The sequence below is a fragment of the Cervus elaphus genome, chromosome 5, assembly GCF_910594005.1.
Source record: "Cervus elaphus chromosome 5, mCerEla1.1, whole genome shotgun sequence".
NCBI lineage: Eukaryota > Metazoa > Chordata > Mammalia > Artiodactyla > Cervidae > Cervus > Cervus elaphus.
Window position 1 is genome coordinate 112,255,737 of NC_057819.1, and position 125,057 is coordinate 112,380,793.

A 125,057-nucleotide genomic window follows, 5' to 3' on the forward strand; every position below is an offset into this window, starting at 1 on the left:
CAGGATCTGGCCTCTGCCCATACCAGTCTATGTTTTTGTCTAAGACCTTTATAGTTTCAGCTCTTATATGATGGGAAAGCTTTATAAGAAAGGTATCAGATTGGCAAGCCCTGAAATGCTGCTGAATCTTCAGATCACCAAGAGATAGAACCTCCCTCCAGACACATGAAACTCACTGAGGCATTATTTTTGCCAAGAAATCAAGCTCCCTGCATCCAATGATGAGTTTTATAAAAAAAAAAAAAAAAAATCAGAGGACCATGTGAAATGACACATGGGGATACAATGACCAAAATCCAGACTGGGAAACTACAGAACAGATAACCCAGTTTCTTCAATAACAAAAAATTACAAGAAAAGAAAAGATGGGAAATCTCTAGGTTTCAAGAAATTTAGACACTTATCAAGCAGATGTAATGTGTTGACCTATTTGATTCAAATCCAAACTAGTGAACTATAAGAAGCATTTATGAGCAATTGGGGAAACTTTGAACTCTGATGAGCTATTTGATAATATTAAGGAATGATGGTTAACTTTTTAAAGAGTGATAGTGGTATTGTGGTTATGGGTTTTTTTTAAGTCTTTACGTTTAAGAGATTCATTCTGAGGTACTTATGAGTGAAATGATGTCTCAGCTTTTTTTTTAAGAGTTTTAAAAAATGTGTTATTTATTTTTAGTTTTGGCTGCACTGGGTCTTCACTGCTGTGCACGGGTTCTCTAGTTGCAGTGAGTGGGGGCTTCTCTGGTTGCAGAGCACAGGCTCTAGGGTTCGTGGGCTTCCGTAGTTGTGGTGCCCAGGCTCAGTTACCCCATGGCATGTGGGATCTTTCTGAACCAGGGGTCCAACTCAAGTCTCCTGCCTTAGCAGGCAGATTCTTTTCTTTTCTTTTTTGATTTCTTTAATTTTTATTTTTTTCCATTTATTTTTATTAGTTGGAGGCTAATTACTTTACAATATTGTAGTGGTTTTTGCCTACATTGACATGAATGAAACCTTGGACCACCAAGGAGATCCTCAGCTTTGTTTTGGGGGGGGCTTAAAAAATTACTTCTCATGATTTTCTGGCTTAACTGGATAGTTCTGCTTTACATGATCTTGACTGGGCCACCGGAAAGGACTGGAAAACCCAAAACAGCCTCATTTACCATGGCTGGCAGTTGGTGCTCATGCTGTTTAGAAGTGCAGCTGAGGCTTTTCACCAAAGGTCTTTGATGCTCCTTCATTTGAATCTTGGAGAAGGCAGTGGCAGCCCACTCCAGTACTCTTGCCTGGAAAATCCCATGGATGGAGGAGCCTGGTAGGCTACAGTCCATGGAGTCGTAGAGTCGGACACAACTGAGCGAATTCACTTTCACTTTTCACTTTCATGCATTGGAGAAGGAAATGGCAACCCACTCCAGTATTCTTGCCTGGAGAATCCCAGGGACGGGGGAGCCTGGTGGACTGCCGTCTATGGGGTCACACAGAGTCGGACACGACTGAAGCGACTTAGCAGCAGCACCAGCATTTGAATCTCCTCCTAGGGTCTTTGAGCTCCTCACATTATAGCTTTTGGATTCTAACAAAGTGCATTCTACTAGTTAGTGTTGGAGGGTCTCCTGTGGAGATGTGGGTTGGCACTGGCAGCAGCAGTCCTGGAAGGGACCCCTTGGCCTAACTCCTCTTCTCAACTTTGTTTTTAAAATAACCTAGAGGTTAGGGGAGAGAGTGTGAGCATAGTCATGACCATGTGTTGACACTGTTTGAAGCTGGGTAATCGGTACATGCTGATGAGCTTCCCTCATAGCTCTCAGTTGGTAAAGAATCCACCTGCAATGCAGGAGACCCTGGTTCAATTCCTGGGTTGGAAAGATCCCCTGGAGAAGGGAAAGGCTACCCACTTCAGTATCCTGGCCTGGAGAATTCCACGGACTGTATAGTCCATGGGGTCGCTTCCCTGGTGGCTTAGAGGGTAAAGCGTCTGCCTGCAATGTGGGAGACCCGGGTTTGATCCCTGGGTCGGGAAGAACCCTTAGAGGAGGAAATGGCAACCCACTCCAGTACTCTTGCCTGGAAAATCCCATGGACAGAGGAGACTGGTAGGCTACAGTCCATGGGGTTGCAGAGTCAGACACGACTGAACATATATGCGATTCGGTACATGAATGAATCAGTACATGTGATTCATTCTTCCTTAATTTTGTATAAGTTTTGCCTTTGCGATTGGTTGGGCATGAGGTGGGATCTCATTTTGCAGGTGAGGAAACTTACTTCTCAGGATGGCCCCAAATCACAGTGGGAGAGCCAGGTCCTGGCTGTTCTGCTCCCCCGCGACTGCCTGACTTCCAGGTGGAATTCCTAAACCGCCGGTAGGGGATCCTCCCCTGGAGAGCCCCTCCCTTCTCTGCAGCCCTCCTGTGGGTAGGTGATGTTGTCCTAGGGTGACTTTGAGAAGGACCAGCCACCACAGCCAGGCCAGGCTTGGCAGGCCCAGCGGCCACTTGTGACCATAGCACCCCAACCTCCTCTAATCCTGAGGATAGGAGAGGCCGGAGAGTCAGGCCTTTCGGACAGAGATGGGCAGACAGGCTTCATCCATGCTCAGCCTGAAACCTGCTGGGGATTTACCCTGAAGAAAGTACTGCAGTCCAGGAATGAGAGGGGTGAAGATTTTCTTTCTTTTTAGCAAGATTTGAGGAGGCAGGGACCAGTGCAACCTACCACCTGCCATGGTTCCCAGAACTATCTCATCAGTGGCTACTCCTTGGGCTCGAGCTGGCTGGTACTGGCTTATGTGCTGGCCGTGGATGCCCAGGACCAACTTCCAAAGTATGGGTGCTAGGGGTCCAGGCTGTGGTGAGAGTAAAAGGGTTAGAATGAGTCACTTTTAAAAAAAATTTGTTTATTTGGCTGGGTTGGGTCTTAGTTGCAGCATGCAAGATCTTTCCTTGTGCATGGACTTTCTAGCTGTGGGTGCAGGCTTAGTTGCTTCACAACATGTGGGATCTTAGTTCCCTGACCAGGGATCAAACCTGTGTCCCCTCCATTGCAAGGGGGATTCTTAACCCCTGGACCGACGGAGAAGTCCCTGAGTCACCTCTTAAGCATGTCCAGGTATTTAGGCTGCATAAAGATAGGACACAGTGACCTCTCATAGCCTGAGGCACGGGGCGGGAGACCAAGCCCCTCTATGTCAATCAGTTAACTGGAATATGTGAGATAGATATCATTCCCATTTTACAAATGGGAAACTGAGGTTCAAGGAGAATCCCCGCCCCTGAGGTCATAGATACAATTAGGGACGGAGGTCAGGCTCAGCCCATCTCACGAGTGGTGAACACAGTCCTTCCCTGTCTTGTCGTTTGTTCTCTGTCCCTATTTTTCTCAGTACTGGCCACTCTGACGGACCTGGGCTGCTGGGGGCCTTTAGAGGCAGCAGCTGGTTCAGCCTTGAGCTGGATACTGGAAATCAGCAGCTGGATGTCCTTGGTGACTGGCTGAGATCGCTGGCCTCCTGGACGAGAGGCAGCAGTTGAGAGTGTGGGGGACGAGGGTCCCTCAGCTCACAGAGGGACTCAGGGCAAGATTCCCCAGCTCTGAGGATGCAGCATGACCCGCAGAGGCCAGACAGCAGAGGGACTGCCAAGGAGAGCTGTCGTGCCGGATAGCAGAGGCCTGTGGTTACAAGGAAATCTGGGCTGGTGGAAGGAGGTAGAGGAAGTACAGGCTAGTGCCTCAGATAATGTCTTTTCAATATTAAGCTATTGGGTTTGATTATCTTTAAAAACGTATTATTAAAGAACATTTCAGAAATCAGAAAAAGGCTCTGGGACAGGAAAGGAATTTCCCCGTATTTCCCCCTGCTGAAGAGGACGCGGGCACTGAGAGGGTGATGTGGGGCCTATGCAGGGGGTTGGCCCTGAGAGGCCTGCTGCACATCATGGACACATCACAGACACCAGCTCCTGGGGCTGGTGTGGCTTGTGAGCCGGGCACCAAGGTCCAGAGCTGTCCTGGGCACATCTGGACCTGTGGGAGGGTGTGGCCACAGGGTGGGCCTCCCTGCCTGCTCACGTATGGAGGTCAGGGAGGGCTGGGGCCAACTTTCTGGACTCTGGGAACAGATGCGCAGGATTCTAAGGGAGCCCACCTCTCTTAGCATGTCCTGGGAGGGTCGTCCAGACAGACAAAGGTCTGGCCAGTTCATTCTCTCCCTGTTTCCCAGACACCCTGGTCAATGAGATGTAGGCAGCCTCCAAGTGCATGGGTGGAGGACCTCCCGGTGCAGGCCTGGGGGGTCAGCTTCGGCTAGTGGCCCTGCCTGGCTCCTTCCTCTTGCTCCAGTGCCAGGCACATTGAGGAGGGAGGGAGGGAGGAAAAGAGAGAGGCAGGGCCGTCCAAGGCCACTGGGAAGGCTCGTTTTTTCTGAACCAGCTACACGAGCACTTTTCTAACAGTTTCTGGGAGTCCAAGTGTTCCAGCAGGGGTTTGGGGCAGGCTGGGGAGCTTTGGGGGGAGCACTGTCTTTCTCTCTGGGAGTTTGGCATCATGGTGTATTTAGAAAAAGAGTTTTCAAGACTGAACCATTGATCTGGTCTGGCAGGCAGAAAAGAGGACCCAGAGAGGTCAGGGGTTGGTCCAACTTGCCCAGCAGCGGGGTGGGCTGAGGGGTGGGCTGAGGGGTCAGTGGCAGAACCTCAGCTTTGGGGCTGGGGTATGAGGTATGCAGTAGTCTCTTCCCACAGAGCTTCCAGCTGGGGTGGGGAGTTGGGGGAGGAGGAAGGAGAAGGAGGAGCGGGATCTTGGGGAAGTTGGGTGTTGCAGACTGGAATCTAGGACCTCAGGGGAGTGGGTGATCCTGGGGGCTAAGGCTGGCCCCCAGGGGTCCCCCATGATCTTTATACAGGAAGGGGTTTTGGGAAGTAGGGGTACCACTTGGGCTGAGAAGTGTTGTGCTGTACCAGGCCCTAATGAGGCCTGAAATTCAACTGCATATGGGTTGAGCTGTGATGGCCTCTAGTGTCCTCTTAGAAGCCCAGGTCTGTCCCACTGAAGGGGCCAGTTTTTCTTTGCTGGGCACCTGGAGGGCCGTTTATTGAAAACTGTGTTTTCATGGTAAGCAGTTTGTTTTTACTTGGATTGGGTTTATCCTGAGGTGGTTTGGGGGAGACTGAGGGAGAGTTGGAGGTCAATGCTACTCCTTTAGGGCCACCCTGTGGATCCCTCTAGGGTCCCCGTAGTGGAGCTGGGCCCTGTGACCTCGGAGTTTGAGGGGAAACTGTAGGCAGGGACAGAATGGGCCACCTGCACCCCACAAACCTGCAGCCAATGGACGTGTTCCTCTGCATCTAGTGCCCAACTGGTGCCCTGAGTTAGATCCACAGCAGAGTAGAAGTGGGCATTCCTATCTCAGTTTTCCAAAAGATTCCAGGGTATCTCCTCTTTCCCAGCCTTGGCCCACCCACAACCCTCTTAAACCGATCAGATCAGTCCCATACAGGTTCCCACCTTTTGGTTACCTTCTCCCAAGCTGATCTGTCCCAAACATCCAAGGGATGAGCTGAGGGTGGGAAGGGGCGGCTGGGTGAGTAGGAGTCATCCGGGGACCCATCCGGCAGTAGCTGTGGCTCCGCAACACGTGATCTGCACCCACCGCCCGCCCTTCCTTCTCCCCCCTCCTCTGCCTCCTCTAGATCTCTGGGGCCCCACGGGCCGAACCCTCGCGGAACTGCGGGCGTCTTCAGAGAGCCACCTCCGCCTCTGTGGCGGAAAGGCCGGCCCGCCTTGCCAGGGGGCGCGCTGGATTGGGGAGGGCTGACTTTCAGCTCACCGGGCCCCGCCGAAGCCATCGACGATGCGCCTTCGATCCCCAGCCAGCAGCAGGAGGCTCGCGCGGCGCCCCAGCAATGAAGCTATCGGTCGCGGAGCAAGGGGATTATTAGTTTGTTCTTCATGGCGAGTCGGTGGGCTGGGTGAAGGCCTTTAGAGATCGGGCTGGTGGAGGGAGGTCTGAACACCGCATCCAAGCACCACTGGGCCTCTAGGGGGCGAAGGCCAGGCAGGACCCCGCGGGCGCGACAGGCTCGGGTCTTCCGGCTCTCTGGGACCCGCGCCTGGTCCTCCCGACGGCTCCAAGCAGGCTCAGCGGCGCGGCTGCAGTGACACCCAGTGGAGGTGGCGGGAAGTGCAGGCGCTTGTCCTTCGGCTGCAGTTAAGATCCGCAGCTCTCGAGGTTCCCACTCGTGGTTACGAGCGGGCACCCCCAGGAGAGAAGGCCTCGCTTTGCAGACTGCCCCGTGGGGCACTTCCCTTTCCCCTCCCCCAGTTTCCTCCCCTGCAGTCGCCCTAGCGCTGGGAGATCCTGCAAGGCTGCAGTGCCCGGAAGGGCGGGGCGGGGCGCAGCGGCGGCGCTGGGCTGTGACCCGGAGCAGTTTCACTTCTGGATCCTGCTCAGGATGTGATGGGAGAGTACCTGGGCTGGGGGAGGAGGCGGGGGACACACGGCTCGCCGAGGTCCAGCGCTCAGGACCCCGCGTAAAAGATGGGTTTTTACTTATGGGGTGTCACGCGACCCACGCCTTCCTCCATTTTCCACCCCGCCCCGCGGGTTCCACTCCGCTGTCCCCGGAGCTACGGCTCCTCCCCAGCAGCCGCCGCCTCCGCGGGGGCTGCCGACCCCCGGAGAGGCCCCGAGCGGCGTGGGCGGCAGGAGGAGCGAGCTGTGAAGCCGCAGGCAGGGGGTTAGGCTGCGGGCTGCTGAGACGCCGGGCTGTTTCTCAGAAGTGCAGTTGCCCCTCCCCTCACACCCCCCTCAGCTCCCACCTCGCACCGCACCCCTTCCCCCTGCCCCCACCCCGGCCTTACACTGCCCTCTCCCAGGAAACCCCATCCCGGGAATCTGATGTCTGGGTTCACGAAGATTTAAGAGGAGGTCCTGAGAGAGGACGGCGCGGGGAGGGCCGAGATTCAGACCCAACCTCACTGCTCATATTCCGAGCCTTCCACCATGCCACTGCCTTGTCCCCGCACCGCCCCAGCTTGTGGGCCAGGGTTGGCATTTTATAGAACGGGTTCCTGTGACCACTTGGGAAAATCTTAGGCCTCCAGTCTCCTGTCTCCAGCGCCCAGCCTCCCTCCCAGTGCCTGAGTTTGGGGGAGAGACAGAAGAGCGGACAAAACCCTCTTTCTCTCCTATTCTTGTTTCTGGACAATGGGAAAGCCCTGGCTAAAGCAGGGGGGTTGAGGCCAGGCTGAGTCTGTTGGAAAGAACTTCAGAAACCCCTGACTCCCGGGCGGGGTAGGGTGGGGGTGGAATCTAGGCGCAGAGGGAGAAACCAAAGTGCCTAGGGTGACCCAGAGAGCGGCAGGGCTGAGGCTGGAACCCAGGAGTCCACTCAGCTGGGAGTCAGTGAGGCCTGCGGTCGTTTTTTGGAGACTTCAGGGCTCTGCTGGATTCAATCAATGACTCGGCCTTCTTTCGCCGGCACCCACACAGTTTGTGAGGAGAGGGAGGTGGCCGTGCTGAGGATGTGATTCCAGTGGGGGTGGCATGGGGATGGAACCCCTGGAAGGGTGAGCCTGGGGGAGGAGGCGGCATCTGCCCCCCCCAGTTCCCATCCACCAGCCGCCCCCAGGGCTGTGGTTTATTTGACTAGGCAGCCCTTCTGGGCCCGGGGTGGGGGGGCGCTGGGGGGTTGAGAGGAAAGGTGAGGTGATGGGAAAGGGCTGCTCTGGGGCTCCCTGCCCCCTCAGTCCTGGGGAAGGGGGGATGCTTGACATCACCCGCAGGCCCTCTAACCCCATTCTTTCCACTGCAGGCTCTTTCCTTGGGTATGTTCGGTTATTCTGGGGGAAGGTCTGTTATTTGGGGGGAAGGGAGGCAGCTGCCTACTTCACAGGTCAAGACAGAGTTAAAAACAAAACCGCAGCAAATTCAACACCGTGTCCTTCAGGGACTTTCCATGACACCTTCCTTCCCCCTCTCCCCCAAGCCAGGGAGTACCTCCCCAGAGGGCCTCCCCACCCCAGGTGCAGTGGCTTTTGGCTTTTATGCAAACAACTGTCTGACTGGGAATGCTCCGCAGCCTGACCTTGTGTGTCCTGCCGACCTTGTGTGTCCTGCCGCAGGAGCTCCTCTGCCAGCCCTCAGCCGGCCTGGCCTTCCCAGGACTCTCACCCTTCTCCCCCAGTGCTTCCTCAGACTCTGGATTCCAGGGGGTGGGAGGGAGACCAGGAAGCTAGGTCCTTGGCCCTCTGCCTGCCCTGGGGTGGCAGTTGCCTGCAGGTGGAGGTTTGCACCGCAGCAGCCAGCCGCCAGGGTGAATGGCCTGGTTGTGTGGAGAGATGGGGGCGGGGGAGGGTGCAGGTGTGGGGTGGCCTCCAAGGCCAGGCCCACCCCGCCGCCTCTACAGCATCCACTCAGCTCCTGAGAGTTAGTAAAGGAAGCTATCCTCAGGCTGGAAGAAAGTCCATTCAGCCCCAACCCCAGCACCAGTCAGCTGCTGAGCTGGCTCCTCAGCCCACGGGGAGTCTCCCTGCCTCCCTCTTTTCTCTCTGAGCTGCTTTGGCTTTGGGAAGGGAGTGAGGATAGGGAAGGCCATCCTCTCCAAGGCTACTGAGCGGCCATTTTTTTTTTTTTTAATGTATTCAATGCTCCCAAACACGGGCAGGCTGCGAAGCCATTCTTCCCTCCCTGGCCTTAGTGTTGAGACTGGAACACCAGCTGGAGAGCCTCAGGACGGTCTGGTGGTGCTGAAGGGAGGGAGATGGTGCTGAACATGGAACCATGAAAGCTGCGGCCAACCCGGCCCGTTAGCTAGTCCTGAACTTCAGCAGTGTCTTCCTCCCACCTCTTCCCCAGAGGAAGGGCAAGGGGCTCTGGGTGAGACTGAGCAGAAGGCCAGACCAGCTCTCAGACTCTTCTCTGACCTTTTCTGAGACAGAACAGAGATACCAAGACAGGAAGAGAGCCACATGATCCTGGCACATTCTCCTTGGAGTTACCCCCGCTGCCACCCAGCTTGGGCCTCCAAGTATCTACAGACTACATCTCAATGTGGTGGCTGAGTTCAACTGCAAGTTGAATTTCCCAGCATAGATGTTTCTGAGACCCCAGAAATGAAAAAATCAGGAGTTGCCTATCCTTTAGGAAGGATCCCTGCTGGGAAGGGAGGGTGGGGTGGTGTCTTGGAACTGGGAGACACCATGCCCAGTGTGTCATGCTTGCCATGTCCAGGCCCGCGACCTCCTCAGGTCCCCTTTAGTGAACTAAGGGCCAGTGGACCCAGAGTCCCACCGTGGGCACACGGGGCCAGCAGCAGGACACCAGCGGCAGGTTCAGCAAGACATCAGGCAAGATGTTTTAGTTCAATGATAATTCTGCTTATCTTAGTATCTGAACTTTAAGAAAGAGCCAGAGGGGCTAAGTTAAGAAAATATTCCTAGGGGCAGAAAGAATTCCATTTTCCGACAACAGCAACGACAAATGACAGGCATGCACCATGACTAATTTTAAACACACCAGTATTTTTTATTTCATTTTTCAATGTAAAAATCAAACATAATAAAGAAACTTTGAAAACTATCAGCAGGGTTGTTTTCAATGCGGGAATGCACTCATTAGGGTTCTGGCAAGGTGAGCATTGCTACATTTCAGAAGCTGAACCTGTACAGTCTTTACAGAGGAGTAGGGCGCTACAGTGCTCCAAGGGGTCAGACTCCAGGTCAAGAGGGAAGGTCACTGCTGGGCAGGGAGGGCATTTCTGAGAAACTCAGACAAGAGTGCTATGAGCACAGGCTGTGTCAAAACCACTCGGCAAGCTCTCCTTCCCTCACTCCTGGTGGAAAGGCCACCCTGAGCCCCAAACCACGTTCCCTTCTTCCTCCCCCACCCCGTCATTCTGCAGACAAGGGTCATCCACAGACCACACGTGTGGTGGCTTTGGCAGCCAGAAATTAAAAATAAGCTACGGTTTTTCCAGTAGCCAAAATGATCCCTCACCAAAGCTTACAGACTGAGAACTTGAGCATGCAAAACCACAGTCTGGGTAAAGGGATGTCTGCTTTTCAAATGACCTGCTAATTCTTTGCAACCCACAGTAATTTGGTTTCTGTGAACCCACAGAAGCAGGCCCACTGAAAAGGGCCTTGTCTGCTAACCTGGAAAAGTCCTTGTGTAAATGAGTCACTGGCAATGGGATCAGTCATTTTTAAGGCTGCCCCATTTTCCTAACATGTCAAAAGGTCTATTCTCAGCCTTCTTAGGAGAGGAAGAAGCAAAGCTGCCCCCACATACAGAAAATGAAGTAGGCCCCACAGATGTGTGACTTGGGCTTGGGAGAAGGTGGGTGACATCATGGAACTGCTCTTGGGCTTTCTGAAGTGAGATTGATGGATGGATGGATGGTGAGGACCACTTGAGGGAACTAAATCGCTGGCAGAATTAATGGTGGAGGGCTCATAAGATGGTGAGCGAGCAAAGCCAGTCTACTTAATCTGACTGCAGAGTCATGAAGTTTCTGTACCGTGTGGGTCATACCCATTGGTTCTAAGGTTCAGCATATTCTTTACTCTTAGGCATTAAAACAACATGAAGCAAACTGTGTGTTCGGGGTAAGTTGCCTCTATTGGCAAGTGAATTTCTATCATGGTCTTAGTATGATTTTTGAATATTTTCCATATCTTTAAATCCAGATACAGAAATATGTGGAAAATCTACAGCCACCCAACATAATCCACCCGCTTCCCCCCCAAAAACAAAGTAATGTTACCTAATAGACAAAATTACATAAAACCTCACAACATCCCTGGGAGGTAGATATTGTTATGTCCTTACATTTTTAAAAATCAAAACATTAACATTCCAGTTTCAAATAACAATTCAATATCAGCATGACAGTTCACTATTGTAATATTCAGAGGAAACTTGCATCCAGCTTCTTCAAAGTGCAAAGACCTGCTTCTCATGTTGATGACACGGTGTGGGACAGGCTATATACAGCTTGGGTCAACAAAGGTACAGTCTTGCGCTAGGAGCTACACAAGTCCAAAGTCTAGACCTCTCTTCTAGGCTCTTCCAAGTCCACAGTCTCCGACCCTGGGTTCACGGATCATTCTCAGACCTTTTCAGTCAGTTAGGCTTAGAGACGAGTCCTTTCCCTGGGGTGGCCCAGGTTTTGGTTTAGTTTTTGGTTTTAGGTCAAAATTGTCCTTTTCACAGGCGCTTAAATCCCCAATCATGCTGCTTTTCTGAACTCTGCCTATAGAGAGTCTCTGAACTGTACTTTCTGAGCACAAAAATAGCTCCTGATTCTTTAAAAGATGAGGATCACTGCCTATCTCTTATCTTCTGCACAGCCCGAGTCCATTTTCTAAGGCAAACTTTTCATCACTCCCCTTTCTTTTCTCTTCTTTAACTCAAACTTCTAACTCTGTTTGTCAAAGAGCCCGGACACTCCGAGGACTCAAATCTTGAGTGTTATAGAGTTTCCAAATCTCCACTAGAGACCAATGTACCTACTCATAGTGGGGTACACTTTAAAGTTACGACTTCAAACACTAAACATTTAACATTTACACTGCAGTCTTACTGCCTGTCCTGGGATATATATCAGAAGTATTGCTTTTTTCCCCTAAAAACATTCTAAACCTCACATTTAGCTGGGGGAAAAAAGCAGAGGAGGGGAATAAAACAGTGATACAGAAGCTCCTTGGAAAAAGCATTATGCAGATGCTAGATTTGTTACTAACACGGTGTTTCAACTGAATAAAATGTGTTTTTAAACATCTCTCTTTGCAAAAGAAATCTGAGGTCATTTTACTTCTGGGTCTGGTAAAATGTTAAATAAGCCTTGCCTTTAAAAGGTGAGACATTTTGTCACTGATAAAGTTGGAAGCTGAGTCAGGAACAGCTTAGAATGGATAACAAAGCATAACATTAGCTAGCTTATCTGTATCAAGGTTAATATCTTCTTGAAAGAATGATTTAAGGAATCTAAAGACTTGTGGATTTATTAATATTTTTTTCTGGTGGTGGTGTGGAGTGTAATGGGGGAGACACTTCTACCAGGGAACTGAAGGAGGGAACAAAGGCAACACTTCAAATAACAACAAAAAACGTTTGGAGAACAGCTCTCTTCCTTTTCCACTCTTTTACCACCTTGGCTGTAAGGGAATTTTTCACAGATTTCGGCCTCCTGGGTGTGTGGAAGCGGCCTGGCTAATAAGAGGATTGGGGAAAGTGAAGGAGAAAGAAGTCACAGGGACTCTGGCTGAGAAGAGGACTGTGCTGTCAGAAGCTGCCGAACACCTCCCTGTAAAGCAGGGTCAGATGTAAATCTTAACCCGCCCTCTCTAGGCATCTTGCTAAGGTTCTTCTTCACCTCCTTCCCCACCCCAAGCAAGGGAGAGGGTTAAGTAGCATAAGGAGTGCCTGCAGAAGTGTTTACCTGTATTGTGGCAACTGCTACATTCCACCCTGTTCAATTTCAAGATAGAAGAATGTGGAGTTTCCACATACACATTTTCTCGGGACTTGACATGTCCCAATCCGAGGCTCAGAATGCAACAGTGAATGTGCAGCCTGTGTGAGGGGTCACCTCACTCATAAAACTGACCTCAGAACAATGGAAATCATTCAGAAAATCCATTAGTCACAGAGAAAACCAGGGTCATAGCTACAGAGTCCCCATCTTGGTGGGAAGGGCTTTAGTTTCACTATCTTAAAGTGCAGAAGATGATGTCTTCTCTAAAGACTCTCCCACTAATCTGGTGGAAATATTCGCTTTCCCTAGCTTTCTCTTCTGCTAGTCCTTGCTTCCGAATTCTCTTCCTTTTGTCCCCTAAAGAGTCAACAGGATGTGTGATATTTCAAAAATATAACAAGCAGCTCCTCTTTCACAATGGGTGTAAACAACCTGGTGTGGCTTGGGTCTAGGATTACAGACACACAGTGATGTTCAGAATCCCACACACTGAAATCCTTCTAGTCTTCTAGCTGAAATCTCAAACATGTTGGGACTGTTGCCATGGAATTTCACAAAATCTTTTTTTCCTGAGACAGACGCCATGCTACAAAGAAGGATAAGCCATTTGTGCAGTCTGAGGTGGAACATTTAAATTACTGGCAGCACACAGACGCGTTGAGTTTGAGCCTAATGCATAAAGCCCTTTCGAAATATCAAGGCAGATACACAAAACACTATTCTATTAGGAATTGGGGATTCTTGCCTCTGCTAGAAATGTTCACACAACTGACACTTAATTTGTAAATAGGCTCCAGGAAGTGGTCCCTGGAAGCAGCATTTATTTTTCCTAACACAGTTACTTTCAAAGGAGAGAAAAAATAAGGCTCTGTAAGCAGCTGCAGGTGCCAGTTTGTGTGCACACTCGGGGGCAAGATCAAGATACCTTCCTGTTTTTTGTTCTCCCCTTCACACTCACAACTCAGTGGTTAAAGGAAAAACTTAACAATACTACCATTTTCACACCAAAGAAATGTGAAACATATATTCATATACACATACTCTTCTGCTTAATACCTATACATTAAGAGGTTCAAAAAAAAAATAATTGTGGTTACTACACAATCACATAAATTTAAAACTGGAAAAGACCTTAAGAGAACATCAAAATCCAATCCAACCCCTAATTCTGTGGTTGAGGAAACTTAGTTTTAAGAGTTAAGTGATTTGCCCAAAGTTATTCCACTAATTAGTGGCAAACATGGAATTCAGCTAACAGATTGTGTGACCCCTATTCCAGTGCTAATTTTACAATTATCACAGCACTTTTCCTTGACAGCATGTCTCCCATAATTAATGAGAAAGATGTCCAACACATCTGCAGAACCAAGAGCAAGTTGTCAGGAAACTGTGGAATACAATAGCTCCATTTAAAATGTGTGTGGGGGGTGGAACCCCCAACCTGCCTGATGGAGGAGAACCTGCCCGCAGAGGTCCTCTCTCCTCACTCATTCGGAAGCTCAGCTCTGATCACGGTGTCTAGCCTTGATTCCTTCCTGTGGGCTGGGAGAGACTAAGTCATACACTTTGGATTCTTTGGTTTTTGGGTTTTTTTGTCAAGTCATTGGCAAGTTTGCTTTGGGTTTGTACACCAATACTCCACAAAAAGGAGATGAAAAACTTCCAGTGGCTTGTTCCTCCCTCCCTCCATCCCTGGTGATGATGCTGAATCACTCCCCGCTCAGAACCACGCCTGCCAATCTCCATCGTAGGAAAAGGATGCCATCATCCAAGCAGACAACCTCCTGGAGTTCCAATGATGGTCTATGTTTAAACCACTAGTTCTTCTGATACAGAGTTTCTTCTGTGCCTGGTTTAACCCAAAGCAGCTTTAATGGGAGATGGGAGGATAAAAGTAGAAGCGGAAGTATCATCGGATAACTTGGGTTTTTTTCGCTTGTGTGATAAGAGGTGGCTCTGATGCTTGGAGAGTAGGGGCTTCGGTTTTTGGTAACTTATTTTATGGCTGTTCTTTTCCTTACTGTTAGACTCTAATTTGGGATGGAGAGTTCATATTCTAACCTTTCAAACTTGTGTGAAGTGCAGATGGGCAAGGTTTCCCAGCAAGGTTAGCTGGTCAACAGTTCTTTCTGTGGACCTGAGCATAGGACTATGAGGCTTTTCCACATATGGCCTATGTATTTAGAAAACAATGTTTCACACAGCAAAACCAGGGGACTCTTCTGATTGGCAACAGATTCCAAAGAATGCCTGTCTATTGCTACAAAAGATAATGACCAAATATTTCATTGGCTTTTAAATTTCTCTGATGGGAAAACACAGGTTTCACAAAAGTAGTAACATGATATATCTGCAAACGATTTCTGAATGGGGACAGCATTTCTCTGCTGCCCACGTGAATGTGATCCTTTGGACACTACAATGGTGTAGAAAGGAGTTTGGAACTGAGTTTGAGAGTGATTTGGCAAGTGGCATTATCAGTTTTTAAAAATGATATGGAATGATCAGGTGACAATTATCTCTGGGCCTGGATGTTCATTTCAGCATGGCTCTGTGTTCTCCCCTGGCTATATGAGACGAGAACTCATAACGATCATGGCTTCGATATCCACACATGTTACACTCAAAAGGGTCACGAAAGCCGTGGCAACCCATGTGAATAGTGAACATAACGTAATCCAGGAATAGGACTCGGCAGTGGTCACACCGGTACACATCCGTCACCTCCCCTTCTTTGTTGATCACTTTGATGGAGTCTCTTGGGCAGATGGGTGGGGGCTTGAGGAGTTCATAAGAGCGGGGGCCCTCCTTCAGAAGCGGCATCCCATTGCGGACCCGAGGAGGGACCATGGGATTTTGCTGGTAGATGTGATTCTGGCGTTCCTCGTGGTTGCTGTCAGTGTCCGTGGAGTCATGGCCACTGTTGGTGGGGGACAGACCTCTTTCAGAAGGCAGACTCTTCTCTGGCAGGTGGATGTTCTTCTTTTCCAGCTCCTGGGGGGCACCATTTGGCATCTCGGCGCGGGTGAGGGCTATGGGGTACATGCTGCTGATAACCGGGACCATTTCTGAAGTGGGAGCAGGTGGCGTCTGGACCAAGGGGCGCAGGGCTTCGGCCCCGAGATAGCTGATGGCGTTATTGATGGCCTGGTCCATCATTCGGGTCTGGATCATCTCGCTCTCCTTCTCGTACATGTAGCTAGGATTATAGCTGACATCAAAGCAGTGGCGCTTCTCACCTACAACAAGGGAAAGAAACGGTGACAAAAGGAACAACACAAAGGCACGGAGTTCTTAAAATGATTTTCTGGAGCCCTTGAGAAATGAGGAAGGACAAGTTGCCTGCTTAAGAACACTCAGCCCAGGCGAAATGGTCCTGCACAGTGCTGAAGTCTCAAGGGACAGTGGTTGACAGCACATGTTTGGACAGTCAAAATAACTGAAACCAGCAGGCAAGAGGGAGTCAGAGATGTCACTAAGTTGAGGCTACAATGTGAGTTGTTTTCACTGCTCATGTCAGAGGGGAACCCTGGAGAAAAGAAGCAAGAGAACATTAGGAGGGGGCTTAGGAGGGGGCGAGGAGTTGCCAGTGTCAGGAGTGTGGGGGCTTCTGCATCTCTACTGTTCGTGAACTCTGAAGATGCAGTCCATTCCTGAACTCTTAGTTTGCTTGTTCTCTTCTGCTTGTTAATACTAGGGAGCCAGGGGGCCGGATGTGCTGCAAAAAGTGGGGATGCTCTGACCTCGGCAGTTTTTTAAATAGCTGCAGAGGCAGAAAAAATAGCCCCCAAAACTCCAACTTACCACTCCTGAAACACATCGGTCATTAGATTGACTGAGATTTAAATAAAAGCACTTCAAAGGCAGGGGGTTTTAGAAAGGCTCTCTTGATGAAAGATCATGATGTTTGTCCTCATAAAGTGTGTTATTCTTCTTTTGTTTGAAAAGATGTGTCATTGATACATATGTGATCATCAGGACTTATCTCACACTTAACTGAAAAATTTATTTGTGGTCACCCTTTCCTACTTCTCATGTCAAACTGCTGAGAAATTTTGAAAACAGAGTTTAGCCACCTTCAGGGCGTGTGGGTGTTCTGGTTTGAAAACAGGCTCTTTGGCCACGGGGAAGGCAGAAGTTGGGTCTGCAGTGATGGCAGGTGAGCTCAGTGGTGAGTGGCTGGTGGAGGCACAAGAAAGTGGGGAAGACATGTCAAGGGCTGGAAGTGAGGCCAAGGTTACTCCTGATGCTTTTTCATTCTGTAGACACTGGATGCTAAGAGATTTGTTAAATGATAACCTCTCTTCCCTAACATTTCCGAAGCATGTTATGATTCCAAAACTTGTCACTGCCACACAGTAAAGGCTTCAGGCAGGAAAAAACACAAAAAGACAAAAGGGACTGAAAGAACCAGCTTCTGTTCTTGAGGACTCGCCAACCTAGGAAGAGAGAAGCAAGAGTTGGAGAGCTGGGACTGGAGAAAAATAAATGCTAAAAGTTTAGAAAGGGCTGCCTTGCTCTACAGAAGCTTTTATTCTAAATGCCATGTCTGAGGCATTTAAGCGGGGATGGGGGAACATGTCTTCTGTAAAAATGATTATAAGGCAAGGGCAGGGCAGTCTGGCACAAACTATCTATTTAAATGTTAAGGGAATACAAAAACTTCAGGAGTACTTTCGGAAGGAAAATTATTCTTGGAAAATCTAAAGTTTGAGAAGGGTCTGGATGAACTGCTTGGATTTTAGATTTTCAGAGAGGCAGAAGAGACATCCTAATTGAGACATGAGCGTGAATCAAGACAGACACGAGGGACCATCCAAGACATGAGCAGGGAGGAGTGACAGAGTCTGGATACAGTATCAGGAAGGACGGCACAAAGGATTCCTCAGACCTCACTTACTCCTCCGCCCCGCGCAGGAGCAACGCCCCAGGGCAGTGCGGTGGTTGAGAGCAAGAGCCCCAGAGTCAGCCGGTGTGGATTTGCTGCGGCCTCACCATTACTAAAGGTGTGAGCGGGGTGAGTTCCTTGACCTGTCTGTGGCTCCCTGTCCTCGTGTAAAATGGGGGTGATGATTGTATCTACCTGAACTAGTAAGAGCTTGGAACAGTACCAGGCACACTGAAGCTCTCAGGAGACATTAGGGTTTTTTTTTAATTTGGTTTGAATTGGCTTGCGTTTTCTTTCCTTTTTTGCTAAAAGAAATTTGTTTTTTTAAGGAAACTTTATATCACCAACATAAATGGAAAACCAGGGTCACTTGCCACAAATAGAAGGTTAACTATGAAAAATAAAGACAACGAAACACAGCAGTTTATTAAAGTTTGATCAGATACTGTAAGTACCTGCAGACAAAGATCCCCTCTTTCTTTGCTAAAAATAGAGTTTACCGAGTGTGCGATTAGTGTTGAAGACAACTAACATCTAATAAAGTCTAAAGCTTTCTCCTTGGTATAATCAGGAAGATTCAAAGAGAACTAAAAAGAAAATAATTTTCTGGCCACGTAGATCAAGGTTTTCAAATGCCCTGTGAGCCTCCTAGCCTTTTGCCTCCAACATTTTGGGGAATGTTGAAAAAAGGTAACACATGGTGGGACCAAATGATGCCCACTCTGAACAATCAACAAACAGTAGGGCTTAGATCTGGACAATGGCAAACCTCTAATGTTCTGGAGCAAGACAGGCTTGCGGTCAGAATGTTATTTTAAGGATATTAAAGTAACAGCAATGTGTAAGGTGGACCAGAACAGTGAGAAGTTGGAGACAGAAAGACTTGCTAAAAGACCTAATCAGACGGATTTGTCCTGCATCCCCCCCTACCTTAAGGCCAACTTGACAGCTTCCAGACAAATACCTGAGAGGAAAAAATATGCCAAGAAAATCACCGTGCCTTAACTACTCAATAAAAAGGAACAGAAACAAAGACCTTTGCCAAAGTAATCAATAGTTCTTCTTTCAAGGGCCAGACTGGCTGTGTCTCTGATCAGAGCTGTTTGGAAGAATGAGACTGGAATACTTGAAAGCTGGCTTAAGTCACAAATATTCATTCCCCTGAAAGTGACACAGAAATGATGAACTTTGGTTTCCTGGCCTTTTCAAGGTTACTGATGATTTTCCAGTGGAGCTAACTCTACTCAGTTCCTCCAAATACTAGGAATCTCTGGAAGTCTTTTTATCTTTTCGCCTATCAGAGAGGCTCCAGAAACTTTCTGAGGTGGGGCAGACACATCCCAACCTCTGCTTTTATCCTTTCTCCCAAGATTTTGTTTCGCCTGCTTAGGCCAACGATTTCACAGTCTCTACCACCTGCAGCACATGTCAAAAAACAGCTGAGTGCTAAGGTTGTAAGAGGCAAAACAGCAAGAGGAAAATCAGCTCTGGATGTGGAAATATGCGACTGAGTTCTGTGGTTAACGCAGACCATTGTTCATTTTTAAGAAGATGGGAGAGCCTCAGATCTTCACGTGCACGCAACCTGCCCTCATCAGATCCCCTCATCTCCGAGTTACGGTAACTTGAGTAGTGCAGATGATTATCAGTCACCTGTAGACACGATGACTCAATGTGTATGAAACTCAGGAGGGGTAAGCTACAGTAATTGAAAAGCCAGCAGCTCACGTTTCTTTAGTAACACACTCATAAAAAAGGTTAGTCAAACCACAAGAGTGTAACTGCTCCCAAACCTGCTCAGAGCCTCCAGTCCAGCTTCTAGTCAAAATCAAACCACACTTCTGTGTGATTAATGAGAGCAGCTTCGGGCTGAAGTGGAGGTTTTCTTCCAATGAGAATACAAATGGCAACAACAAGTCCTAAGTTTAGAAACCCAGGCTGTCTCATTGGGCTGTTCCCTACCTGTGATTCCTTTTAAAGGTGTCAATCCCTACTGCCTAGTCTTTTGGTAACCCTGAACTGAGCATCTGCCCATCCTGAGTTGTGGCAATGTGGTGAGGGCATATGGTCTTTGGTTGCTAAATGCCAACCTGAAAGTACATCCTAGCCTAGAGCTAAAAGGGACCTTAGCTGGGCACGTGGATTCAGACTTCTGCCTTGGGCATCCAGGGACAAGATCCACACCTCTAACCTGGTTACTTCTCTACTTCACAGTACCAAGCACTGGGTGGGCCTTATGTGTAAACACTAAGAAGAATAGCTACTATTTTTTTGAGCCCTACTATATACCCAGTGCCGTCCTAGGTACTTAGTATATTGTCTCATTTAACCTAAGATAAATTATCATCTCTTAGTCAGATGAAGGACTTAAGGCACAAACAAGTTGACTAATTCGCACAGGCTGCTCAGCTGGTAAATGGAGATGTGATCCATGGGCCCATGTACTTCAGTAAGTGTTTGAGCATTAACTGTTTCCTGGCTGCTACCTCACCCGCGTCTCAATCCCACCACCAGCAATGACTCTGGATTCTCTGCTGGGATGGTTTCCGTAAGCATAGAAAAGCAACTATGCTTTGTTCTATATGGACCAGGACCATGCATTCAATAAAGATCTAGATGCGTAGAGCTGTCATGATGTCCATAAGTGCTTAACAGAGTCCTGGCACATGTGAGCACTCAATAAGTGGTAGATCTATTATTGTTGTTGTTGTTAGCTTCATACCATGCTAGGTGCTTTGAAGAATACAAACTTAATTGCAATCCAACAGGAGATGTAGCATGTGCACAATTTCCTTACATATTAGTGTACTTAATACTACGTGGTGGGACAAAGTATAGAGTAGCCAAGATAGCAGAGACAGGAAAATACATACCACACCTCAAATATGCCAGATAACATGGGACAAATACTAATTTATTCTTCCTCTAAAGTCTGCTTGAAATCTGAGGTGGTGGAAGTGATGGTGGCGGAGACAGTTACATATATCACGAAAAGCAGACTGTTAAACCCGCCTGGATTGCAAGAGGAGGACAGAGAGAGGACTCAGGACAGTATGGGAATGTAGACCACATGGAGCTTTAGGGCAGATGGGAGGGAGGGCATTCCAGACAGCGAGCATGGAAAGAATGATAACATAGAAGTGGGAGTAGTTCATTACGGCTGAATTAAAAGATTAGTTGGCTGAAATGATACATTTAGAAAAGACAACTTAGAGACAGATTGTGAAAGGCTCAGAACGCCTGGGTGGTTTAGATTTTATTCTGATGAGAAGCCATTGAAAGATTTTTTTTTTTTTTTTGATGAGGAGGAGAAATGATTTTGACATTAGAAAAATAACAATTCCGATGTGATAATCATCACAACAGGGTAATGTGAAACATCAGAGTTTTCATTAAGTCTTTAGGCTTCTTCAAATCACTTAATTGTATCTGCTGATACCTTCATACCATTTCCCACGTGCATCATCGCTTACTCTTACTCCAAGCACATATCCTCCCCCTAGAAAAGGGCAGGTAAGTAGGGTAAATGGAATATCTGATGATGGTGATGGCTCTGATCTCACTCTAAGTGAGACTGAAGTGGCAAACACCTCTTCCAGGAGGAGAACAGAGGGTAGGAAGCCACAGAACAAGAAGCAGGAAGGAGGAGAGAGAAAAGAGAGAGTTGTGGGGGTGGCAGTGAGGAAAACAGAGCTGGAGACCACGTTCGGGTGCTGCAGAAGCCTTTGTCCTCTGTGAGTCACTGTGAAGTGCTTTTGGTTGTCATCTGCCCTGATGGAGTCACCACAGCTCTTTTCTCAAGAAAACACACCCTTAAGAGAGAATGACTGGCCTTCGTCAAGAATTTTTCTTCCACCCGCTTTCAGTGACTAGATCCTCCCCTTTTCAAAGCCCCTGTGTAGCGCACATGACATGTACGGCCCCGGGTGACTTTCTGCGGAAGGAAGGCCTTCACTGCAGCACATTATAGACCCAGGCTCTGGCCCTGCTCTGGCACCTGCTAGCTGCGTCTCTCCATCTTTCCCATCCCCCTTCCTCCCTTAATGGACGAACTTCACCTACTGGTTCCTAATATTCCTTCAAGCTCAAAAAGGCTATGACTTTGGATGCTTATAGGATTAGGGATTTTGGCCCTTTGGGAAGGGACGGGAGGACATACTTTTTGCTTTTAGAAATAGGCATTAAAACTGCTTCCTGTCACCCTGTTAACCAAAGCAGACAATTTCTCATTAGTTCCTTCACAGGGAGAACCGACAGTGTTTGCTGAAGTGTCAAAACCTCATGACATGTTTACCAGGCGTGAGTGAGATCTTTTTTCATGTTCTTTTCAACGTGGAAACTTCCTTTAATAAAGTAATACATGAAATTTAAAAAAAAATAGGGAGATGCTATGGTAACCACTTTGGTCTGAATAACACATCTGTTTTTGGAGAAAGAATGAAAATCAGAAAAAGAAATATGCAGAAATGTAGTCATTTTCCTCCTCCCTCCAGGAGAGAAATCTGGCCTCTATTTTGAGCCAAGTATTTGAAGATGGCCTAGTTAGAAGTATAGTCAAGCAAGTCTGTAACCGGAGAATAAGATTCAGAGAAAAGACAGTCCCTAAGGGGGTTAGGTGCTAAAAGCAAGGTCTTCTTGTCCTTTGGAAAGAACAACTAAGAAGAATTATTTTGATGACGTAAAGATGCTGATTTCTAATGAATGTGTGTCAATTTATTTCCCATTTTATAGAAAGTGATACAACATTTCTTGGAGAATTAAAAAGAGGTGATTTCATTTTTCTCCTCCTTGGGTGATTTAATTTTACTCTTACTCTTCAACAGAGGCATGTTTCTGTGTTTCTAAATGCATTTAGACAATACAATCCATCCTGCTTCCTCAGTTCATCTCTAATGGGTGAACATGCTTTCTATGGGTAATTATCTCAAGCCTGTTAGGAAAGTAACAGGCTGACCTGATGGTATAATCTTCACCTTTACCCTCACAGTTCAAGAGGTCAGAGAAGCCAAGGCTGGTCTGGAAGCTGTGCAACCATCAGCCAGGATTAAAGGGAGTGACTCATTCTTCCTTCACATTTTACCCATTGCCATTTGCCTGGCAGCTGAATCCTTTCAGAAAATGGTGCCTTGGAGAGGAAATAGAGGAGAGAAAAGAGGGAGGGAAGATATTAGCTCCACATGTCTTATATCACTACATCCTGAATACTGCATGGTGTCATAATGTTCCTTTAGTTCCCCTTTGAAATTACTCTTTTCTATCAAAAAGGTTGATTAAGTTAAGTGATTCAGAGAGTTTTATTTTTTTAAAAAATCTCTTAAGGTTCAGGATATAAGCTAATGCTAGAAGATGAGAACAGTGCTCAGGAACCAGACTATCACACACATGGCGGGAGCTCTATAGACATTTGCATGATAAATGAATGGAGAAAAAGAGTGGATGAATCAGTAGTAATATACTAAGTAAAATACATAAATGTTGAACTAATGTAGCTGTTTTATAGATACTCACGTTAAATGACATCTTTCTAAAATAAAAACACCCTAAATTATATGATATGGTTTATAACATACAACAAACATATAATAATATATCATATCTATACAATCTTGAGAAAAAAGTGATCTGAAGTTATACATACTGACTTAAAGTGGTGCTCATAATTGCTGGCTTTTATACCTCGTCTTACAGACTTACAGAACGATGGAGCTGGGAGGGACCTTCTCCATCACTTCATCACCCGTTCAGTCTATTCATTTCACAGATGAGGAAACAGAGGCCCAGAAAGGTTATGTGATTTGTCTAAACACACACAAGTTAAGAAATGACTTAACTGGAATCAGAACCTGGTCTTCTGGCTCCTAATCCAGTGCTCTTCCTACTGCATATTATCACAATTAAAAAAAAAAAAGTTCCCCCATCTATTCAGGGCCCCGAAGTCCTGAAGTTGCTGCCTCAGCTCAAATCAAGAGCTAACTCGACTGGTTTCCTGATGCCACCACAGACAGAACATGATGGTTCAGAATATGAGAGAAATCAGTACCTACCAGATCAGCATTTCTCCTGAGTCTGGAAATGGAAGAGTGAAAACCCTCTGGTCTTAAACAAATGGAACGGATCCCTGATGCAATAAGTAAAATGGCATGGACTTGCACATATGAAACATGTGTTTTTAAACCCATGAAAATACCAAAACAACTTATTACGTAGGGCTTTAGTTCAAGGACAGGTTTAAGGAAATTATATGAACTAAGTACCTTCTCTCATATTTTAATTCTCTTAGACCAACATGCATTGACCATAAGTGGATTGAAATTAAGTCACTTTACATTTTTTTCTTGCCCATTTCTCCCCACGTTCCTTCACCTACATCAGCTGCAGCCATTTCTACAGTCAAAACATCCCCCAAATTACATTACACTCACGGCACAGAAGAATAATTCAAGCTTCCTTTTGTACTCCAGCCAGAACCTCTTTACACAAGTACAGCTCAAAAGATGTATGAGCAATATTTTAATATAATGTCATGGTGTCATGATTTGTCCACTGTGCCTAAACTCCATATGGAAGTCACTGTATGTCCTCTGACACTTCCCTCCAGGAGAGGGAAGATGGTAATGAGGAAAGAGTCTCTCTAAACTGAAATGCACCAACTTTAGTCTGACACGATTTATTCTTACAATAACTAAAAGGATACAAAAACTTCTCAGCCAATCAACATAAAATAAATAAGCATAAACACCAAACTGGGTAGCTCTGAAATATATGGGTTCCTTCAATATATCTCCATAATTCACATAAAATTAAAAAACTAATTAGACCAGAATTTAGAAATTATCTAGACCAGAATAAAATTTAATCAGATTAAAAAACCAGGCAGGTGTTTGATATCTGTAAAAGCTATTGAAAAGAATAAACACAAAAGAACTGAAGTAAAAAATCAATAGTAGCAACAGCTTTGGAAAAACAGACTGACAGGGTTCTAAAATATTATTGGTGTTGAGGAAGGTCTATTTTTGTGTGATAACTATTTTTGTTCAATATCACTGACTTTCAATTTATAGCAAAACCGATACATTCAATTCAGCTGCCTACTCCACAAATACAAATCTATTTTAAATATCATAGTCACATTTATGTAAACATCTGGGAGAGTTCAACAAAATATTTTTGCCATTTGGCAGTCCTAACACTTTAACGGACATAATTATTTCCTAGCCATCTCATTCTTGCTGTGTTTTTTGACAATGTGAAAACCAATGGTATAAAAATTAACTCCAGTAAGACAAGTGACTAAATCAAACCTTGTTATTTAAATCTATGCATTCTCAACCACATTCTTTTAAAACCAATTCTCAATCAAATTCAAGAAAATATAGCAATACATTTTAGAGCCTGAAAAAAGTTTGAGCATGATAAGGGAACCAACTTGTAAAATATAATTACAAAAGATTACAAAAATGCTATCTTGAACATCTTACTGGTGTAAATTGCACAAACTCTCTCATGCAACATATGTCATTCAAAATAAAGAGGAAGGAACAGCATTTCTAACACCAACTTCATTTAAGATACTGGATACCAAATACTCCTCCCTTTAGTAGTTAATATTTTTTTAGTTAAAAATATTTTATTTGCTCTAGTTATCAAAGTGAATCCCAAAGAATAAAACTTGTAAATGGAAAAATCGATTAACAGAGATTAAAGTAGGAAAGGCCTGGGTAGTAAGCATCCTATGTTATCTCATTCAAACTATCTGCTAACAACAGCAGGAAAAAGGGTTGTATTCTTACCAATGAATTTCTGAGGCATTGAGCTTTTTCGCTTTGCCACATTGCTTGCTAATCTGTCCAGAACGAGAGCTCTTTCACTTCCCATCTCTGCTTTGATGTGTCTTGCCTCCACACTTGCTGGTTTGGAAAAATGAAAAAAGAAGAGGGAAAAGAACACGATGATAAATGGAGAGAAAAAGAAATACACTGGAAGGAAAACTGTCAGAGGTCTGATGCAAACTCTGTTGTTACCTGTTATTACTGCTCAGATTCTTGCTTGGGGTACCTGCTGTGGTCAGTGAAGCCAACACCAGGGCACATTCAAATCTTGCAGTCTTATGCTGACATGGGAAAGCCCGACCCATCCCCAACCAGTACCTTCATTAGCAAGAGGAAGTATTAAATAAACAGCCTGGACGTGGTTGGTTGCAAAAAGATAGATAGATGGAGATCTTCTAACCCCCGATCAGCCTTCTTTCTGATTCTGAGTAACTGCGTGTGACACCTGCAGACTGATATAATTCTTCTTAACAACTTTGAAAAAAAAAAAAAGGATGGTGCCCCAGATTTACTGCTCTGTTTATGTTAATAGCACTTTTGAAAATAGATACACTTACCCAGACAGCAAGAAATCTACTCAGTGATTTGTGTATTGAAATTCTGAGTGGTTTTTTCTTTTTCTTTTTCTTTTTTTTCCAGCATGCTCCTTTCAGTTCCTATCTTTTAAATTCTATTTTTCTGGTCTCGGCATTGTCTGTTTCTTATGCTCTTCACATTTCAAAATTGTCTCGGTTAAAATTTCCCTGAGCAACACTTCTGTCTTGAAACTATAGGGCAATTTGTATAATGGATCTTTATAATATTTCTAATGAAAAATGTGAATAAAAACTGCCTAACAATATGGTCTGATTGTCAATCCACAAACAGACCTTCAAGTGGTATAGGTCTGTAGTTCTCAGACCTGCCTGAATATTAGAATCACCTGAAAAGCATATAAGACACACTTATGCCCAGGTCCCCTTTCAGATCAGTTAAATCAGGATCTCTGGTGTAGGGGCCTAGGCAACAGTATTTTTAAAGCTTTCCAGATGATTTTTAAGATGCAGCAAGAGTTGAGAAGCACTGAAATAATATATAAATAGTGCCGACATAAAATCAAACTGGAATAAATGTAGTATAATTTAGTCTGGTATAGCACGCAGTACCCAATAAGAGTTTACATCTGAAGTTCAAAGAGACACCAGCTGCTCTAAATACAAGGCTTTAAATTTTAACATATGATGCTAGTCCAAGGTAGGGGTCAGTAAACTTTTTCTATAAAGGGTCAGAGAGCATTTTAAACTTTGTGGGACACATAGAGTCTCTGTTCCTACTCTTTGGTTCTCCCTTACACTTTACAAATATTTAGTCCTAATGTGCACAAGTAGGTTGCTGACTGCATTTGGCCTGAGGGTCATAGTTATGCACATCCCTGCCCTAAGCAAACACGTTGTGAGGCTACAAACATTTCTCTCTGTTTTATCATAAGCATTTCCGGAGGTCCAAAGTAAATGAAGTATCCATACATTCCCAATGTCTCTAAGGAAGAAGAAACTGAAATCAGTTTATGGGACTAGAGTAAAAAGCAAGTGATGAGTGCAGAGTGGAATTTCCCACCCACCCAAATATATAAACAGATTTAGGAATTGTCAGTACTCATTGTGCAGTTAAAAGAGTTTACTGTATGAAGAGATTCTAGGGAGATGGTGAAGGACAGGGAAGTCTGCTGTGCTGGGGTCACAAAGAGTCGGACATGACTGAGCGACTGAACAATGACAACTATATACAGAAATAATGTTCCAAGTTTCGTGGTCTCTGGGACATTCAGAACCACAAATGGACGCGCCCAGAGAGAAGAAAACTGGTCATCTCTGCAGCAAATGAAAGACAAAGAAAGACCTCAAGGGCAAGACTGTCAAGAATAGCCAGGGTGAGAGATCAGAGCCAAATCAGAAAAAAAGAATTCAAAGTATTAAATAGTTTTCATTTTATTATTGGCACCTTCTTGGTTTTGCTTTTTAAAAACTCCTTGCCAGTCATTACACAATAAATTATAAAATTCAAGAATAAAGTTCAAGAATAAAATGAAATCTGGCTCCAAAAATGAATAAGAGAAGAGATTGATGACAATGACCATATTTACTAGACTTTGTTTCTTATCAAAAATAATTCTGTGCTCTAAAGAAATAAATCCCAGCCTCCAGTTTAAGCTATAATAACACTGTTTGTATAAATGAAGATAAGAAGGATCCAAATAAGGGGGATGGGCAGCTTTGGGGCTAGTGGTAAAGCACTGTGACTTCAGCTGACAGATCACTGTAAATAACAGGTACTTTAGTGACAGGACGCTGCTGTTGAGCGAAGTGGGTCAAATTCTGTCCAGCAAAAGGATAGGTTTAAATGACCAAACAGGAAACTATTATACATATTATTTCCTTTCACACAAACCACCACCAGATGTGGCACTACCCAGAGCCCCAAGAGCAGAGAGATGAAAGACAAAGGCCTGGAATTGAAGTAAGCTCCTGAGGCTGTTATAAGGAGGCTTTTCTTAGGAGTGTCGAAGAGGCAGCTCAGTTTGTGCTTTGACTTGGTTCCAGCAAGCTTGAGGGGATTAAATCTAGGTAAGGTCCTCCCCCACCCCACTCCTGCCCCCCGTATTTATTATCAGAAAGATTCATAGTAAAATAAGAATGAAAAACAGTACTTTGGGAATTTTAAGCTTTCTCCCCATCTCACCACTACTCTTTTTCAGTCACTCCTCTAACGGCCCCATTATCACCCAGAGATTTGTCAGTCCCAGGACTTCCTGCAAGCATTATGCCGTCAGTTTGGTTTTCCCGTTTGGCTCTCAGGAGTCCAAAGTCACCATCAATCACCACAAGCATCTTTCTGAGGACACATATTCTATATACTCTATATCTGGGAGGCTGCAAAGGCGGGTATACAATGACCTGAATAACGTAATTGGGGCATGTCACTAAATGGCAACCTTTAGAGATAACATCATCTTTTATCCCTGGTTACTCACCAAGCTTGTCTTGACAGTCATTTCTAGGTAAATCATACTCTGGAAATCAGTGACCAAATGCCTGACATTTAAAAAGATAAAATTCTGGAGTGTTTATGGACACGTAGATAATTCGAGGCAAACGGGGAGACTCTCCCATACTCCACAACTCTGATTTGATTGAAAGGAGTCCTCTGAAACTACTAATCTTCTTTTCTTTTGCCATTCCGAGAGGCCTGTGGGATCTTAGCTCCTCGACCAGGGACTGAACCCCCGCCCCCTGCATTAGAAGGCAGATTCTTAACCCCTGGACCACCAGGGAAGTCCCTGAAACTCCTAATCCACAGGGCTGCCATCTACCAACACCCTCCTGCAGGGCCATTCACTCAAAATATCAGCTTCATGATGCCAAGCCTCAGTGTATATGTGCACATACTCTAGAGATTAAGGTAATCTTAACTAAATTAACTGTGTTTTCCAATTGGCAAGTTAGGCAAAGGCTACAGTTTCAATTGATTATGGTATACTCTCATTTTCTTACCCCAACCTTTCAGTCTACTGCCTTGCAGTTATTGGACAACTGCTGTACTAAATGATGCACCCTGTAAAACACAAAAGAACTGCTTTGGAGTCAAGACAATCTCTTTGGGATTACAAGGAGTCTAAGCAGTAGACTGAAAAGGGGAAAAAAAAGGACTTGGCGTTTGGTCCTCTGCTTCAACTTTAAGACCCAACTGTCTATTTATACAAACAGTCTAGACTTGTTATCTTGCCACATCATGTCTCAGAATTTAAGTAGAGGGAAACCAGTTTGGCAAGATAGTAAGGGAACAAGATAATGGGTTTAAATGACGAAATAGGAAATCCGTTCCTGGGTGGTGTTTGGCAGTTTAATGTTGCAAGGGGTGGGTGTGGGGAATATGGGATGGTGGCAAGGAACAATTTGCACACTTGGTTCATCAGTGAGCATAGTAGGAGTAGGACTAATTCTGGGTCAGTTCCCCTTCATGTTACTTGCTACTTGTTACTTTGACTTGGTTCCAGCAACCTTGAGGGGATTAACAGGGGAGATAACCATTTTCATTAGCAAAATGATTTTAATGACATGTTGGAAAAATAAATAATAAAACTCATACGAAATCAAAATTATAGAATAAGTTACTGTTTTTAATCTCTGTACAGGTGTTAATAGTTCATCTGGTTTTTAGTTAACTGGTTGCATGATGTCATTTCTATTTCAAAGTGATTGTAGATTTAACTATATAATTTGTTGTGTTTTTGTTCAAAATCCTTCATTAGATCTTGAAGCGTTAAATGGAGCTCAAATAAGAGGCATTGCTTCCTGTCTCTTCTATAGTGTGGTCAGCCAGTAGCTGATGGAGAGTAGAACAAAGGGGTGATATTATGCAATAAGAATTGTCTAACAAGAGATTGCTATCAAAGACCAAGCCAGGTTCTAACAAAAAAGTTGCATAAAACCGTTGCCTTTTTGAGCATGTACAATGAATACTACTTGTGAGTTAGTATTGACTTTCTAAAAAGAATAATCTGTTGGGAAAATAGACATTTAAAACATTTTCAGCTTTTTCTTTGGACTGCTATTTGGTAAAAGTACGGATTTTTTCTGAAATTCTCATACTTGTATTATCTCAACCACAGCAATGAGGATGAAGATAAAAGGTTTTGACTTCTAGATTCATAAATAAATATAATTATTCAATTACTTTAAAAATCTTGTTATTGCTAGAACTCATTGTCATACAAAAATATGTCCCACTCCAAGTATTCATAATTTGTGTGAAATGAGGCTAAATGAATCTCTATACCAGCTGTTAGTCCCTTTCTGGAATAAGGATCAAGCTAATGAGAAAATGAAATCTGTGGTTGTCTATATTCATTCTTCTTTTCATATATACTCCATTAAGACAGTAGAATTGGGAGTATCTTGATGATGTCTGGTATAGAAACTTGAGCTGAAGTAACACTATTACATGTGTCTCTGTTAGACCTTTATATTATATTAATAGATCCAGTGCTCAATCCCTTGTTGGACTGAGTTCTTTGAGGGTAGGGGCTTAACCTCCACTCATCTTTACAAATAGCTCTGACACAGAGCCTGGCCCATGAGAATGCCACGAATGCTATCAGAACAAAAGAAAATGATCAGCAAAGGCAGGAGTCTTGTTGTCCAACAAGATCTTCTTTTGCAGACTGGTCTCCAGTCCAAGGTCTTTTCATTTGTCCTGCTTCCATAAGGGCCTGATTCCTGAGTGGGGCAGGTTTGTCCCAAGGCTCAGCTCTCACAGTAGGCTGCAGTTCAACTTACAGGAAGCACTTGATGAATAGTTGGATGGCATCACCAATTCAATGGACAAGAACTTGGGAGAACTCCAGGAGATGGTGAGGGACAGGGAGGCCTGATGTGCTACAGTCCACAGGGTCACAAAGAGTTGAACATGACTGAGCGACTGAACAACACCACTTGATGAATAAGTGCCACATCCACAGGAGAGCATCATCCCTTTAAAAGCCAGTGATGGGATTTCCTCAATGCCACAGGGGGTGAGAATCCACCTGGCAAGGCAGGGGACACAGGTTCGATCTCTGGTCGGGGAAGATTCCACATGCTGCAGAGCAACTAAAGACTGTGCACCACAACTGCTGAGCCAGCGCTCTAGACCCACAAGCCATAACTACTGAGCCCGTGAGCTGTAACTACTGAAGCCCGCGCACCCTAGAGCCGGTGCTCCACAACAAGAGAAGCCACCACAATGAGAAGCCTGTGCATTGCAACGAAGAGTAGCCCCAGCTCACTGCAACTAGAGAAAGCCCAAGTGTGGCAATGAAAACTCAGTACAACCAAAAAAAAGAGAAAAAGGAAAAAAACCTAGAGATAAAGGAGTAAGAGGTACCACTGGTGACACTATATAGGTCAGGTTCAAAATGGAACACTATGTCCAGACCTGGACTCCCAGTTCTAAGAAGGAAACAATAGAAACCATGTAGGGAGCTGTGACAATAATCAAAGGATTGGCTTGTGTTCGATCAAAGATTCTTTATATTTTGGATTTTAGGAAAAATCATGAGAACTATTTGAAATATCAAAGATAAACATGACATGCAGTGTTTAACCATTCTTGATTAAGCTGTGACTTTATACATTTTCTAACCTGAAACCACCATAACAATATATTTGTTTTTTTTTTAATCAAAACTTGCTGACTTAGTTAGCCTTTTATTTTTTTGCTGAGACTTTAAGTGTTTTGCATGCATTCATCAAACCAACCTATGAAATGCAAATTAACTCAACCTCTGTATTTCAGTATTTCCTGAATCACTTTATACCACTGAAGATAACAAAAAAAGTTCTTTGAACACTTTTCTTTTTTAAAATTTAATTTAATTTATTTATGTTTGGCTATGTTAGGTCTTCACTGCTGCTTGGGCTTTTCTCTAGTTATGGCAAGCAGGGACTACTCCTTAGTTGTGGTGTGTGGGCTTCTCATTGCAGTGACTTCTCTTGAGCACAGGTTCTGGGATGTGCGGGCTTTAGCAGCTGGGGCTTATGGGCTCAGTAGTTGTGGCTCCCAGGCTCTAGAGCACAGGCTCAATAGTTGTGGTGCAGGGGGTTAGTTGCTCTGAGGCATGTGGGAACTTCCCAGATCAGGGTTCAAACCCGTGTCTCCTGCATTGGCAGTCAGATTCTTTACCACTGAGCCCCCAGGGAAGCCCCTCTATTGCCACTTTTCTAATTTGAAATTCCTAAAAAGGTCATGGGGGTAGGAAGTAAGGTGGTAACCTTTCTTCAAAATCACTAATTTTGAACTTATTGTTCATAGCGGATATTTTACTCATGTTTTCCCCTACTTCCAGGACAATCAAGACATATATACATACGAAAGTGTCTATTAATTAGTATGTGTGTTATTCTACTTTTGCTAACTAAATAATATATAACCTTCAAAAACACATAACTAATAAAGTCATTTTTCCAAAAGTAGAAAAAAACTAAATGCCCATTAACTAATAAATGAATGGATAAAATGCAGTGAATCCATATAATAGAATATTATTCAGCTATAAAAAGGAATGAAGTGCTACCACATGGATGAACCCTGAAAACATTATGCTGAGTGAAAGAAGGCAGATATAAAAGGCTACACAGTTTATGATTCTATTCATGTGACAAGTTCAGAATAGGCAAATTCTTAGAGACAGAAAGTAAATTAATGGTTGATGGGGGCTGAAGAGGGGGGAACAGGAGTGACTGATAAGGGGTACAGGGTTTCTTTCAAAGTGACAAAAATGTTATGAAATTAGAGTGGTGATGGTTGTATAACTTTTTGAATACATTAAAAACCACTGAATTGTACACTTTAAAAGGGTGAATTTAATGGCACATGAATTATGTCCCAATATGTCTTGAAAATAAAAAAATAGCTAATCATGAAAACAACAAAAGTTCTGTTGATTTTTAAGCAAGTCATTGAATTTTTGATGAGTTTCGGTATTCTCAACTCTAAAATGAAGAGGTGGGATCAGATGCTCTCTCTAATTTGTCTTGCTTTAAATATTAATGATTCTACTTGGAATATCGGAGTTTCATAACTTGAGAATTTCTCACAGTAAGAGCTTTGTCTATTGTCTGAAATATGGAACTTCAAGTAACGATGCCCAGCTGACTAAGCTTAAGCATGTTGCTTAAAGATGTCAAAACCTAAGTTTTAGGTTTTTAAGAGTAAACATTTCTCTTTAAAAATAAGAAGGAAATACAACTCCTTGATAAAACTAAGCATGCCATCAGGATAAAAAGCAGAAGCAGTGCACACTAATGGAATTCAGTTGGCCAGCTCCTAACACCATAAAATAGGCTTTATCTAAAACAAAAGTTTCCTTTCACTCAAAACGGGTACAGTTAAACTACTCAAGATTTCCACTCCATTTTTCCTGAGTTTCACATTATTTCTGTCACATTCTTGTAATCTGTTTTAGAATTTTTAAACTATTCAATTGCAACTACTACCATCAAGCACCAGATCCCATGAGGATTTATACCTACTCTAAATAAGCAACTGGTTCAAGTAACCAAATAAAAATAGCAGGCAATCCAAGCTGCAGAACCAGTGAAATGAAAGTCGCTCAGTCATGTCCAGCAACGCTATGGACTATACAGTCCATGGAAATCTCCAGGCCAGAATACTGGAGTGGGTTGCCATGCCCTCCTCCAGGGGATCTTCCCAACCCAGGGATCGAACCCAGGTCTCCCACATTGCAGACAGATTCTTTACTGTCTGAACCACCAGGAAAGCCTAAGAATACTGGAGTGGGTAGCCTATCCCTTCTCCGAGGGATCTTTCTGACTCAGGAATTGAACTGGGGTCTTCTGCATTGTGGCAGATTCTTTACCAACTGAGCTATCAGTGAGGAAGCCCAACCAGGCTGATGGTCAATTATATGGGTCAAAGGACAACTGCAGGGATGTTACACAAAAAGGTTTCAGGTCGTTTCAACTCAAGAATGAAAGGAAATAAAACCACAACTGATACACGGGAAGACATCTGGTGTTTCAACCAATTGCCACCAGGCATGTAATTCAAAACATGGAATAAAATATGAAATTCCCAGAGCCAACTATAAACATCACAATAAATCATATGAGTGGACAAGTACATGATTTGGGGGCCCTGTGCAAAGAAAATCCTTGTGGTTTTAATGAACTCTGCCCTAGCCACCCCTTAAGCTGCTTCTACCCTCAATCTTTGCCATTTCAGTTAATGGCAACTGCATTCTTCATCACATTGCACATCAATCTGTTAAGAAATCCTGCTGGTTCTATCTTTATACTATATAGAGTTAGAACACTTTGCACCACCTCTACAGTTGCCAAGACAATTTTCTCTTGCTTGAATTATTGCAATGGCCTCCTAACTGGACTCCCCAGTTTCTAATTTTGCTCCCAATACAACCTATTCTCAGTAGCAAGTAGAGTGATTTTTTTTCAAATGAGAAGTCCAATCATGTCACCTCTCTGTTCAAAACCTTCTGAAGATTTTTAATTTCACTTAGAGTAAAAGCCAACATCTTTACAATGGTCTACAAGGCCTGGTAAGATCTGGTTTCCTATTTCCTCTCTGGCCTCACGTCCCATTACTCACTTTCTTCCAGCCACACAGGATTACACTTCTTTGAATTCAAGCCCCAGGGCCTTTGCACTTGCTTTTTCCTAGTGATCTGCAGGGCTCTCCCCTCATGCTTTTAAGTCTGTTAAAAGGTCAGCTGGCTGATGGTTCTCCTAACTCACCTTCAGCCCCCAGTACCTGCTTTATTTTTCTCAATAGCAATTACTACCTTACAAAACATCAAACAAAACTGTATGTTACTTTTTCATTTTGTTTCTAGTCTGTTTTTCCCAATGAGAATATAAACTCCACGCGGGCAGGTTTTTTTGTATTTTGTTTACTATTGCAACCTAACACCTAGAACAGCAGGTGCTCACTAAATATGTCCAGAACAGGTGTTGCATGAACTCACCAGTCTCACCCAGGTCAGTGCTCTGAAGAAATGTACGGCAGCGCTCCTTGTGCTCCTCAAGGGAACTTCTCTGCTTGTAACTCCTTCCGCAAAACTCACATTTATAAGGTTTCTCAACTATAAGGAGAGCACAAGGGGCACTCAGTGACCCTCAGGGGTTATAGAACAAACGGTGTATTGGGGCCCTGTGAAAACTGTCCCCTAGGAAGGAGACTGCTGAGAGAAGTCAGAGAACTTGGATACTTGTGCATCTACATTACTTTTAAATTCAGTAAACTGAAACAAGGTTATAGCCTATGATTGTCATGTACTCTTTGAAAGGATAGGTTCCTTCCACAAATGAAAGGATTTAGACTTAATGACTATCCTGGAGCACAGTGTTTTGGCTCCAAATCCAATCTTGCTTCTTCAGGAAAAAAATACAAAAAGGAACATTTTATTTTTCAAGGAGATTCGTGTGGTTTAAGAATGAAGTAGGAAGAGATCCTGTATTCTGTGACAACCAGCTGGCTGTAAGTAAAGAATGCTGCAGTTTGTGGATATTAGCCACTAAAAGTCTTTTTAGAGCACTGACCTATTTCAATAAATGTAGCTTGTGGCTATAGCAAAGTCTGGGCTCAATTAATAAAAACTGACCTAACCAACTGAGGGTCGTTTTGAATAATAGAAATAAGAAGGAATTTCAAAAAATGACTTCATCTTAATTTATAAGACAAAGCAAAAATTTCCTCAAAAGTTCATCCATATAGTACAGGCCACCTTTAATCTCCTAACTCCTCCAAATGCCTTACTGTTATAAATAATAGCTTCAACTCTGTGTGCAGGGCTCACCTTTCTGACTTGTCAATAAAATGTACACCAGAAATTTTTCAGAATTTTAGGGACTGAGATTTTTTTTTTGAATTTATTTTCAAGTCCTCTTGCTCTGTTTAAAATAGAGCCTTTGGGCTTAAAGCACTAAAAGATCCTTATGGAATCACAAATTAAAATAAATGCAGGTTTTCTGGGGCCAGGAATGTTAAGTTTCTACATAAAGTGAGGTCCTCTAGAATCTTAAAAATAACTGCCATTGTTGGATCTTACCTGGAAAAAGCAATAGAAAAGAACTACTCTAATTTATGGGACCAAACTCAGCCTTAACTCACTACTTTGAACAATGAGCTGTAAAAGAAACCTTTCTACCCTTTACCATCTCTCACAGTGGGTCTTCTTGGGGCTCATTTGTTTAATCCTTAGTCTGAATTGTGATCAGTTGCGGGTTTAGGGCTGGGTTTTAGTCAAAGCAGAATGTGGATTAACATAAAAACAAGCCCTTTTTTTTCCCTTAAATTAAAATTTTGTCAGATAACATCAAGAACATGAGGTCCCAAATTTGAAAATAAACCCAGTTTTATTTTTCTAGGAGGGAAATTCTAAATGTTAGTTTAATGTGGTTAAAATAAGGAGTGAAAACATCAAGAGAGAACATAGCTTTTTATGAATTCTTATTGCTGCTCATCTTTTAGAGATTAAAAATAAATTGGGTGATCAAGAAGAAAGTTAGGTTTAAGAAATTTAGCTCATATACACCTAAAACTAATATAATGTTATATTTTTAATTATATCTATGAAAAAAAAAAAAAGAAAGTCTAGGCTAGAATGGCCCAAACTCCCCAAATAAGCCCAGATTAGCCAAAATTTACCCTCAACAGAGATTCATACCCAGTTTACAGTTTTATACAACTTACAAACTGTACATCATTTACTTTATCCAGACTTTTGAATGAATAGTATGTGTGTATATTTTTAGAAAAATAATCTTTTAATAAAGTTTGCCATAAAAATACTGAAGGCTATAATGTTTTTGCAAAAATTAAAAAAGCATTTTTACAGTGCAGGCTTCTCCTGTCTGACTGTGTTGTTCTCTAGGGGTGCAAAGATGGTAAGGAGATGATCATCCCCATTGAGCCAGACGGAGAGCAATTAATGTCTTAATGGAAGTGTAATTAGCCCTAGAGGTCTCTGCTGTTGTAACCCTTCAGAACCGGAGTGACAGATTAAAGCCTCCATACTTAACTCTTTCTAGTTTCCTCAATGGGCACGGAGAAACACATATTTACTAGATATGGAATGCTCATTGCTCTCACTTACCAGAATGTGTCCTAAGATGACCTGTGAGTGCATCTCTTCTCTGGCATGCGTAGTTGCAGAGGTGACACTTAAAAGGTTTTTCCCCTGTGTGCAGTTTAATGTGGCGGAGGAGGTTACCTTTCTGAGTAAAAGATGCCCCACACTGATTACACTGGAATGGGCGTTCACCTTTAAAAAGGACAAAAAGGAGATTTCTGATCACCCGGCAATTGGCGAAGCATATGCACAGATTCGATGCCTATGGCAAAAGCTCATGTTTAAGATAGTTTCTGTTCATTTTGGGATCAGATGGAAGCTGTATTTCAAGGGAAGCCTAGGACTGACTTAAGGAATCTTCCTTCTAGAAGAGAAAAAACACTCATCTGGCAAGGCTAGGTATCACCTTGCCTTGGATCAGAGCAAAAAAAATGAATAGCTTTAGAAGTGCTTTCTAGACTTAAGTTTTTTGCATTACTTAGCATTCCTTTTAAATAATCTCAATCTATAAAAGGAGTCACAGACTGAAGTCCTAATAAGGTATAGAGAGCCAGAAATGCTTTTTTTTTTTTTAATTGAAGAAATGCTTTTTAAAGTCTCCATAGCCTATGTTAGATGAAATCTATTGGGCTTGGTGGGAGTGTTAAGTTTGCATGCATCTCTATAGACTGCCTTTTTGTTGCCTGAAAATAAATTTTTTAAACTGTTAATAAAAATTGAATCCTTTCATCTACCAAATTTGAACCCAATACAATAAGGAGATCTGCTGTTTTAAAAGTTACGCAAAATATATGCAAGATGCTTAAAAAGCATATCACACAATTTAACTCCCACTTGTTACTGAAGAAAACTATTTGGCTGACCTAGAACACCCTGATCTCTACAGTCTTATTCGTAGCATTTGTGATATGCTTGTCAAATGCATGGTGAAGCAGGAATAAAAATCACTAGGTAAATGGAAATGCAGAGAGGGAAAGAGACATCAGAATCATTTAAAAAATCAATGAAAAGTAATCAAAAGTTAAGTTCTAAATTACACCACTTCTTTTCTTATGTGGTTGCATTAGGACAGTTTTCAGAACAATGGATAGAACAGACTATTTACCAGTATGGCTCCGCTTATGAACCATTAAGACATTGAAGCTAATGCAGGATAATCCACACACATCACAGTTCATCTTGCCACTGGTTGGCCTGCTACTATCATATGAGACAACGTGTCTCTCCAACTTAATGTTTTCATATTCATTATATTCTCTTGAATAGCTGTAAGGAATTTCAGGCTCTTCTGCATTTCCCATGGGCTCTGGCTTTAAAACATTCTCATCCCTTTCACTGTATTCATCTTTCACTTTCATTGAATCATCTGCAGGGAGGAAAATGCAAGAAATGAACAATGATTGTTTTTGCAGCTATCAAAGCAGCTGAAAGAACAGAGACCCACAACTGACAATTAAATACCAAATGAAGCTAAAAATATTGTACATCTACAAAACAAGAAAACAGCATTAGGATGATCACTGATTATTTGAATTCAGAGCCACAGTCAGGGGAAAACACAAGACACACGTGTATACACACACACACACACACACACACACACACGCAAAATAGATGACAGCATTTTAGGCCATTCAGAAAATTAGAGATAACAGATTTTAGCTATGACTGCTCAGAGCAACTATGAAAAAAACATTTTGAGCAATTTTTCTCCAGTACCGGGGGAGAAGAAAGGTTCTCAGATTTATTACCTTTTTTGGTGGCTGCAATTACAAGGCAAGGTGATGTGCTCTTTGGTTTCAAGAAGAAAATACTATTTTAATTCTTCAATTGCATCTAATTTACGCCACTGAGAGTTGAATAATTAACAAATTTTTTTTTTTTCCTGATTTTAAGCCATGCCTTGCCTCTTCCCCTTCCTTGTATACAAACTGCTAAAATGAGTCTTATCTCTCTCTCTCTCTTGGAACTGATAAAGAGACAACGCTGAACGTAGAGGAAGCTGGCAGTACTAGTGAAATACTGTTGAGAAAGATAAAAGGAGAAGTAATCCTTTAACATAACCTTCTAAGGAGTCACTTTCATTGACACAGGTAAATGAAGCTCAACCTAAGCAAGGGGAACAGCACCAAAAACCAATACCCAAGTTAGGGAGGGCTAAACTCGAAGCCCTAGAATAAAGCACTGGATAGGAGGGGTGTGGCTGGCCCAAGTAAGTTGGCTGATCAAGTACTATTTCAATAAGAGTTGCAACACTCTTAAGCTGAAGAACATAAGAAATGAAGAAGGCAAAAATTTATGTACTGATACTAAGAAAACCTAAAATATTTGCCTGATGTAATAAAAATAAATATTTATAAGGGATTTTTCATATATAAAACATGCTGCATAAATGCTCACTTTAAAAAAAATTCATTCTTAAAAACTGGAAATTGTAATACTCCATGGGAATCATAAGTCAATGGGATTTCAGGGCTGGAAGAGAATTCAGAGATCATCTGATCCAACCCTTGTTCTTCAGATGAGGAAATCCGGGAACAGAGATGTTTTGGGGACTAGCCCACAGTTACACAGCCAGTTAATAGCAGATGAACTGGAATTAGAACAATGAACTTGGATTTGCCCTTGCACTCTGACACATAGAGTCTAATTTGCTCCTTATATCATATTCCACACTCCCTCGTGAGTGGTGTAGATGTTAAAGACCAAAACACTTTGAAGAAAAGATTTTTAAAAAAATGACATCCCTTCCAAACAACACCAGTAAGTGCAGCTCCTGTTGCCACACAGGAGGAAGTATAACTGCAGCTGTGCCTGGCTTGCTACCTTCTACTCAAGTTTCAATTTTCACTTCTATCAAGGTTACCTTTCATCTATATTAACTGTGTTTGCTTAATAGAGCAAGACAGGGCCTAACCACCAACAGAGGAGCCATGCGGCAGTACTGTTCCGCTGCTTCTCACCACGGTTCACGGTTCATAACCTTTTGCTCTTTGATTAGAAGAGATGCAGGGCTGCAGGAAACATCCAGTGTGTTTCAAAGTGGCCCATCCTATGCATCTGGATTGTATATGAATTGATATCTATTTCCTACATGGAGAGAGATTCATCCCCTTCCTTGGACACATCTTGCCTGCTTTCAGATGGAATTTGTTTCCTTAAGTGGTTTTTGCTTTTTAAATTTTTTTTTTTTAAAGAGAAGGATGCACCTGAAGCTTGTACCCTCCTCTTTCCTCCATCACTCCAGCTGCGGGTGATATCCCACCAAAGCTTGAGTGCTCTTCAGTTTGCATGTAGGCGTTTAAAACAACCTCAACGGAAAACTTCAGCTACTGAAAACCAAAAACAGCATATAGAAAAGGCCAGCAGAAGTGGATCCTTTTCATCTGGGTTATAAAATGTTAATATGAACAGACTCAGGCTGTTCTGTGGTCCATGATAATTAAAATCTGGTAAGATCAGTGTTTTGAGTCTTTCTGAAAACACAAGACATAAGAAGGTTGCTCCTTCTCTCAGGATTTTGGCTTTAATGGGCTTGACCTAGAACTCAACACTATACCGACCTAGCTCAAAACAAATCCTTGGCTTTTGTTCTTGAGGACTTAGCTGTAGAACAAGGAAGACAGTATTTGAGACTCAGGGCTCTAAGGGAACAAATCCAAGCACATGAACAGGAAATTGAGGAAGTCCCTTGGACTTACTGGACCAAGAGAGTTCCTGATTTGCTCTTGCGGTCTTACCAGTTTTAGATAAAAGATACGGATGGCCTCTCTGCATGGTTACTGAGGATCAACAATTCATTATGGTTTACCGTGTGAAGATAAACAAAGCTGAATACTAGAATACATTAGTATATAAGACACAAAAGGGATTCCTGAGAGATTGTTGGGCTTAGCACCTAGTCTCCAAATATAGTCCACCAAAACTACTAGAAGAGAAACTAGTCTGCTCTAAGGACTAAGAGATTCATTCCATTCCTTGGGAGGAAAATTTGTAGGAGCAGAGGAAAGGGAGTGGGAGGGACATTCTACTTAGTGTCCCTTGAAAACATTAATAAATATATCTAGTGGTAAATAACCCACCTGCCAACGCAGGAGACGTAAGAGATGCAGGTTCGATCCCTGGATTGGGAAGATGCCCTGGAGGAGGGCATGGCAACCCACTCCAGTATTCTTGCCTGGAGAATCCCATGGACAAAGGAGCCTGGTAGGCCCCAGTCCATAGGGTTGCAAGGAGTCAAACACAACTGAAGCGACTTAACACATGCACACACTAAAATCGAACTTACCACTTTGAGCCCCAAACTGCTTCTAATGTTTGATGTCTTTTTTTCCCATCTGTACCTGCAGCATTCAGGATCTTAGTTCCCCAACCAGGGATCGAACCTGGGCATCCTGCATTTATTGGGAGCTCGGAGTCTTAACCACTGGACCACCAGTGTAGTCCCTATGACATCTCAGAGTCACACACGGCATCTTCCTTCTTCCATTCTCCAAATCTTGAAATTGGACGACCTTTCCATCCAATCTCCACATCAAGTCAGTCTCCAAGACCTATAGATTCTATGTTCTTGAGATCTCTAGATGCCAACTCCTCTTTTCTATTCTCTTCGAAATTTAGTTTAGCCTCTCATTCCATCACACTTAAACTCTCTCAACATTCCCTTTCTAGATAGATTTAATACAAAAGTAACCTGTGCTTATGTCTCTACAATCTCAAAACTGATATAAAATTGCTTGTAATCTGGATTCTGTCTTCTTAATTCACTGAATCTGCTCCCCTAAAGATCTTCAATAAACTCATGATTCTTAAATCCAGTGGTTTTTTTGTGTGCCATTCTCCCCAACTTCTCTGCAGCCCTTGATACTGTTGACCACCATTCCTTCTTCTTCTGTATTCCTACATCTTCAGTGAAACTGAAACTTCTTTCCTCACCTTCTGTGAGTGGGTGTGTAAGTCGCTCAGTCGTGTCTGACTCTTTGCGATCCCGTGGACCATACAGGCCGATTCTGTATGGCCAGAATACTCCAGGCCAGAATACTGGAGTGGGTAGACTTTCCCTTCTCCAGGGGATCTCCCCAACCCAGGGATTGAACCCAGGTCTCCCGTATAGCGGGCAGATCCTTTACCAGCTGAGCCACAAAGGAAGCCCAAGAACACTGGAGTGAGTAGCCTGTCCCTTCTCCAGCTGATCTTCCCAACCCAGGAACTGAACCAGGGTCTCCTGCATTGCAGGTGGATTCTTTACCAACTGAGCTGTGAGGGAAGCCCACCTTCTGATTACTTCCTTCTAGCTCCTTTCCCCGTTCTGCCTCCTAAATACTGTCTGTATCCTTCTTTCTTCTTCCCTGCTAGACCTCCTTCCCTATGGCAATTTTATCCACTTTTAAGGCTTCAACTAGCACCCCAAATATATATATCTCAAGGTATAATTTCTCTCCCCTTCTTCTGTCCTCTGTTCCCAAAGGCCTCCTAGGTATCTTCACAGTTACTCAGGTTAGAATCTTTACAGTTATCTTTCCTCCCTCTCTTTTGCATCCCCACATTTAATCACTCACTGGTTCTATTTCTGCACCCTCTCTTCAATCTGCTTCTCTTCTTCACTATTTTGCATGCTCATTATCCCAAATCTCAAACTCTGATTGCTCTCCTTACGATCTACTGTGGTAGCCTTCACATGGTTCTCTCTGCCTTCTTTCTCCTTTCCAGCACATCCTATGCTCTGCCACCAGATGGTTCATGTAAACGATAGCTCTGGTCACATCATGAGCCTGTCCAAATTCTCCAATAGTCTCTGCTGCCAACAACATGAAATGCAAACTCAGAAACAAAGAATTTAAAAGACCTTTCAATGTGTGGCCCCAACTATCTTTGTAATGTTGATTTGGAATATTCAGGTATCTTTAATGAAACTAAACAACTTCTGAATATTCTTCCTTTTATTATTTCCACTGCTAAAAAGATCTTTCTCCAACACTGCCAAAGGTCCAAATCCAACACATCTTTTAAGGCTAAATTAATTTGCCATTTTCCTCTATTATGCCTTTCCTGTTCCCCCAGCTGCAAAATAATCCGTTCCTTCTTTCTCTGAGTTACTTATAAAGTCACTTCACCTCCCATATGGACACATAAGCTATCTGAGGTCAGAAGTTACACAGGATTGGGTTTTTTTGTTTTGTTTTTTAAACTCAGTATTCCCTATGACACTGCTTGAAGGTTGTGGGTTTTAAAATACAAATTTTAGGGGTCCCAAACTTTCAGGGTGTGAGGACTGGAAACATGCATTAAAAATATGCTTTCCAGGCAAATCTTATGCACAATGGAGTTTGAGAACTGCTGCTCTAGAATATGACAGAGCGTAAAGTACATACACAGTAAATACTTAGTACATGGATCTACTACTATGTTAGCCTCCTAACTGGTCTACAGTGGATATGACCTCTCTTTTAGACTATATCCTGTTATCGAATTAATCAGCCTGTAGTACTAAAACCCTTGTTCAGAAACTTTCAAGGATTTCATTTTGTTTACAGAATCCCAACTCCTCAGTGAGACATTCAGGGGCCTGTCCAGAACCTGCCCCGAGCTGACCTGACCATCTCATATCTCACGAGATTCCCTGAATCACCCTTCTCTCTAGACTAGAATCTTGCCCATTCAAAGTGAGGTCCTTGGATCCGCTGTTCCAGCATGCCTCCCAGGAGCTTATTAGGAATGCAGACTCTTAGGCCTCACCCTAGACCTACTGGATCCAATTGTGCATTTCAACAAATCCTCAAGGATTCTTATACACATCAAAGTTTGAGAAGCACAGTAGTCATCTTACTAATTGCAGCTTTCCAAGCCTCTTCTCCAGTCTTTTCTTTACCTAAAATGCCCTTCCCCACATCAACATTCTATTCAAACCTGCAGATGCTGTTTAAATGCCATTTCTTCCATGAAGTTTTCCTTGATACTTGAAACTAGCAAAAAATTCTCCTGTTTCTGTTTTCATATAGCACTACACATAAAACCAATAATACTGTTCCACAGATTTATATTATACATTCAGAGATGTTCATTTTTCCTTGATTTTTCAGTTGTCAATGACTGGCAACACTGAACTGTTACTACACTTGATCTTAGCCAAAAGGCTGAGAAGCAATTGAACTGTTAATAAAGGCAGAAAATCTTAAAGATCTGGCAAGAAATACTTGAATATACTTGAGGAATAGTCCCACAGTATCCCGAAGTCTTTTGTACAGTAAACAGACCTTTCGTAATGTGAATAATCTGCCATTTCGGTTTTGTAAATTCTAGTCTCTTATTATATGTATCAGGTTTCTTAGACACATGACTTTGGTCGCCACTTAAAAGACTACCAGGAATCTTCATAGGCACTAGCAATATTTTATTTCTTAAGGCAGGTGGTGGGTCCATGGATGCTTGTTATTATTCTTTATACATGTAATTATATTTGCCTTTTTGTATGTATCATATACTTCATAATAAAAAATGTTAAAGGCTCCTGAGTAAATTTTTTATAATTGAGCTTGTGGAGAAAAGAACATACCGAACCACAAATTGCTGATAAAGGTAATTGCTAAACATTCCCAGAGGGGGGAAAAAAAGATGTCTAAATTGAATCTAACCCATAGAAAATTAGATTAGGTTGCACTTCTTTCTAAAGGAGCTACTCTGGGGTACAATTGCTCCCATCTTTGTCTACGTTCTGGAGGCCACTTAGGAAGATGACACACACTAACACACACACACACCCCAGAGAGAATTTTGTAGGCTGAGGAGAACAAAGGCTTGGCTCACTGGGGCTGATGCACATGGTTTCATTTCCTGGGGTGATGGTTATCACATGAAAGGCTTGCACTCCAGAGTAGACATTTTTGGTTTCACCTGAGACACTGCAAAAACAATGGGTCTTGGAAAGGATCCAACATCTAAATCCTTCAGGGGCAATAGCAGTCTCAGCCAACTGTGCCTCAGTTTGTTTTTACAGGCACATAAAATGCTCAGTTGGAGAGAAGAACCTATCAAAGATGGCAAACAGAAGAGGCAACTTGGATGTCTTGGATAGCATGTTTTTAGTATGAACTTCACAGTGTAAAAAGCAGGTTCTGAATTTCCACTCTGAACCATGAGATCTCAGAATCCAACTCAAAGAACAAAGTTTGAAATAATACCTTCTAGTTTGCCAGAGATGTTGTGAGAAGGGACAAAACCAGATAGCGGCTTTAGACAGGGAAGACACAAAACGGGATGTTGTTTAAGTGTTTTACAAGGATTGGGGGTCATAACCATGAAATCCTCAGCACATGCAAAAGTCAACTGGATAACAAAGAAGCTTAATCATCTTAATGTGGCATTTTAATGATGCCACTGATTTGCTATGCCAATTCAGAGATAATGAGGCCCTAATGCTACAGATGTTCAGCCAGGCTAAAAGAAAAGGGGGGTGGGCTTTTCTAGCATGCCATTTTCTAACTATCCAATTAAACAAATTGTGAAAGCATCTAAATAGTTTACCAGGTTTTGACAGCTGTTAATAGGATTTAGAAGCTTGAAGCACTAAAGAGCAAAATGGGAGATACATGTACTGTAGGTATTTAGTCTATAGAGTTTGTTGCTATCACCCAATATAGCAAAAATAGATTAACTAGAACAGTTTTCCTTATAAAATTAATGCCTGTAGTCCTTTCCCACAATGGCTTCTTTGTAGTACAAACAAGAACACTGAAATTATGGGTCATTTTCATTTTCTAATTTACATTTTTATGTGTAAAGTGAGGAGGGAGAAAAACCAATGATATTTTGAGAAGTAGAGAATATGAAGTTTTAGTATTTTCTAACCAGTAAAATAAAATTTCAATGAAAATAAAACTTTTGGTCATTGATAAATAGTATCCACTATGTTTTTATTTTTCTCTTCCTTTAAAATTTAAAATGATAGGCATCTTGTGACTTTAAAACACCTATTTTGAAATTAGGAAAAAATTGGTAAATATGAATTGGACTAAGAAGACATAAAATATTGATATCAATAGTGATGAGATAAGAGGTAGCAGTTTGGATAATATTTGATTTAAGTTCTCATTAAAACATATTCTTATCAGACTTTAAATTTGCGCTTAAAGAATCTAAACTGGTAATTAGTAAATCATGTCATTTTAAATTCAAGAGCATTAGCATGAAAACATGAAGAAAGTTTCAGCTGCAAAGGAACTACCCTTGATTTTACTAGAGACATTAATCGTTGTCTTATTATCTGACTATCAAATAACTCATTCATTGCCATAATAGTAAAAATAATTTTGCTTAATAATTTCAGTGCAACTCTTGCTTCTCCATTAGAACAAGAGGAGATTTATTACTTTTAATAAGAATACACTACACATCAGCAGTAGATATCCAAACTGCTACCTCTTCTCCCAACACTATTGATATCAATATTTTATCTCTTATTAGCCTGATTCACATTTACCAATTTTTTCCTAATTTTAAAATAGGTGTTTTACAGCCGATCAGTTGGGCTAAGTTCTTCAGCTACCATCAGGCCAGGTGAATTCTTTTTTTTTTTTTTTTCAGGTGAATTCTTTATCTTGAATTGTTGTGAGGACTGAAAAACATGATGTGTGGAGGTTCCTTCTAAACTATAAAAAAAAGTATACAAGTACATTTTTTCATGTCTGTCCATTATAGCTATGAACTTTCTCTATTGATTAATCTATGTGTTTATTATTTTATATTTATATTTCTGAGAAAGAACTGCTATCCATTGAAAAATAATGATTGAAAAAATATATATTTAAAGAGGTTAAGGTTTTAGATGTTGCCTAAACATACTAGAGATAGACTGAAGTATGGACTTGGTAGATATTTCATTTATAAATCCAGAAGAAAAAGATTTCTTTTCATTCACAATTTTCTTACATATAGAATATTCACTTTATCTTTCTATCTTTTAAAAAATTGAACAGAGCTCAATCCTAAAAATTTGAAGTATATTAAGACATAATTCTTAGGGACTTCCCTGGGGGTCCAGTGGTTAAGAATCTACCTTCTAATGTAAGGGACACAGATTTGATCCCTGGTCGGGGAACTAAGATATACCTCAGGGCTACTAAGCCTGTGTGCTGCAACTACTGAGCCAAATAAATAAATAAATATTAAAAAGAAACATAATTCTTAGAAAAATTAAAAAATTTTTGTCCAAATACAATTAAATTGGTTAAAAACATCCTAACTGTCATAACACCAAACTCAGGATCATGGGTAAAAGAAGGAATGAAAATGTCTTCTAAATATATTCAGAGCATAAGTAGTTCTTGTTATACATAGTACATGTGTGTGTTGTGTGTTAACTGTACAACAGTTAACATGTTTGTTTATTGCTTATTTCCTATACAGATTAGAAATATCATCAAGGCAGAAGCCAGGTTTCAGTAATATTTGTGTCCCTAGAACCTTTCAGAGGGCTCACTTATTGAATGAAAAAATGAATGAATGAACGAACTCCTTGGGCAGCCTGAACCAATTTAATGATAATTAAAAGGCCAGCCAAGGAAGAAGTCATAAGAGAAGAGGGTTCCATCCCTGGGTCAGGAAGATCCCCTGGAGAAGGAAATGGCAACTCGATCCAGTATTCTTGCCTGGGGAATCCCACAGAGGAGCCTGGCGGGCTATGGTTCACAGTATCGCAAAGAGTGGGACACGACTGAACGACTACACATAACATGAAAAGGAAGAAGTTGGTCCATCTGCTGTACCACCCCCTAGCTTGTCTACAACAGTCTGAAAATGAGCTATGAAGAGTTTCTCCTCATGATACATTAGGAAAAACCCCAAGCCCCACAGTGATAATAAGTTTTCTAGCTGATTTCTTTGCCAAGTGTGGTCTGGCTTCAGGCCCTCCTATTCTGCTACTTTGGAGCAGGCTGCCACTGATCAGCCCCAGCTCCTTGAACATCTTCCCTGAACTCTATTCATTCCTTCTTCTATTTCTACCTCGTTTATTTTCCATGTTTACTTGTCTTTCTCTGTCTCCTAGGTGTGAATGATCTCCAGGGGTCTGTTTCTTGAACTTTTCGGTTTTTTCACTTCACATATTCTCCTGATCCAACTTTTTTTGCTAATGACTCCCAAATCTATATTTTCAGCCAATCCTGCCTGCTGAGCCCAACAGATACTGCCAATCACCTCTTGGATTTCTTATGCTTGTTTCATACTCAGTCTAATGCATTGTTTCTCTCTTCTGTACTTCCTTTCCACATCTGCTCCCCTATGTTAGTTTCCACTTTCTTCTCTGTGTAGTGGCTCCTTGATGTCAATGTCTACACCCTCAACATTTAGCACTCTGCTGGGTACAAAGTTTGGCAACTGCTTACCAAATGAACAGAAGGAAGGAAAGAAAGAAGGCAAGAAGGAAGGAAGGAGCAAAAATTATTTGTTCTTTGCTTAGAGTACAAAATTAAGGCTGGAGATGTTTCCAAAATACTGCACAGATTGTAATTTTGCTTAAGGCTAGTATCTTAGGCCATGGCAGAGGAAAACAATAAATTGTATTTCTAACTTAAGGTATAGCAACCAAACACAAAGGGTATAGAGGATTCTTGAAAGAGAGAAAAATGAATATAAGAAGTAAGAATGAGAAGATTCTTGCTTTTTTAAACATTAAGTTAAAACAAAATATATACAAACTAATATAAAATTTACCACCTGCTACACATTATTTGGACTTTTCTTCCTCTCTGCTTCGTCCATTCCCCTATCTCTGTTTTCCAAAGAATGGAATTAGAGCACTAAGAAACACTGGAAGGAACTCAGTACTGACTTGTCCTGGGTGAATGTACATTAAAAGCACATAGGGAATAAGCTATTTTGTCACTGGAACATGTTAGTCCCTGAGGGTAAAGTGCAACTGCTTAACAGCTGCCCAGTGACACACTTCAAGACTGCAAGCAAAAAATGCACCCTAGCTCCACCAGAAACTGTGAAGGGAATATTGCCTGGCATAATAAAACCAGGACGGAATCCAGCCAACAAACTGGAGTACAAGCCCCTTTCTATTTCAAAAGGCAACTTCCAATGATCACAAATAGAGGTTTCTAATAACAGTATTCAAATAGCATCAGAATGAGTACTAATAATCATAAAGCAAGGACAGTATCATATTTCACTCTCCTTTTGCCCACTGAAAACAGATTTTAATGTCTTTTTTTTTCAGAGTTCTGATGAAAGAGCATGAACTTCGGAGTAACACAGGATCTAGGTTCAAGTTATACTAACTAGCCGTGTGATCTCGGCAAGTCACTTGACTTCTGTGAATTTTCTTATTTGTGCAATGAAGATAACATCTACACCTAAAAAGATAGTTACGGTAATTAAATTAGGCAAAATAATGTATATAAAGGCCTAGCATATTAGCTGACATATAATATCTTTGTGACCTTGGAATCGATTTCTTACATTTGATACCAAAAGCATGATTCATAAATGAAAATACCTTACGACTCAATAATGAGACAAATAACCCAATTTGAAAATGTGGAAAAGATCTGAATTGACATTTCACCAAAGAAATTACACAAATGAACAATAGGCAAATGAAAAGATGTTCAACATCATTAGTTATTAGGGAAATGTAAATGAAAACCACAATAAGATACCTCTTCACACTCACAAGAATGGCTAGCATCAAAAAGACAGATAATAATGAGTGTTGGTGAACACATGGCGAAAATGGAACCCTACCTAGTACACTGTTGGTGGATATGAAAAATGGTATAGTCATTTGGGGAAAAAAAAACGTTTGTCAGTATAATAGGCAACCTTCTGAAACTGCTCCCAATAATCTCTGACTGCTAGTATGCATATCTTGTGTAATCTTGCCTTGCACGTGGGTTGGATATAGGTGACGTGCTTCTAATTAATAAAACATGGCAAAAGTGATGGGAAATCACTTCTGTTTATTTTTTTTTAGATTTTTTTGATGTGGACCATTTTTTAAAGTCTTTATTGAATTTACAATATGCCTTCTGTTTTATGTTTTAGTTTTTTGGCTGCAAGCCAGGTAGGATCTTAGCTTCCTGACCAGGGATCGAACCTGCACCCCCTGCACTGGAAGGCAGTCTCAACTAGTGGACCACCAGGGAAGTCCCCCACTTCCTTTATTATACTATAAAAGAATATGACTTCCATCTTGTTCTCATTCTCTTGCTCTCTATTTCTCTCTCTGGTGCTTCTCACGAGCTTCTCTAATGAAGTAAGCCAGACAGCTCACGTGGCAAGGAACTGAGGGTAGTTTCTGGCCAAATGACAGTGAGGAAAGGAGGCCCTTGGTCCAAAAACCTTCAAGGAACTGAATTCTGACAAGCACATGAGTGAATCTGGAAGTTGATCCTTCCTTACTCAAGCCTTCAGATGAGGCTGCAGTCCAGGTCAACACTTTAATTGCTGCCTATGAGAGATTATGAAGCAGAGGAACAAGATAAGCTGTGTCTCTGTTCCTGAGATAATAAATCTGTACTTTTAAGGTTCCAAGGTCTGGGATAATTTGTTATATTGCAACCAATAATTAATATAGACTGTTTCTTATAAAATTAAACATAAATTTACCATACAATCCAGCAACCCCACTCTTAGGTAGCTACCCAAAAGAAATGAAAACCTATGTCTACACAAAGACTTGCACACAAATGTTAATAGCAAGATTATTCATAAAAACCAAAACAAAAATGGAAACAATCAGAATATCCATCAAATGGTGAACTAATAAACAAAATGTACTTTATCAATACAATAGAATACTATTCAGAAATAAACAGAAAAAAGTAATGGTACATGCAACAACATACATAAACTTAAAAACATTATGTTAAGTAAAAGCAGCAGAGCAGAAGAGTACATATTGTATTATTCCTTTTATATGAGATGTCTAGAAATGCTAAGTCTATAGAGACAAAAATAAAACTAGCGGTTGCCTAGGGCTGGGAGTCGGAGAAGGCAGTGGCACCCCACTCCAGTACTCTTGCCTGGAAAATCCCATGGATGGAGGAGCCTGGTAGGCTGCGGTCCATGGGGTCGCTAAGAGTCGGACACGACTGAGCGACTTCACTTTCACTTTTCACTTTCACACATTGGAGAAGGAAATGGCAACCCACTCCAGTGTTCTTGCCTGGAGAATCCCAGGGATGGGGGAGCCTGGTGGGCTGCCGTCTATGGGATCACACAGAGTCGGACACGACTGCAGTGACTTAGCAGCAGCAGCAGCAGGGCTGGGAGTAAGAATGGGAATTGACTGCCAACAGGTACAAGGAATTTTCTTAGGGTGACAGAAATGTTCTAAAACATGGTTGCCCAACTCTGTAAATTTACTAAAAATCACTGAATTGGACACTTAAAGGTATGGAAATTATAACCACACTACAGCTGTTTTTTTTTAAGAAAACTATAAGAATTTTTTACAAAATCAACAACTAATAGCTAACAACACTGATAAATACTCTCTCAAGAGAGGAGTGTTTAGCAGTTCATTTACCAAGTATTATAAGAAACATCGTGACAAGTGTAGCTTTTGAGCTATGATTAAGCTCATATGAGAAATCCTCATAAGACTATCATTAACTCCTCTTATTCTTGTGCAACTAATTTCATGCCCTTTGCAAAGAATTTAATAAATTCTGTGTTTAAAAAACACAAGATGTATCTGCTAATTGGCAGTAGGAAAGAGGCTAAAACAAGCAACTGTAAGAATTGGCCTCATAGGACATTTCTATAGTACTTAATTATTTTATAATCTACTACTTCAGAGAATACCTTAGTAACTATTGATTTTTGCTTTCTAAATTATACTAAAATCCATAAAAATCCAGACTTTCTAACTGTATTAGTTCTTTGTCACATTTTGTGTTTTTATGTCTTTTTATGTGGTTTTATGTCTCACTTTCTATTCTGTAAATGGTTGAGTATGCTTTACTAGGCTATGACTATTACTTGATTAATGAATGCAATCCCAGACCTACAAGTTAGCAGTGGTATAAAGCAAACGGGGAAGCTCTCTGAGGATTCATTCAGGAATGTGAGAATTTAGTTCTCCCATTAGAAAAGAAGAAAATAAAGAATTATCTTTTCTATATAGTCTTGAGAGAGAAAACTAGTACAACCTGAAGAACTAGAACTGGAAAAGCAAGGTCATGGTGAGTAAGAGTTCATATAAAAATGTCAGAAATAGTTCTGGACTGCAAGCAATGAAGAAAGATAATAAAGGTACATTAAAGTGGATGAGCATTATGGCCAGAAGCCTGGGCTGACTTAAGAGATGCTAATAAAGAGCCTTTTCTATATTTTCCAGGGCTGCTATGAACTTCCTTGAGGAGTAACAAAGGCATGACTGGGATTTCTGCTTCTGCAGACGCAGGTGCAGAAAAGCCTGGTCCTAACAAAACTTGTCAACGTTTTTAATGCCACCAGACTGACTAGATAGTGAAACATCAACCTCCATCCCATTTTTACTTACTCAGTTGACATAATTAAGAAATCTATTAAGGGTAAGGCCACAAATTATTTTTAATTATTAAACTGTGGAGTTCCACATGTAACGTTTTGACAGCATCATTCACTGCAGAATACAGTTTTCAAGACTGTCATTTCTGCAACCTCAAATGTAGATCCAACTGCAGTCGGTTAAAAGGCAGATTTCAACCAGGCAGCTGAATGAGAAAACATCTGGACCTACCAGTCAGAATGAGAAAGGTCACATGTTAAATCCAGATAATCTTGTTTATTGGTGTTTGAAGGTTATACACCAAGGGCTGGATTATCAAGGTCCTCCTTTAGGCCTGGCTCTGACATCTTCATTCATCTGCTCTGTGTGTGACACTTGAAAATTCAAAGCTTTAAAACTACTGTGTTGTCAGTCACTTCCAAATGTAATTTCTGTAACTCTAAGCTTAAATACTATGTCAGCCTACTGCTAGACTACTGAATATTAAGTGCTAGGAGAAACCACATAACAGAATTGTCCGGGGCAGATGATGTCTATTCTTCTAAAAACCTGTTTTCCAAGTTGCCACTCGGCATTTTTTGTGGATGAAGCATTTCCAACATTCTCTATTAAAACTTTAAAAAAAAAAAAAGGAAAGGCTTTTGAAATAGCAAGGAATATAATCAAAAGGTTGCCCTAGGGTTCAAATTGGTGATGAAGAAAGAAAGAGGATTGTGCCTATTTCATGATTTTCATAATTAGTATATAGCAGTATCATTTTATACACACACAGGAATGAACCAAAATTGTTTATGTTGAAAGCATAGAGACCATTACATATAAACTATTACAAAAACAGCAAAGTTAAGAAGCCTTAAGACCTTACACATGTTGGTCAGGGATTCTTCATCTTTTCTAGGTTGTGGATCTACCTGTGAGAACCATACTGTACATAGAAAAATGTACACATATCGATAAACAAAATTTCACATAGTTTTGAAGAGGTTTTCAAACCTTGAGGTATCAAGTCTATATTAGGCTTTTAATCAGGTCCAGTCTTAAATTGATGGCTCCTTATATTACATTGTATATATTTTACATGATAGAAGTTGGCCTTCAAATTTTTTGCTTGCATAGTCTCAAAGAATTTTGAAAAATTACATTTACCCCTGGTATATAGTAGACATTAAGTGGATATTAAGTTGACATCTATAACTTATCATAATTTAAAAGTTTTTAGAACAAAAACACAGTTTTGTTTATTGTAAATAATAATGGTTAAAACTCACTGCACCCTTTCGAATGGGTGCATATGGAATATAAATATTAGTGATTTTATTTACTCCCTTATAAACTTAAAAATACATAAATAATCTTTAAAAAATCAGAAAATTTCTCCTTGAACTTCTATTTCCATTTTCCTTTTCCCATAGAATTTTATCTTTATGCTATTCTTTTATGCTTGAGTCTTCTATTGCTCATTCTATCATATGTCTCCATAAAAAAAACAACTATAAAAAGAAAAGAAAAAAACAACTATATACAAAAATAAAATATTTTTATTACCATGAAGTGCTATGTGCTAATAAAATTTCTTTGAGACTGAGTTATCATTAAAATTATTAGCATAAAATCAATGAAAACAATATAGGTATGCTATAAATCTTGATCAATAATTATTAAACATAAAAAGTAAAATGTTGGGAATGCATCTCTAAACGAAATGGATGAAGGAGGCATGCATTTATGAAAGTTTGAGTAGAGGAATTATCTCTTGACCCCTGTTTGGTATCTTGGAAATATATATATATATACATACATACATATATATTTTTTACTGGAGTATAGCTGCTTAACGATGTCATGTTAGTTTCTGCATACAGCAGAGTGGATCAGTCACATGTGTACATACATCCCCTCTTCCTTGGATTTTCTTCCTGTTTAGGTCACTGAGTGTAGCTCCCTCAGCTATACAGTCTGTTTTCATTAGTTATCTATTTTATCCATAGTAATGTATATATGTCAATCCCAGTCTCCCAATCCATCCCACCTCATCTTCCCCCCTTCTTGGAAATATTTACACTTTAGGGCAAAGAATTAAGATTTGGGATGGGTGAGAGATGTGCCTTTCTCCTATAAAGTGAAGAAGGATCACTGTGAAAGGGGAGGTGGGAAAGAAGAACCTCAATGACAGCAGCCTAGTAGGGAAGATCAGTTTCAGGAAAGAGAACACGATGAAGATGAAGACATAGAAACTGATTCTCTTAAAATTACCCACATCCATGTAACCCTTGGAATGTCTCCCCACATCCTGGTTTGGGGAACACTGCTAAAAAAGACCTCAAGGCCAAAATGTACTCACATGCTCTTCTTCACTTAATCAATTGACAATTATTTAGTGAGCACTGGGGACAGTGCAGATGATGAATGCATAAATGAACAGTTGGATGGAAAGGCAAAAAGAAAAACGGATAAATATTGACCATGTATTGTCAATAAATATTGATCACTTGGCATAAAAGGAGAAAGAGACTAAAAAGACTGTCCTTGCCATGTCATCAACTCTTTGAGGTCAACAAAGTACAGTAAGATCCCACCACAATGCATCAATTTGAATATAACAGGACTGGTGATTGCCTGCAGTTGTCCACTCTTCCTTTCTCTGACAGGAGCAAGCTAAAATTCTTATGTTATGAGATTAGGTAGGAAGTAACTGCTTCATGATTATTTGAGACTTTTAAAGTTTAACATATGGCCAGTAATGTCTAGTTTAAACTTCACTGTTGTTGCTTTGTGCTTTTTGTTATATTAATAGTACCTACCAAAAACCTCCTATATTTCATTAACTCTGTAAAAATGTGACCCCCATATCTTAAAGACAAAATTTCTGGATCCTGCCTACTACGCTGTGGAGATATTTCACATACTCTTCTCCTGTACTATTCGCCTTTGTGCAAATTACAAAAAAAAAAAAAGCGCCCCTTTGACAAGTTATGAAAAATGATGACCTAGTGAGCCAACACAGGATTTCATTCGGTCCTCAGTCCAGTGGCGTGCTGAGAAATGCTTAAAAACCCACTCAGAGGGGGGCCAGAGCTTCTTCATAGCATTTGCTGATGTCAGTGGTATAAATACCATAGCCTATTTCAAGCTATCAACATGAAGTCAGCAGCTCACTGAAAACTTAACAAGCGGTTATGAACTGCCTCTGGCACATCACTGGGACTCCTCTTACCCCTCAGCGGGGTGCATTCATGTGGTTACCACAAGGTACCAGGGCACAGAATGGCCTGGTCACTGCGCCTGGTGCCAAACTCAGTTTGAGCAGCTGAACTCCCTTCGCAAGAGCAGATGCTGGGTGAGTTACTGGGCACAAATGGGTGTTTCATGCATACTGCTAACCAGCTGGACTGGAATCTACATTTCATTTCACTCCTCTTGTCTCCACTCCAAGGAGGCACCAGTATTATTGTTCCACAGTTAAAGGAAAGTCAAAGGAAGGGGAAAGAGTCTTGGAGAGCCCACTAAAGACAGTGGGCAGACCTATTTTTCTGTCCATTATTACAACTGTACATTTCTGTGAATGACAAATATCTTCCTATAATTTCCTTTTAGTTCACTGTGCCACAGAGGTTGGTGAGAAAAAAAAAAAGAATCCTGGGGTGTTTTTTGTTTGAAAAAAAGTCAGGGAGGGGTGTCTGGGTTTTATCACCAACAGAATTTACCCGTTTGACACGGTAGAGCCGTGAAGCCTCTCTGCCCATTGTGAGCACTTACAGAAATCCCCTCTGAGTGAACTTCTGCAGCAAAGCACTGCTGATTTTGTAAGATAACCCCTGCATCCCATGAGCGACAGGTCTTGATCTGGGCTTGAGAGATGTAATATTTTGATAAAAAACGGCACTTCCTTTTGAAGCATGTACTTGCGTGTGCTGAGCAGTACCGCTGGAACCTCAGTGAGCGCCTAGGCGAGGCTGACTCGGTCTCTCCCAGCTCCCTCCAGCCATAGACCCCTCCTTCACACATCTAAATGTAGCAGTAATTAGCATCCATAAACCACAAATGTGGCTTGTTGTTTTTTTTTCCCCTTTCAGAAGCATCAAAATACTTTGTATTTCTCATGAGTGCAAAAAAGTTGTACACCTCAAAAGATACTGAGACTCTGACATGGAAAACTACTGAGGACAGGAGCTCTAGCTCCAAAGGGGAGGAGAATGATTTGTTTTCAGCAAACTTTCTAACTAAAGTTCTTATCTTTGACCTAAGCATAGTATCACCATAGAGAAAATTTAAGGCCTTTCGAAAAATGATCAGATTCAAGTTTTCTCATGGAATCAGTCATGATCCTAACTCTTACATAACAGAATAATTAAATAAATACACTACTTGATCACCACTGTATAATTAATTAAAAAGAAATCTATTTCACAATGAGAACCAGGTATATCCAATATTCAGTCCTAAAGATGCTGAAGATGAAGAGTGTACCCCCAAAGTTCATGTCTGTCAGAAATTTCAGAATGTGACTTTATCTGGAAATTGGGTTATTATAGGTGCAATTAGTTAAGAGGAGGTCACACTGGGTGGGCCTTTAACCCAATGACTAGTGTTCTTGTAAGAAGAGAAGACACACACCAATACACTCAGAGAAGGCCCTGTGATGATTAAATTGGAGTTGTGCTAGTACAAGCCAAGGAACACCCAGGACTGCTGGAAGTCACCAGAAGCTAGAAAGAGGCAAGGAAGGATTCTTTTCTAGAGCCTTTTAGAGGGACCATGGTGGTGCTGACACTTTCATTTGGAATGTCTAGCTTCCAGAACTATTAGAGAATAAATTTCTGCTGTTTAAGCCACCCGGTTTGTGGTAATTTGTTATAGAAGCCCTAGGAAACTAATATGAAGGGTAAATGTGCCACTTAAGCAGAGTAAACAACCAAAGCTGATGGATATTGAGATATATTATGTACTTTTTGCCCAGCAGCAGCTCAAGAACAAACTGCTAGTGTAAGTAGAAAGAGATGGCGGTTGTTAGGGGAATGCTGAAAAATGGAGGCCAGTAGTATATTAAATGCAGGGTATTGGTAGCCAAATTTATATTCCCTAATTATTCAAAGAAGAAAAACAATGCCATTAGCATATTCAAAAACTCAAGAAACATACAGATGATGGAATTTTTCCTTCCCTATTCTAAGTGGGAAATGGCAAGGGATAGGGCTTCAATTTCAGAGGAAGAAGGACTGAAACAAAAAGCTGTGAGGTTCTGTGTCAGACATTCTGCCTTTAACTGCATTTCTTTTTCACAGGGCCCTGCTAGGATGTCATCCCACCATCTGGTGTGTCGTCTCTACCTAGTTATATCCTAGGTACACCACCGTTAAAACACATTTTACCTCTAACCCTGATCTCCAGAGGCTTTATTGTATTGTATTCTTCTGCGAACACAGGCCAGATACAAGCAATAAGAATATTTTTTCTTGTGATATGTTATGATTGCTTTAATTTCTACTTTTGACATTACAATCTCTCGATGACAATTTCGATCCAATAGGAAAGTCCCAACATCCTCTGTATTCAGTGAAGTGCCTATGATACTCCCAGCACTCATCCGATGCTAAACAAAAATAAAGACCTGGGGGACCCTTGGTTATTTCTTACTGCTCAAGGCCAGTTCGACGTAGGGGAGTTCAGGGGAGAATGGATACATGTATATGTATAGCTGAGTCCCCTCACCGTTCACCTGAAACTATCACAGCATTATTTGTTAATCAGCTATACCCCAAAATAAAATAAAAAGTTAAAAAAAATCAGTCTGACAACAGTTGGAGTTGGTCACTACTAAGAAGAGAAATAATTGTTCACAGCAGTCAATGACTAGGCTGGAAAAAGAACTCTCAACCTCTTCAAAAATCCAGATGAATTATATCACTTCCTAGGTGAGTATTTTGAAAAGATGTAAATGTGGGCCACGAGGGTTTTTTTTTTTTTCCTCAAAAAGTTTTTAATGTAATGGGGTGAAAATTTGTCATGTACAAACAAATCCATATAGAGTACAATAAGGCTTAAATAAATAGTAATTAAACACACACCCAAACATCAGCTCTAAGACCATACTTGAGGAGGTGGGGGTTGGCACAGTATAAGAAGGCCTCAAGGAGGAAATAAACTTGAATTGATTTAAATATCTCTAGTGCTTCAGTCTACTAGATTTACATTTTCGGGAAGAAAGGAGGAACCAACTGAGTGGTAGACACAACACTGAATCCACAAATGGTCTTATTTGTGACCAGTTGGCTTATATAAACTGTAGTTGCATAAAGCGATACCCACAGTACACGTGTGTGATGAACAGAGCTGTTAGTGATGTGTATTTTTCAAATTTAAAAAATAATCCTGTTAGACCCCCACTGATGCCTTTTTGATACATGAACCCTTTTGGTTACATGAACCCTGTTCCTTTCAAGAACAATAGCTTTCTTAAGCTATCACACAATACATGCATACACTAGGCCAAGAGTCAGCAAACTGTGGCTTGCAGGCCAAATCTGACCCAACTCAGTGCCTGACTTTATAAGTAAAGTTCTTGAAGGCCATGCACCTTCATTTCTGCACCTGCTACAGTTGCTTTACATTACAACAGCAGAGTTGAGAAGCTGCAACAGAAATTGTGTTGCCCACGAAGTGTAGGATATTCACTACCTGGCCCTTTACAGAAAAAAACTTGCCAACTCCTGCGCTAGGGAGACAAGTATGTGAAACAAGTAAACGTAAGTTAAATGTTTATACCTTTTAAAAGTTTTTCTCCCCAAATATTTTATTTTGTTTTTCAAACAACAATACTAGTTGGGTAAAGCCTTTTCCCTCTAAAAATTAGTCGGTATTTCCACAAGAGGAAAATAAAGTAAGTGCTTCTAATTTTTCTATAAAATAGTTTTCTAAGAGGTGGAAAATTAGAAAGAGGTACATGACACATTTAAATATGTACATCAAACATGATTACAATTATTCTGAATTTAAAACATTCCAAGATTGGTCTGGTCTTAGTGTCTAAAACTTTTTGGAGGACATTAAAATACACTTCCACAAACTTAAATAAACTAAGATCCTCTAAAGCATACTTTTAAAATAATCATTATTATGTTACAGCTAAATTTCTCTAATTACCGTTTTTTTTGGCATGTGGGATCTTAGTTCCTTGATTGAACTCATGCTCCCTGCAGTGGAAGTGTGGAGTCTTAACTGCTAGACCACCAGGGAGGTCCTCCTAATTCCCTTTAAAAGTATAATCCTAACTCTAGTATTAATGTTTCTCAACGATATATATGGGGCTTCCCTGGTTGTTCAGATGGTAAAGAATCTGCCTGCAATATGGGACACCTGGGTTCCATCCCTGGGTGGGGAAGATCCCCTGGAGGAGGACGTATTTAACCCATGCTAAATATGGCAGAAGAGCCTTAATATATTGATATATTAAGATTCATTACTATATATCTTTTCTCAGGCAATGCTACTTTTCAATTCTGTTATTTCATATTTTAGCATGTATAATTTATATATACTGATCATATGGTATCTTTATAAAAAGCAGACACCTGGTAACAATCTTTCCCAAGGTATATGACCCCAACCAAGTGCCAGCATTATGTTACATTACACTACAGTAGTCAGCTTAATCATGAAATGATGAATTAATCTTTCAATGCTAAAGGTAGCCTATTTACTTCTAAATTGGACTTAATAGAAAGAATTGTTTCTTCTCTTTCCCAAATTATTTAGAATGATTGATAATATCTTCTAGTCTCTACCAAGAACTACATGACACTCCCAGACCCCTAACAAGTGAAAAAAATAGACAGATATTCCAGTAATCCACTGACATGTAGCTGGAGATGACAGCAGTTGGAGATGACCCTCAGAAGCACTTCTCGATCAGGGTCATAATACTATTGCATGGACTCCTCAAGGAGTGCTACACCACATGGCTTTTTATAATATTTGTTTTAAATTCCTATAGTTGAACAGAGTTATTTGGTTTCTTCTTTACATTTCAATATTTAATCTTTTTCCCCCAACTATCTGAAAACATAAAACTCAAAGGCTACTTCTGGACCCAGAGCAAATTCTAACATAAATTGTAAATTCCCAGGCTGAAAGTAGTATGGGGATCGCCATTTCAATCCTAAACTTCATGGTGTTATCCACCAGACCTCAGAAACCCTAACTTGGAAAAATGCAAGCCAATGACATGATTATCATTTGCCTCGTTCTGAATGTGACTCCATGGCTGTCACCTTCAGAAAGTTGCACAAAGTTGGTAGAACACCATATGCCTTTCCTCAGCACAAATGACCACATCCTGTGCCAGGCAGCAATTTTCAGTCTCTGTGGTTAAGAACTGGTACAAATTAATGTATAGCTAGGCAGAGCTGGAATGTTAGTTGAAGCTGTGATTTGAATCTCAGAAGTTTTAGATATAGACCTTCATTTCTTGGACCTTAAGAATCTAAGACAAAAGAAGAAGATTCAGAGAAACAATTTTTGTCTTTTTCTTTTCTTCCTTTAAGGAAAAAGTGTGTGTGTGTGCATGTGTGTATTTTTAACTGAACAAATATTTACTGCACATCTACTGCCAAGTACTATTCTAGGTACTGCAAATACCTAGAGCAAAAAAGAAAACTCAAGATCCTGGCTCATGAAGGGTGGAAAAAGAGACACAATATACAAATAAAACTCCAAAATTATCCATTGCAAAGTGCCATGCAGAGAATTAAAATAGGCTACTGTGTTAAAATAACTGGGTTGTCAAGGAAAGTCTCTCTGAAGAAATGTCATTAAGATGAGATCTGAGTGATATTCACAAAGCAGTACTGATAGTATTTATCAACATAAATATTAATACAAAATGCTTGCAATGCTAACATAAATATAGTGCTCAAAAGTCACAAAAACAGTCTGCAAGTATTTCATATGCTAATAGAGACTATATTTGAGTGGTAGATCAGAAGTCGATTTTTCTTTTTCCTATGATCTTTCCAAACTGTGGTAAAACACAAAAATACATTTAGTCTTTGTCCCCAATTCCTTACACGGAGTTCCTAAAACCCTTGAAATTTCCTGAGTGATAGGAGTGTCTTTTGCTATTCATAACAAGCTCCTTTCAATCATACCTGAACTTGTGCTACTGAGGTAACTTGGGGTGCAGCCCCTAGACAGCCTCAGGATGGGTTGGTCACCAGAAGCACCAAGTGATTAGAGGACTGGAATTTTCAGTGCCACCAACCAACCTCCAGGAAGGGAACTGGAGACTGAGCTCTATAAATACCTTTGAACTGTAAGATTCAGAGAGCATCTGGTGAGGACATCAAACTGCTGAGAAGGTGGTATGCCCAGGGAGAGCATGAAAGCTTTGTACCCCACCTCACCCCCCATTCCATAGCTTGCCCTATGCACCTCTTCCATTTGACGTTCCTGAGTTGTGTCCTTTTATGATAAACCAGTAATAATATGTAAAGTGCTTTCCTAAGTTCTGAGTCATTCTAGCAAATTATCAAACCTGGGAGTGGGGGGAAGTTGTGGGAAATCCTAAATTTGTAGTCAAATTGGACGAAAGTGTAGGTAATCTGGAGACCTGGTACTTTCAACTGATGTTTGAAGTGAGGGTAGTCTTGTGGGACTGAGCCCTTAACCTGTGGGTTCTGTGCTAACTCCAGAAGTTAGTGTCAGAATTGAATTGATGTCTGGAGAATCAGTTGTTGGTGTTGGAAAACATCCCAGAATAGGTGTCAGGAGTGGGATTTGCTAGAACAGTCCTTGCTCATAGAACATATGGTTTGGGAAGAAAGAGGAGGATGAAAAAACTCTGATTCTTGGCCACATGGTCACCCATGTTACAGAGCAGCAGTTACACTAGGATCAGTTACTATAAAGTAAAATTACCCAGAGTATTCAGAGGTGGATCCAACTCTTGGGAAGCTGATTCACTGGATATGTGCAGAAATGCAAACTGGTAAGAAAAAAGTGAAATGCATAATTCCTTGGTCACTGTTATCGGCAAGAGCTGAAATGAAGAGAGTTCTGGGTCAGACCTTGATGATGGACCAAGCTCAGATTTCAGTTGGATTCTGCTTCAGATACGAGGCTCAAAGTTTCCCCTAAAAAGAAAAACTATGCAGAAATGGCAGAGAGTACCTCTAAGAAGGTACTTCATGTGGTAGGAAGGCAAAACCAAGAAACTACTGAAACCAGGGTGTAGAATGTGAAGGAGTTGTCTTATTTTGTGAATCAGTACCATCAGCTTCCTGGAGAACTTTTAGTAAAACAGATTGTGAGAGTGACTAATTTAGGGGCACTGTCTTTAGTTCTGAATGCTATAGAGTGGAAGAGCATGTCTGGGTTGATAAAGGACCCACCGCTCACTATGAAACAACTGCAGATGGTTACACAAGACCCAGACACACAGCATGTTTTCCATGAAGAAATGGTCAGCCTGGTGGACTGGATAAAAGTCACCATAAGGTCTGCTTACCCTGAGAAAGAGGACCATCCAATTCCCTCTGCAAGTGCCAAGTAGAACAACCCAGATGAAGCAGCTGGTATGTTTCATATGTAAGCCAGATGAGACTGACTTTATGACAACCAAGACAGTCCCTCACTGAATATGCCTATTACCCAGGTCATAGTAAATGCTGTGGATTAAGTGGGTGTTCTGATTGATTTCAAACATATACAGCAGTAAGTGGCAGCTTGCAGCAAGTAGCAGTAAGCAGCAGCTAGAAGCAAGGTCTCAGTTTCCCAGACCAGGAGTCCTAACCACTGGACCACAGCGGTCAGCAGTTAGGGTCTGAGTCCCTAGTCTTTGTCTGCCTAGTCAAGAACAAATTCAGGTGAGGAGGTAGAAGGTGAAGAGTAAAGCAATAAGTTTATTAAAAAGGAAAGTACATGCAGAAAGGCACACAGGTGAACTCACAGAGAGAACTGCACCTTTGGGAAGTTTAAATTCTTTATAAGGGGGCAGTTTTTCAGGTCTTTGTCTTCCCTTAGGCCAACCATCTTTTTTTGTCCCCTCCCACCAGCCCACCAGTTAATTTGTCTTAGGACTCTCCCCTGAGGTGTGCAAGCACCCTTAGCCAAGATGAATCTGGAAGTGAAGCCTTCTTGGAAAAGCAAGACTCATTATGGCCTGGCATTAACCCCTGATTTTTGACCCCAAGGAGCCTTTCTGCGCATGTGTAGTGTCTCTGTTGTACCAAAGTGTGGGGGCGGGGGGGGGTTGCTGAGATCCCTTACTCTTTCACCCAAATGGGGTTTTGCCCCTCTTTGTCCTTGCCATGACTATTATCTTAAGGTTTTTACAAGAGACAAAGACTGGCTATTTACCCTGTTTCTTCTGTTACTTGCATTTTGGAGGGCAAACAGGAGGCTGATTGTAAATGCTTTAACTAGAGCCCACCCATCTCTTGCCTCAGGAAATGCAAACAGGAGGCTAATTGTAAGTATCCAGCCTGAAGCCCACTTCTTCCTGCCCCATGAAATGCAAACAGGAGGCCAGTTGTAAATGTCTAACCTGGACCCCATCTATCTCCTACCTCATAAGCATGCACATGGTAAAGTTACTGCAGCCACAGAAGGAGATGAGAATGAGGCCTGGAAAGAAGAAGTTTATTACACTCACGTGAGCCATAGAAGGGGTCACCACATAACAAACAGGGCCACAGGGGAAAGTGCCAGTGCCAGTCAGAATACAGAAAAGAGCAATGAAAATCTTAGGCTAAGAGCCTTCATTGGACTTTCTGAGAAAAGGCAAGGCAGGCAGGATAAACAGTTAAGGACTGGTTGGTTTGAATACTTACAGCAGGCTTTGTGACAAATGGTCTCTAGTTGTCTGGTACTTGGCCCTGGATTGATTCCAGGCAAGGGAAATATTAGTTGAGTTCATGAGATTTAGATAAGGAGATAGTAGTTGGGGGGTACAGACTCAGGACTTGGTTAGTTTGTATATGAAAAGCATGCTCTTGGCCAAGTCCTTTGCTATCTCTAACAGAAACAGAAGAGATTAAGAAGAGGTGGCAAGAATACACAGAAAAGTTATACAAAAAATGTCTTAACGACTTGGATAACCACGATGGTGTGATCACTCACCAAGACCCAGACATTCTGGAGTGTGAAGTCAAGTGGGCCTTAAGAACTCCAGCTGAGCTGTTTCAAATACTAAAAGACGATGCTCTTAAAGTGCTACACTCAATATGTCAACAAATTTGGAAAACTCAGCAGTGGCCACAGGACTGGGAAAGGTCAATTTTCATTCCAGTCCCAAAGAAGAGCAATGCTAAAAAGTGTTCAAACTACCATACAGTTGTACTCATTTCACATGCTAGCAAGGTTATTCTCAAAATCCTTCAAGCTAGGCTTCATGAACCAAGAAATTCCAGATGTACAAGCTGGATTTAGAAAAGGCAGAGGAACCAGAGATCAAATTGCCAACGTCTGTTGGATCATAGAAAATGCAAGAGAATTACAGAAAGCATCTACTTTTGCTTCATTGTCTACACTAAAGCCTCTGACAGTGTGGACCACAACAAACTGTGGAAAATTCTTAAAGAGATGGGAATACCAGACCACCTCACCTGTCTCCTAAGAAGCCTGTATGTGAGTCAAGAAGCAATAGTCAGAATCAGACATGGAAGAACTGACTGGTTCAAAACTGGGAAAGGAGTATGACAAGGCTGTATATTGTCACCTTGCTTATTTAACTTATATGCAGAGTACATAATGCAAAATGCCAGGCTGGATGAAGCACAAGTTGGAATCAAGACTGCTGAGAGAATTATCAACAACCTCAGATATGTAGATGATACCACTCCAATGGCTGAAAGTGTAGAGGAACTAGAGAGCCTCTCAATGAGGGTCAAAGAGGAGAGTGGAAAAAGTTGGCTTAAAACTCAACATTCAAAAAACTAGGATGAAGGCATCTTGTCCCATCACTTCATGGCAAACAGAAGGGGAAATAATGGAAGCAGTGACAGATTTTATTTTCCTGGGCTCCAAAATCATTGTACATGGTGACTGCAGTCATGAAATTAAAAGACACTTGCTCCTTGGAAGGAAAGCTATGACAAACCTGGACAGCATACTAGAAAGAAGAGACATCTCTTTGCTGACAAAGACCCATATAGTCAAAGCCATGGTTTTTCTAGTAATCACGTACGGATGTGAGAGATGAACCATAAAGAAGGCTGAACGCTGAAGAATTGATGCTTTCAAATTGTGGTGCTGGAGAAGACTCATGAGAGTCCCTTGGACTGCAAGTCAGTTCTAAAGGAAATCAGCCCTGAATATCCACTGGAAGGACTGATGCTGAAACTGAAGTTCCAATACTTGGCCACCTGATGCGAAGAGCTGACTCATTGGAAAAGACCCTGATGTTGGGAAAGATTGAGGGCAGGAGGAGAAGGGGGCAGCAGAGGATGAGATGGTTAGATAGCATCACTGACTCAATGGACTTGAATTTGAGCAACTCGGAGATAGTGAAGGATGGGGAAGCCTGATGTGCTGCAGTCCATGGGGTTGCAAAGAGTCGGACACGACTTAGCGACTGAATGACAACAAGGGCTGGTTATCCCTGGAAAGTCAGTCTTATGGAAGGCTGGGTGGACCAAAGGGACCCCCTGCTAGTTCCCCTACTTTAAAGGGCCCCAAAGAGTCAGACATGACTCAATGACTAAATGACAACAAAGTCTACTCTATTCACTCCAGTGTAAAAACCAGAAGGTAAAGATTGTAGTGAGAAATCTGATCTGAAATCATCTAGGGCAACAGTCAGGCAGATTAATCTCTGTCATAACAAAAGAGCCAGGGTCCCCAGCTCAATCTGTCACTTAGGGACCCAAAGTCTTCTGCCAGTCAGGAGAGAGGAGAAGAAAAGTTTCTGGAACTCCATGACATGGGTACCTCAAGCAATATGGTACCTGAACTTGTTAGTGGAGCCCTAAAGAGGGCTTCAATTAGATTGAGAGAATATAGAAATGTAAGGGTTGACAGGATTAAGGTGGTGGTTTATATGAAAATTGGGATGTTTTAAACAGGTTTTATTTGGAGAAATTGTGCCTCCTTTACCTGAATGTTTTATAAGAATGGATATTATGTGTGATTGGGAAACATCTCCCTTACCTAATACTGTAAAATTAACCTAAAATTGTAAAAGTGGAAGAGGCTAACTTAGAGTTGTAATTTAAAAAATTGGGATGAAGACCTAAATAGACATTTCTCCAAAGAAAACATACATGCCAGTAGGCCAACAGGCACATTATAAGATGTTCAAAATCACTAATTATTAGAGAAATGCAAATCAAAACTACAATGAGGTTCCACCTCACACTGATCAGAATGGCCTTAATGAAAAAGTCTACAAATAATAAATGCTGGGGAGGGTGTGGAGAAAAGAGAACCCTCCAACACTGTTGGTGGGAATGTAAATTGGTGCAGTTACTATGGAAAACAGTAAGGAGGTTCCTCAAAAAACTAAAAATAGAGCTGTCATATGATCCAGCAATCCCACTCCTGGGCATATATCCAGACAAAACTACAGTTCAAAAAGATACGTGCACCCCAGTGTTCACTGCAGCACTATCTACAACAGCCAAGATACTGAAGCAACCTAAATATCCATCGATTGATGAATGTATAAAGAAGATGTGGTATATATATATACAAGAGGACACTTGTTATTATTGTGTAGTTGCTAAGCCGTGTCCAACTCTTTTACAATCTTATGGACTGTAGCCTGCCAGACTCCTCTGTCCCTCGGATTTCCCAGGCAAGAACACTGTAGTGGGTTGCCATTTCCTTCTCCAGGGAATCTTCCCCACCCAGGAATCGAACCCACGTCTCCTGCAAGGGCAGGTAGATTCTTTACCACTGAGTCACCAGCCTCAGACATAAAACAGAAGTGAAATAATGCCATTTGAGGTAACATGGATGGACCTAGAGACTGTCATACTAAGTGAAGTAAGTCAGACAGGAGAAGACAAATATCATATGATATCACTTATATGTGGAATCTAACATGTGACACAAATGAACTTATTTATGAAATGGAAACAGACTCATAGACTTAGAAAACAAACTTATAGGTTACCAAAGGGGAAGGGAGCTGAGGGAGAAATAAATTAGGAATTTGGGATTAGCAGATACAAACTACTATATATAAAATAGATAAACAACAAAGTCATAGAGAACTATATTCAATATCTTGTATAAATCATAATGGAAAAGAACATGAAAAATAGTATGTGTATATATATATATGTATACATATATATATATGCAAAACTGAATACCAGAATACCAGACCATCTTATCTGTCTCCTGAGAAACCTGTATATGGGTCAAGAAGCAAGAGTTAGAATCCTGTATGAAACAACTGACTGGTTCAAGATTGAGAAAGGAGTTCAACAGGGCTGTCTGCTGTTACCCTGTTTGTTTAATCTAAACGCTGAGCACAGCATGAGAAATAACAGGCGAGATGAGTTAAAAGCTGGAATCAAGATGGGTGGGAGCAACATCAACAACCTCAGATATGCAGATGATATCACTCTAATGGCAGAAAGTGAAGAGCCTCTTGATGAGGGTGAAGGAGGAGTGTGAAAGAGCCAGCTTAAATCTAAATATTAAAAAAACTAAGATCATGGTATCCAGCCCCATTTCTTCATGCAAATAGAGGGGGAAAAGATAGAAGTAGTGACAAACGTCCTCTTCTTAGGCTCTAAAATCACTGCGGACAGTGACTGCAGTCATGAAATCAGAAGACATTAGCTTCTTGACAGGAAAGCTATGACAAACCTAGACAGTCATTACTCTGCTGACAAAGGTCCATATTGTCAAGGCTATGGTCTTCCCAGTGGTCACATATGGTTGTGAGACCTGGACCGTAAAGAAGGTGGAGTACCAAAGAATTGATGCCTTCGAACCGTGGTGCTGGAGAAGACTCCTGAGAGTCCCATGGACAGCAAGATCAAACCAGTCAATCTTAAGGGAAATCAACCCTGAATACTTATTGGAAGGACTGATGCTGAAGCTCAAACTCCAGTATTTTGGTCATCTGATGTGATTTACAGTGGACTCATTGGAAAAGTCCCTGATGCTGGGAAAGATTCAGGGCAGAAGGAGAAGAGGGCGTCAGAGGATGAGATGGCTGGATGGCATCACCAATGCAATGCACATGAACTTAGGCAAACTTCAAGAGATGGTGAGGGACAGAGAGGCCTAACATGCTGCAGTCCATGGAGTTGCAAAGAGTCGGACATGACTGGGCGACTGAACAACCACATGTACACCTGAATCACTTTGCTGTATACCAGAAACTAACAGAACATTGTAAATCAACTATACTTCAATTTTTTAAAAAAAAAGAATATAAGGGTTGATGTATTAAGGTGAAAGTTTGGAGGAAAACTGGTATGTCCTAAGTGATTGCATCTCTTTTACCTGAATGTATTATGGGAATGGTTGCTGTGTCTGACCAGGGAACTCTTTTGTAGAACAGGAGGCATGAAAATCTATCCTTCAAGTAATTTTAATTGGACATGCTAAATGAGGATGAATAAGATTGCCCAAGTCCACACAGGGTAGAAGAGAAGCTGGAGCACTGGCATGGACAAATTCTATGCAATAGTTCTATGTGGAGCACAGATTGGGGCTTATGGCAAAAATCTGGGAGTGCTTCCTAGTGATGACTATGGCGATGACGGAATAGAGAATTTCTACTTGAGGGGCAAGTAGTAGGCTTATATCAGACATTAATTGAAACTGCCCCAATGACTGCAGGACAAACAATAATCTCAATATCTGAAATACCCATGGTATCTTAGATGGTGTCAGAAAAAATGCTCTAATGAGGAGGGCAATGCCCAGAAGAGTTTCAAAAGAAAATGGAAATGGCTTACACAGGATTATGCTACAAGAGAATGCAAGCTGGAGATACAAGCAGGGAGCCTCTTTTCTACTAGGACTGACTTTGGAACTGTGTAAGGAGCTGCCAGATTCTATCATCACTTGGACAGTGCCCTATAAACTGCTCTTTTTTAAAAGCTTTTTATTTTTTATTGGGGTATAGCCAATTAACAATGTTGTGATAGTTTCAGGTGGACAGCAAAGGGACTCAGTCATACATATACATGTATCCATTCTCCCCCAAACTCCCCTCCCATCCAACCTGCCACATAACATTGAGCAGAGTTCCATGTGCTATACAGTAGGTCCCTGTTGGTTATCCACTTTAAATATAGCAGAGTATACAGGTCCATCCCAAACTATCCCTTCCCAGCATCCTCTCCCTGCCCCAACCCCAGCAACCATTAATTTGTTCTCTATGTCTGTGAGTCTCTTTCCCCCATAAACAGTTCTTATGTTCAGTCGCTCAGTTGTGTCTGACTCTTTGCGGCCCCCCGCTAGGCTCTTCTGTTCAAGGAATTTTCCAGGCAAGAATACTGGAGTGGGCTGCCAATACCTACTCCAGGAGATGTTCCAGACCCAGGGATTGAACCCAAGTCTCTTATGACTCCTGTATCATAAGATTCTTTACCACTAGCACCACTTGGGAAGCCCAAACAGCTCTTGACTGACCAGCAAAGGTCTGCTTGATGTATGGATGGCAGTCCAAGGTAAATAGCCAATATCCTATTTGAAAGACCTTCTTCAATCTTCTGATTGAAGAAGGTAAAAACAAATCAGTTTGGTGGGATGAATTACATGCTGCTTTCCTAGCAGTGATGGAAGAATTGAACAATAATGAAAGCCTCTATGTTTTGGTTTTTACCTGACTCATGAGTGATGGTCAATGACCTGGCCATATTGATAGGCAGAAGGCAATAGAAATCTAGCCTATTAAAGGGATGCCCACATGGAGTAGAACCCTACAGAAATCACTATGGAAACTGGAGAGTACATTAAAGTAGGACAGGTTGATGTTCAACAGAAGAACCTCCTTCCAGACTAGATGATGATCAGTCATTCATGGATATTGTGGTATATTAGCTTGAGATGGCAACCTGGGTCCATGAAATGAATAGACATTTGGGGACCAAAGTAGTGCAGAGGGCTGAATCAGGACATATTCCTTTTGCACTCTTTGAGGCTCAAAATGCCAATAAGAATGGTTCAGTATGCCAATAAGAGAAACAGAGGCTGCAGATGGCTATGGGGGGATTCCTCAGGGGGAAGACCCCACGCATAGCTGGCAAGTGGATTACACTGAACCACTGTCAGTAGACCCAGTAGGGCTACAAATGGGTTTTGACACAATAGACATTGACTCATACTGAGTTATGCTTATCTGGTGGTAGATGCAAAGAGTCCAAGTACTATAAAAGAATCAGAATAGAAGATATTGAACCCATTTGGATCATCAAAGCACATTTTATCAGAGAAAGGAACACACTTTACAGCTCATAATGCCAAATAATGAGCAGTCAGAGAGATTCTTCTCAGAATAAGTTTCATAGAAAATTGGAACAAGCATTTGAAATACTCCTTGTTTAAAACGGGGGAGATGGAGGCATGAAGGGTTGGTTAACGTGTTTTCAAGAGTTAAAAAAAAAAAGAAGGTACAATCTGTTTGTAGGATATATACTAATTTTTTAAGTTGACCTTAAAATGCATTCCAATATACATCAGGTGCAGACAAATACTATTTGATTCCATCTACACAAGACACCTAGAATAGTCAAATTCATGGAGTCAGATAGTACACTGGGAGACAGAAGGGGCTGGGGGGTAGAGGGTGGGGAGGGGGAACGGGGAGTTAGTATTTAATGGGGACAGAGTCTCAATTTATGAAGGTAAAAAATTCAGGAGATGGATGATGGTGAGAGTTGCACAACAATGTGAATGCACTTGGTGCTACTAAACTGTATAATTAAATATGGTTAAAGTAGTATGTTTTATATTATGCGACTTTTACCACAACAAAAAAATTTTAATAAATTAAAACATTAAAAAAAGACACTCAACATAATAGGATCTAAGGCAGCATTGTTCCCACTAGATGGATTCCTCTGTTTTTCAGGGGAAGAGAGGGTGGTGAGAGGCTGCTGGTATGACTATGCAATTTTTTTCATGAGAGGAAGATGATGGTCTGACTATATAATTCTTTCCAAGGAGAGAGGACCTTGGTATGATAAATATAATTTTTGTTTTCTTCTCCATATACCTCAATTTTCTCTTTCCAATCTGATGCCCTGTGGTGACAGGACCAGGGATGTGACTACAAGTGCCAGAAACAGGGATGATTCCTAGGCAAGAAATTGTTAACTACAGTTTTACACCTTTATGTCAGAATTCCTAGAGGCCTGGCAGGGCAAGTAGTGCCTTCATTCTATTTGACAAAATCAAGGTTAACACTTGAAAGTAGCTATTGCCTGGTGGTTAAAAAAAAAAAAATAGCCCAGTAGTTATGCAGCTAAGTAATTCTACCCTATATGAATAGAAATGAACTGAAGGGGAGGCACTTACTACACTAGTATGTTGCCTGAAATCTAGAACAGCACAGTTGCTAAATCTAAAGTTCCTTCCAAATGTGGAAAAGTTTAGGTATAAATAAATGGAGAGAAGGAAGAACAGTAGTTCAGGGTAAAGGAATGAATCAATGGGCTATGCAAACAAAGGAAATCTAATATCATATTACAATCTCAACAGAGGCTCAGAGCAAGGGAATACTACTATCTTTTAGCTCAATTGTGGGCTTCCCTGGTGGCTCAGAAGGTAAAGAATCCACCTGCAATGCGGGAGAGCTGGGTTCAATACCTGGGTTGGGAAGATCCCCTGGAGAAGGTAACTCACTCCAGTATTCTAGCCTGGAGAATTCCATGGACAGAGGAGCCTGGCAGGCTACAGACCATGGGGTCACAAAGAGTCGGACTCAACTGAGCAACTTTCACTTTAGCTCAATTACACCAGATGCTTGAAAAGATGAAACCATGTATTGCTGAGACTACTTGTGCCTTTGGGACTTGACAAGATCAAACGGAAGCACACAAATCTGAGTGGTCTCACCCTTGAAGACATTTTCATATGATATGATGATGGACTAGACTAATTAATGACTGAATGTGACTCTAGTGATGTACCAGTATCTTTCAACTTATATGATGCTTTTGCTATAAAAGATTAGAGAGGGTGACAAAATATACACTTGGTCTTTGTCCCAGGTTCCTGGTATGAAATTCCTAGTTCAGTTGAGTTAAGTCACTCAGTCATGTCTGTCTCTTTGGGACCCCTGGACTGCAGCACACCAGGCCTCCCTGTCCATCACCAACTCCCAGAGTTTACTCAAACTCATGTCCATTGAGTCGGTGATGCCATCCAACCATCTCATCCTCTGTCATCCCCTTCTCCTCCTGCCTTCAATCTTTCCCAGCATCAGGGTCTTTTCAAATGAGTCAGCTCTTTGCATGAGGTGGCCAAAGTATTGGAATTTCAGCTTCAGCATCAGTCCTTCTAATAAATATTCAGGACTGATTTCCTTTAGGATGGGTTGGTTGGATCTCCTAGCTGCCCAAGGGACTCTCAAGAGCCTTCTCCAGCACCACAGTTCAAAAGCATCAATTCTTCCGTGCTCAGCTTTCTTTATAGTCCAACTATCACATCTGTACATGACTACTGGAAAACCATAGCTTTGACTAGATGGACCTTTGTTGGCAAAGTAACGTCTCTGTTTTTAGTAGGCAGTCTAGGTTGGTCATAACTTTTCTTTCAAGGAGCAAGCGTCTTTTAATTTCATGGCTGCAGTCACCATCTGCAGTGATTTTGGAGCCCCCCCCAAATAAATTCTCTCACTGTTTCCATTGTTTCCCCATCTATTTGAAGTTCCTAAAACCCTTGGAATTCCCTGAGTGATAAGAATGTCTTTTGTTATTCATAACAAGCCCCTTTCAATAACACCTGAGTTTATGCTACTGAAGTAACTTAGGTTGCAGCCCCTAAATAGCCTAAGGATGGGTTGGTCACCAGAAGCACCAAGTGATTAGAGGACTGGAACTTTCAATGTCACCCACCAACCTCCAGGAAGGGAACTGGAGATTGAGCTCTATAATACTTTTGAACTGTTAAGATTCAGAGAGTGTCTGGTGATGACATCAAGCTGTTGAGAGGGTGGTTTGCCTAGAGAGGGCATGGAAGCTTTGCACTCCCCACCCCATAGCTTGCCCTATGTACCTCTTCCATTTGGCTATTCCTGAGTTGTGTTCTTTATGATAAACCAGTAATTGTATGTAAAGTGTTTTCCTAAGTTCTGTGAGTCATTTCTAGCAAAGGATCAAACCTGAAGGGAGGGTGGTGTGGGGAATCCTAAATTTGTAGTCAAGTTGGACAGAAGGGCAGGTAACCTGGGGACCTGGAACTTTCAACTGAAGTCTGAGTGAGGGCAGTCTTGTGGGACTGAGTTCTACGAGTTCTGTGATAATTCTAGAAATAAGCATAAGAATTGAATTGAATTGTTGGATGACTAGTTGGTACCTAGAGAACTAGCAGAAAACATCGTAGACAAACTTTCTATCATGAACATGTATTACTTTAATAACAGAAAAGAGTAAAACAAACATGTTATTTAAAAAATGAAATATGAAAAGACAACCAACAGAATGGGAAAAGTATTTGCAAAGTGACCAACAAGAGATTAATCTCCAATATATACAAACAGCTCATGCAGCTCAATATCAAAAAAGCAATTAATTCAATCAAAATAAGGGCTAAAGATCTACGTAGACATTTCTCCAAAGAAGACATACAGATGACCAAAAAAGCACATGAAGAGATGCTCAACATCACTGATTATTAGAGAAACGCAAATCAAAACTACAATAAGGTACCACCTCACACTGGTCAGAATGGCCATCATCAAAAAACCTACAAACAATAAATGCTAGAGAAGGTGTGGAAAAAAGGGATACCTCTTATGCTATTGGTGGGAATATAAATTGGTACAGTCACTATGGAAAAGAGTATGGAAGTTCCTCAAAAAAACAAAAAATATAGCTACCATATGATATAGCAATCTCATTCCCAGGCATATACTCAGAGAAAACCATAAATTGTAAAGATACACAAAACCCAAAGTTCATTGCAGCACTATTTACAATAGTCAGGACATGGAAGCAAGCTAAATGACCATCACAGATGAATGAATAAAGAAGATATGGTGCATATATACAATGGAATATTACTCAGCCATAAAAAGGAATGAAATAATGCCATTTGCAACAACATGGATGGACCTGGAGATTGTCATACTGAGTGAAATAAGTCAGATAGAAAGACAAATATCATATGATATCACTTATATGTGGAATCTTAAAAATGTTACAAATGAATTTATTTACAAATCAGAAATAGAGTCACAAACATAGAAAACAAACTTATGGTTACTGAGGGGGAAGGAGGGGAGGGATAAATTGGGAGATTGAGATTTACATATGCACACTACTATATATAAAATAGATAACTAATAAGAACCTACTGTTAGCACAGGGAACTCTACTAAATACTCTGCAATGACTTATATGGGAAAAGAATCTAAAAGAGTAAATATATATTTATATTTAACTGATTCACTTTGCTGTACAGTAGAAACTAATACAACATTGTAAATTAACTATATCCCAATAAAAGTAGTTTTTTTTCTTTTTTTTAAATTTATTTTAATTGGAGGCTAATTACTTTACAATATTGTGGTGGTTTTTGCCATACATTCACGTGAGTCAGCATGGGTGTACATGTGTTCTCCATCCTGACCCTCCCTCCCACCTCCCTCCCCATCCCATCCCTCAGGGTCATCCCAGTGCACCAGCCCTGAGCACCCTGTCTCATGCATCGAATCTGGCAATCTATTTCACACATAATATACATGTTTCAATGCTATTCTCTCAAATCATCCCAGCCTCGCCTTCTCCCACAGAGTCCAAAAGTTTGTTCTTCACATCTGTGTCTCTTTTGCTGTTATACCCCAATAAAAGTAATTTTAAAAAATTTAAAAATGAAGTTATTATAGCTTGAACACTGAATAAACACCTTAACTTCTCAAAATCTGCTGATATCCTACAGCAAATTATTAAATGCAAATATTTATAAAGTGAATAAAACTGAATTCCTCCCAATTCAATCCACATATGTAAGTTTTCTTGATTTCTTCTCCATAGTGAGCCTCAACCATCTCTTTAGTTCTGGTCTGTACACTATGGCTCACCTCCTATGTCTTCATCCTCATTGGCTGGGCCTTCTGTACCATCCACATTTTCTGTTTCATGAGCTTTGGTTAAATCGTAGTCATTCAAAAGCTCTGAACCTTCTAGGAGATAAAAAGAATTTTAACTATGAAGTAACTTTAAAGGATTTTTATAAACCTGTATTAAGTAAGCCTCCCATTTCAGCTTTATCCAATCCCTAAGTGATAGACAATATCCTTTCACATACACCCAAGCAAGATATATGTGAAATTTTAGAAATATGCCCAAGGTTTATTTGCCTTTCAATTAGACATCATTTTCTTGAATAGTTCTTTCACTTTAAATTCCACTCAAGTTCCTTCTGGATAGAAATTCTCTCTTCTTTGGTGTATTTCAGGATATTGAGTAAGATGTTAAGACTAAGAATATTAACATATAGTGATGAGAAATATTGAGCCTGAGACTACTGGCAAAACTCAATTTGGGAAAGATGCTTTCCTGAGAGGAAGCCTATAAGCTTCTGTATACCAAATTGCATTTCCCCTTTCTGTTCACATTATAAATATAATTTTGTGGAGAGCATATTGGCCCCCAAACTCTTTTATTTCTTCAAACATTTACTAAATGTTGACAAGGCTACAGATATGAATAGGTCATAATTCCTGTATTCAAAGAGCTGATAATTTACAGATGTAGATAAAACAAACCCACAAATACAATGCAAGATTCAGACAAGAGATAAGTCTAAAATGTAGATTCGGACAAGAGATTAAGGGAAATACAAAGTGCTATGGGAGTTCCTAAGTAAAAGGCAGTAGATATGATAAAAGCATGGTTAAATAAACAACAAACTTGCTAATAATTAAGTTTAACAAAAACACAATTTTTTACAATAAATATCAATAATAACAGAAGTAAGGAAGAAGGCAGGACATAGCTGGAATTTTTTCACATATAAACACGGTAGTTTAATTAAAAAATGATAACAAAAGAAATGAACAGAAAAGACCCACTTGCCATCAAACTTCTTCCCAATATTCAAAAAAATATTTGCTGAGAACCTACTATATGCAACAAATAGTCAAAAACACTGAATTCTGCAGCACTAAGGAGGGGTTGAAATAGGAGAGGAGATGGAAACTCTGCAGTGGCTTCCTTTCTGCTGCAAGCATGACTGAACATGTGGAACAGGACATTTTACTGGAATACAGGAGTAAAATGGAAACATATCACACAAGATATATGACTAAGAGGTCCTGAAAATGTAGTCGTCATGGAATCAGGCAAAGTTTCTCATTTCTGCATATCATATACTCTTAGACACTAAGACACTGCTCTAAACAATAGTTTTCTTTTCTCAAGACTGAAATGATAGATATACAGTGCACGTCTGAACAACTGATATGAGGTACATGTTCAATTAAAACATAAGGTTACAAACTTGGAGTAAAATAAAGACACCTGTGTGATAAATTTTGTAATATAGCAAAAGCTTTGATTCAAACAAAGTGAGTATACCATTAGAGAAAACACAGAATTTATTTTTATGAAATAGATTATTTTAAGTTTTTATAGTTTATTATGGAGCAAGGGTCAGCAAATCATGGCCTAAGGCCAAATCTAGCCATGGCCTGTTTTTATCAATATATAGACCCAGGAGGTAGTTTTACAGTTTTAAAGATTGTAAAAAATATAAAGAAGAATACACAACAGAGACCATATACGGCCCACAAATAAATAAAATATTTATTCTCCGGCTCTTTACAAAAAAAGTTTGCTGACCACTCTTCCTGAATGAAAAGCACAAATTTTATAAGCTGTGATATTGTTCAACAAAAGCTGTCTTAATTCAAATCAGTCAGCTGAAAAAATTTTTAAAGAAAATAAAAAAAACAGTGAAAAAATAAATATTGAGTGGGGTGGTTTGGCACTGTGATGTCAAATAACTTATATGATCTAAACAGATGCATTATTTTTTTGTCAGGAAGACACAATTTCATTTTTTCCACAACACATTTCCATAGCATTTTTATTGCAATCAGAATATTCCTCTTCATTTGAATTATTCAGTAAAGGTATATTTTTAGAGAGGAAAGACCTGATGTTGTTACCTGTGGGCACAGACTGCTCTTGAGTGCTCTTCAGTTCCACATTTGGTTTTATATCTGAAACGAAAAGGATTATAAATATTAGCTTTTTAGAGTAAATTTTTTTCAGATCTGAGCATTCTAAATTTAATAAGGATACCACTTTGGAAGACTTAGCTGCTGATTTCCTCTTCAGAGCAGGACTATTCTCTACATCCTTCCTAAAAAGTGTCTCAAGGAGAATAAAAGAATCCATGCAGAAATTATATTTTAAAGAAATTAAGAGGAAAAAATTACTATTCTGCATTTATTCTAGTTCTTGTATTTTTTCATAAAGACCTGAGTTCCTATCTGGTATTGTCTTGCTTCAGTCTAAAGATCTTTCTTCAGCACATCTACTAATGCAACTGTATGAATGACAACTTTTCTCAACTTTCCATTTATTTGGAAATATCTTTATTTTGCCTTAAATTTTAAAGGATATTTTTACTTGACAGAATTATGGGTTGATAGTTTTCTTCTGTTACTTTAAAGATGGCATTCCATTATCTTCTTATCCTCTATTGCTTTTGATGAGAAGAATATTTTCTATCATTGTTTTCCTTTATATATTCTTTTTCTATGAATGCTTTCGATTTTCTCCCTAGTCTTTAGCAGTTTAACTGCTATATGCCTAGGTGTGATTTTATCTGCATTTATCTCACATGGGTCCACTGAACTCCTTATCTGTAACATTGTGTTTTTCACCAAACCTGATAATTTTTCAGCTATTATTTCTTCAAATTCCTTTTTCCTCCATTCTTTTGCCCTTTTTCTTCAAGGACTTCATCTACATGCACGTTAGATTTTTTCATATTCCTACATTTTCTTGAGGTCCTGTTCTTTTCCCCTTAAAGTTCTTTTCTCTGTTGCTCAGATTGAATACTTTCATTAATGAAACTTCATTATCCTTTCTTCTGTCATCTTAATGTGCTATCAAGCCTATCCAGTGAGTTTTATATTTCAGATACTGTAATTTTTAGTTCTAGAATTCTATTTTGATCTTTTTTATAGTCTCTCTCTAGAGTAGGAAATGGCAACCCACTCCAGTACTCTTGCCTGGAGAATCCCATGGACAGAGAAGCCTTGTGGGCTACAGTCCATGGGGTCGCAAAAAGTCAGACACGATTGCGTGACTGAGCACACTACACATAGTCTCTCTGCTAGATTTCCTATTTGTTAATTCATTACAAGCACATTTTCCTTTGCATCTGAGTATAATTATTACACTTGTTTAAGAACCTTGTCCTCCAATTCTAATATCTATATCATTTTGGGGTTAGTCACCTATGACTTCCTTTTCTCTTGAGTATGGGTCACATTTTCCTGCTTATTCAAATAACCTAAGAATTCTGGATTGTACCCTAAAAATTATAAAGATATGTTACAGAATTTCTGAAGTCTGTTATGTTCCTTTGAAGGATATAGGATATTTTCTTTATTTTACTTTTTAAAGCATGTAGTTAAACTCATATTCTGTTTCATTTGTGGTGGGAAGCATCTAGGGTAATCAGTTGTCCCAGTATACCAGGGAGTGAAGGTTTTCCAAGACTACAGAACTTTCACAGCCTCAGGAAAACTGGCACAAGTTGGTCACTCTTGCAGAAGCGTAAATCTCTGTTCAGTTACTTTCACCTCAGATGGACTGCGAGGGGTGTGACCCATACAAGTATAGTTCAAGGATTAGCTAAAGATTTGGTCCAGCTAGAGCGTTTATACACAAAAGGCCCTCTCTACCGTCTCCACTCTAGGATTTCCCCGTTTGTTTCCTATGATTGCTTGTGATTGCTACGTTTTTTAAACCAGTAAAACTGTGGATTATCTATTCAAGTTTTGGTCACCCAGATGCTAAAACTGGAACCTGCCTTTTGAGCAAAACAGCCTTAAAGACAGGTTGGTTTTGATTATTTTCCAATGCCTGCAGGTAATAGATTTTTCATATTTTGTCCAGAACTATAATTGTTATCTGCTGGAAGGTTGGTTCAACAGGACCAACCTCCTCTACTACCAGAACTCTCCATTTGTTCTTTATTTCAATGGTCATTTGGGATCATATACCCATAACTGCTCCAGATACCACTGATTTCAAATAATCTATATTTCAGACGTATTTCAATTTTTGTTTTGAAAAATACAGTCACTGCACTTACATTCTATCCTAATATTAAAAGTTTAACACACCACCCACTAGATGCTGGCAGCAAAGCCTAAGTGCAGGAAGAATACAAATATTTTTAAAATAAGCAAGCATTAGTCAGTCAGTCAGTCATGGCCAACTCTTTACGACCCCATGGACTGTAGCTCACTAGGCTCCTGTGTCCATGGAATTCTTCAGGCAAGAATACTGGAGTGGGTTGCTTTCCTACTCAAGGGGATCTTCCTAGCCAGGGATTGAACCCAGGTCTCTTGCACTGCAGACAGATTCTTTACCATCTGAGCCACCAGGGAAGCCTTTTGTAAAATAAGCAAAGGGGCAGCCTAATACGTAGTGTTAAAACCCCAGATGGGTGAAAGAAACGTCCATACAAGGAATAGGGACAGGCCAGGGTAGGCTGTTGGAGACCAACCAGTATGAAAAGTGTGCCTGTGTGGGGTGCACATTTAGCATGAGATGAGGAAGGATTCTACATGAAGAGCAGACAGATTGGCAAGTCAGAGCCTAAGCAGGGTGAGAAGGGCAGGAGAATTACCTGGGCTGGAGTGATGAAGAAAGTATCCAAGTAAGGGATGACCTAGCATGAGGAGTCAGAGCCTGAGCATAGAGAAGAGGCCATCTATGCCTGGGGGTGCTCTCATTTCAGACAGGGTGAGCAAGGCACCCACAAGGGACAGTGGGGGCGCCAAAGAGCCCAAATGCAGTGAGGAGTTTCTCTGGGAGTACCCAAGGCAAAGTGTCAGAACTTGCCCGGGATGAAGAGGGCATCCACACATTAAGGGCAGCTCTGCTTAGTTGCTCAGTTGTATCTGACTCTTTGCGACCCCAGGGACTGCAGCCCACCAGGCTCTTCTGCCCATGGGGATTCTTCAGGCAAGAATACTGGAGTGGATTGCCATGCCCTCCTCCAGGGGATCTTTCCAACCCAGGTCTCCTGCATTGCAGGCGGATTCTTTACTGTCTGAGCCACCAGGGAAGCCCAAGAATACTGGAATGGTTAGCCTATCCCTTCGTCAGGGGATCTTTATGACCCAGGAATCGAACCGGGTTTCCTGCATTGCAGGTAGATTTTTTTACCAGTTGAGCTATCTGGGAAGCCCGTCAGACCCCAATAGTTGAAAAGGGTATCCACGTAGATCAGTGCTTGCAGTACAGAATGTCAGAAACCAAATGAGGCAAGGTAAGAATCTTCACTGAAGAGGAAATGGCAGTGGCAGTGAATGACTGTTTATACAAAGGAGGATTGATCAAGTAGGAAAAATATAATGAGGATCATGAGACCCAGGTTTTTCTCTGTCAGAGAAGGGAGTTATAAATATGGAAACCTGTGGTCCTATATTGGAAATGGAAGTACCGGCAGGAACACATGGCTTCTACTATATATAAACTGATACAAAATATAGATGGAAATGTGTGTATATGTATGGTATAACACACATGGTCTCTAGCTCTGTCCACTGAGAGCCCCTGGGAGCAGAGACACCACAACAGCTTTCAGAATACGGATATTAACTTCTAAGTATCATTCTCAACTCATAGAAACTATATTCCTTGGAGAAATGGCTGACTCCAGCACTGGGGGAGGGAAAGTACAGATGAGTCTGAAACATTTTGTTGTGTCAGAAAGCAAGGAAGTGCTCACAGAAACAAGAGCATATATTAAAAGGATATGGAAATTATTTTGAAGGGGTTCCCACTGGCCAAATCTGAGACAAGGGAGCATCAAAATTATAATGATAGTATTGGATTATAACCTATTAAAAAAACATAAATTCATGAGTCCATATTGACATTAATAAGTAGTTGATAAATTTAAAGTCCAGTAACAAATGGAAAATTTACATAGTTTCAAAATGCTTCTTCTCAAAATATTATTACAAAGATGAAAAGAGAAACTATATAGTGAAGAACCTTGTAGACAAGCACTGTACTGAGTAAAGTGATCATTATTGGTAATGGGACAAATGAAAATTATGTGTCCACTGATAAAGAAAAGAACACAGCTTCACTTCTGTGATATACCTGCCAGACATGCACAATCTAAATCTAACCATGAGAAAACTAACTCTAACTGAGGGACAATTTACAAAATAACTGGCTTGTAATTCTCAAAAGTGTCAAAGTCATGACCAATGGAGGAACTATTCCAGACTGAAGGACAGGGAAGAGATGTGACAACTAAATGCATATGTGATTCTGAGCCGAATTCTCCTGAGGTGAAGGGCATTATAGAAGCTACTGGAGAAATCTGAGTGGGGTCTGAGGATTAAATTGTAGTAATATATCAGTGTTAATTCCTGATTTTGATAGTTATTTCCTGGTTATGTAGGAGAAGGTAGAACACACACTAAAGTAGTCAAGGGTGGATAGGGCTTTATGTCAGCAACTTAATCTCAAAATTTCCGGAAAAAAAAAAGTTTTTTGTACTGTATTGCAACTTTTCTGTAAGTTTGATAGTGGGAGTTTTTTTAAAGCTTTTTTTTTTCTTCAGCTAACTGTGAAACTTTTAACTGCACACTAAAGGGATTCTGAACAAAAAAAAAGAAAGAAAGAAAAGTAGCTCAAACGTTTCACACGAACAATCTTCATGTGAAAACACCTTTTAGTTATTACAGAGCAAGATGGCTTTTGATTTGGTGACCTAAAGAAAAAAGGTCCTAGTCCCCTGAGCCTTTTAAACTGACAGTGACATTTAAATAGCTCTCAATATTTTTTCAAGCAGTCTTTGTGTGGTGTAAATAACACCAGAAGGAACTGAGTACAGTTTCCAAGAAAAAAAGGAGATTTGACTATCTGAGTATTCAAAATTTGAAGGAGACATTTAAATCATCTAAGACTTCCCTGGAAGTCCAGTGGTTAAGGCTCACGTTTCCACTGCAGGGGACACAGGTTCAATTTCTGGTCAGGGAACAAAGATCCCACATGCTGTGGCATAGCCAAAAAGAAAAAAGAAAACCATCTATAATCAGGCTACATGGATGCTCTTCTTAGGTGCTAAAAAATACTTAAAATACAGGAACAAAGCAGACTGAAGTGTATTTTCCCTTCTTGAATGTAAACATCTTTATAAAAATGTGAAGTCTAGTAGTGAATAGATGATAAAGGAATTCCCACCTGAAGACCAGAAACCTATTAAATATTTATAAGTGCAGCAAAAGTTTTACAGTTTTTAATGGATAATTTTGTAATTCCTTCATACTTCAGTCCAAAAAAGACTTCCAAAAATTTCCATGGTGGGGTCCACTTGGGTATTTTTAATGTGTTGGCAGTCAATATAGTTTTAAACTATTTTTTAAAAAAAAAAAAAAGTGCTCTAGAAAGCTAAGAAGGAAAGGTCCCTATACTTCTTTTGACAAAAATATTAATTCCCTTTACTGATATTAATATATATGGTGCAAATGATGGAAGAATTCCAAAGTGGATTAATTCTGTTGAAATATAATTCCTGTCAATTTTCTACATCTCTCCTATCATTTGAATTGGGTAAAGCATGTTCCTGCCTCAGGACTTTTGCTTTTACTCTTCCCTCTGACCAAAATGCTCTTCCCTCAGATAGCTACCTGCCCTACCTCCTTTCTTCATTCAGGTGTGTGCTCAAAAGTCACCTTATCAAACCAGCTTTACCTAACTACTCTATAATAAGATGTCACCCTTCATTGTCACTTTTTTCTCTTACTTTACAAAATTTTTTTCATACAATTTCTTCATTTTCACCACCTGATGTATATTTATTCATTTTTTAAAAAGTATTTATTCATTTGGCTGTGCCAACTCTTAGTTGTGACATGCAGAACCTTTGATCTTCATTGCAGCATGCAGGATCTTTAGTTATGACATGTGAACTCTCAGTTGTGGCAGGTAGGATCTAGTTCCCTGACCAGGGATTGAACCCAGGCCCCCTGCGTTGGGAGCACAGAATCTTAGCTACTGGACCACCAGGGAAGTCCCTATTTGTTCACTTTTAAAATGTCTCCTCCCCACCCCACCAGAATGTAAACTTAATGAAAGCATGGATGTTGGCTGTAATTTTTATTGCTTTTTGCTATATTTTCAGCTCTCAAAATAGTATCTATTGTGACAGCCACCCAATAAATATTTGTTAAATACATGAACTTTTACATCTCTATCTTTGCTACTTATAAATACTCTAGGTCAAGGTTCTACAAACTACAGCTTATCGCCTGTTTTTGTATGACTTGTGAACTAAGAATGAGTTTTACATTTTTTAACAGTTGAAAAAAATCAGAAAGATGCATTTCATGCAACTTGAAAATTGTGTAGAATTCTAACATCAGTGTTCATAAATAAAGTTTTATTGGAGCACAGCCAAATCCATGTTGTCTACGGCTGCTTCTATATTCCAAGAGTAGAGTTAAGTACTTGCAACAGAGACTATATGACTTGCAAAGCCAAAAACATTCACTATCTGGTAACCTTTTAGAAAAAGTTTGCCAAGACCTGGTCAAATCTACTATTAATACTAACACTAATACTGCACTGTCCAATACAATAGCCACTAGCTACATGTGCCAATTTTAGTTTAAATTTAAGTTAATTAAAGTTAAAAATTTAGTTTCTCAGATACCCAACCACATTTCAAGTACTCAACAGAACATGTAACTAAGGGTCTTTCATATTGGAGAACATAGACAAAGAATATTTCCATCCCCGTAGAAAGTTCTACTGAAGAGCACAGTTCTAGATTTTAGAATATCTCATTGCCGCTTGGGATATCAGTCACTGCAAAGTTGTTTATTTAAAGCAAACATTAAAACTTTGGGTCAGGAAAGAAACCATGTGTAAATATTAAATCAATGAAAATTCTAAAGAAATTATACTAGGAAACAGCTTAACAATGATCATATTCTATCAATGTTTTCTAAACTCCTGCAATTGGAATTTCAGGGGAAAGCACTTCCTACTAATTCAGTAATCAAAAAGGTAAAGGATATAGACAGCACCTTCATACAAAGAACTTTATAAACTTCACTGATTAAAAAATTAACGTGACTCTTCAAATGTTTAAAAAAGAAAACCCACATGATGCCAAACATCCAGATAAAATATTTCTAAATGTACCTATATGGGGCTTCCCAGGTGGCACAGTGGAAAAACAATCTGCCTGTCAATTCAGGGGACATAGGTTTAGTCCCTGGTCTGGGGAGATTCCACATCCTGTGGAGCAACTAAGTCCATGTGGCACAACTACTGAACCCACACCCTAGGGCTCATGAGCCACTACTGAGCTTGTGCTCCGCAACAAGAGAAGCCACCACAATGAGAAGCCCACGTACCACAACCAAGAGTAGTCCCCCACTCACCATAAGTAGAGATAGCTGAGCAAAAGCAACAGAGACCCAGTGCAACCAAATATAAAGTACTTATATATGTGCATACAAAATAAACTCAGCATGTACATGAGAATTTTTGTATCATTAGATAAAATCATTTTCCTTACCTCATTTAGAAGCCAAAATTACCATCCCTACTTAACACTCCTTGATAGCAATTTCCCTCCTGCTCTTGCCATAACTAAATAATCTCCTGACATATTTTTTAATTAAATAATTACTGTTTTCCATTGACATTGGTGTTGTACTATGTTTTCCAATGACATTTTACCTCTTAAACAATAAATCTTATGGACAGATTCTTAGAAAAGTTCAATCTTCCAAGACTGGACCAGGAATAAATAGAAATTATGAACAACCCAATTACAAGCACTGAAATTGAAGATGTGATCAAAAATCTCCCAAAAAACAAAAGCCCAGGACCAGATGGCTTCACAGGAGAATTCTATCAAACGTTTAGAGAAGAGCTAATGCCTATCCTTCTAAAACTCTTTTAAAAATCTGCAGAGAAAGGAACACTTCCAAACTCATTCTATAAGGCCACCATCACCCTGATACCAAAACCAGACAAAGACAACATAAACAATAAATCTTATAAAAGATACATAGCTTCTGTAACTGATAGAGTTCACAAATATATTGGACTGTTAAAGTTAAAGGTTATTTCTTTTGTAGTTTTCCAAGCACTCTACAAATTCAAAGCTTTATTAGCAATCTCAAATTGTTTTCTACCAGAATTGAAAACAAGCCTCATCATATGCCTGCTGAGAGATGACAATTTCAAATTTGTTTTTACTCCTTCAGATTCTCTCTTTGACAAAGATGCTGTTTAAAAAATTTCATGAGTTAGAATTTTTATTAAATACACCAAGATTTTTCTCTGAGATTCTAGCATTTTATGTGCTACAAAATGAAAAGGGGTAGATTACAAATAAAATTTAAAGTTGAAAATGGTAAGGATCTGGTTAATTGAGATTTCATCAAAATTCACACGTGAATAATATGAACAAAATCAAATATTTACATTAGCAACAAAACATGCAACCATATTTTTAATTTGAATGATTATAAACTTGTTTTCAGTTTGTTACTTTAAGTAATTATCATTCAGTAAAGGATATCCACTAATAAACATGGAACTCTGCTCAATGTTATGTGGCAACCTGGTTGGAAGGGGACTTTGTGGGAGAATGGATACATGTATATGTATGGCTGAGTCCCTCCAATGTTCTCTTGAAACTATCACAACACTGTTAACTGGCTATGCTCCAATACAAAATAAAAGTTAAAAAAAAAAAAAAAGAATACCAGCTAATATAATTCTATTCTTAATTTCAGAGATCAGATATCCACTTGCCGGTCTGTCTTTCCAGCATAGCGTAGAAGTTAAAGGAGAGCAAAACGTCAGTCTCAGAAAGAGCCCCGCACTGAGTCTGCCAGCTGTCCTCAGCACTGGTGCCTGACAGCAGCCAGAAAGTTGTCTCTGAGAGTCAGCATTTCCCTTTACCTTCAGAACAATAAACTGATTTCTCTATCCCCATACCTCTTTCTTAAATTTAAAATGTCCACTTTTACTTTTTGACAAAAAGCTTTGGAAACTGAGTCACGGACTACAAAATGATCCTTATAAAATGAAATTAGAAACGTTGGAATTGAAGTAGATATCTTACCTACCTTATCTCTTCTTTCCCTGCCACTTGATATTTAAATTTTCTCCAATATCCAACTATGTGGATTATGAAGTCTCTGCTTAGACACTTCCAAGAATACAGAAGTTATACTTTTCCTTTTCAGAAAAATTCTAATGGTTTAAAAAGTTCCTCCTTAAATACAGTGGAACTCAAAATTTCCTGAACTATCCATTTCAGGTCCTAGTTCAGCTTTCTAGGAACATCCAGAATAAATTATTACACAAATGCTACCACTCAGTTTCCTAACCATGGTGAGAGCTTTCTTCTGAACCTGGTTTTGTTTGCCTATGGTCCTCCAAATATGTGGCATCAAGCACTAAGCCAAGGAGTGCAAATGAGACTTCATATTATCTCACAGCATCTCTGGAAAATAAACAGGTGCAATGGCATTTATTATTCTTCCCATTTTACAAACAAAATTTAAGACAAAAGAATGACAAAAAATATAAAGTCATGTAATTGTCCAAAGGTACAATGTCAGTGGCACATTATGAAGAGAAGCAGGATCCCTCTCTTGAGTTTCAACCTTTTTTTTAAAGAATTTAAATAATGTTTTAAGGTGCTTTCCTATATAGATTATAAATATTGGAAGAAGGTCAGAACTAGAAGACATTTTAGACCCAATTAATTTCAAATACCTCAAGTGAGAGGAAAGGAAGATATTAAAAGGGGGGGGCAGAATTTAGAAAGATGGTAACGATAACCCTATATGCAAAACAGAAAAAGAGACACAGAAATACAGAACAGACTTTTGAACTCTGTGGGAGAAGGTGAGGGTGGGATGTTTCAAAAGAACAGCATGTATACTATCTATGGTGAAACAGATCACCAGCCCAGGTGGGATGCATGAGACAAGTGCTCGGGCCTGGTACACTGGGAAGACCCAGAGGAATCGGGTGGAGAGGGAGGTGGGAGGGGGGATCGGGATGGGGAATAAGTGTAAATCTATGGCTGATTCATATCAATGTATGACATAACCCAAAAAAAAAAACAAAACAAAAAAAAAACAAAAAAACACTGATAAAAGGGGGGGGCATACCTTAAAATGAGAATAGTCTCTCCAGCCATGAAATCCTACCTTTCCTTCCTCTCTGGACCAAGGTAAAGGTTAAGAGACATCAAGAATATTTCTCTAAGAACATCAGATCAATACAGCCCACATTACCTTCTTTTTTTTTTTTTAACAAAATATACCATTTTCCTTAGATTAAATGTGAAGAAATTATAGACTGCAGGGCACAGGTCCTAAACAGCAAATTCAATATCTAGTGTTATTTTCCTTGAAAGGTCAGTTACTCTAAAGCTGTAGAAAAATATACTTATATTTTACCATGGATATCAGGTGCTGACAAACACGCAGAGAGAAAAGGAAGAATGAGCATTTCATGTCATTGATACTTTTAAAAATTGTCTGTGCTAAAATGATTGAATCCAACATATGCAAGTAAGATTTTCATTTTGTAACTGTAAAATGCCTAGTTGGTTATAAAATAACTGAAGTTAAAAACAGAATATCAATTGAAGATGGGTGACAGACTTAAATGTGAAAGCTAAAACAAACAAATTTCTAGAGAAAACTATAGGAGAATATTTTCATGGCCTTGGATAGGCAAAGACTTTTTAAGCAGGACATAAGGTTCCATTAATCCCAAAAGGAAAAAAAAATAATTTAGTCTTCATTAAAATTAAGAATTCTGTTTACCATAGATGAAGAAAATAAATAAGCAAGTTACAGACCCAGAGAAAATATTTGCAATATACATCTGATGAAGTTCATGTTTCTAAATTTTAAATGCCTACAAAATCAATAAGAAAAATATAAACAATCCAATTTTTAAAAAATGTACAGAAGACTTATAGCACTTCAAGAAAAAGAATATGCAAATAGCCAATAAACATACAAAAAGGTACTCAACATCATTATTCATCAGGAAAATACAAATTAAAACCACAATGAAACACCACTACACACCCAACAGAATAGCTAAAATTTAAAAGTCTGACAACAGCAAGTGTTGACAAGATGTGGAACAACTGGGGATGACCAGTGAGAGGGTAACAAGTCCAACCACTTCAGAAACTGTTTGGCAGTATGCATCAGAACTAAGAACACACCCACACTATGGCCTAGAAATGCTAGTCCTAGATATATATCCAAGAGAAATGAATGTATATGTCCACCAAAAGACATGTACAAGAATATTCACCATATAGATCAACAATGGAAACAAATCAAATGTCCATCAACAGTACAATGAATAAACAAGTTGTATATTCATACTACTCAGTAATAGAAAAGAATGAACTATTAATAAATGTAACAATATGGATGAATCTCAAAGGTATGTTTGAAGAAACCAGATACCCAAAAAGTACCTACTGTATGATTTATGCAAAATTCAAGAACAAGAAAACTGATCTATGGTTACAGAAGTCTGAACAGTGCTTTACTTGGCATGCATGCTCAGTCACTTCAGTCATGTCCGACTTTTTGCAATCCTACAAACTGTAGCCCATCAGGCTCCTGTGTCCATGGAGAATCTCCAGGCAAGAATACTGAACCGGGTTGCCATGCCCTCCTTCAGGGGATCTTTCTGACCCAGAGATTAAACCCACCTCACTTATGTCTCCTGCATTGGAAGGAGGGTTCTTTACTACTAGTGCCATCTGAGAAACCCTTTTTACTTGGTGTAAAGGGAGGTTTTGTAAATGGGCACAAAGGGAATCTTCTGGAGTGATGCAAATGTCCTGTATCTTTTTCTAAATTTTATTTTACTGAAGTATAATTGATTTAAATGCTATGTTTCTGGTATAAAATGTTTCCTATCTTGACTTTGAAGGAATGCATATAGATAAAAATTAATCAACCTGTATATGTAAGAAACGTATACCTCATTGTATAAATTATTCCTTAATTAAAAATAAATCTATTGAACACAATCATTTTCAAATATCTGAAATACCAAAGGAGTTCCTGGATGTCCAGTGGTTAGGATTTGGCACTGTCACTGTTGAGATTCTGGGTTCAATCCCTGGTCAGAGAACTAAGATCCTACAAGCCACACAGTTCAGCCAAAAAAGAGCCCAAACCTTAAAAATGCAATTATAGCAGTATCTTCTCTCTTTTAAAAAACATTTGAATTTGGGGAGATTTTCATGAGTTTTCTATAGTCTTTATGGACTGTATCTATATCAACCATCCTCTGAATGGGCACCATGTAAAAGTTCTTACGGTGAGGAAATTTATTTACATGTTATGTACCACCTAAATATGAAGATATTTTCAGTGATAGCTAATTCTCCAATCAAATTTTCCTGAGGATTGAGATTTCAAGATTTGTTTCAATTCTGATCTTTGATTTTTTTCTTTTTTCACTAAGCTTAGGCTACAGATAATTTGTGTCATTCATCTTTGGAAAACAAAAACAAGCAAATAAAATCTCTTGATCCATATCTATGCTTCTCTCCAGCAATAGCCCCATTTATTTCTCTGCTTCACTTCCCAGCTAAACTTCTGGAGACTATGAACTGTACCCAGTGATTCTACTTCTAGTCCCATTCCTGCTTTAACCATCTCAGTCTGGTTTCCATCCCCACAACTCCACAAAAACCACTTCTGTTAAGGTCACTAGCAAGTTCTACGTTGCCCCAAACCAGCCCACACTATTTGGCCCCACTTTACTTGATTTTCCAGCAACAGTGAACATAGCTGTTCACTCTCTCTGAATTCTGTTACACCACACTCTGTTGGTTTTTTTATTTGTCTCACCATGCTGTTTCTCTTATGTTAGCCCCTCCCCCTCTACATGACCACCTAAATAGGATGCTTCTCAGGGCTTGATCCCGAGCCCTCTTCTCACAATAGGTGGCCCCAATCATTCCCATGGCGCTAAAGATCATCTACGTGCTGAGGATGATCAAATTTCTATCTCTAGCCAGACTTTTTATTCAGAGGAGGGGTGCACCAACCCTGCCCTGACCATTATTCTTCCTTTTAGCACTGTTCTTGTATAACACTTCAAATAATTCAAATCTTTTCATTGGGGATTTATTTGTTTGGGAGCCCACCTTCTTCATCTGACTGTAAATTCCAAGCAGGCAAAAGCACTGTTGTCTTCTTCACCATTGTATTGCCAATATTTTGCATACAAGACACATAACAGTCAGTGAATAGTTTTTGAATGAAGAATGAACGAATAAAGATTTCTGACTTTTGAATTACATTGCTATTAATATAAATGTTATATTACAAGGTAAGTCAAAATCAAATGTTATAAAAACTTTCATTGCTTAGCTATCTTTTAAAACCAGCAAATAAACAATAAAAATACATTCTAAAACAACAGGAATACCAGACCACCTGACCTGCCTCTTGAGAAACCTGTATGCAGGTCAGGAAGCAATAGTTAGAACTGGACATGGAACAACAGACTGGTTCCAAATCGGGAAAGGAGTACGTCAAGGCTGTATATTGTCACCCTGCTTATTTAACTTATATGCAGAGTGCATCATGAGAAACGCTGGGCTGGAGGAAGCATGAGCTGGAATCAAGATTGCCAGGAGAAATATCAAAGACTTCAGATATGCAGATGACACCACCCTGATGGCAGAAAGTGAAGAAGAACTAAAGAGCCTCTTGATAAAGTGAAAGAGGAGAGTGAAAAAGTTGGCTTAAATCCAACTTAGAAAACTAAGATCATGACATCCGGTCCCATCACTTCATGGCAAATAGATGGGGAAACAGTGGAAACAGTGGCTGACTTTATTTTTGGGGCTTCAAAATCACTGCAGATGGTGATTGCAGCCATGAAATTAAAAGACACTTAATCCTTGGAAGGAAAGTTATGAACAACCTAAACAGCATATTAAAAAGCAGAAACATTACTTTGCCAACAAAGGTCCGTCTAGTCAAGGCTATGGTTTTTCCAGTGGTCATGTATGGATGTGAGCTGGACTATAAAGAAAGCTGAGCATGGAAGAATTGATGCTTTTGAACTGTGGTGTTGGAGAAGACTCTTGAGAGTCCCTTAGATTGCAAGGAGATCCAACCAGTCCATCCTAAAGGAGATCAGTCCTGGGTGTTCATTGGAAGGACTGATGTTGAAGCTGAAACTCCAATACTTTGGCCACCTCATGCAAAGAGCTGACTCATTTGAATAAGACCGTGATGTTGGGAAAGATTGAGGGCAGAAGGAGAAGGGAATGACAGAGGATGAGATGGTTAGATGGTATCACCGACTCAATGGACATGGATTTGGGTGGACTCTGGGAGTTGGTGATGGACAGGGAGGCCTGGTGTGCTGCGGTTCATGGGGTCGCAAAGAGTCGGACATTACTGAGCGACTGAACCGAGCTGAACTGAACTGAAAGATATAAAGATGATCTACTATTAACCCAGTATGTGCTATGAAAGTGATGTTTCACTAATACTTTTCAAACTGTGGGCCATGTTTATCAGATTTTAGTCTGCACAAGAATGCCCTAGGAATCTCATTAACATGCAGATTTTGATTCAGCATGTCTGGCCTGAGATTCTGCATCTGTAACATGTCCCAGATGTTGCCAGTGCTACTGGTCCACACACCATACTTAGATTAACAGGTGTCTAAAGGATCTTTGTAAATGAATTATGAATTAAACTGAACATTCGCTGGATCCTAGCTTTACCTCTAGTAGAATGCAAGGTGGTTTCTGTCCACATCATCTTACTCAGACTTGCTGGTCTCTTGCAGTATTACAAACTTAGAGGAGTTCTCAACCTTACCAAGACCAAGTGACCCCCTCTTTTAGAAAAAGTATTTTATAACACCTCTTTACCCCAGGTCGACCCCTGGGTTGGGAAGATCCCCTGGAAAAGGGAATGACAACTCACTCCAGTATTCTTGCCTAGAGAATTCCATGGACACAGCAGCCTGGTAGGCTACAGTCCATGGGGTAACAAAGAGTCGGACACACTGAACGACTAACACACACACACCATCATAAATTAAATATAACCTATCCACACATCGAAGTTTTCTAAAAATAAAAACCTAACTGTAACATAAATGTGAAATAAATAAAATAATTTGTGTCTTAATATGTAAATGTACTAGTAAATTATTATAGAATACATAATAAGAAGGTAGTCAGATGTGTTTATAGAATCATCATGAATGTAAGAGACAAAATATGCAAGATATAGCTTGCATCAATAATGGCAAAAGTCTTGGCTCCAAACTAAAGAAAGAATTATCTTCCTTTAATTTATTGGATTGGTCAAAAGGAACCCAAACAAACTTTTTGGCCAACCCAGTAGACAGTAGTTTCATTCTTAAACAATTTAGATTGCATTAAAACCATGCAAGAATACTTTATGCATAAAATACAGTTAGGTTCTAGCAGTCATTAGATGACATAAAATATTACTGTTTCAGAAAAGCAAGAGATTCCAACCTAGAATAAGGAACAGCTTCCTAAAAGACTGCCGGGTGCTGATCTGTGGCAGAGGGACAGGGTCAATAGCTAAGTAGATCTAGCAGTGGTCCCTATAGTGATATCCTTACCTAAATAACTTTACATGAGCACATATGCAGAGGAAAAAAATATTCTGTGGATAAAAAACAAGCATGCTCAATAATCAACTTTTTTATGAATGTGGAGTTATAGCATAGCTGATGTAAAATATAATAGCTCCACTCTGAAAAAACAGTTTTTGTAATATTTAACAACTAATCATTTTTGCCATCATCTGCCTTTATCTCTGCAATTGAAGATCATTTGTTATACACTTGTGCACAGTGTAGACAGTAGCACAAATGTATATCAGAGGCTCGATTTGACTTGCATGTGTATCATTTACCAAATATTAATGCATTGAAGATTATCCCTGTAAAATTTATATTCTGACCTCAAAATAAAACTTTTTAACCAGCTCTTTGAAAATATTAAAAATTTATAAATGTGACACGAGTAAGATTGTGGTTGTGCACTGGAATTTTTTTCCTGTGCATATTTGCTCATATAAAATTGTTCTGATGTTCTAAATATTCTGCTATGTTCACAGTCTCTCAAACAGATAATACTTCGCAAATAAACTGATCATGGTGTGTTAGAGAAATCAAATGAAGTAAAATATGGTATTCTCAACTTTAAAAAGCAAAACATTTGTTGTGAAGAATTAGTTTATTGTGACTTGCTGAAACACTGCAAAATATGTAGCAAAGCCAAGGATTAGATTTCACTACGTTATTTTGCCCAAAGTTAAGCCAGTATTGGATTAGAAAAAAATAATAGTATTCATCCTGTTGAATTCAGCCAACATTCGAAGCTCTTCTGTCAAACTTTTAATAGCACCTCTGACAAATTAACCAGCAAAATTAACTAGCTTTCATGTCACTATTTTCTTTACTATCTTTACCATAAAAGTTGAACAAATAAATAGTCAAATGACCAAACACAGGCAGTTTATTAGTTGATTTATTTAATAAATATGACTGCAGTCCTACTATGTGCTAGGGACTAGGCTGGGTACTAGTTATCACTGGTGATAAAAAAGATCCCTACACTTTGGAATCTGACAGTTTAGACGGGGCAACAGGTGTACTAATGACCAAAATATGCAAGAAATCTAGTTAAATAACCTTTAAGAGTTAAGAGTAAAAAACAGTTTTGCACTGCTTCATCAGTGATACTATTGAAATGTTTTCCATTTCTTATTTTAAAAAGTTTCCTTTATAAGCCCACAAATAACCTGATGTACCAAAAATGTTATCTCTAAGAACAGTTGCTAATAAATACAATTTGTGATATGTTGCCAATTCCATTGATATAATAAGTCAGGAGGTAAGCTGCTTTTGAATTTTTGATGCATAAAAAGCACTGCTTCATAAATGCTTTTATTCTGTTTCATATCTATTTTTTTTTCATATCTATTATTAAACATTTAGTTTTTTCTGTCTTCTAGATGGGCTACAAGTCCAATATAATACAGTATCGACTCCAAATTATATTGATTTACTCTACATCACTTTGTACTCTAAGAACTTTAATTCTGGATGCAAAAGCAGATTTCAATTAAGGCTGAAAAAATTATCTCATTCAGGATCATTAGGGATTATTTTGACAGATTTTACGGCAGTAATAATTAACAGTTATATATATATGCCACTTTTCAAATAATCCCCCTATAACAGAAATATAATCATTGTTTCATTATTTCCTCTTTTTTTACAAAGTGATTCAGAAGGCCTTAGGGTCATCCTTATGATTTCTAATTATTACGAATGTGCCAGTTAATGGGAGAGTTGTATTTTCAAAAGGCTTAACAGCAGCCTACTCGATGTTCTTGTGATGGTTAGAATATTTTTCCACAATAACCAATGAATGTTTAACACATTCAAAAAGCATTTATTGGGTACTTACTACAGGCAGCTTCTGTGTTAATCACTCCTCTCACACATTGTCTAGAACTACAGCTTGACTTAGGAGCCAACTCATACTGGTTATCTGATAAAAGACCTACTGATAATCTTTTAGTCATAAGTGTAAATGTATACACTGATGACAAACTTATAACAACATATTAAGGTATCACCAGGAAAATGTATGATAATTTTATGGTACCATCCATGTATCTTACTGACTGAGAAAGTAAATTTCCCCTCATATTTGATCCATATTTTAATGGACTAATAGTGATCCTGAAATCTGCTCATGTAAAGTTAAAAGGTAATGTTTAGCATTAAGTAATATGCTAGTCAAAAAACCAATAACATTTCTGTTTTCTAAGTTTTCCTTTCTGTTATACCACTTTAAATACTTTAAAATTTTTCTGAGTTCTAACAAGGAATTTGCTAGCACCAACCCCTTACTCACAAAGAGTAATTAATAAAAGGCATCATAATAAAGTTAATGAAAATGACTTTTCAGCACCATTTTTTCAAAGTTTCTTTATGTGGACCATTTTCTTAAATTCTTTATTAGATTTGTTACAATAATGCTGCTGTTTCATGTTTTTGTTTTTTGACTGTGAGGCATATGGGATCTTAGCTCCCTGACCAGGGATCAAACCTGCACCCCTGCACTGGAAGGCAAAGTCTTAACCACTGGACCACCACCAGGGAAGTCCCTTTTTGGCACCATTTTGAAACTTGAGTGCAACAAACTCTGAGGATCTTTTATGAACCAGGAACTGTTCTTTGCACTGAGTATACAAAAATAAGACATAGTTTCTGCCTTCAGAAGCTTAAAGACCAGTGGGGGAATAAACACTTACATCGGTAAATAGTTTCAATATAATTGGGAGAAGTACGCACAGTAAGGAAAGGCCTTAGCCCAGCTGGATGGAGGTGAGGGACTGGATAGAACGACCACCAGAAAGCACCAGGGAGAGTCATGAGAAGGAGGTCCTTCATGGTGACAAGGCATGAAAAGATGAGTAGGCATAACAAGGTAAAGAATGGGATGAAAATTTCAGCAAAGACATGGAAGTGTGAAACAGCGTATGAGATTGTAGGAAACACAACCAGAAATTTTCTAAAATTATGTTCTACCAGGACCCCATGACCTTTCTGTGGCTTTTGTTCCTTTAAATTTTATCAGTTCAACCTTCACATGTTCATAAAATGGAAGGCTAGTAAACCACCATCTGGAGGCTGTATCTATGTAAATACCATCCATCCAGAACACAGAAAGGAAGCTAGAAATGAAAAAAATGGCTACCACAAAAGCCATGTGGTGGGAAGCTGACATCAAGGAGACAAAAATTACACAATAACCTGGGAATATTTAGTGTAGGGGCATTCAGCTCTGCACAGTTCAAAACCCCATGAGAATACACTACAGAACAATACATTATCTGATGGTCACAATACTGAGCCTGAGTCCCTAAGATAAAGTTTTCTCTTGTGGACCTCACTTATAAGGGGTTTGTGTAACAAATACTGTGTAACAAATATTCTTAGAAAGATTTCTACCCAATAATGTTGACATAAAAAGGGTTTTTTAAAATATTTGTTTATTTAGCTGCACTGGGTCTCAGTTGTGGCACACGGGCTTTTCTCATGGTATGTGGGATCTTCATTCCCAGACCTGGGATCGAACCTGCATTGCCTGCATTTGAAGGGGGATTCTTAGCCGCCAGACCACCATGGAAATCCCAAAAGTTTTATATTAAATAAGAAATATGCCAATACTTGTAAAATTCGTATTTGTGAACCACCCATTTCTCAACCATCAGACAGAAGGGATATTATTACAGCACAAATAACAAAATTCAGTAACATAAAGAATCTCTGCGTAGAAAATATTCAGGATCACAAACTGGGAGAAAAGAAAACAATTTTAGTTCTTGATTTATTACATGCGTTAACTCTTCATCTTTATATGACAAACTTTCTATTTCAAAAGCTTATTTCATCTGACATCTTCACACACAAAAATTCTCAATGAATGTCTGGTAATCAATGAAAAAATGAATAACTTTTTAAAAAGATTTTATATGTTGAAGAAATATTGACCATATAGTTCTGCATTTCACAATAAACCATAGCATATTAATTTGACCCCCAAATTAGGCAGAAAATAAAAGCACTTCATCAAGTACTCTACTTGCTTGCAGTGCCAAGACATGAGAGGTATACACTATAGGTCAAATTCTAAACTGGGACCAAAATGCCAAAATAGTATAAAAGTACTTTATTTAAATATCAAACACATGGGCCAGATTAGCCAATCTTGAGTGGCTATAATAAACCAGATATTTTACTACACCAAATACTCTGATCCTCAGGGACGTGATGTTAGAATAGCCAAATTCACATCACTAACCTTTCTGTTAATCTTAGTTTTTTATTTAAGTGTGAAATCTTTGCATTAAGCATACCATATAACATCCATCTCCACGGATTATGAATGTAATCTACTCATCTAAACTCACCTAGTGATTCAATTCTGTATTCTCTTTCCATTTATAGCCTGTACATTCCAAATAAAATTCTACACAGGTTTTCATTCCCTTTTTATTCAGCTTATCAAAAAGTCACTGTTAGGGCTTTAATATCCTAAATTAGCTACTTAGTTAATAATTTCTTTATTTCACATTAAATAAATGAATTCAGGAGTATTAGCATTTATAGAGAAACGTCACAGTTTCCACTGTCTTACACTAATTCATATGTTATTCTTGAGAAAGAAATGATTAAGACTAGGAAAAAATAGTGTTGTAGTATTGATCTATCACTTCACAAAAATAAACTCAGGAATTCATTTGAAATAATTAAAGACTGAGTGTTTTTTAAATTATTTTTTCTAGTGTACAACAACCTAATTTTTTCCTGATCTTGGCCAATGAAATCTTTACATGATAAAAATTACACATCATAAACCATTTTTCAAATATTCAAAGTGTAAATTTTTAGGTTGACTTTTAAACCTTGATAATTTTTATAAATTTAAAGCAAGAAGTTTTTCATAAGAGAAAACCCTTGAAATATTTTTCAATAATGATCATCAATTTTTTTTTTACAGAATACTAAATATGTACTGTGCACTGACTTATCATTTGGCGCTCTACTTAGAGGAAAAAAAACACGTATAAGCGCCAAGTCAGTTTAAAATTATAAACATACTCATGTGCAAATTAAAGATTTACAACCACAGTACTGTGCTCAATTATACATGAAACAAAATTTATTTTGTTTCCTGACATATTCAATCAAGTTTTAATAACTTCATAGAGCCTAGACCTAAAGCTGCCAAAGATCAAGGTATACTGGCAATAAGAGAGCCTTCAATCATTATGAAGAAAATATCCAGGCTATTGATAATTATCAGATTAACATTTCAATCAGGTGTCAGTATCTCATTTACTAATAGAATGAATACATTTCTCACAAATTCTGATTTTCTATCACCACCTCCTCCAACTTGAGATGCACCTGCCATTTTCAAGGTTTTAGAAACACTTGTTGAAAAGACTGTTGAAAAGTTTGAAATAATACTGTGAAATTTTAGTTATCCCAAGGAAGTATATATATCCCAATAATACTGAAAATTTGGGGGGAAGTGAGGATAGTTTAATGACTTTCAAAATTAATTCAAATGAAACTCTTCATGTGAGCCTGATTTTTTGCTTTGAGTAAATAAGTTATTAGAAGACTGAGTACCAAGGGAAGCACAAATGCTATTACTTAAAAATTTACCTTGCCATATGACAGCATTTACCCTTGGCGGGGGGGAGTCACCTTTCATCCTAAAGAAGTCACTCAGGTTAGCCCAATTCCAATGGACATTGAAGCCATGGACGAAAAAATCATGCAAAAGGATTAGTTATTCCACCTTAGGTTTGCTGCCATTTCAGGGACACCCCATAAGTATTCCTCCCCTGCAGAATCAGAATTGACCCCTGACAACCCCTAAAAGGTAAAAATGCGGAGAAATTATCACTGTCCAAAGTTAGGTTGGGGGTGGGGGGGTAAGGTAGCAAATGAGAGATGTATGAAAACCGACACGCTTTGCCCTCTGAAATGCCTATTTACTTTTGACAAAAGAAATAAATAGAAGCAAAACCGAGATTCAGAAGGAACTCTCTCTGCTGCGTGCACCGGTTGAGCATTTCAAAGACCCCTTAGAAAAGAAGCAGGCTGGAGGCTCACCTTCCATCTCGCCGCCGGGCTGGGCTGGAGCTGCCGCTCTGGATAACCAGCCGCTCCACGTGCTCCTGCCGTCGCCGGGACGCAGCGCGCAGCTGGCGGGAGATTCCCAGCGCGGGGAGTCCCCGGGATCCGGCCGCCGCGTCGGCGCAGATTGAAAGGGGCAGAAGCCAGCGACCGGACGGTGCGCGGGGTTACAGCGGCGCTGGCTGGCGGCGGCTTTAAAGGACGCTCACCGCCGAGGTATCTACCGCGCCTCCAGCCGCCTTTTGAATGTCAAAGCCGAGAACCCCAATAGGAAGGAAATGGCAAGACAGTAAATTGTCTCCAAATGTCTATTTTAGAAGGATAGTGGATAAGACAGTAATATCACATGGCGGGAAGGAGGATCTGGATTGCTTTCTTGCAAGTCTAAGTTCAAAGGAGGTTTGTCTTGAGCAAAATCTGGAACTTCTGGTCTAGATTCAGGGATGATAGCCATGAATGCCATCAATGAGCACTCCATTAAATATGTTTTTCTTCCTCAACTTTTCATTTCACGTAATAAAAGTTCCTGATCCAAGTTTTCAGGAAGTTCTAAGACAGTTCCAAAGAGTGTTGGCACTTTAATCAACTCAACTTTTTCAACTGGAAGCAATATTCTCACTTTATTTTCCCTTTTGGAAACTGCTTGATTTGCCACCACTCACAAAACACTACACACTGTATTTATGTGTGTTTATTTTCTACTACCTTACCTTCTTCCAAATAGGATCTGAGACAGCTTACAAAAATACATATATAATGTAAAGTGCTAAGAGATTGGGGTGGGAAGGGGAAGATACACTAAGACAGTAAAATTGACTCAAAGATGTTAGTTGTACACAGAGTGAACATCTTTTCCCAACATCCTTCCCACGTTATAGAGATCAAGCACACATTTGACTATAGGGAGAGGGAAGGGGAAGTGAACATATAATTTTTAAAAAACAGAATTTTTCTTCACACTGAGGTTGAACAGACATTGTTCAGGTGAGTCCTCTTAAAGTTACCCAGTATGTTAAATATGTAAATGATTCTCAAAAAGACCATTTTTGCCTTTGTGAGAGACATATGTTGTTGGTATATACAAGTATATTTGAGACTTAACGTTGGGAGTTCATGCATCAGAAGGCCATACCAGAGTAAACCCACTCTTATCAAGTTAAAGAATACATATTGTAATTTTATGAATTTTATTTTAAATATGCCTTGGTATAGGAGATATATATATATAGATATAGGTATATAATTTTTAAATGAGTTAATAACTTGTAATGGCTTTGTTTTACGATTATGGCACCATGACAGCATCTCTATAACTTGTATGGGTTGGAGTTCTACAGGATAATAACAATTTCGGAGAAATACTCTAAACACTAGGTCTAATTTTAGTATTGAAAGGGGAAATTTGTTGTTTGTTAGTTTCTAAAGGCAAAAATAGCACATCAAAAGTAGCAGAAGAGGAACTGTAAAATTTCACAGGGATGGTGTAAGGATGAATAGTTATTTGGTTATTAAAAGTTTTAGAAGGTGTTTAGCTTCCATTATAATGTTCTTTATACTTATCAATGGAATGTGTTACTACTCTGTGAATAACTAGCTCAGTATTGAGTATTTCAGACTCAAAAACGTGATACTTAACGGGATAGATCAAAAGTAAGTGGGTAAAATAATTCATGCAGCTATTTCACCCTCAAGGAGGTAGAGCATAAATCCCCACTCCTTAAGTGTGCAATTCACTTATGAGTGTTTCTAGTGGCCTAGTGATTACGATTCTGGGCTTTCACTGCCATGGCCTGGGTTCAATCCCTGGTCAGGGAACTGAGATCCCACAAGCCATACAAAGGATCCCACCCCCCAAAAAAGGTTTTTTTAAAAAATGAATGGGATTCACATAGTGACATCCTTCCAAAGATTACAGTATGAAAAGGTATTTATATCACAGAAACCAGACAAATACTACCTCAGGCAGATGATCAAGTTAACAACAACAACGATATAAGGCATGGGACAGTATGTGCCCGTGATATACACTTGAATAAGGTACTTCACCTCCATAGCCTTCCATCCATAAACCCTAACCTAGAGGGTTAACTTAGACTGGTTAAGCTCCAGTCTAACCTAGAGGCATTCTGCAAAGGGCCTGACCAATTCAGATCAAGTCAATGTCATCTCAAAACTCATTAACTGTCAAGGTCATCAAAACCAAGAAATGTCTGAGAAACTGTCACCGCTAAGGAGACTTGATGACTAAATATAACAAGGGATCCTGACTGGGATCCTGGAGCAGAAAAAGGCCATCAGGTAAAAACAAAGGAAATCTGAATCAAGTAGGGGCTTTATTTAATAAGGTATCAATATTGGTCATTATTTGTGAGAAAGATATCATAACAAATGTAAGGTGTTAATTGTCAGGAAATAGGAAATACAGAGAACTCGGTACTATCTTCACAATTTTTTTGTAAATCTAAAACTATTCTAAAATTAAGTTTGTTTTAAAAGGGTAGATGAATTCTTTGAACAAATCACTACTCATTTGGTTAAGTCTCTTCTTATAGTATTCAAAGTTGATCAAAGGGTTTACAAGGATCGATTACTTATAACTGGGAAGCTAATAAAACACTGTGGATTTAATGATAAACTTCCAGGGAATCAGAGATAATGCCTAAATTTGTCTTCATTATCATTACTTTAAGAAGGTAACAGTTGAGACTAAACCATGAATCTAGACATGGTAACTGACAAGGGTGGATCTGACTCACTAAATCACATTTCATGGCTTATGCTATGCAGGTAAAATTAACAGTGACTAAAACTGAAATCACTGACAAAGGCTGCTCCTGGACCATATGAGATAGTCCAAGTACTGACTCGGCTCAAAGGAAATAAAACCGAAAACTCTTGATCTCACCCCCAAATAATCATTCTGCACCCTGTCTGAACCTTGGGCTCTGTACCCACCAGCCTACTCAAAACCACGACTGAGGGTGTCCCGCTGCTAAGAAACAGACAATACACAGGGCTTTCCAGGCCACTAAATGAGTAGCCAAGAAGCAACCATGAAAGACACTAGCCTGGTCTCTTTTGGAGCTCGCTGATCTTGACTGAGCATCCACCCTGCAAAAAAAAGCATTTGGAGATCTTGCCTTTCAACTGGGCCCGTGTTTTTGTTTTTGTTAAAGCAGGCTTACTTCACAACCCTGGATACATTTGCAAGTGGAGTCTCTCAACATCGTATAATACTGTAAGTTGAAAATGACGGTTAAACGTTCCTCTAGAGTGCAAAGGCCTGGAGACGCCTCTTTGGTGCACTAGTTCTTCAGGTTCTTCATTCTGTGGGTTAGAACACAGTTGGGTGAAAACTGAAAGTTAAGAATTTGATAAAGATTGTGCACACAGTTCCAGACAATTCATAAGAAAGGCATAGGGAATTCACACGCAGGGCTCTCTGCTTCCTGTGAAGTGCAAGCTTCTCCTTCCTCAGATCCTAATGTAATCTCATCCCCTATCCGCCCTATCCCATTGTGCCCACCGTGTTCCTCTCATCGATCTCTTCAGCTCCTAGACTAAGGAAATGACTAAAACGCCAAGGCTTTTCTTCTCTCACCGACTGCCCAGAGAACTAAGCGCATAAGAGCGAGAGAAAATGGCGCCAGACTCGAGGCGCGAAGCACCGGAAGCATCCACACGACGGCGACCGCGTGTGCGCGAGGGGCGGGGCGCTCGCCTCCAGTGCACCTGCCAGGGCCCGGCCCTCTGCACACGCCCCGCCCCCAGCCCCACCCACGCGCGACAGGCCGCGGAGCACGCTCGCGCTCTCCTGCGCGTCCGCTCCCTTTGTAGCTACGCACGGTAGGGGGGCGGACCCTGGCGGTTTGCTCCGCTCGGTGGAAGAGAGATGGGGAGGCGTGGCGCTGGGGCTGAGGTAGGAAGGAGCCCGCCCCTCGACGCCTAACCCTCCCGCGACGCTAGCCCCTGAGTCGTGATGCGAGCGTGGGTCCTACTCTCCGCGGTGCTCTGGTACCTCACAGGAGGTGGGGCTCCTCCCGCCCGGCCCCCAGGCTTCCCGCAGCTTCCCGGTCCAGCCTCCCCGCTTTGCCCCGCCCCGCCCCAGTCTGAGCTCCGGCTCCTCTTCCACTTGGTCAGTGGTTTTTTCCCTCCGCAGTTGGATGGCAGCGTAATTCCGAACGCACTGAGAAAGGCTTCATTTATGGCAAGCCGGGACACCCAGGTAATGAGGATCTCTTCACCCGCAGAGTCCATCCGAAGAGCCGGGGGCCCCGTGTCTCTGCTGAGGTTTTTCCCGAACAAGGAAATGGAGCAAAAGTTTATAGAACGTCAACTGTGTGCTCTGCACTTCCTGGAGGTTGTTGCATCGTTTCATCCTTAGAGCGACGCCACTGCACCTCAGTTGCGTAAAGAAGAATCTTGCCTAAAGAAGTACGGCTCGTGAGGAGCTAAGATTCAATTTATAGGTCTTTTTCTGATACCACCTCTCTTCAGAATGTCCCTGCTGCTTTGCAACCTGCGAGGCCAGCTCAGAGGAGTGATTTCCGGGGCTGGAAGTCCCTCTGTTTGGAATGTCCTTATCCCTTCATTAACTAGAACCCCTACACATCATTTCAGGCTCAGCTCAAATGTCATTTGTCCCTGTGATAAAACTTTCACACACTCCCCAAGGAAAATTAGTCACACAGCTAACTTTGGATGACTTTGGGCCGGTTCGTAGCATTGGTTAGATTTGGAATCGCTCCGTTTTTGGAGCCCCTACCCCTGCCTGCCACCACCGAGTTGTGGTACAGTATCTTCTTTATAGGTTCAGAGCCTGGTGTTCAACAGGCTTTAAAATTAGTATCTTGTGGGACAGTATTGTTCCAAGCACATTGTTGCTGCTTCCATCAAATCCGAAATAGACTAGGAATTGCAGAAAATCTTCCTTATGTGTCCCACATAGACTGAATTATTGTTCCTAACAGAGGACACTTACAGCTAAATATCACATTTGCCTTGGGGATGATAATGATCATCTTTAAAATAGTTTTGCAAGCAAACAGATCCTTTTCTGATCTTTAAATAGATTCTGCCAACGCTTCAATTTTTTTTGATTCTAGTTCTGAATCTGTACACTAAAATGTATTATGTACATTATTATAAACACTATACTATCACAGAAAAAAAATAATGACTCTCGGGTAGTCTAGAGTTTTAAAAGTCTATGAGAAGTAAAAAGGACTTTAGTTTTCCAAATGTTATAATGATATGCTGATTTTTAAAACTGTGAAATACAAAGAGAACTAATCAAAGTAACTTTGGGACACAATGGTAGGAAGTGTGTTAAATTTTGCTATATAATGTAGTTATATACTGTTTTATTTTGTCATAGTGAAAGTATATGTAAAATTACATCACAACAGCCCAGTCCTTGTCTGTATGGACTTTAAACGCGCTGAAAAAGAAACGGTGGACCCCACCTACTTATGGGTTGGGCCTAATGAAAAGCCATTAACAGGTAAGTTATTTGATTTTAATATCTTCTTTTTTTAATGATGCAAACTTTTTTTTAGAAAAGCACTGTTATTTATGAGAATGAAAAAGTTGTAATTTAATTTTAACTGCAGTTTCACTTACTCAGTATTTAGACAATCATAACCTAGTCTGTACCTTATTTTCTTCTTATGCAAAAAACTGAAGCAATAATTTTTGTACCTTTCCTCCCAAAGCCTTATTAGTTCAGAAGTTTTTATAAAACCTAAAATTTATCTTTGCATTATCTGTGATAGGAAATGAGGTAACTAATTTGTAATTTTTCATGACGTTAGAAGGGTGTCTTAGAATGTAAGGATTATTAATTTCTGTCTTATGTGAAGAAATTGCATTGTACTCTAAGGTACTATAATCTCATTTACTGAATTACTGGTATAAATCGATTGAAATTAGATGCCAAGAATTGAATTAAAGAAAACCAAAATATATTTCAAAAGTATACTTATCATGTGGTTTTCCATTGACTAATACAGCAGAATTAAGACTTTGTTGAATTCTTGAAGTTAAAATTGTCTATTAATTTATAAATTTTTGTATGTATTTGTAACCCCAAGTTTACCAAATAGTGTTTGAATTGTTACATGTTAAATAACCAACTCATTTACTCTTTCTGTTTAGGAAGTAATAGAATAAATATAACTAATACAGGAAAGCTGACAGTGAAAGACTTTCTGGAGCCTTTGTCTGGACTTTATACATGCAGTTTTTCTTACAAGACTATCAAAGCAGAAACCCAAGAAGAAAAGGTAGTAAAGCAGAGATATGACTTTATGATCTTTGGTAAGAATATAGGCACATTTTCACTTATACATTTAGTTTGGATCAGAATTAAGTATATGATTTCTTCATTTAGTGTAAATGAATCTGTTATATATAATCGGTATGGCTTGTAGAGTATTTTAAATGTGGCTGGTTCCAATTAGGAAAAGGAGTACGTCAAGGCTGTATATTGTCACCCTGCTTATTTAACTTATATGCAGAGTACATCATGAGAAATGCTGGGCTGGAGGAAGCACGAGCTGGAATCAAGATTGCCAGGAGAAATATCAAAGACTTCAGATATGCAGATGACCCCACCCTTATGGCAGAAAGTGAAGAAGAACTAAAGAGTCTCTTGATGAAAGAGGAGAGTGAAAAAGTTGGCTTAAAACTCAACATTCAGAAAACTAAGATCATGGCATCCAGTCCCATCACTTCACGGCAAATAGATGGGGAAACAGTGGAAACAGTGGCTGACTTTATTTTTTGGGCTCCAAAATGACTGCAGATGGTGATTGCAGCCATGAGATTAAAAAACGCTTACTCCTTGGAAGGAAAGTTATGACCAACCTAACTAAGCAGCATATTAAAAAGTAGAGACATTACTTTGTCAACAAAGGTCCATCTAGTCAAGGCTATGGTTTTTCCAGTGGTCATGTATGGATGTGAGAGTTGGACTATAAAGAAGGCTGAGCATGGAAGAATTGATGCTTTTGAACTGTGGTGTTGGAGAAGACTCTTGAGAGTCCCTTGGACTGCAAGGAGATCCAACCAGTCTCTCCTAAAGGAGATCAGTCCTGGGTCCTGATCTCCTGATTGGAAGGACTGATGTTGAAGCTGAAACTCCAATACTTTGGCCACCTGATGCGAAGAGCTGACTCATTGGAAAAGACCCTGATGCTGGGAAAGATTGAGGGCAGGAGGAGAAGGAGACGACAGAGGATGAGATGGTTGGATGGCATCACCGACTCAATGGACGTGGGTTTGGGTGAACTCTGGGAGTTGGTGATGGATAGGGAGGCCTGGTGTGCTGCAGTTCATGGGGTCGCAAAGAGTCGGACACAACTGAGCGACTGAACTGAATTGAAATGTGACCAAGGAACCTCAAATTGACATCAAAATGGTGTGTCCTAAATAATCCTCTTTCAGCCTCCCACTTCTCACTGTATAGATATGCAGGCACAATCTGCATTATCGCAGTTTTGCTAGGTAATTTAAAAATTGATGTTTAATTCCATAAAAGCAAATTAATGATCCTTTTCACTGTACTGTGCTAACACCAGTGATACTTCTATAAACTAAGACTCTCCCCACCAGAATCTTATTTTTTTCTTAATAGTTTTAATTACATATATAGGGCACCCACAGAAGCTATATCTTCTCTTGTACTGAGTAGATAATGTATCAGACAAAATAACCTTTTTCATTAAAGTCATTAGTTTTACATCTTTTCATGAGGACAAATTGTTAAAACATTTTGTGCTCAGTTGCTCAGTCATGTCTGACCCTTGGACATCCCATTGACTGTAGCCCGCCAGGCTCCTCTGTCCATGGGATTCTCTAGGCAAGAATACTGGAGTGGGTTGCCATCTCCTTCTCCAGGGGAATCTTCCTTACCCAGGGATTGGACCTGCATCTTCTTGTGTCTCCCACATTGGCCACTCCTGCACTGTGCCACCTGAGAAGCTCTTAAAACATTTTATTAGATAAATTAAGTTTCTGTGGTGGTTTGCAAGATTGATGGTATTTAATATTACATGGTATTTGGAAATTGATGCTAGGCACAATTGTTTTATTCTCATCTTTTTTTTTTAAAGCCTATCGGGAACCTGACTATTCATATCAGATGGCTGTACGTTTTACCACAAAATCTTGTGTAGGAAAATATAATGATCTACTTTTTCGAGTCCTGAAGAAAATCTTGGATAATTTAATCTTTGATTTGTCATGCCATATAATAGAACCATCATATAAATGCCATTTTGTTAAAGTTCCAAAACATGGCCTCATTCATGAGCTATTTATAGCCTTTCAAGGTAAAAAATTTTAATATTCTTTAAATTTATGAGTTTAATCTTATTACAGAATTAATTGCCATATTAATATGAGAAATAAGTAGTAGGCTTTAAATGCTTGTTAGGGACTAAAATATGTTGTTGTTCTTAGCCTGACTGTGGTTGTAAAAATTGACACATTAATTATTTGCCTTGCCTATTTTTGAGAAGTCAATAGCATTTTATAAATATGGCCTTTAACTATGCAGCTAGTATTTAAGTTATAACTTCCTATAGAATTTTAAATTGTACTTTTGAGAACTTAACAAGAGGGGGAAACCAAACCAAATTTATTTCTATTCATTTTCAAGCCTTGTAGTTACCTCCATTAGCCCCCAGATGGAGTGAAATCATAATGTATAAATTATTCAAATTGCTCACCTTTCTAGGATTACATAAATTAAACACATGCACACATGTATACTGAATTCAGCATTTGGAACTTTATTAGAATGTTTGGAACTTTTTGGAATCGTTTTGTGAAGATGTCATTTTTCCCCCCCCTCCAGTTAATCCTTTTGCACCAGGGTGGAAAGGTACATGCAATGAGTCTATTGACTGTGAAGATACCACTAATCATAATATCCTCCAGGTGAGAATTTCAGTGTAGGGGGAATGTATTTGAATAGTAAACAAAGCTGTTTAAAACTTAAGCATGAAATATTACTGATATTGGTTTCAGTTTTATAAACTGAGATTGTGAAAGTCTGAGCTATTTTAAAATGTTTTGTCTTGGAATAGTATGTTTGGAATATTATATAACTCCCCAGGTTAATATTATGTATTTTTCCTATGATAGAAGAAGGACGGATCACTGGTCTTTGTTCTCCAAATGTAACCAAGCAGCAGCTTGAAAAACAGCCTTACAGGGCTTCCTTGGTGGCTCACTGGTAAAGAATTCACCTGCCAATAGTGGAGACACAGGTTTGATCCTTGATCCAGGAAGACCCCCACATGCTGTGGAGCAACTAGGCCTCTGCACCACAATTACTGAGCCTGTGCTCTAGAGCTTAGGAGCCGCAACTACTTAGCTCACTTGCTGCAACTACTGGAGCCGGTGCGCCCTCGAGCCCAAGCACCACAACAAGACAAGCCACCACAATGAGAAAACAGCCTTATAAAAATTAGTAAATAATGAACAGCCTTATAATCATGTCATTCTAGGTTAAAACATTGGTTTTTCCAAAACTGTGTCTTTACTGATCATAATAGTTGCTCTCTCCTCTGCCTTATTTGAGGCTCAGGGCATAGTCTAAAAAAATACCTTCATTCTCCTCCTCTAGTCCCTAAGCTCATACCCTTAACATTGTGCATGGTTTATGGGTTATTATTAGTTACTATTTAAGCCCTGTGCTCAAAAAATAAAATTTACACCATTAGTCTGTAATGCTAATTAAAGTTTTGGTTTCCATCTTGCTTGGCTCCTTAGAAACAATCAATTCCCAGTTATCTACATATGGAATAGACATGCTGCAAATAATTCAAAACAAGTGCTTTTTAACCTTGTTTTAATTCTTAACTGTTGTACATAAAAATTGACAATAATTGATAAGTTCAGGCTAAACTAATTTTGGTATTAACATGCAACTTTTCAGGAATTCATCTGTTGTGTAAAGCAGGGCCATGCTTGTGTTACATTTCATTGCCTCTGATATAGGAGAAGAAATTTGGTTCACAGTTTAGTAATTATACTTCTCTCTGGTGTTTTAAAATCTTAGGCAAGAAATCGAATAGAAGAATTTTTCCGGAGCCAAGCATATATTTTCAACCATGATCTAAATAAAACTCTACCAGCCATGCATTTTGTGGATCACAGTTTTCAAATAGTACGTATGGATAGCTGTCGTCCAGGCTTTGGAAAAAATGAAGGTCTACACAGCAATTGCGCTACCTGTTGTGGTAATTATAAAATACACGTATCTAGTTATTTAGGTTATCTAGTCAGAATTCTCTTAGCATAATTGAATTGAATATTTATAGTGATTTTCTTACCAAAGAAATGTATTTAGTTAAAGGGAAGTAAAAATTTGAAGCTCAAATTTCTAAACATAGTTATCTTCATGTATATTAATTCTGCCTAGTATAATCTTTTGTATTACAAAATATCTCTATAGTGTTCTGACTTGAGATACTATACGATGAAAGGAAACAAAATGGTCCTGCCTAGAAATTAGAAATAGGAACTAGAAAACAAGAAATAGGAACTCATAAATGGAGCAATGCAGAAGTTACTGGAAGATGCTATTAAAGGAAAAAGTAGCTAAGATTCTAACTTTCTTTTACAGTGCTATCTAAGATCGTCAGATAACAATATTTCAAACTCATAAATGGGGAGTTCCCTGGCAGTCCAGTGGTTAGGGCTCCACTTTCACTGCCATGGCTCCAGGTTTAATCCGTGGCTGGGGAACTAAGATCCTGCAACCTGCTCAGCAGAGCCAAGAAAAAAGACAACTCATAAATAATCTTCCACAGTTTAATTGGTTGAACATTACTGGTAGTAGAACATAGATATAGAATGTCAGTGGTGTGACATTGATGGCAATTTGTATTATTGGTATAAAATACCTTTAACTGAAATTATAATAATCTACTCCATTGTATTTTCCTCTGCAGTGGTTTGTAGCCCTGGGACTTTTAGTCCTGATGTTGATGTTACATGTCAGACCTGCATTTCCGTCCAAATCTACGGAGCTAAATCATGCCAGTAAATTTCAACATGAAAACTAGGGGTGAAAGCATCATTACTTGCTTGTGGAGGTGGAGGACATAAGATGATTTGTTCACATCCCAAAGTGTCATAGATATTTTCATTAAGGAAGATGAGTGAGACCAAAACATTGGAAAACATACATTTTAAAAACCATAAAAAGATAGTCAACATGGTATTTCTAAGAAGGCATTTAATCTCAGTGGATGATTTTTAATGAAATATGTTTTGTTGCTTACAAACAATCTTGTTTCTTTGTACCTAAAACTATGTTAAAGTCAAGAAGAGTAGGCAAGTATAATAAAATTTTATACTTTCCATATATTATTTTGTTTGATATCACTCGTATGATATATCATATTACCTTTATAATTAGAACCAAAAAAGTTGTTTCTTTTAGTCTCTTTGCTTTTAGTCTATTTATTTTAGAATAATAGGCTTTATTTTTTAGTATAGTTTTAGGGTTACAGAAAAATTGAGCAACTATTACACAGAGTTCCATATACCCACTTCAGCCCACACCCTCACCCCTCCCGAGTTTCCCCTGTTAGTATCACCTTGCATTAGCGTGATACATTTGTTATCATTAATGAACCAATGTTGACACATTATTATTAACTACAGTTAATAGTTTATATTAAGGTTCATTCTGCGTGTTGTAGTTCTGTGGGTTTTGACAAGTGCATATTGATAACGTGTCCACCCCTACAGTTCATACAGAGTAGTTTCACCACCCTTAAAATGCCCTGTGTTTAATCTGTTCTTCTCTCTGTCTTACCCCACAGCCCTTGACAACCACTAATCTTGTTACTGTCTCTACAGTTTTGCCTTTCCCAAAGTGGATTAAACTTAGAACCATACAGTATGTAGACTTTCCAGACTGGCTTCTTTCACTTACCAATATTCATTTAAGATTCCTCCATGTCACTGTATGGCTTTGATAGATCATTTTTTATTGCTGACTAATATTCCATATCATGGGTGTATAAAGGACATCTTGATTGCTTCCAGTTTTTGATGATTATGAATAAAATTGCTATAAATATTTGTGTACAGGTTTTTGTATGGACATGAGTTTTCAAATCAATGGCGTAAATACCTAGGAGCATGATTTCTGGGTTGTGTGGTAAGATAATGTCTAGTTTTGTAAGAAATTTCCAACCTGTGTCCCAAATTGGTTTACCATTTTACATTCCCACCGCAATGGATGTGTTTCTTCTTGTTCCTCATCTTCACCAGCTTTTGGTATTTTAAGTTTTTTTTTTTTTTATTTTGGCTATTCTATTAGGTATATAGTGATAGTTTGTTATTGTTTTAATTTTAAATCCCCTAATGACTTCTGGTCTGTGCATCATTTCATGTGTTTATTTGCCATCTGTGTATCTGTCATTTAGATCTTTCTCCTTGTTTTTATTGAATTTTTCATTCATATTGTTGAGTTCCAAGAGTTCTTTGTATATTTTAGATACAAATTCTTATCAGATATGTGTTTTGCAAATATTTTCTCCAATGTTGTGGTTTGTCTCTTCTTCTCACAATGTCTTTCACTGAGCAGAAGTTTTTAATTTTAGTAAAATCCAGTTTACCAATTTTGGGCTTCCCTGGTAGCTCACTGGTAAAGAATCCCCCTGTCAATGCAGGAGACACTGGTTCAGCCCCTAGTCTGGGAAGATCTTACATGCTGTGGAGCAACTAAGCGCATGCACCCCAACTATTGAGCGATGTTCCAGAGCCCAGGGACCTGCAACTGCTGAGCCCTCGCGCTGCACCTACAGAAGCCTGTGCGCCCTGGAGCCCACGTTCAGCAACAGGAGAAGCCACTGCAATGAGAAGCCTACACACTGCAACTGGAGAGCAGCCCCCGCTTGCCACAACTAGAAGAAAGCCTGGGCAACAAGGAAGACCCAGTGTAGCCAAAAATAAATAAATAAAATTATAGTTTACCAATACTTTTCCATGGATCATGCTTTTTATGTCTACAAACTCATCACCAAGCCCAAAGTCATGTAGTTTGCTCCTGTTGTATTCAAGAAGTTATTTAGTTTCATGATTTACATTTAGTCTAAGATGAATTAGTTTTTGTGAAAAATGTAAGTTGTATGTTTAGATTCTTTTTTTTTTTTTTTGCCTATGGATGGTTCCAGCACCATTTGTTGAAAAGACTGTCCTTCCACCATTGAATTGCCTTTGCTCCTTTGCCAAAGGTCATTTGACTACATTTGTGTGGGTCTATGTCTGGGTTCCCTATTTTTTTTTTTGGTTCCCTATTTATTAATTCATGTAATCTTTCCTCAGTATGGTACTACCTTGATTACTGTATAGTAAGGCTAACATTTGGTTGGTATCAGTCCCCTGACTTAGTTCTTCTTCAGTATGGTGTTAGTTATCCTGGGTCTTTTGCCTTTTTATATAAACTTTAAAAAAATTTATTATTTGGCTGTGCTGGATCTTCATTGCTTCACACAGGTTTTCTCTAGTTGCAGCGAGTGGGGGCAGCTCGCCAGTTGTGATGCTTGGGCTTCTCATTGCAGTGGCTTCTCTTGTTGCAAAGCACAGGCTCCGGGCACATAGGCTTAGTAGTTGTGGCACACAGGTGTAGTTGCCCTGTGGCTTGTGGGATCTTCTTGGACCAGGGGTTGAACCCACGTCCCCTGCCTGGGTAGGTGGATTCTTAACCACTGGACCACAAGGGAAATCTATGGTCTTGTATTTTTAATTTCAAATTCCAAGTGTTTAATTGCTGGTATTTAGGAAGGCTATTAACTTTTGTATATTAACCTTACATCCTGTGATCTTTCTCTAATTGCTATTAATTCCAGGAGGTTTTTTTGTAGATTCTTTGAGATTTTCTACTTAGACAACCATGTCATCTGCAAACAAAAGAGTTTTATTTCTTCCTTCCAATCTGTATATCTATTATTTCCTGATCTAGTCTTAATGTATTAGCTAGCACTTCCAGTATGACATTGAATAGTAACAGTGAGTGGGCACATCCTTGTCTTGTTTCTAATCTTAGAGAGAAAGCATCTAGTTTCTCACTATTACATGTGATGTTAGGTATAGTTTTTTTTTAATATATGTTCTTTGTTAAGTTGAGGAAGTTCTCTATTCCTCTATTTGATTGATACGATCATATGATATTTTCATCTTTAGTCTGTTGTTGTGATAGATAAATTGATTTTCAAATGTTGGAACTATTCTATATTCAGAATAAATTGTTTTTAGCCATCACTTTAGTTCAATGCTCAGTCGTGTCCGACTCTCTGTGACCACATGGACTGCAGAATGCCAGGCCTCCCTGTCCATCACCAACTCCCAGAGTTTACTCAAACTCATGTCCATCGAGCCAGTGATGCCATCCAACCATCTCATCCTCTTGTCGTCCCCTTCTCCTCCTGCCTTCAATCTTTCCCAGCATCAGGATGTTTTCCAGTGAGTCAGTTCTTTGCATCACGTGGCCAAAGTATTGGACTTTCAGCTTCAACATCAGTCCTTTCAGTGAATATTCAGGACTGATTTCCTTTAGGATTGACTGGTTTAATCTCCTTCAGTCCAAGGACTCTCAAGAGTCTTCTCCAACACCACAGTTCAAAAGCATCAATTTTTAGTCATAATGTACAGTTATCTTCTACATTGTTGAATTTGATTGGCTAATATTCTGTTGAGGAATTTTGCGTTTATTTTATGAGACATTAGTCTGCAGTTTTCCTTCCTTATGATATCATTGTCTGTGTTTTAGTATTAGGGTTATTTTTTGTTAGTGTTAACATTGTAAGTATGTGTGTCATTCGGGTCCAAACAGACAGAAAACATGAAGCATTTTGAACAGGGAAATTTTAATATAAAGAATTGTTAACCATAACGGGATTAGAATAATAAGGAATTGGATAATAAGATGTAGAGAACCCCAAAGACTCTGCTACAAAACCACACAAGGAAGAAGGGTTGCTGGTGAAGCTGCTGGCCCCCATGCACTGCAGGGTGTGGCCAGGGGAGACATCGCCCATGCTGCAGGGGCCTGTCAAGGGAACAACCAGCTGCTGTTTGATGTCGGCTCAGTTTGGCTTTTCATTCCCTCTCCTTAGAAAATCCTGCAGTGTGTAGGCACTGCTCTTGCGTTTGTGAATTTCTTTTTTTTCCTAAGCCAGAAAGCAGTTTTCTCTTTTATATTTTGTTTTACATCCTCCAGTGCCCCTGTACTCTGCAGGTTGCTGCTGTATTTGTTTCTTAACTGTGTTCACCGTTAGCAGGCTTCCCTTACCCCATAGTTCATGCATCTGATAAACGTTTCTCAGGCACTTCTTGATTTCCTCCTTCAGTTTCAGAAGCTTCTTCATCCCCTCGAAAGGAAGAACAAAGATAAACTGACAGATTAGTATGATTACCTCTATGAGTAGAAATAGTTTAATAGTCAAAAGCAAAACCTGATCTCAAGAAACATTAATTTTTAAGTTAGGTAGTGGGGGAAAACATATCCCTACCAGGTTTGTGCAGGTGTCAGTGGCGTAGAGTGGAAGTTATTTTCTATCACAGCAGGCTTATTATTTCACCAATAACCCATTCCTCAGAATTGAAAATTAAGTAGCCAAAGAAAGAATTTTTGTATTTCCTACTGGGCCAGAGATTTTAACTATCACAAAGTAATATAACTGCTCTTGCACAGTAATGAATTATGTAGGTCTGAAGGACCCTAAGGTTGCAGAAACATGATTGGTGCCAAAGTATGGTTGCCGAGTGGCAGTGTTTGTTTTGAAGACTGCTAGATATGTGAGTTGAAGTTTGGATAAACAGATACAGTCCTATCACTTTGGGTCATCCCAGGGTAACACATTGATACCTAGTATCAGAATCTGGAAACAAATAGACCACAGTGAGGGTATTTGGAAAACAAAGATGGTTAGGAAATTGGGAAGCAAAAAGAAAAGAAAGTGGCTTTAAGCACAAAACTTGGACTGGAGAGCTCTAATTTCGGCACCTCGACCCTACCTCATTTCTGTGGGAGTTATCTGGAATGTGACTCAAGCAAAAGAAAGTCAACCAAATTTGTAAATGCAGAGGAAAGACGAAACTGAGGATGGAGGTATATGTGTCTGCCTCCCTCTTTTTTCTTATGGCCCAGCTGATGAAGTCTAATATCCAATCTCCAAAGCATCTTGCAAACTATGTCTCCCTTGTGTGACAGAAAGCAAGTGAGAAAGATGTCTACAGGCTACAATGGAAAGACCCTGGCTTTTTTATTCTAGTCCTGACTCATCATTTTGTATCTTGGCAAAGACTGTTTTCTCATCCCTGCTGTGGGGAAATTAATACCAGGTTCAGCCTGTCTTAAAATATAACTTTATGTAATCTTATCATTTGTATGAAACAGCTATGTAGACCATAAAACACCAACAGTTTTAAGGCTCTGTATTAGCTTTGTGGTGGTGGTTGTTGCTCCGTCGCTCCTTTGTGGGCCCGTGATAAACAATGAAGTAATTCCACACAGCGAGGAATCTAGAGCTTTCACCATAATTTGCATTATTGTTGTTCAGTCACTCAGTTGTGTCCGATTCTTTGTGACCCTATGGACTGCAGCACGCCAGGCTTCCGTGTCCTTCACCATCTCCCGGAGTTGCTTACACTCATGTCCCTAGAGTCGGTGATGCCATCCAACCATCTCATCCTCTGTCATCCCCTTCTTCTCCTGTCTTCAATCTTTCCCAGCATCAGGGTCTTTTCCAATGAGTCAGCTTTTTGCATCAGGGGGCCAAAGTATTGAAGCTTCAGCTTCAGCTTCAGCATCAGTCCTTCCAATGAATATTCAGGGTTGATTTCCTTTAGCATTGACTGGTAATTTGCATACATTCTATCAATAAGCTTTTATTTACTACAGGTCCAGTGTTCAGTAGTCTTGGTCTCTATCACCAGGGAGGGCATAGACCAGTGTCTGAGACAAAAAAGCACTGCAATTAAGTGCCGTTGTGACTTAGATAGCAGCTGTGTCCTTTGGATGTTTAGGTGGTAGATTTGAGGGAAGATTTCAGAAGACAGGCAGAGGAAGGATTATATTGCCTCAGCACACAGAAAGCTTAAAATGAAACAAGCATCACCATTCTCTTTTTTTTTTCACCACTGTTACTGTGAAATATAACATGCATACAGAAAAGTGCATTAAACACTAATTTACTGTTTAACATAATTATCAAATAAACATCTGAACTACCCACCACCCAGTGAAGAAATAAAATATTTCTACCATCCTCGAAACCCACCCCTTTCCCATGTGCCTGTCCCTGATCTTATCATCCCTCCTCCAAAGAGGATGAATGATAATAATCATTTCCTGCCTTTTCTTAGAGTTTTACCACCAAAGTTGGATCCCTAAACCATAAAGTTTCTCTGTTTTTGAACATAATGGAATCATAATGGATATACTCCTTTATGCCTTGATTCTTTCTGAAGATTACTCTCACATAGAGTTAGTTCATTTATACTCATTGCTGTATAGTATACCCATTATATAAATATACCACAGTTTGTTTATCCATTCTATTCTTGGGGAACACTCAAGTTGTTTCTGGTTTTGACTGTTACAACATCCTACTAAGTAAAATTCTTTAAAGTATATACCATGTGATGCATATGTGCACAAGTTTTTCTAGAGTTTATACCTAGCAGTCAAATTTGGGGGTTATAGGGTATGTCAGTGTTCCATTTGTAATGAACTGTTATTCAAAGAGTTTGTACTAATTTATCTTCCCAATGGTAGTGTGTCGAAGTTCTCATTGTTTCAGATACTCACCAACATTTGGGATTGTCAGACCTTTAATCCTTTTCCAGACTGGTAATTGAGTAATAGTATCTCCTGGAGGTTTTAATTTATGTTTCCTGATTACTAATCAGGTTAATCATCATTTCATGCTTGTTAGCTGTTAGGATTCTTTTTCCAAATATTCTTTAGAACACTTTTGACTCTCTTTGTATTGAGTCGTCTTTTTTATTGATTGGTACAAGCTCCTTATACTGGATCTTATTATTTTGTAAGTTACATGTTTTAAATATCTTCTCCATGCTAGAGTTTGTCTTTTCACCTCTTTATGATATCTTTTGATAAACAAATGTTTTTGTTTTGTTTGTTTGGGTGTTTTTTTTTGGGGGGGTGCTGTGCTGCACAGATCAACTTGTGGGATCTTAATTCCCTGACCAGGAATTGAACCTGTGCCATTGGCAGTCAAAGTGCAGAGTCCTAACCATTGGACTGCCAGGGAATTCCCGTGAACAAGCATTTTTAATGTTAATATAGTTATAGACTTGCCTTGGATCTAAATCCTATTTAGATCTATTTATCTAAATTCACATTCAGATCTAAATTCTAACTGGAATTAATTTTATATATGCTGTGTGCTAGGCATAGTTTATAGTTTTTTTATCTATGTGGTTACTCAATTGTACTGACACCACTTACTGAAAAATCTAGCCTTTCCCCAGTACTCTGCAATGATACTTCTCTCATATGGCAGGTGTCTGTTTATGCATGAGAATCTGAGATGTCTCTTCTATTTTTCTATTTGTCTCTCCCTGCTCTAATGCTACACCAAAATATTACAGTTTTTATCTGGTAGAGCAAGTTTTTCCACCTTGTTCTTCAAGAGTATCATGGCTATTTATGCCTCTTTGCACTTTCATATAAGTGGAAGTGGATAACTTATTAAGTTATATGCACAGAAATGTTGGGATTTTTGTTGAGATTGCATTGAACCCATAAATTATTTGGGAAGATTTCACATTTTTATAATATAGTGGCTTCTAACTCTTCAACATAGTATTCCTTCTTTAAGTCCCCTAGGTCTCTCAATAAGAGTTTATAACTTAATGTGTCTTTCAGGTTTTTGTTAGATATATTCCCAGGTATTTCACATTTTTGGTGCTATTATAATTGGTATTTTTAAATTTCATGTCTTTTGTTGCTGATATATATAAGAATACAATTGGCTTATATATATTTTAGCAAATTACTAAATTATCTTACTCCTTTTAATAATCTACAGACTCTTTTGGACTTACCATATACAAATTAGATCATGTGCAAGTAATACAATTTTCTTTTTTGGCAATTTTCTTTTTAAAACAATAACCTTACATATTTTGTTTCTCTTTTGGCTTCCTATACTTGCTTGACCATCTATGTAATGTCAAATCAATAAAGGCAGTGGCAGTAGGCATCCTTGTCCTTCTTCTGATTGACGGAGAAAACATAACATTTCACTCCATTAAATATGATATTTACTGTAGGTATTTTATAATATGTGTATCAGATTAAAGACATCTCTTTTATTCTTGTTTTTCTAGTAGGAATTTTTTTGCACTTTTTTCCTTCAAAACAAACAACTTTTTAAAAATTTTATTCAAGTATAGTTGACTTCCAGTGTTGTATTAGTTTCTGGTGTACAACAAAGGGATTCAGTTATATATATACTTATGTATATATACATACACACATATGTACATCCTTTTTCATATGCTTTCCTATTATGGTTTATCACAGGATATTGAATATAGTTCCCTATGCTATAGAGTAGGACCTTGTCATTCATCCATTCTCTATATAATAGTTTGCATCTGCTAATCCCAAACTCCCAATCTATCCCTCTCCTATCCCTTCCTCCCCCTTGGCAACCACCAAGTCTGTCCTCTGTGTCCATGAATATTTCGTAGATAAGTTCACTTGTGTCATATTTCAGAGTCCACATATAAGTGATAGTATATGGTGTTAAAGCAAACAACTTTTTATTGAAGTCTAGTTGATATGCAATATTATATTAGCTTCAGATATACAGGAAAGTGATTCAGTTATATATATTCCAGTAGATATATATATCTACTCTTTACAGATTCTCTCCCATTATAGGTTATTACAAAATATTGAATATAGTTCCCTGTGCTATATAGTAGGTCCTTGTTGTTTATTTGTTTTATATGTAGTAGTATGTATCTACTCCTAATCCCAAACTCCTAATTTATCCTCCCCCACTCCTTCCTCCTTTGGTAACCATAAATTTATTTCCTATGTGTGTGAGTGTATTTCTGTTTTGTAAATTACTTCATTTGTATCATTTTTTTAGAATCCACATATAAGTGATAGTATATGATATTTGTCTTTGTCTGACTTACTTCACTTTGATAATCTCTAGGTCCATTTTAGGAATTTTTGTCAAGAATGAAAATTGAATTTTATCAAGTGCTTTTTTTGTATCTATTGAGGTGGTCATGTCATCTTTCTTCTTAAGCTTTTAATGTGATGATTACATAAATTGATTTCTTACTGTTAAGCTAACCTTGAAGTCCTAGATAAACCTAACTTAGTCTTAATGTAGTCTTCTTTTTTTTATTTCTTGATTTGGCTTGCTATTCATTTTCTATTTTTGCATCTAAGTTTATGTGTGAGACCAGCCTGCATTTTTCTTTCTCTTGTTCTTGTTAGATTTTGCTAGCATTGTAAACAATTTGGAAAGTGTTGCCTCTTTTTTAATTCTCTGGAAGAGTGTGTATGTTGGAATTATTCTTCAATGCTTCATTGAATTTACTGGAGAATTTACTGGACTTAGAATTTTTTGTGGGAAGATATTTTACTGTTGATATAATGTCCTTTGTAGTTATAGGATTTTTCGTATTTTCTATTTCTTCTTGGGTTAGTTTTAGCAGTTATACTTTTCTAGGATAGTTATTTAATATAAAATCTTAAATTTATTGGCATAATGTTGTTCTAATATCCTTTTATCTGTTTAATGCCTGTAGCATCTATAGGGGGCTTCCCTGGTGGCTCAGATGGTAAAGAATCTGCTGCAATGCAGGAGACCCAGGTTCGATCCCTGGGTTGGGAAGATTCCCTGGAGAAGGGAATAGCAACTCACCCCAGTATTCTTGCCTGGAGAATTCCATGGACAGAGGAGCCTGTTGGACAGGGATCACAGTCCATGGGGTCACATAGAGTCAGACATGATTGAGTGACTCACACACACATAGCATCTATAGTACTGTCTCCTTTTCGTTTTTGAAATTGATTGTAGGTGCTCTTTCTCCCTTTTTAATCACTCTTCTCAGAGGTTTATTTTATTACTGATTTCAAGGATCCAATATCTGTCTTTATTGAACCTCTTTATTATTTATTTACTACTTTATATTTGCTGTGCCCTTTATTTTCTTTCCTTCCATTTATTTGGATTTATTTTGCTAATATTTTTTTTTAGCTCCTTGACATACCTACTCTTTGATTTTTTCTTTTAAGCGTTTCTTCTTTCACATAAACAATTAAGGTTATACATCATACATATTCTGTTCTCTAAAATATCAGCTTTAGGTAATCTTACAAGTTTTAGGGGTTTTTTTTTTTAGCTGCCCTGGGTCTTTATTGCTGCGCTTGGGCTTTCTCTAGTAGTACGTGGACTTCTCATTGTGGTGAATTCTCTTGTTGCAGGGCACAGGCTGTCAGGCACATGGACTGAAACAGTTGTGGCCCGCAAGCTCAGTGGTTGCGGTTTGAGGGCTCTGGAGCACCAGCTTAATAGTTGTGGTGCACAGGCTTCGTCGCCCCAAGGCATGTAGGATCTTAGTTCCTGGACTGGGGATCCAGTTGATGTCCCTTGCACTTGCAGGAGAACTCTCAACCCCTGGGCCACCAGGGAAGTCACCTTACAAGTTTGATGTGTATATTTTTATTGCTAAAAGTTTTATTCTTCAGTTATTGTTGGGTATAGCTTTCTAAATATGTCCATTAGATCAAGTTTGTTAATTATGTTGTTCAAAGTATCTGTATTACTGACATTTTAGCTGCTTATTCTATAAATTACTAAGAGGAGTGTGTTAAAATCTTCACTGTAGCTTTGTACTTGACTATTTTGTTGTCTGTCAATGTTTGTTTTCTATATTTTGAGATTACATTATTATGTACATAGCAATTCAAAATTGTTATATCTTCTTGGTAAATTGAAATTTTTATCATTTTGAAGTGGCCTTCTTTGCCACTAATAATGCTTAATGCCTCAAGTTTATTTTGCCTAATATTAATGTAACTATCACCTCATGGGAAATAGATTGGGAGACAGTGGAAACAGTGTCAGACTTTATTTTTTTGGGCTCCAAAATCACTGCAGATGGTGATTGCAGCCATGAAATTAAAAGACGCTTATTCCTTGGAAGGAAAGTTATGACCAAACTAGACAGCATATTAAAAAGCAGAGACATTACTTTGCCAACAAAGGTCCATCTAGTCAAGGCTATGGTTTTTCCAGTGGTCATGTATGGATGTGAGAGTTGGACTGTAAAGAAAGCTTAGCGCCAAAAAATTGATGCTTTTGAACTTTGGTGTTGGAGAAGACTTTTGAGAGTCCCTTGGACTGCAAGGAGATCCAACCAGTCCATCCTAAAGGAGATCAGTCCTGGGTGTTCATCGGAAGGACTGATGCTGAAGCTGAAACTCCAGTACTTTGGCCACCTCATGCGAAGAGTTGACTCATTGGAAAAGACCCTAATGCTGGGAGGGATTGGGGGCAGGAGGAGGAGGGGACGACAGAGGATGAGATGGCTGGATGGCATCACCAACTCGATGGGCATGAGTTTGCGTCAACTCCGGGAGTTGGTGATGGACAGGGAGGCCTGGCGTGCTGCAGTTCATGGAGTCGCAAAGAATCGGACACGACTGAGCGACTGAACTGAACTGAACTGAGTGTAACTATACCAGTTTCTTCTTGGCTAGTATTTACAAAGCTAATGTTTTTCCATCACTTTATTTTCAATATTTTATATCTGTATGTTATTTAGATGTCTTATAAACTGTAAATAGATAAATTTATCCATCCTGACAATATCACATTGTCGCTGCATCATTGAGCCCCGTACATGTAATTTCTAATACATTTGGATTTCATTCCACCATTTTCTTTTGGGTTTTTTGTTTCACCTGTTTAAGGTTTCATTTTCTCTTGTTTCATGTATTCTTTTTGTTGATAATCTTTTTATAACTCACTTTTGTGCCTCCATTCATCTGTTCCCTAGTCTTTTGATGGTTACCTTAAAAATTATAGAATATATACTATATTAAAGAAAAGTAAAACTTAAAGTAAACCCTTTTCTCCAGAAGCTTTCACATCAGTGGAACAGACATATGTGTTAATAATTTTGGTACGGTATAATGAGGCCTTAATAGAAATGTATTCAACATGCTCTGGGTCGATCAGAGGAAGAAGTAACCAAATTCTTTGGGAAACTGGGATAACTACTGAAGAATAGATATTTGAGCCTTAGCTTAAGAGGTGGATAAGGTAGGGGAAGGTAATCCAGGCAGAGGAAGAATGCAACCTGTATTAAAAAAAGCACAGCATTGTAAAAGTGCGTGTCATGTTCAAATAGAAGACCAATAGTTTGGCATGGCTAGAATCAGCATTTAAGGAAAAGGGAAAAGGACTGTCAGTGGTAAGATGGGACCACCCTGTTACCTTTTATTAAACACTCTCATGGTACCCTGTATTTTTTTTATGATACTTTCCTACTTTGAAATTCCTGTTCAGTGTCTGTTTTTTCACATTCATCCTTAATCCTGGGTAATCAATAGATACTACCCATGGCTCAGATGATAAACAATCTGCCTGCAATGCAGGAGACGTGGGTTTGATCCCTGGGTCAGGAAGATCTCTTGGAGAAGGGAATGGCAACTCACTCCAGTTTTCTTACCTGGAGAATTCCATGGACAGAGGAGCCTGGTGGACTGCAGTCCATGGGGTCTCAAAGAGTCGGACACAACTGAGCAACTAACACTTTCACTTTCTTTCAAAATTAATAAATCAAGAATAAATACAAGAATATCATTTTTAGCTGTAATAAACACTAAAATTGTTAATATGGCTATCACAAGCAAGTAGGACTAGGTGATAGGGTTAAGGGGTTTGAGAGGAAACTTTTACTTAATGTGTTTATATTCCTCTGTATTGCTCAAATCTGTTCTCGTGTGTTCTCATTACATTTTTAAAGTTTTTATTGAGATAAAAATTCACACTAAAGTGTGCAGATCTTGTGTTTAGCTTAATAAACATTTACACATGTAAACGTGGTTACACATCCATGTAACCACTATCTGGATCAAGATATAAGATATGTCCAGTGCTCCAGAAGATTCTCTCAGTACTGCCCCTTCCCAGACATACTGCACCCCCCCCCCCCCAGATCACCATTGTGGTGACTTCTTCCACTATGGTGTAGTTTTGCTTGTCTTTCACCTCATTTACATGGAGCTATATAATATGTACTTTTTCAAGCCTTTCTTATTGATGTATAATACACTTCCATTAAAATATACTGATCCTAAATGTTAGCTCAGTAAATCCTGATGTATTTCCAACACTCCAGAAGACTCCCTAATGCCTCTTCCCAGTCAATAATGTTCCCACTAAGATAATCACTATTTTGACTTCTACCAACATTGCTTTGTTTTGCCTGTTCTTGAGCATCACATAAATGGAATCATACAGTCTCATGGGGGGCACCACCCAGATATTCTTTAGGAGAACCTGCTGTAGGAAGCAGCTTGACGAAGGACCTCTAACCCACCCTACCATAGCTCTCCTCCTGAGCCTCTCCTGAGCAGCTCTCTGCTGAAGGCTGAGCATGGGGTCTCAGAGCCTGGCCCTCCTGCCTGATGGGGAGCCCTCTGGCAGATGGCTTTTGCTCTGGCTGGCTTGGCAGAGCCCCTCAGACTGTGCTGTCATCTGAGACTCTTCCTCTCAGTCTCTCCCTCCTCCTCTCCTTTCACAGGCTTTAGATCATGTGATTTGAAGTTTTGTCATACCTATTCCTGTTCCCTCTCCCTTTATTCTTCATGAGCTTTTCCCCTAATAAGTCTCTTGCATATCTGCTCCCATTTTGGCACCTACTTTTCAGAGGACCCAAACGCAAATATGCACTTTTGTGCTGACTTCATTTGCTCAGCATTCTGTCTGTGAGAGCCATCCCTGTTGTTACATGTAGCAGTAATTTGTTCTCTTCTGTTGCATGAGTATAGCGCAATATATGGATCCATCCTAATGGTACTGGGCATTTGAATAGTTTTCAGCTTAGTGCTCTTATTTTGATGTTTTTATACATGCAAGTATTTTGGTGAACACGGGCACTCATTTCTCTTGGGTATATGCCAAGGAAGTGGAGTTGCTGAGTCATAGGCATATGTTTAGCTTTAGTAGATATTGTTAAAGTTTTTCAAATTAGTGGACCAAGCTACACTTCAAGAGCACTTAGAAGAGTTCCTGTTGCATATAATATTTTTAAAATGTAAATGTAAAAATAAATAGTTCAAAAGATAGATACAAACCAGATGTATGCTATCTCATCCTAGTTTCATGTTTAAGTTACCATTTTTAAAACTGCCCAATAGAAAAAAATGTTCACATACCCTAAAATGTACATAGTGGTTATATTAAAGGGAGAAAGGAGATCACGGGGTACCTTTACCTTTAACTTTGAGAAATATCTGAAATGCTTTACAGCAAGTACATATTTCT

General features: G+C 39.8%; 2 protein-coding genes and 1 non-coding gene across 12 annotated transcripts; 1 reads left to right on the forward strand and 2 right to left on the reverse strand.

Annotated features, from left to right (window-relative positions):
* Positions 1–9,487: 9,487 nt before the first annotated feature.
* IKZF3 (IKAROS family zinc finger 3) lies at positions 9,488–99,706 on the reverse strand. 6 transcript variants are annotated; one of them, XM_043904431.1, is made up of 8 exons: positions 99,451–99,706; positions 77,604–77,657; positions 75,513–75,611; positions 37,913–38,173; positions 36,832–36,999; positions 34,702–34,818; positions 25,143–25,259; positions 9,488–15,703 (listed from the first exon to the last, which is right to left on the reverse strand). In XM_043904431.1, the coding sequence occupies exons 1-8, from the start codon at positions 99,455–99,457 to the stop codon at positions 15,000–15,002; spliced, it is 1,527 nt and encodes a 508-aa protein (XP_043760366.1). In that variant the 5' UTR covers positions 99,458–99,706; the 3' UTR covers positions 9,488–14,999. The 6 variants fall into 6 exon arrangements, with proteins under 6 accessions (XP_043760366.1, XP_043760365.1, XP_043760368.1 ...); XM_043904430.1 differs by having other exon boundaries at positions 75,513–75,614; positions 99,451–99,705; XM_043904433.1 differs by lacking the exons at positions 34,702–34,818; positions 36,832–36,999; positions 37,913–38,173 and having other exon boundaries at positions 99,451–99,699.
* LOC122695691 lies at positions 43,758–43,952 on the reverse strand. Its single transcript, XR_006341460.1, has one exon. It is a non-coding gene; the product is annotated as a U2 spliceosomal RNA (small nuclear RNA).
* A 3,560-nt stretch (positions 99,707–103,266) lies between the features above and the next one.
* ZPBP2 (zona pellucida binding protein 2) lies at positions 103,267–113,018 on the forward strand. Of its 5 annotated transcripts, none has more exons than XM_043904440.1 (8): positions 103,267–103,393; positions 103,634–103,699; positions 104,852–104,977; positions 105,631–105,792; positions 107,589–107,807; positions 108,335–108,417; positions 109,544–109,724; positions 110,439–111,363. In XM_043904440.1, the coding sequence occupies exons 3-8, from the start codon at positions 104,899–104,901 to the stop codon at positions 110,531–110,533; spliced, it is 819 nt and encodes a 272-aa protein (XP_043760375.1). In that variant the 5' UTR covers positions 103,267–103,393; positions 103,634–103,699; positions 104,852–104,898; the 3' UTR covers positions 110,534–111,363. The 5 variants fall into 5 exon arrangements, with proteins under 5 accessions (XP_043760375.1, XP_043760373.1, XP_043760371.1 ...); XM_043904438.1 differs by lacking the exon at positions 110,439–111,363 and adding an exon at positions 112,173–113,018 and having other exon boundaries at positions 103,273–103,502; positions 109,544–109,651; XM_043904436.1 differs by having other exon boundaries at positions 103,273–103,502.
* The last annotated feature ends 12,039 nt before the right edge of the window (positions 113,019–125,057 follow it).

What these genes read in the sequence shown, in the direction of transcription:
- ZPBP2 (XM_043904436.1), top strand. Translation starts at nt 103,454, where the DNA reads ATGCGAGCGTGGGTCCTACTCTCCGCGGTGCTCTGGTACCTCACAGGA. An exon ending in GCTCTGGTACCTCACAGGAG is followed by an intron (nt 103,503 to 103,633) that starts GTGGGGCTCCTC and finishes TTCCCTCCGCAG; the next exon opens with TTGGATGGCAGCGTAATTCC. An exon ending in TAATGAAAAGCCATTAACAG is followed by an intron (nt 104,978 to 105,630) that starts GTAAGTTATTTG and finishes CTTTCTGTTTAG; the next exon opens with GAAGTAATAGAATAAATATA.
- IKZF3 (XM_043904430.1), bottom strand. An exon ending in TGAGGATGAAGACATAGGAG is followed by an intron (nt 38,174 to 75,512) that starts GTGAGCCATAGT and finishes TCCTCCCTGCAG; the next exon opens with ATGATTCAATGAAAGTGAAA. An exon ending in AATGCCTCAGAAATTCATTG is followed by an intron (nt 15,704 to 25,142) that starts GTAAGAATACAA and finishes CCCTTGTTGTAG; the next exon opens with GTGAGAAGCGCCACTGCTTT.